This window comes from Meriones unguiculatus, chromosome 8, assembly GCF_030254825.1.
Source record: "Meriones unguiculatus strain TT.TT164.6M chromosome 8, Bangor_MerUng_6.1, whole genome shotgun sequence".
Lineage (NCBI taxonomy): Eukaryota > Metazoa > Chordata > Mammalia > Rodentia > Muridae > Meriones > Meriones unguiculatus.
Window position 1 is genome coordinate 108,870,586 of NC_083356.1, and position 139,614 is coordinate 109,010,199.

At 49.8% G+C, this 139,614-nt stretch overlaps 6 protein-coding genes across 17 annotated transcripts in view; 1 reads left to right on the forward strand and 5 right to left on the reverse strand.

Annotated features, from left to right (window-relative positions):
• Positions 1-10,596: 10,596 nt before the first annotated feature.
• On the reverse strand, positions 10,597-35,676 carry Tnks1bp1 (tankyrase 1 binding protein 1). Of its 6 annotated transcripts, none has more exons than XM_021642877.2 (12): positions 35,525-35,676; positions 32,728-32,836; positions 31,082-31,700; positions 29,060-29,129; positions 23,470-24,813; positions 19,239-21,355; positions 13,217-13,577; positions 12,823-12,973; positions 12,574-12,710; positions 11,726-11,883; positions 11,434-11,505; positions 10,597-11,026 (listed from the first exon to the last, which is right to left on the reverse strand). In XM_021642877.2, exons 2-11 carry the CDS (start codon positions 32,819-32,821, stop codon positions 11,445-11,447), a joined length of 5,112 nt encoding a protein of 1,703 aa, XP_021498552.2. In that variant the 5' UTR covers positions 32,822-32,836; positions 35,525-35,676; the 3' UTR covers positions 10,597-11,026; positions 11,434-11,444. The 6 variants fall into 6 exon arrangements, with proteins under 6 accessions (XP_021498552.2, XP_021498547.2, XP_021498551.2 ...); XM_021642872.2 differs by having other exon boundaries at positions 13,217-13,586; XM_021642876.2 differs by having other exon boundaries at positions 13,217-13,586; positions 32,728-32,839; positions 35,525-35,632.
• An 853-nt stretch (positions 35,677-36,529) lies between these two features.
• Ssrp1 (structure specific recognition protein 1) lies at positions 36,530-45,989 on the reverse strand. Its single transcript, XM_021642865.2, has 17 exons — positions 45,854-45,989; positions 45,212-45,384; positions 44,616-44,801; positions 43,519-43,624; positions 43,082-43,272; positions 42,748-42,978; positions 42,522-42,625; positions 42,308-42,436; positions 41,863-42,084; positions 41,155-41,227; positions 40,629-40,767; positions 40,485-40,530; positions 39,209-39,338; positions 38,141-38,311; positions 37,925-38,013; positions 37,220-37,406; positions 36,530-37,002 (listed from the first exon to the last, which is right to left on the reverse strand). Exons 2-17 carry the CDS (start codon positions 45,263-45,265, stop codon positions 36,931-36,933), a joined length of 2,130 nt encoding a protein of 709 aa, XP_021498540.1. The 5' UTR covers positions 45,266-45,384; positions 45,854-45,989; the 3' UTR covers positions 36,530-36,930.
• A 2,103-nt stretch (positions 45,990-48,092) lies between these two features.
• On the forward strand, positions 48,093-81,127 carry P2rx3 (purinergic receptor P2X 3). The gene is made up of 12 exons (XM_021642864.2): positions 48,093-48,392; positions 55,975-56,110; positions 56,512-56,583; positions 56,776-56,839; positions 57,445-57,538; positions 57,779-57,856; positions 58,462-58,603; positions 59,038-59,174; positions 77,937-78,030; positions 78,249-78,314; positions 78,940-79,017; positions 79,538-81,127. Exons 1-12 carry the CDS (start codon positions 48,274-48,276, stop codon positions 79,649-79,651), a joined length of 1,194 nt encoding a protein of 397 aa, XP_021498539.1. The 5' UTR covers positions 48,093-48,273; the 3' UTR covers positions 79,652-81,127.
• A 3,275-nt stretch (positions 81,128-84,402) lies between these two features.
• Positions 84,403-89,988, reverse strand: Prg3 (proteoglycan 3, pro eosinophil major basic protein 2). Its single transcript, XM_021642863.2, has 5 exons — positions 89,859-89,988; positions 89,095-89,408; positions 86,328-86,459; positions 85,138-85,249; positions 84,403-84,574 (listed from the first exon to the last, which is right to left on the reverse strand). The coding sequence occupies exons 1-5, from the start codon at positions 89,917-89,919 to the stop codon at positions 84,516-84,518; spliced, it is 678 nt and encodes a 225-aa protein (XP_021498538.1). The 5' UTR covers positions 89,920-89,988; the 3' UTR covers positions 84,403-84,515.
• A 7,461-nt stretch (positions 89,989-97,449) lies between these two features.
• Prg2 (proteoglycan 2, pro eosinophil major basic protein) lies at positions 97,450-100,532 on the reverse strand. The gene is made up of 6 exons (XM_021642926.2): positions 100,505-100,532; positions 99,637-99,706; positions 98,751-99,055; positions 98,342-98,473; positions 97,797-97,908; positions 97,450-97,620 (listed from the first exon to the last, which is right to left on the reverse strand). Exons 2-6 carry the CDS (start codon positions 99,692-99,694, stop codon positions 97,562-97,564), a joined length of 666 nt encoding a protein of 221 aa, XP_021498601.2. The 5' UTR covers positions 99,695-99,706; positions 100,505-100,532; the 3' UTR covers positions 97,450-97,561.
• A 19,130-nt stretch (positions 100,533-119,662) lies between these two features.
• Slc43a3 (solute carrier family 43 member 3) overlaps positions 119,663-139,614 on the reverse strand; it is a 21,004-nt gene continuing 1,052 nt past the window's right edge. For 5 of the 7 annotated variants that reach the window (XM_060390340.1, XM_060390338.1, XM_060390336.1 and 2 more), the window contains exons 2-13: positions 139,286-139,614; positions 138,640-138,769; positions 136,091-136,137; positions 133,261-133,337; positions 132,963-133,055; positions 130,139-130,278; positions 128,872-128,969; positions 127,111-127,335; positions 126,766-126,885; positions 122,430-122,616; positions 121,763-121,877; positions 119,663-120,399 (exon numbers count right to left, since the gene is read on the reverse strand). The exon at positions 139,286-139,614 is cut by the window's right edge. In XM_060390340.1, coding sequence (XP_060246323.1) covers positions 120,280-120,399; positions 121,763-121,877; positions 122,430-122,616; positions 126,766-126,885; positions 127,111-127,335; positions 128,872-128,969; positions 130,139-130,278; positions 132,963-133,055; positions 133,261-133,337; positions 136,091-136,137; positions 138,640-138,769; positions 139,286-139,469 — 1,536 coding nt within the window. In that variant the 5' untranslated portion in view covers positions 139,470-139,614 and the 3' untranslated portion in view covers positions 119,663-120,279. The remainder of the gene's footprint in view (positions 120,400-121,762; positions 121,878-122,429; positions 122,617-126,765; positions 126,886-127,110; positions 127,336-128,871; positions 128,970-130,138; positions 130,279-132,962; positions 133,056-133,260; positions 133,338-136,090; positions 136,138-138,639; positions 138,770-139,285) is intronic. The other 2 variants (XM_021642917.2, XM_060390341.1) reach the window with 2 other exon arrangements.

Consider the following 139,614-nt stretch of genomic DNA (forward strand, 5'->3'; position numbering starts at 1 on the left):
CACACATACACAAAATAAATAAAACTCAGACAAATCACAAATAATGGCAGGTATTTCATAATCTGCTCCTGTCGTACAATTCTCAAAACATCGTATTATCTCAAAGCTATAATTCTAGATCTTTGTTTTGTTCTGTTCCATCTTACTACTGTGTACATGTGTGTACATGTACATGTGTGTACGTCTTATTGCTTAATGTGTTCATGAATAAGCACCTGTATCATTACTATATGACAAATATTGTTTTTAACATTTTGGAAACATTTTCAGTGTAACTAATTTGCTGAAGTTTCATTAGCATTTAGTTACTATATGCAATGCTTGGTTTCATTGTGGTGTTTTATGTTTATCCGATATTATATGTCTAATTTCCACTTATAAGTGAGTATATACCATGTATGTCTTTCTGCTTCTGGGATACTTCACTCATCATGATCTTTTCTAAATCCCACCATTTGCCTGTAAATTTCATGATTTCCTTGTTTTTAATTGCTGAGTAGTATTCCATTGTGTAAATGTACCACAATTTCTATATCCATTCTTCAGTTGAGGGGCATCTGGGTTGTTTCCAGGTTCTTGCTATTACAAAATAAAGCTGCTACAAAATGCCCTTGTTGTGTACTTGAGCCTCTTTTGGATATATGCCTAGGAGTGGGATAGTTGGATCTGGAGGAAGGACTATTCCTAATTGTCTGAGAAAGTGCCAGATTGATTACCAAAGTGGTTGTACAAGTTTACATTTCCACCAGCAGTGGAGGATGGATCCCCTTTCTCCATATCCTCTCCAGCATGTGTTGTCACTTGAGTGTTTGATCTTAGCCATTCTGATGAGTATAAGGTGAAATCTCAGTGTTGTTTTGATTTGCATTTCCCTTTCATAAGGCCTATGATGTATTTTGATCATATTCACTTCCCCATTACTCTTTTTGTCCCTCTCTAGTGCCTACTGGTCACCTTCCTCTTCCTAGGTAGCCCTCCTTCTCATGGTATTTTATTTTATTTAGCGGCTTGTCAGAAGAGCCTGTCACACACACACACACACACACACACACACACACACACACACACGTGCACACATGAAGGGAAAAAAAGGCTAAGAACTTCTACAGCTTGAGAACAAAGGTTCCTGCTCCTGTACGGCTGTGTGGGTGGAGCTTACACAGATGATAGACAGGTTACTGCATAGAAGTGCAAATAACAACCTAGCATAACAATCGCACTCCTCCTCACGGCTTCCACTGAGCCTTAGGAGGAGGGAAAGCCAGCCTCCCCACTGTGTAGGACGGAAAACCAAGGCACAGAGACTTGACTTGGTTTACCCAAAGCTGCATCTGCGCTGGGAACTGTTCTCTAGGATTCTCTGAGCCTGCCTGCTGGAGCATGTTTTGGGATTACAGACCGAGGGCTGAAGGTCAGCACACCCAAACAACTGACTTCCCTACATCCGACGCCGGCTTCAGCCACGGCTGCAGGCAGAAATATTACATTCAACCTGGCCGAATGAGGCGTGGGTAGGAAGGAAGCACGTGGCTTCGGACCTGAAAAGTGCTGGATAATTGTGGTTTTAGTGAGGAAAACTATGTATAGATCCATTTAAGATGGCTGCGGGTGTCTACACAAAACAACCACCAAAATAAAGACATTAAAGGATTAAGACTGGAACCCAGGTCCAAGCAACTGGCCAAACGGATAGATGCTGGGAGCAAGCTGCTAGGTGCTGGAATTGTGTTCCTTTGGAGAATGGTGTGGGTGGGGAGGAGGTTGAGCCTGAAATAAATGCATGAAAATATCAGCCGTTCCTAATTTCTTCCTAACGAGTACAGTGTGGGGCCAGCAAGCTGCCTCAGAGGGTAAAGGTGCCTGCTGCCACGCCCAGCTGACGTAGTGCTGGCCTAGTGCACAGAGGGTGCTGGCTTTGACCCCAAGAACCATGCTTATACATACATGCAGGTAAAAGTCCCAGGAACATAAAATAAAAATAAATAAGTCTTTCTTTTAAAAGAGACAGTGTGCAGAAAGTAAGGAACTGTAAATAAATTACACACTTAATAATGGTGTGTTGGTATTGTTTTATTTGTTGTAACAAATAGACTATGATAGTATAAAACATTGACACTGGGGGAAATGGGATAGAACACTCCATAATCATTTCAACTTTTCTGTAAATCTAAATCTATTCTAAAATAAAAATAGCCTTCTAAAAAAACAAGGTTACAGCCAATTTATCTTTGCATGTAATTGTTTATTTATTTTCCTTGTGACACTGTCTCATGCAGCCTAGGCTGGCCTCGGACCTGCTATGTAGCCAAGGAGGATCTTGACGCCCTGATTTTCCCGCCTGCACCCTCCAGCTTCTGGGATTACAGGTGTGCACCACCTCGCCCCATTTGCAGGGCGCTGGGATAGAACCCAGGGCTTCATGTACTTTGGGTAAGCACCCCACGCACTGAGCTACACCTCCAGCTCCGGCAGTGCCTTTTCTTAGATCTCCTGTGTATTTTCTCAGTTGTCTACAAAGAATATGCTTTGTGTTTGTCACCAGAAAAATATTCAATAAATACTGCTTTAAAAAATTAATGAATGGAGGTTAGGACATAGGAGACAGAGTGCTGTATAAATAAAAGTATTATTAGAGTCATTCCTTGGGCTTCGATTAAAACTCACTCTGCATCCAGACAGCTCTGGCCACCAGAGCTTGGCACCCACACGGGGTGGGATGGGTTGCCATGAACCTCGCCAGCGTTTCTTCTGCTTGTGATGGGCACTAAATAACAGGGGAGGACCAAGTGGTTTTAAAGGTGAGCCAACCCTTCCGGCTCAGAGGGATCAGAAGCTAAGTCAGCTCCCAAGAAAATCACATCCCCAGGCCCCCATCAGCATGCTGGGCCGCATCACAGGACCAGGAGGCAGGAGGGCTCTAACTAGTGAGCAGAGACAGGGTCACTCTCTTCCAGATGCCAAGCAGTCCAAACTAACATACACCTTTTTTTGTTTATCCATTTTAATTTTATATTATTTGAGCCTTTCACACATGCATATAAATGCATTTTGATTAAGTCCACGGCATTCTCTCCTTAACTCCTCCTCTAACTTCCCCTCTCTCACGCCCCCATCCCCGCCTTTCCCTCCTAGCTTCACATGTTCTTTTCTAAAACCTGCTGAGTCTGCCTAGTGCTGCCATTAGGTGTGTGGCATTAGGGCCATCTACTGGGGCACAGGTAGCGTATTGGGGCCTGCACCTCTGAGACAGACTTCTCTTACTCCCACAAAAGCCATCAATTGCCACTAGCACCTCATCTAGCCCTGCCCCATCCACACTGGGATTTCTGCCTGGCTTGGTCTTGTGCACACAGTCACAACACACCTTTTTATTTTATATGAATGGTGTTTTGCCTGCGTGTATATAGCACAAGTGCAGTGCCCATGGCGGCCAGAGTGGTCATTGGATCCCCCGGGACTGAAATCACAGACAGCCGCCTTGAGGGTTCTGAGAATTGAACTCAGTCCTCTCGAAGAGCAGTGCCCTTAACCTCTGAGCCATCTCTCAGTTCCCTCTTTTTGCTTCTTTCTTTCTTTCTTTCTTTCTTTCTTTCTTTCTTTCTTTCTTTCTTTCTTTCTTTCTTTTTTTTTTTTTAAGATTTACTTTGTTGGGCCAGGTATGGTGGTGCACACCTTTGATCCCAGCACACTCCAGAAGCAGAGGCAGGAAGATCTCTGTGAGCTCAAGCTAGCCTGGTCCACATAGTGAGTTCCAGGACAGCCAGGGCTACATAGTGAGATCCTGTCTCAAATAAATAAATAAATAAATAAATAAATAAATAAATAAATATTTAAACAAAATATAATTTACTCTATTGGTCTAGAAAGAAGGCTCAGCATTTAAGGGCACTTGCTGCTCTTGCAAAGGACTCAGGTTCAGTTCCCAGCATGCACGTGGAAGCTCACAACCATCTATAATTCCAGTTGCAGAGGACCCAGCATCCTCTTCTGGCTTCCACAGGCACCAGGACTGCATGTGGTAACATACATTCATGCCAATAAAACTGTCACACACATAAAAATAAATAATTTTCCAAAAGATTATTTTCTCTGTTTACATGTAGATGTATACACACCTGTGCCCACGCAGGAGCAAAGACTAGAAGAGGGTGTCAGGAAGCCCAGTTCTTCACAAGGATGTTGCAGATAGGCTACCACATGTGTGTGAACAATTGTCCACAGGGCTGAGCAACAAACACTAAGCCATCTCCTCCTCTCCGGTGCCCCTCCTTTTCTGTCGTTTGAGGCAGACTGTCAACTACCCAGACTGGCCTCAGACTCTCAATTAACCATGACTGGCCTTGAATACCTGATCCTTCAGCCTCTGCCTCCCGAATGCTGGATGTGCAGGCTTGCCCCACCACACCTGGCATATACGTATTTCAAAGCTAGCTCCAAGAATGGTCCCTAGGCAGTGAACTTTGACCTGCTCATGACTCCTTCAGAGGCAGGAGGCTGGACCACCTCTCAGAGGCAGGAGGCTGGACCACCTCTCAGGCAGGATGCTGCAGGAAGGAAGTGGCACACATTGTGAATCAATCCTTTAGACTTCCACAGCACCCTGCCACTACCACCACAAAGGTCCCCCAAGGCCAGCTTGTTCAGACAGCAATTCCCAGATCTTGGAAAATGTGGGAGAGCAGCAGACCCCCATCAGTTCCGGGAGCGACTTCCACCATCCTGGAGCCCCGTTCACACATGCAGAGTCTTCTCATTCACAAGAGCCTTGGGAGCAGAGGACAAGGAAGAGAGGTTTGAAGCATTTCTAATTGTAATGGGATTAGGACCAGATTCCCTCTGACTTATCTGCAGGAGCCCCAGGGAAGAACAGCTTTCTAACTGGTAGGAGAGGGGCTGATTGGTTTTAGAAACGTGCTGAGCTGCTGCCTTCAAAGTGGTCCACTGACTTCGGGAGTTCATTCAACTTTCTAAAAATTGCTGTGATTGTCTTGACTGATTGGTCAGCCTGCTCAATGATCCAAAGTCTCCCCCAATATGAGTGCATAAGGCCCTAGGAGGCCACTGCTTGAACCCCCCCTCCCCCCGCCCCGTGCTGTTTGAGAAAGGGCTGCATGATACTAACACTATTTTTTGGTAGCACTGCAGACACCTGTACCCTCAGCCCTGTGTACTGATCTCCTCTCCCTGACTCCTGAGTTATTCTCTGCTCTAGAAAGAGTTTGAGACTCTGTTCCATGGGGTTCTGCCTTGCCTTTCTCCCAGCACCCACTCAGGCGCTGGGATCGACCCAGGCTCCATTTGTTCCCATAATGAGTCTTAAGTGTTTGGCTTGGGTGCCTGCCAGTCCTGCTCCTACAGGGAGGAGGGGCTAGAAGAGAATGGGAAGGCGCTCATGCGGGCTCACCCATGCTGGGCCCTGGAAGGGCTGGCACAGGGGTTGACTGACACAAACCAACCCAGGAGTGCAGCCAGGCAACCCCCCGGGGCCCTCCGCTTTCCTCTCTCCTCTACTGCAGAGACTTTCCCAAATGCACATCCCTTAAGCACAGGGGTGGAATCCTGGGGCTGGACCAGGGAAGCACTGCCATGTGTCTGTGCAGGGTCTATGCATGTGTTTACAGCCAGCTTGCTCAAGGATTCTGTCTCCACCTTCCAGACTGGAATGACAGGCATGATGCCACACTCACCGGACATTTAAGTAGGTTTTGGGGTCAGAAGTTCAGTCCTCAAGACTGCCTGGGGGCCCTTGCCCACCAAGCCAGCTCCCCAGCCTGGAACTCACGTTTTAATCAGGACCCCAGAAGACAATGATATACAGCGAAGATTAAGAATGAGTTCTTTAAGGGTTGTGGAGATAGTTCAGAGGTTCAAGTGCTTGCCAACAGGAGGACAAGAGTTCAGAACCCCCAAAACCCAGGTAAATGCTGAGTGGACACATTGGCAATTATAGCCTTAGAAAGCAGACAGGGATCCCCTGGGCAAACTGGCTACGGAAAACAGCTTGTGAGCTCAAGAACTGATCAGGAGTCACTGCCTCACAGAGTGCAGAAGAGCAATAATCCAGCCTCCACAGTACATATGCACCACACATGCACACATGCCCTCACACATCCCAACATGCAAACACATACGAGAAGGGGAACAAGAATGCTGCTTTAGAAAAATGTGGCCCATAACAACACAAGGGAATTTTATGCAGTCACAGAGAAAAACTGAATCATAACTTTTACAGAGAAGAGGACTGTAACTGGAAACCACTGCATTGTCTGAAATAAGCCAAATTCAGAAAGACACACACGACATCTTTTCTCTCACATGCAGAACCTAAATTTAAAAATCACACACATGTATGTATGCTGGGAAGATGGTTCCGTCAGTAAGCATGCTTAGCACATAAGCACGAGGACAGGGCGACACAGATGGGGAGCTCCCTGGGCTGGCTGGACAGCTAGCATCCCTGAGTCAGCAAGTTCCACGTGTAGTCAGAAAGCCAGTCTCAAGATGTTGAGGGGCCAGAGACACAGCTCAGCAGCTTAGCACTTGCTCTAGAGGAGGACACACACACGCAGTATACAGATACATGCACATACAGATATATGCAGGCAAAATACTTCATACATACAAAGCTAATAAGTATTTCTAATGTGGAGAGAGCAACTGATAGCGTGTTTTTTATGGAGACTTCATTATATAGGTGTGATTGCTAACAGGCAGGCTGGGGAAAGCTAGGAGAGCCCTCCAAGACTCTTCAGCATCCCTTCCTTGATGGGCAGAGCTCAGGACCTCTAGGAGGACGTGGGCTTCACTGACTTCCACGTGCATATAAAAATGCACGTGTGCATCTGCACACACACACATGAACATGTGCACATATCAACATTTTATATGTGTGTGTGTAGGTTGTGAAATTAGAATCGCAATGATAGGAGGAAGAAGAGATGAAAAATAGAGTAATCCATTACACGTATTAGGAAGGCAGATGGGAAACACTAGCTAGAGGAAGACAGGAAACTGGCTGAAGCAAGAGCAGAGTACGGGAGACAGGGGCAGGGAATGTAAAAGAACAAAGTACAGTGACAAAGGTCTACAAAAATACTATAATCAAACTCATCACTAAAGTGTTTTTTAAGTAAGAAAACCCAGCACTGCTTTAGGAGATGGAAAGTAGGGACCCTGGTAAAGTTTGAGACATCTTATACATGCATGTCTTCCTTTGCTTTCTACTGCTGTGAAACACAACAAAAAGGGGAAGAGCTTACAGATCACGACCTCTTATCACGAGAGACCTCTTCTCAAGGCAAAATGTGATATACAACACATGCATTTTGGTTTTCAACATAGTTTCTGATTTGTTGCTTCCTTCCCAAAGGAAAAGTTCTGACCTTTCCCAGCTTTTCCGGTGGCCATAAAAGTATTATCTGATTTGCCTTGTCTGACCCACTTCACTCCAGAGGTCCTGAGCTTTACCTTCAAGGAAGGAATGCTGAAGGAGTTTGGAAGGCTCCACCAGCTTTCCCCAACTGGTCTATTAGCAATCATATCTATACAATGAAGTCTCCATTACAAAAGACAGGGTTTGGAGATTCTGAACAGCAGAAACCCATGGGGCTTCCTAGAAGGTAGCTGCTATGGTCTGCTCTGCTAGTCCTCCAGAAGCTCACGTGGTGAAGGACTGCTCCCTAGCACCCCCACTGTATTCATCAGTGGGACTTTTGGAGGTAGCTACGCCATGAAGTCAATGAGCTCATCAACAGATTAACTCGTTGATGTTTCGTGGCTCAATGGACTAGTGGAGGGTGAGAGCAGCCTTAGAGGTGAGGCCTATTTGGAGGAAGTAGGTCAATTAGGACAAGCCTTTGAAGAGTATAGATTGTTCCACAGGTGCATTTTCCACCACCACCTACCCACCTTACCCACCTGCGTGCGTGCGTGCGTGCGTGCGTGTGTGTGTGTGTGTCTGCCTGTCCTCCTTCCTGTCCACCATGACACAGGCTGCTCTCCCCTCCACCCACCCTTACCATGATTTATTTATTACCTGGCCTCAGACACTAAAGTATCAAGCCAAGTGACCACAGGCTGAAATCTCCTGAACTACAAAACAAATCTTTTCTACTGTTGTTTTGATCTCAGATATTTGTCACAGCAATGGAGAGCTGGCCAACACAGTGACATATCCAGAGACGGCAAAGACAGTCCACACCCCTTCTCCATACCTCACGCCACATACCTCTTTGTCAATGGTTTTTATATCCTTCACAATAAAGCGTCTCCCTGACAGGAGAGCACTCAAGAAAATAAATCAAACCCAAGGAGGAGAGGGCTGCAGGAACCCCACCTGACAGCTGGTCGGTCAGAGGCACAGGTGAAAAGACAGGATATCTGGGTGAAGAACCCCTGAGCAGAGGGTTGAAGATCTAACGTGGCTTTTGTTTAATACTGACAGTAAGACACAGAGAGGCTTTAAGGAGGGAATTTTGAGGCATATGTTAACAGTTCTGAACTGGAACGTGCTCTCCCCACGTGCCTCACTCGTCCACACTGTTTTGGGAACTGCGTTCCCAGCTTGTTTTGAAGGCATCTGGGAAACAGAGCCTGCACCTGGTTTAGCTATTCTTGCTTCCACCAAATCTACCACCAAACGCTCCTGATGGCATAGGCCATGCTGCCCGGCTCTGCCCATCAGAAAGCAGGAGACAGATGAAGCCTTCCCTCCCCTCTGCCGAAACACACAAGAATCGTGCTGTGTTCAGGGGAGGGCGCCAAGAGAAAGGACGGTCAGCCATCGGATATAGACACTGGTACAGACCAACCAAGGGCTACCCATCTAGACAGTTGTGTGTGGCATTTCAGAAAGGCGCTGACCCTTCTTCTACTGCAGGCTGAGAAGTCAGGGCCTGGGGAGAGGAGCCATTACTAAAGACAGGTGTCGGCAAGCACACGTGCTGCACAGATGCACGTCAAGGCTCTACTCCTCACTTCCCAGCACCACACTTCTTGTCTCTTCAGTTCCAGCGGGCCCTGTTACCATCCAAGGCTGTGCTCCCAGCAGAAGGTTCAGGTAGTCAACCTGCGTAGCATCTGTACAGCTGGTGCACTCGATGAACAAGCCTTGAGGGCGAGGCCACCTTCACCTGAATGACAATGGACGTCCACAAGTGTCTCAGGACCCAGAACAGAAACAGTCAAGATGCAGGCTCACTTAGAGCCCCACAGTCCACTAGGACCACGCCCAGTGGAGCCACCAGTGCCTTAAGACTTCACAACAGAAGAGCCACTACCATACAACCCCAAGAAAGCCACGGAAGCCAACCTTGAAGGCAAGACCTTCTAGAAAGTACAACCTCTTCCTTCCCCAGTGAGCCTCGAAGGCAGGGCCCTGAGACAAAGGTTACCTTCCAGCTTTAAGGTTTTAGACATGCTGGGAATCTTTCACTCCTGCCTTCTTGTCAATTTCTCCCTTTGGACTGGTAATGTCTAGCCTGTGACTGTCCTGTAAGCATTTGCGGGAAGCACATAACCCATCTGGCTCCCTGGCTTCACATGGAGAGCGATGCACCTCGGGATAAACAGCACCTGGAGCTGTCATCCACTCTGATTAAGCAACTCTGACGGCTGGAATGTCTGTCACTGGAATGCTGCAGCCCAACCTCAAGTTGATGGTGTGAGGAACAGGGGCCTTCTGGGGAGTGACTGAGGGTAGAGGCATCAGTAAGTGAGATCAGCAGATTGTAAGAGAGCCCTGGAGCTGCTTGGTCACTTCCACTGTGTGGGACACGGGGGGGGGGGCAGGAACCATTTATAGAACATGAATGAGCTTCTCAGCCGTCACATAATCCGACAGCACCCTGATCTGACCTCCTACAAATCCACCAGAAATAAATTCCTGTTTATAAGCCACTCAGCCTATTCGTGATTTGTTACAGCAGCTCTCTGTGACTAAGACTGACTCCCTGCTCCCCCCTCTGGATGCTTGGCAGGATTTCAAGGCCCTAAGAATGGCCAGCCTACAGCACAAAGGACCTTGACCTCCAAATGACTGAAATGTCAAGTCACCCCACTACCACACACACATAAACAAGAAACGAAGTTTTCTGTGGCAAACTACTGAGATGAGTCTCCTGCAGAGACAAGCCCAGAGAGTGGAAGGGACGGGACACGCCTAACGTCTGACTGAGCACCTGGCGGCCAGAATGTGACTGATTAATCCTGCTGGATACAGAAGAGCCTAAGGTAGCGGCACACAGCTCGGTGTCTGGGGAGAGCATTTCCAGAAAGGGGAAGGAGACTCCCCAAATGACCCTGGCACTACCCAACAGACTGGGAACCAGGGATAATAAAAGCACGAGGGAGGCCCACTAGCACAGAAACAAAGGGGGATTTCTGCTTCCTGCACACCAAAATGTCTCTGTTCTGTCCTGCCCAACCCACCATGATGGAATGAAGCCATGAGACAAAGTAAATCTTTACTCCATTGGGTGTTTGTTCTCATCGCAGAAATGAATGGATAAACTAACACACAGGAGAAGCAGTATTTCCTAAATGCTGCCCCGAATGGGGGGATCCCCACCACACACCACAGTCCTGGACAACACCAACTCCCAAAAAAACTTTATTTATGGTTTCAAGTGGTAAAATGTCATTGGTCTCTGTGGGGCACCTAGCAGGAAAGAGGGAGGCTGGGGTGGGGCTTGGGATGGGCCCACCCATTACAAAAATCAGAGGCTTTTATAAAAATGCTATAAATTGGTATCAAAAGAAAACCCAAGGGAGGCTGAAGAAGGAGGTAAGGAGGGTGAAGGAAAGAGAGCGAGGGAAGGACCAAAACCTCCCACCACTGGGTAAGGGAACGGGGCTGGGAAGGAAGGTGTGGGAGAAGTTGGGACGGCGATACAAAGTGCATAAATGTGCTTCCCAGACACTCCTCAGAAGCGGAGGGGGGAGGAGGCTGCAGTCTGAGCCTCGGTGGGACTCCGCTGTCTCCTCACTTAGGAACCCCACAGGAATGAGACTGCCAGACGGGAAAGCCCTGCAGTTGGGAGGGAGAGAGGACAAAGGTCAGAGAAGACACAGGCTCCTGCTTCCTCTGCCCTGTGGCCATCCTGATTCTCCCTGCTAGGACCTCAAGTCAGAATCTCTAAACTGCACAGGCTAGCTGACCGACCAGCTGGGGTCAACCGCAGCATCTGGAGGACTGTCCCAGCACACAGGACACAGGCGAGGCCGGTGGAAGTCCCTCCCTCCCCCTCCTGAGTCCCAGGAGGAACAGCAGCCTCCTGAACAAACTGAGAAGAGGTCTCACCTGCCTCCTTCCCGCCTCTCGCAGAAAGAGGAGAGCTAAGCACTAGAGGAGGCCTGGAGGACGCAGATGGAAGACGGACAGGCAGCCTCCACAACAGGCCCTACTTTCACCTCAGCCCAGGAGCGCATCCTTACCTTCGCCCGGATCAGATCTTTTTCTTCTTTAGCTTCAGGGCTTGTAGCCAGTTGGGTGATGATCCTTCTGACCTGGAAGGAAGAGTGCAAAGGTCACAAAACCAAAGTTTAAAGAAACTGAACAAGGTGAGAACATCCGCCCCCCCATCAGGAGAGTCAGCCTGGGGTTCAGCTTGCAGATCTGGAACCCCCAACCAGGCGAGAAACAGCCTCGGTTTTCCACTTTTGTAAAGTGGGTTTCCTCTTCTGAGGGCCATACCTGAAGCTCAGGAAGTACCTAGAACTCACTTACCCTGAGGATTTTTCTGGCTTCGGGGGTAATGCGAGGGGCTTCCCTAGCCCTGGGACCTTGCAGGACTTAGAACGCTGGACGGAAGACTCCTTCTGGCTTGATTTGCTCTCTGTCACCTCTCCCTCCTCAGCTGAGCGGTTCCGGGAGCGCAGCTTGGCCTGAGAGACAAAGATGGAAGATGGACAGGCAGAAGAGTCAGAAGGCCAAAAGGGTGCAGTACTACCAACCAGGCCTGAACCCCTCTATAGATAGAAAGCCAAAGATTTGGGCCTCAGGTGATCGTCACACCCCAAACACATCGGAAAGATGTTAAATGAACAACATTCAGTAAGTAGGCTGAACAGAGAGTGGCGACTCCCCCCACTGATTTTGGTTGTCTGTCTCCACCCCAGAGCCAACTTCTGTGCCTACCTCAAGGCTAAGAAAACCTGCTTACAAGAAACCCTGCCCGAGCCACCTCCCATTCCTAGCCTCCATCAGGAAATCATTAACTCCTTGTCCTGACAGCCCAGCCCATGGCTGTACAAACCCTTTGCACCTCTACTTCTCACTTCACCAGGGCTACTCGTGGGCACAGACTAGGCCCAACCCCTACCCACCACCCCAGAAGCTCGGAGATGAAAGAGCACCTGTTCTTTCTTTCATCAAACTCAGCACACTGCAGAGCTGAGCAAGGAACAAGGAGACCTTCTGGATCACTCCTTAGCAAAATTAAGAGAAGAGATGGGAGAAGGGGCTGGGCAAGGAGTAAGGGAAGGAGGGGTGGATGAATAGATGGACGAATGGAAATGCTGGGTACCAGGTAGGCAGGCCAGATGGCTGGGGTGTGTGCTGAATGATCACGTTACCTTCAAGGCTGATGGGCTCAGGCCAGGGAAGAGGTTGACTTTCAGCCCTTTGGTGCCCAAGGATTTCCGTGTCCTGCGGCTCTGAGGCTCCTCCACTACCTCCTCGTCTGACGATGGCACCCGGGAAGCCCTGGGCTCTGCAAATGTCAGGGGAAGGTTATCACACTGAGCAACATGCCAGCCACCGCCCTTGCTCACCCACTGTCAGACACTGACACAGACTCCATTCCGTTCACACACTGATCGTACCTGTTGAGTCTTGGAACAGCCGAGTATCCGAGTCTGCTGTCTCTGACAGGCCCAGGGTACCCCCAGGCCGGATGGCTGGGGCCCGGTGGCCCCGCTTACGCCCTAGGTTGGCACGACTCCGATACATGGCACTATCAAGGATCTCAGTGTCCTGCTCAAAACAACAGCAACACCGTGGCTATTGCCCCACAGTCCTGCTTCACCCCAGAAGACCACAGCATCACCCCCAGGAGCTGATGGCTGCTACAGTTCTTGCTGCCATGAGACACCCACAGCCTGTATCTGTCTCCCGTGACTGCCCCGAAAACCTCTGACAATGGGGTCTGACGCCATCACCCACATATCCCGACCCCTCCAACAGCCCATTCACCACCGCAAGTTCACCCTCACTGACCTCTATGAAGGAGAAGTCCTCACTGGGGCAGCTGGGCAGAGGTCCTCGGGGAGGCCGCTGGGGGGCCAGGGCTGAGCCCTGCTCAGCTTGCCTAACCTCCGAAGTGAGACTCCAGGTGCCATCCACCTCTTCCACCTGGCTGGCTTCACCGTCAGGCTGAGGCCTCAAGGAAGGCAAAGGGTCTCTGCTAGAATCCTGGGGCTCCGCTTGGCCAGCACCTGCAGTGGCTCCCTCCTCCTCCGACAGAACCCTGAGGTTCGAAGCTGCTGATTCCCTCTGAGTAGATGCCACAGGGCTGCCGGCTGCCATTATCCCCTCCAGAAGGCTCTGGGAGCCAGAAGGTGGAGAGCGCGCCAGGTACCTGCTGGGGCTGCAAAACCGTCAGGACAGAAGTCATTCACCCACCCATGAGACCCTCCCCTGAAGCAGAGAGGGCACAAGAAAGGGCTGAGCCCGCCTGGTTGCCTGGACGGTCCCAGGGCAGGCTTTATCACATGCTATAATCTGAGCATCCTTGATCGAGATCTGTGTGCCGGTACATTTGAGCGTGTGTACTGAAGCCAAAGAACAACCTCAGCCACCATTCTGTCTGTGTGAGCCTGTCTGTCTGTCTTTTGGGAGTCAGCTTCCTTTCTTTTACCGTGTGGGTCCCACAGACCACACTCGGCTAGCCAAGCACCCACAGTAAGCACTTCTACCTGCCCTGCTCCCCTTTCCTTTGGAAAGGTTCTCTCTGGCCTGGAACTTTCATTGGGTTAGCTAAACAGGCAGGCCAGGGAGGCCCAGAGACCTTCCTGTCTTCCTTCCCAGCCCTGCCATATAGGCATGCACGCCACCAAATTCCAGCCTTTCTATATTGGGTTCCAGGGCCCAAACTCAGGTCTGCATGCACTTCTTGCCTGAGCTAACTAGCCCAGAAGGAGCTATCTGGACAACGAAACCTAAACAAAAACTGTCTCTGAGTCTCATACCTACCTTACACATGCATACTGAAGGTAATTTTACGGTAATTTTGGTTTACCTGCACCTTGTGACCTGCACTGAGGCCAGGTCTGGCTTTCTGTGTGATCTCATGCTGTGCTCAAAACGTTTCAGCTTTTAGGGGGCTGGAGAGGTAACTAAGATCACCGGCTGCTCTTCCAGAGAACCCGGGTTCAATTCCCAGCATCCACATGACAGCTCACACCCTTTTGTAATTCTAGTTCCAGAAGACCCAACACCCTCTTCTGCCTCCCGAAGACAACGCATGCACATGGTACCCAGCTGTGCATGCAAGCGAACTATCCACACACATCAAATTAAGAATATGTAACTCTAAAGGAAATGTTTTTTAAAAGCTTCAAATTTGGGGATTTTTGGCTTTTTGAGTTAGGAATGGTACCTGTGCCTCAGCCGCTGCACGGGTCCCTTTGCCTGTAAATATCCTGTGCTCCTCTACAGAGGCACGAGGGAGGGAAAACTAAAAACCTACAACTGTCAGCAGCAGCTCTTGGGACATCCCAAAATTAACTCTTTTTACTGCTGCCCTAAGTTCCTATGGTTCAAGCAGTGCTCAGGAGCTGGTGCCTGCATGGCCACACTCCCTGGGATAAGGCAAGGACTAGCCCATCTGCGCCCTCCCCACGTTCACACAGCTTTCAGGCCTGGGAGTCATGGGCTCCAACCTACACCAGCCCTACCCTGCAGCTCCAACCACCTTCAATCCCGTGTGTCTGTCTCCCCTGCCTGTCTGGGAGCTCAAGGGAAAGCCAGGCTCCTTTTCATCTTTGTGGTCCCAGCATCTCTGGCCCGGAGATGAGACCACACACAAACATTCACTGAATGACAGGCAGGGTTACCTTGGATGTCAGCATAGCAAGGTCCTCCCTCAGAGCAAGGCACAAGTACCAGGGGGGCACTGCCCACACCATGTCCAGTTGCCGCTCCCTAAAACAAGCTCACTCATCACACACCTAGCGTAGGGTGGTGTGGCCGGTACCCTCCACACCTACACACAGCCATACCCTAACACGTACAAGGGGTAGTGAGGGCTAACAGGCAGCGCCTGGAAGCCAGGCTGCTGCAAAGCCAGTGACACTGTAGGAGGTAAAGAAGCAGGCAGTCCTGAGCAGGAAGATGAGACAGGGACAGGGAGAAACGTGTCAGTCTGTCCTTCCACGAGCTGCTGACAGATGGAAATTAAAGCAGCATGGGGGGAGAGAGGGAGGAAGGAGGTGGCAGAGGTAGGTACAGCAAGACTAAAGAGCAGGCCTGGACAGGAGCCAAAGCCAGCTCAGAGTCAGGGAGGTGGCAGCCAGACAGCAGCAACGGTGCCCCGCCCAGCCTGGACAACCAGGCAGCTGAGGGCATGTGAACTGACTGAGAAGGGAGAGAGAGGCCTGCTGTCGGCCCTACTGTCAGACTTACTGAAGGCAGGGGGCCCTCTACCGACTCCACTCGAGGGTGGTGTGGAACACGGAACCCTGGGGTGCAGCACACACCTACCCAAGGGCCTCTGCCCTGCACCCAGGCCAGCCTCGGCCCCAAAGTCTTATGCCCAGTCCAAGCCTCTGCTTCATCACCTGTTCAATGGGAGTCCTAACAGTCCCAGAACTTCACTGATTTATAACACGGTTGATACTTGACAGCCCAAATTGTTAGGATGGTCCTCACCATTCCGAACAGCAGTTCCTGGCCTGAGAGGATCCTCCCCTAAGCCCGCCACATGCACCCAAACTGCCACTGCTACCCTCCACCAGCGCTTCTGATGCAAATGCCAGGGACAGATCTGCAACACGTCCTGCTATTTAAGGCTCAAAGATCTAGAATGCAGGAGCACCAGACTCAGAGCTGGGACGATGCATCTCAAAGGACAAAGTTGGCACTGACACCAGAGAGACCCATGGGGGCACTCAGAAAGAATGAGACAGTTACGGCCTCAGGAACAGACAGGAATCCACAGCCACACGCAGTGAACTTGTAAACCATACTCCCGCTCTGGGCCTTTGTTTCCACATCCCAGAAGTGAGGTAGCTGGACTCAATGTCACTTTGAATCTCATAGCCTACAACGATTTCAGACTGGCTGGGAAGGTTTCTACTGTGGGGTCCAAAGGGCAGGAACAAGGAATGGCCGAGACCAGAAACGACGACGCTGCACCAGCTCTAGCAGACTCGCTGTCGCCAGGACAAGAGGGCCCTCCGTCCTGAGAAATGCCACCGACCTCCATGAGCTTGTCAGTTATTCCTGACAGCAGTCCAGCCAACAGTGTAGTTTTTCAATGTGAGGGCAGCAACAAGAATGTCCCCAGGGGCCTCCCTTCATGGACATTCCACATCCACACTTGCAACCCGTACAAATGCAGGTGGCTAGTATTTTTTTTTTTAAGCAATTACCACAGGAGGGGCAAATCTGCATGTGTTACCCTTCTTCATGAAAACCCATGAGACCCTGGAGAAAATCCTCAACTTACATATGAGGACATGGGTCCTGAGGAGGTAAGGCCAAAGACATCCTGAGGAGAAAAGGCCACTGCTTCAGGTCACTTGCCTGAGGTCACAGAGGTGGGTAGAGAATCAGGACTAGCAAACATATAGGCCCCAAGCCAGCATGCTCTGACCCATTCTCAGGGACCTCCTGATACAAAGGAAATCTCCAAACTTTTCTTAAAAGATAAGCATTACACACCAGTTCGACGGACATTAGTCAGGTGAGTCTGGAAAACTTTGCTCAAATCCAAGTCCTAGATATGCTGTTAAGACACCAAGTCCCATACAAGGCCACAGTACATAGCTCTACTCCAACACGGGACTGGCTTTCTTTAGGGCATGCATCAGGGAACCTGCCTTCCACACAGGCCCTCTCAAACACTGATCTCCTTCCAGCTGTGAAAGAAAGGTGTTTTCTGCCATACACAATGAGGCTCAGCTGCCTGCATTTGGGCTAAACTCTAGCTCAGGTGGCAACAGCTGTTAGACCATGGTACTGTGTCCTGGAGAGCACAGATGCTTTGGGGTTTGGAGACCCAAGAAGCCTCACCACCAAAGCCATCCTCAGGCTGCCACTGTCCTGTCAGTCTGCAAGGAGCCTCCTCCCTCATCCTAAACAACAGAAGAGGATGGCACTCTCACTCCTCAGGAACCAGCCCCATTGGGGTAGAGGGCAGAGCCCTGCTCCTCAGGCTACACCTGGAAGCCGCTGACAGAAGGAAGTTAGAGGGTAGAGTGTTGCCTCTACGGCCTCAAGCAGGTCATACCATCGCTCAACCTGACAAAAAGAAGGCATCAAAATTCCTCTCCCACTGCAGGGGGCAGCGGTGAAGAGCCATGAAATAAAATGCCCAGCTGAACGCTCAGGCACATAGGGCTGAGCCCCAGGAAGGAAAGTGAGAGCAGGCACAAAGAGAACCTGTGCTCCCTTGTGCCAAGACTGTTGCTGCTGGAACCCTGAGCCTCCCAGGTGAACTGGGAGACCAGCAGCAAAGAGCCCGACAACTTGTCCAGGCTCACAGGAACATGGCCACCGCCCCAACATTGAGATCTGCACAATCACATCCCTACAGACTGCATGCAACCTCAGCCATTCGCTGACCTCAGCCAAGTCACCTGAGAACACCCTTCCTCGGTTCACTCCCTAACCCTGCGTCTGCTCTCTCCTTCCTCCACCTCCATGCCAAATGTCTCTCTCTTCCCCACTAGGAGCCTCCCTAGTCCTTTCCTGGTCCCTCCCACTCTCCTCCCACTGCCATCTGCCCTTCCACTTAGAACAGCCCCCACCCCAACACCTCCCTCTCCCTCCCCTCCCACAAGCCTGGGAGGAAGCGCCCACTCAGGAGAAAGAAGAAAACCAAACCTCAATGGATGAAATGTTCGTGACTGAGACTTGATGCCTTTTTCACGCCCTTTCCACAAAGTATGGAATCACCTGAGCTGGCTTCAGAACATCCGTGAGACACAGTGGTTGGTTCTTACCAGCCTGCACCCAGGAAAAGTTCTCCTTCCCCAGGCCGCATGCCTAAACCCCAGCACTCGGGAAGCAGAAGCAAGCTGATCTCTCTGAACTGGATCAGCCTGACGTACATAGGGAGTTCAAGGTCAGCCTGGGCTACTTAAAGAGACCCAGCCTCAGAAAGAAAAAACAAAGACATGAAAAAGGAAGAGAGAAAGGAGAGTTTGCTTTCATTGACTTGGGGGTGGCATCAAGGTCACAGGGCCGGGACTTGGTTCTCAGCAACTTGAGATTCTCAAGCCCTGCTCTTCTGGGCTCTGAGACAGAGGCAGTTAGATCGATGAGCTCCCAAGCCCTTGGTCACCACCCACTGTGATGTGGGCTGTGGTGACTGGGTGAAGAGAGCACACGGATGCCTCTTCTACCTCCCGGGAGCCCACTGGGCATCAGAGCTTGAGGTCTGCAGAACTCACCACAAACTGGACTAGGAAGGCAGCTCACTTGGTAAAGTGTTTTCCTTGCAAGTCCGAACACTTGAGTACACTCCCAGATCCCACACACCAGACACAGTGGTGTGTGCTCGAAACCCCAGCACTGGGGAGGCAGAAGCGGGGTGATCCCCTGGGACTCCCTGGCCTGCCCACCTAGCCTACTTGGCAAGTTTCAGAGCAGTGAGAGAACCTGTCCCCAAAGGGGCAGAGTGACAGGCGTGATGGCAGAGGTACAGACGTTTGCATGTAAGTGTCCCCACGCACATGTGCGCTTGTACAAGCATTCGCGACTCACCAGAAACCAAAGATGTGGCAGAGTCCACTTCCCATAGATGGCCATAACTCATTCATAGATAAAGCCCAAAACACGAGTGGCAAAATTTCACATTCATCCTCCGAAAAAGAACTTGTCTAAGTTGTGTGTTTCAAAGTTCAACACGAAATATTAAATGTGGAATTGAACACTCAGCCCTAACACTAGAGCCCACAGAAAAAGCTGGTTTTCCTTCCTCAGAGAAACTCCCCTCATTTGTTTTCCCTCAGGTTTTCCTTCATTTAAAGCAAAATCACGAATCCCCTCGAAGCCCCAAGATGGAGTACCTTACCTGGCTCCCACGCAAGGTGCTTCTCCTGTGTCCATCCCAGTGTCTTCAGAATGAGTCTCGGAGGAAGGTGATGAGCTGTGTTCACCCCGTGTCTCTGGCCCGCTTGTCTCACCCACCCCCAGCTCCCTGACTTCCAAGGCGTCCTCAGTCTCCAAACCAGGGGACAGACTGCCACTACTCTTAGGATCTAGCTCTAGGCCAGAGCCCACTCTCCCCACCCCACACTCCCTTACATCGCTTGGGGCCCCACAGAGCCTGAGGTTCCGGAGTCCCAAGTCCTGGGCCCAGTCCATCTGCCCAACCCCACATCCCTGAGAACCTCCCGACTCTAGGTCACAGGGCACCTCCAAATTCCTCAGACCTAGATTGTCACCCCAGTCTACCTGACCCACCCCAAGTTCCCTGGGATCTCCAGGACTGCAGCCTGCCTCCAGGGCCATGTTTCTCAATCCAAGATCAGGTGTCCAATCTGCCTGTCCAACTCCACGTTCTCTGGACTTAAGGAACTCTCCAGCCTCCACACCTGACCAGTCGGGCTGCCCCACACCACTCTCCCTGGCCTGGCTGTGTCCTCCTCTTTCTCCCTGCCCTGGCAAGTCTCTGCTTCTTGCCTCCATGTCACAAGTCCAGTCCTTCTCCCCAACTCCCACCCCCCTAGGCTCCTCAGAACCTCCAGTTCCCAAACGACTGGCCAGGTCTCCATTGTTCAAGCCCAGGCTGTCTGACCAGCCCATCTGTCCCACAACATTCTCTCTAGCCTCACTGGAGCCTCCAGAACTCACACAGCTAGACACTTCCAAGTTCCTGAGACCTAGCTGGTCAGTCCAGTCCACAGCCCCAGCCTTTGTCTCTCCAGGAGGCACGAAGTGGCCACCTCCCATCTTCCCAGAAGGGCTGAGGCAGCCAATACCCAATCTGTCGTTGCCAATGATGCTAAACTGATAGCCACTCTCCGTGCCCTCCATGCACAGATCCCTGCTCCAGTCTTGCCGCCCTGGACTAAACGCTGCCCCTGGCTGGGCTGTAACACTGAGGCTGAACTCGCCAGCCCAGCCTCGCTGCCCTGTCTTCTTGTCTTCCGAGTCAACGTTGGTAGGGCTCTGACCTCCTGCCTGCACTGCCCCCTGCAGCCCTGTGCTCTGGCTGGAGTCACCATCTTGCCAGTCACCCTGGTCTTTCTGCCTAATGGCTCTGTCTTGCGGCCTAGGTGTGCTAGGGCTCAGCAGGCCCCCAGATTCTCCTTCCTCCAGCTGGCCCACGTCCCTGCTGGCCTCATAAAACCTGTCTTCACCACTTGGAGTCTTCTTCTCAAACTCCTCATCCTGCTGCTGAGCTTCCTCGGGACTGAAGCCAGAGCTCAGGGTTCGTGGCCCGAATCCTCTCTCCTGAGAGCTGAGGGCCCTTGAGCCACCACCGCTGTAATCCTGAAGCCAAGCACTCTTGCTGAACTCCTGGTCCTGCTGGGCTATGGCCCGGCTGCTGTGGATGTCGAGAACAGAATCTCGCTTCTCAAACTCACGGTCCTGCTCCTCAGCATCCTGGCTGCTATAGCCAGAGAGGTCCTTCCTCCCCAGTTCTTGACCCTTCTCATCCGCATCTGGGCTGGTGCTCAGAGATGCTCTCTTCCCAAACTCCCAGTCCTGAAGGTTTTCATCTCGGGTGCTGAAAGAACCCAAGGAATCTCGCTTCCCAAACTCCTGGTCCTGGAGCTCTTTGTCACGGCTGGAGTAAGTGCCCTGGGAATCCCTCTTTCCGAATTCCCATTCCTGTGCATCCGCCTCCGGGCCCTGGGTGCCAAGCTGGGCTGGCTCTCCCACTGCCCACTCGTGGACAGGCCCCTCACTCTCACCTTGGCTGCTGCTGACTCCTGTTGTCTCTGGGCCCAGGCTGCACCTGCTGACCCATTCCCTGTTGCTCCCCTCCCCAGACCCTTGCCCACACTCGCTGCTCCAGTCTTTTTTCCCAAGACCTGGGTCTCCACCACGGCTCCTGCCTCCAAGGCTGTAGCTCTGAGCAGCATCTTGAGACCAGCTCGAAGGGCCAAAACTGCTGGGATGTGTATCTGCTGCAACCCCAAATTCACTCTGCAGGTCTTTCTGGGACCAGCCAAGGAGCCCCTGGGACAAGGAAGAAAAAGAGAGAGAGAGAGAGAGAGAGAGAGAGAGAGAGAGAGAGAGAGAGAGAGAGAGAGAAAGGAGAGGAGAGAAGAGGAGAGGAGAGGGGTAGGGAGGGAGAAAGGGAAGAAAGAATGCTTATAGTTAACTGAGGTGGGATCATTCCAAATTGAGAATGATGGCTACCTACGGCCTCAGAGACCCACTTTGGCAGAAGAATGCTGCCAGGATTTCAGCTGTGTGACCTTGAGCAAATCACTCAACTACTCTGGGCCTAAGGAGCCTCGTTCTTAAACAGGCGATTCCTACTACATGGGACCTTTGTGAAAGGATCAATCAGGAGCCGTGTAAACAGCCTGGCACACATGGCCACTCAGCTGAACCGTCCTGTGGTCGTGTTTACAGCCCTTGGGCAACACCTGGCTGGCTGCCAGGAGAAATCCTGCCTGAAGGAGAGGCCTAAATACGGGCCTGTTAGGAGGGGGCACACCGAATATGAAGGGCAACTGGCTTGCAACTTACCTTGCAAACCAAGGTACCCAGAGCTCTTCCAGCCCCAGGAGCACCAGGCCCATCCTTCCCTCTGCACAGCCTTCCCCAGGAAGACTCCACCCTCAGCCAGCCCAGGAAAGTCAGGGCACAAGGCTCCCTGCGCCCGCACCCAACTTTTCCTGACTCACCCCAGAGCCAGAGGGCGGGCGGGCTTGGGGCTCAGGGCTTCGGAGCCTTCCAGCCTCGTCCCGCAGTGCCGCGTTGGCCAGTAGCCGTTCCAGGACAGACGTGCTGGCTTCCCTCTCCCCAGGCCAGGCCATGCCCCCCCCACTCCCCCCCAATGACCACCCTGAGGCTGCTGGGTGAGCCAGGTACCGGGACAGGGCAGGGCTGCTCCCCCAGCCAGGACCTGTCTGACGGCTCTGGCTCCAGCCTGTCCCGGCCTTGCTCTCCGGCTCCCGGCTCCCGAAGCAGCTGCAGTTCTGGCCGCCCCGCCCAGAAGCCAACTGAGTCACCCACATCCTGGGACAGACACACCTACTGCAGGAGTCAGCGTGGGGTTAACCCCTTCCTGCTCCTCCCTCCTCCTCCAAACTCCAGAGGGCCTCCGTTGGCTCCTCCTTGCCTCCAGCTCCACCCCAACCAATCCAGTCCAGGACGAAAAATGGTCTCAAAAGCCACCTGGATCCCAGCCCTTAAATCCAGAGGCAGTCTGCTCGGAGAAAGGGCACAGAGCCGACAACTGGCTGGTCCTGGCTTGCGCCCAGCTACCAACTTGCTGGGTAACTCTACACAAAACACCACTTCCTCTGGGCTTCAGCTGCTGGTCTACAAAACAGATCCTGAACCCAACGGTATTTCCAGTTGTAAAAACCAACACTTCCACAACATTTATGAGCCCAACGCTATACTCAGAACTTTGACGCATCCTAACTCAGCTCGGAGCGACAGCCTTTCACAGTCATTACCAATTTACAGGCACAGAAACTGAGGCAGAGGGTAGAAGAGGATCCAATTCAAGGTTACACCTGGGCAAAGAATTAGCAGTGACAGCTGAGCCCAGGTGGCTTACCTACGCTGGCGGTGAACCCAGGCCCTCCAAGCCTGAACAACTTTCCCATTCCCAGGACTATCAGGTTGACTGCTTGGAGTGTGTGTGCAACCCAAGAGGCACTTTCTCTGTTTCATTAGCTGGGGAGAAGGCTACATAAGGAAAGTGCTAACAGCACAACTTTAAAGCTCTGGTACCCAAAGGAGCTTGGCCCTGTGTAATTCCCCCAGGATGGAGAAGCAGAGGCAGGAGGACCCCTAGAGCACATTAGCCTAGGTAAATGGGTGAATGAAAGTACAGTGAGACCCTGTCTTAAAAAACAAGGTAGACAGAGATGCCTCAGGTTGATATGCCTGTGTGTGTGTATCACACACTTTAAAAGAGTGCACAGCATTCCAGTGCTGGTGTCGGGACTAGAACTCAAGCAGCTAAACCTGAAGCACCACCCTACACACCTCTGCTAGCAACTGCAGAGATAGGAGATGTGGGTGCATGGATGCCTTGCACTGTGTGGTGTCCATGTTAAACAATGAAGCCCACCCAAACCCTACCCCTGATGCCTTGTCCACCTTACCTCAGAGCAGGTGCTCGGTGACTGCACATCCTTTAGCTCAGGTCCAGCTGCCCGCCTCAAACTGCCTGAGTTGGGTGGTGGTGATGCCAAGAGATCATCCAGCCAGCAAGAACTGCTTTCAGGTCCTGTCAACTCAGGGGACACCCTGCAGGGCTCCTGAGCCTCCGTCCTGGGCTGGGAGGCATCTGCCCAGCCTAGGGTCACCACCTCTTCCTCAACAGGCAACGCCTGCCCAGGATCAGGTACATCCACGAAGAGGATGCAGGGCTGGTCTGAGGGGGTCGGCTGCTGCTGTCCCAGAACTGGCTCTAGCACAGGCAGGGCTGCCTCCTTTGTGGCCAGAGCAATAGGGGACTCCTGCCCCACCAGCGGCTCCTGGTCCTCATAGTTCTCCTCCGCCTGAAGTAAGGGTGTCCCAGCTGGGCCCTCAACTGTTGAGGGAAGACCAGCTGGGGCCTGAGGCTCACTGGTTCCATCATCTCCCTGGGTTAGGGAGATGCCTGGATCATTTCCCTGAACCTTAGAAATAGGCCTTCCTGGGCTCTCTGGAGCTGATGGGGTTCCTGGTTCCAGCTGGGACACCCCTTCTTCCCTGCAGGATACAGCCCAATTGGCAGCTTCAGCTGCCTCTGCAGCTTCACTGGCTTCTGTAATGGGAGAGGGAGGTGGGGAATCCAGCCGCCACACACCCAGACCCGAGGGCCTTGTGGGGAAGGTCCACTCAAACGACTGTGACAAGCTCCAGTTAGACTCTGTCCCACTCCCAAAGGGGCGATCTAGGGTTGGCTGGCTCCCCTGATCTTGGGGCAGAGCAGCCAATGAGCCTCCCAGCTTCTCTTGGTCCTGGCTGGGAGGCCGGAGCACCCCTTCTGAGAATCGACGCTGGGCCAGGCTGCTGGGACGGGGCTCCACGGGACCCTTGGCTGCGGCCTCCCCCGAACATGGGAACGTTCGCATGAGGTCCGGCAGTGCAGCTCCCTCAATCGGGGGCTGAGGCAAGAGGGCCGGGGGCTGCTCCGGGGGCTGCTCCGAGCTGCGCTGCCCTGACACTGCCTGCACAGCAGAGCTGCTGGGTCTGAGGGTCTCCGGAGCTGCATCCGCAGGCAGCTCTGAGCTGGGGGAGTGGTGGGGATGTTCACGGGGACATGCTGCACTGGGGGATGCTGGAACCACGGGGAGGCAGACCGGAACCTCAGAAGCTGCGGGACTCTGGGTCTCTGAAAACTGAGAAGGCTGGGGAGACTCAGAGGCTGGCACAGAGACCTTAGCAGGGAGGGCTGGGCTAGTAGAGCCTCCACGCTCTGACATGGGGTTTGGACTTGAGGTGGCCCAGGTCTCGGAAACCTGCAAGAGAAAGGCCAACAGTTGTCACTGAGTCGTCGCACACAGGGAAAGGTGCGGAGGTGAATTCAGGCCTGGCTCCTCCACCAGGTCACCACCCCAGAAAAGGTACCCAGCTTTATTCACTTGACATCATTCTCACTATTTCAGTGGCTCAAATCCAAACCCAAGGCCCGCCTAAGGGTCTCCTCCAAGAGACTACGGTTTGGGGGCAAACAACACATACTTCATACATGGAAGAAGAAAGGGGAAATCTGACCATGTAGATACACGTGAATAAAAGGAAAAGGGCTTGCCCCAGAGGTCTACAAGTTCATTCCAAGCCTAGAAGCATCACGAGCGGAGGAATGAGGTTCCATCCTCTGCTCTGTGCACCCACAGGGCTCAGTGCTACCCAAGGAAGCATGAAGGCTGTGGATTCAAACAAAGAAGGATGGAGGTTACAAAAGGCACGTGGCTTCTAGCAACCCCAGTGCTGCCTCCTATAAGCAGAATGTCTCATTTCTACAGGGTCTCTTGGGGCCTTGGCGTCCACCAGTACTGCGCTGAGGTGGCCAACGTCCACCTCAGAGTTAGAGAAGGATTAAATAAGATTTGTACATATGGGCCCGGGGTATTAAAACAAAAACAAAAATAAATAAACAAACAAATAAATAAATAAATGAAATGCAGCTGTGGTTACAGGGAGAGGAGATGACATCAGGGAAAGGAAGGAGGCAGAGGCAGCAGCACCAGGCCCCTGGTTCTCTTGCACTACCCCAAGAATTAAGTAAATCCAGCTAAACTGACACTTGCCCTGACTTCTACCCTACCACTTGAGGTCATGACCCTTAGCCACTGTCTCCAATGTTGTCATCATCTGGGTGAAGGAAAAAAAATTCTACTTCTTCTCCAGCCACCCTCACCTCTATTCTTCTCTACAATAATCTAGTTTCCAAACTTGTACTTTTAAACTGTATCATTAATACCCCACCCCCTTGTCAGGCTCTGAAAGCATTCCTTGAACACAGCAGCCCCTGGACCACTGAAAGCCTCCCAGCATCACTCTTCCAGTGATGTCGAGAGCAGGGTCAGCTCTCCATCATCCTTTGACTCATGCTCTGCCTTCTCCTGAGGCCACACCGTTAGCCCCAGTCCCTCCATCACCCCTGCCTCCAGTCTAAACTTCACATCCGCCACCAGCCCAGCCTGTTTCCCATTTGTCCCGTTCATCTTTTCATGCTCCCAGCTCTCTCATTCTTCAACTCCCTCTGGGAAGCAAGGGTCAGCAACCCTACTTCCTTCTCACAGCTCCATCCCCTCCTAGCTCTCAATTCTCTTTACCACCATCAACAGTTGCCTTTTACACAACACAACCCTCAACGCCCTCACTCTGTCCACACCGTTTTAAGCTGCTTCAGCATAGCTCTCGGCCAGCTCTGTAACCTGGGCAGCTGGACATGGTGGGAGGAAAACACACAGCAGCGATGGCTGGTCTCCCTTCAGATGCATGATGGATCTACAACTGTCTCCAAAGTGCTCACCAAGCTGCTGCACACACACTGTGCGCACACACACGCACACACCATTCCATGCACCCCACAGACAACACATTTACAAGTCTCCCCTCAAGCCTCCAACACCTCCTTCCCATCCTCTGGAAGTGGATGGCCTTGCTTTCTGTTCCCGAGAACAGAAGAGAAGCCACCGTTCAGCACCTTTTCCTACCCGCCACCAGGAGGAAGCCTGGGGGCTCGGCTCCTGGTCCATGACCAGGCACTGTCCTTGCTCGAGGCTAAGGCCAGCCCGTCATCTCTCTCCTGCATCACTGATTTTCCCTTCCTACTGGATCACTCCCACAGCACACCAACTGTTCTACTTTCTTCCGTCTTAACAGAAAACAAGAGAGAGAAACAGAAAAAGAGATCATGTTGGCCCCCATCTCTCTCTAGCTGCCATCTGTTTTCTTGAGAGTATTGGTTACTTTCAAGATGCACAGCTCCTGCTGCCCCACCTCTCATTCACCCTAATCAGGCCTTCTCCTTCACATCTTGCACCTATTTGCCAAGGTCACTGAGAACCTCCCTGTAGCTAAATCCAATTGACCCAACAAGAGGGGGCAACCCAGCCTAGGTATTGGCACCTACTGGCACACTCCTGCAGTCCTTGGCCAGGGTCTGGAGCTGCTCTCCATCTCCACCATGGTGCTTTGGGCCTCTTCCCTCTGGTATACCACCTACTCCCTTGTGACCTGAGTCGGCCTCAGCCACTGTCTCTATGTTGACAACTCCCCAAGACTTCTCTTCCAACACACTCACTTCTCCTAAATGTCACACTCCATCCAACCATCCAACTGACATTTCCACTCGGATGTCTAAAGAGCATCACAAACTCAGAGGCAAACTCCTCCTGTCTCCAGCTACACCGTGCCTTTCAACATCCCCCTCTGAGTAAGTGGGAACCTCATCCTTCCAGTCGCTAAGGCCAGGTGCCTTCAGGGTATTCTTCTATTCTCCTCTCTCCCTTCTTCCTCAGAAGAGTCTCTGAATGCCCCCTCTTTATCCACCACCTACAGATTCAGCCATTATCACCTGGATCACCTGTGTCACCTGGACCCAGCTAACAGTTGCTTGATCCCCACTGCTAGTCCTACGTTCCTCCTGCAACCCTTTCTTTACCTAGGAAGCATGATGTCCCCTTACAACTCAGCCATCAGACACCACTTCTATAACTTCAAACTGCTCAATGGCATCTTCTCCTTGCTCAAGCCCATGTCCTTAGAGGCCTCCACGCCTTGGCCCTCACTACCCCCTAGTTCTCCCACGATACCCCTGAAAGGGTTAGACTTACTTTGTAACCTATATGTCTTCTAAAGCCTATAGTTTTGAGTTTTAGGTCCAGGTTAAGCTAAAGCCTCTTAGTACCTTTCCAGAGAGTGAAGGAATGTGACCCTATCTGTGAGGACAGATATAAAAAAAAGGGCAAGCAAGCAATGACCTTCACTCAGCAAAAGAAGGACCAGACACTTGTCCTTGAGATAGCATTTCTTAGCAACGAACCTAGACTTCTTCTGAGTAGCTTTTGACCTCCAGCCAAAAGTCTGTAGCCCCTAATCTTCAAGGATGAGCTAACCACCCCCACCTTAAATTGCAGCTGCATCCACACTTGGCAGGACTGGCCAAGCTTGAGCACCTAAGACTAACCAATTATCTTACTTTATAACTTCTTCATCCAATCCTAAATTGCCAAAACTGCAACTTCAAATTTCCCGCAATTTTTCTTTTAAAAACCTAAAGGCCTTTTTGTCTCCCGGTGCCACTCTTTGCTGAGCAGCAAGGGTGACCCCGTTGTACAATGGTTAATAAACCTCTTGCTTTTGCAACGAGTCTTGGTCTGGGGGAGTTTCTGGGAAGGGCGCGATTGAACTCCTGAGCTGTGAGACCCCAGGTCTTACACCCCCAGACCAAGTGACATCTTAGCCTCTACACTCACCGAGTCCTCTGCCAAGAATGCTGGTCCTTGGGTATCACACCAATCGCTGCCTGACCTGTGTAATGATGACTCCCCACTCCCCTCACCCAGCATATGACATCCCCAGGTCTCCCAGCATGCAAAGCCTGCCTATATGCCAGTTTACAGGATGTCTACCCTAGTCACCTTTGGAAGGTGAGGTCCTTACAGCATACACATACCCAGACTCACACGTCCCTTCCGGGGCACCAGGGAGAGCTTCTAGCTGACAACAGCTCCCCAGCAAGGGTTAATTTTCACATAGTTTGCTCAGAAAATGAGGCTTCCTCAGAGAGAGGAGAGAATGCACAGGAAGCTCAGACGTTCCCCTCTTTCTGAGGCCAGAAGCAGCAGTGTAGTGAGGAAGGATTCTGCAGTCAGAAACTCCAGGTCCTGCCACAGGCCAAGTGAGTTACACAGCCTGAGCTCTGGTGTTCTCAAAAGGGGCTGACAAAGCCTACTAGCTGGAGTTACCGAAAGGATCAAACTTGCTAAAATTCCTAGGACATGGCCAGCAGCACACAGTAGGAGCTTGATCAGGGCTAGGAATATCTTAAGCACTGCTCCTTAATCATCATGATCAACCAGTCTTAGCCACCTTGAAGACCAGGACACTGGTCTGGGAGTTCAAAGAGGGGATCTAAGTCTTGGAAGCCAGTCCCTGGCAAGCCCATGGGCCGCAGTTTTCCATCTAGACCCTGAGAGCTTTCAAGGTGAAATACTTTACCACAGCTGTGCTCACAACACAATGACAACTCACATCAGCAGGTGAGTCAGAGCTAGCCAGCTTCGCCAGGTCTCCATTTATGGCCAGGCTGGAAGTGAGGCTCCTGAGAAGAAGAGAGACAAAAGGGGGAGATGAAAAATATTGACATCAAGTCCGACAGGCATAGAGGCACAGGTCTTTAATCCCAGCACTCAGGGAGGCAGAGACAGGCGGATTTCTGTGTATTTGAGCCGGGTCTACACCAGGAGAACCAGGGCTCTAGAGAAACCTTGTCTCAAAATAGGAAAGGGAGGGGGGCCCACAGGCACTTTTTACACCCTGGAAGCACTAGAGATAAGGAAGCTAGGTGGTGCCCCCAGATCAAATGCCCAGGACATAACTAGCACTCCCTTCCTGTACACACAGGGTTAAATTCCCCCTCTCTTGTATAAACAGCTTCCTGTGTGTTCAGATCCCTCAGAGGTTCCCAAGAAGACAATGTCTTCCTCTCCGAGTCCCTGAGCGGTTAAAGTTCTTCTCTGGCCAAAACGTAGCTGGCCCCAGCAGCCCTGCTGATTTTTTTTTTTTTTTGGAAGGATTTGGGGGGTTAGGGGTAATTTTCCAAGACTGACCGACCCCTTCATGGATGGATGGAAAAACCCAGGCTAGAAGGCAGCATGGCCTCCCAGTAAGTAGCCCTGGTCCTGGGTATGCAAAGGTTAATTTCTCCACAAAACCACCAGGTGTTTTCAGGTGAGAAAAGGGCAGGCTGGGGGACAGGGTAGGGCAGGGTAGGGCAGGGTGGGGCAGGGCAGGGCAGGGCAGGGCCTTCAGCTTCAGGCTCAGCCAAGACCACAACAGGCCAGTCTTCCACAGTGGGAGAGAGAAGGCGACTACTGGGCCTAATTATGCAAGGTTCAGGCTGTTGTTCTTGCTCTGAAGCTTCGGGTGGCCAAATCCCTCCAGGCCCTGTGTCCACAATCCCAAGGAGCAGCTCCCAGCCAGCCTTCCCTTACAAGCAGGCCAGCTCTGGGTAAGAAGTGCATCTGGGAACGTGTCTCCAAATAGAGGAAATCTCTGTGCAGAATTATCAGAAACTCAGCACACTCCTCACAGGCCGACACTGTGCTCTACAGATTCCAACACACCCCTCTGCCCCTGGGGAACTTCCCTCCACCTCCCCCACCACTGCCACGGTGCTCTGCCACAAGAGACCTACCTACCGATGCAGTTGAGAGCATAGGTTTCATCAGAGACTGAAGCACCAACCAAAAAACATGCATGGAGCTAGGACCCCTACACACATGTAACTGATGGGCAGCTTGGTCATCATGTGGGTTCCCTTGCAACTGGAGTAGGGGCTGTCTCTGACTCTGTTGCCTGCTTTTGGATTCCTTTCCCCTAGCTGGGCTGCCTTGTCTGGACTCAGTGGGGGAAGATGCACCTAGTCCTGCTGTGCCTGGCTGGGTTGGTGGTGGGGAGCTCCCTTTTCTGAGGAGGAGGGGAGGGGGGAAAGGGGAAAGAAGATGGGAGCAGGAAGAGAGAAGAGAGGGGGCTACAATCAGGATGTAAAGTGAATAAATAAATAATGACAGAAATGAAAAAAGATCGTAGGTTTTAGAATCATATACATCTGCTTTCAAACTGAGACACGGTAGGAAGCCACCTTAGAGCTTTGATTTTCCAGTCTCTAAAATGGACCTAGCAGACCCTTCTTCCAAAGAGCATGGATATGGGGTCAATGCACTACAAACTAGTCTCCTGAACATTAGACTCTGGAGCATAACATTTATCAGCTCTGTTCAGAGAATTATAGTGGGCTGGGGATGTAGCCAGTGATAAAGCACTGGCCTACCATGCTCAGGGCCCAGGGTTCAGTCCCCAGCACTGTGAACACATCCAAAAACACATAGCAATAACACCACCTTTTGCTACAGAGACCCTGTGGGACTAAACCCAGGTTTTTCTATATTCACACAATGAACCTAACAGTAAAGGTGAGAGCCCATACTAGAGCCCGCTTGCTCCATAGCCCCTTCAAGACTTCAAGGAAATACACAAGCTCTTAGGCCTTACCTCTCCTCCGGGGTCTTGCTACGTTCTTCTTGGCATTCTGCTGGAGACTCTGCTGTCCCCTCCTGAGACCACCCTTTGGCAGGGGTCTTATCACCCTCCTCCCTAGGGCCAGGGGCACCATAAGTCCTGGGGCCGTATCGAGAGCTTCCATCATGGTTAAAAGAGAGGCGGGAGCCCCAGAGGCGGTCAGGGCTAGCAGGGATCTCCTTCCGAGGTTGCTCCATCTTGGCCAGAATCTCTTCTACTGTGTTGGCTGAAAACCGCTCAGAGGAGGGACGAAAGGGGGCAGGGGCCTTCCGCACACCGCCAGGGGCAGCACATCGGGCTGGAGGTGTTAAGGGGGGCGGGTCCTCTTTCTCAGCAGCCTCTTGGGTAACTTCTCCTGTAGCAGGTGCCTCAGCTGTAGGCCTGGGTGTAAATGGGAGGGGGCGCTTGCTAGCACCATACGGCTGAGGTCCTGCCAGCATGTTCATCTTCCGGGCAGAAGGCAGCTCAGCCAGGGGACCCCGAGGAGGCCGAGGCCCAACAGGCACCAAAAGGCTGGGCTTGGCAGGTAGAGCTGGCTTGCTGGGCAAGGCTCGGGGCTTGGGCTTGACGGGGGGCTTGGCCCGAGGGTCACCTATCAAAAGGAATGATTCATTAGGAACTGTCAGAAGAACCATGAAACATAAATTCTTAAGACTCCGGCTGCACCAAATCTCCCACCCTCCAACTTCGGAACCCATCCTTGTAGGTGAAGTCGGTGCTGCCTGTTCCATGGAGCCTTCCTTGACTTTTCACGTCCCGTTATATAGCCTCCCTTCTCCAAACTCATAGAATGTCTACCAGCTCTCTTCTTAAAAGCTGAAGTTATTTATGGCTGCTTTGGCACCTTATATCCCTAGCATCCTATTTTACACCCAGCATACGTTCCTATCAAACGAATGAATGAGCAAATGAGCATTTCCATCTGCCTGGCCTCACCAAGCAGCCAACCTGGGCACCCTACTTCTTTATACAGCTCTATGTACCCCAGTTCCATAGCGAGCTTCTCATCCTAGCTGAGCCCCTGTCTCCCTGCTGCCCCTCCTCTGGCACAGGCCACCTCCTCTGTCATTCAGTTCATGATCAGGAATACAAACTTATTATTGACCTGTGTCAAATAGAAGTAAATCTGCCACAGGAAGGAAGGAAGGAAGGAAGGAAGGAAGGAAGGAAGGAAGGAAGGAAGGACCAAGGCCAGAAATCTCTACCTTCTGTATGAGGCATTCTAATGCCAAAAAAAAAAAAAAAAGACCTTGGAAATTACTCACGGCCACAACCCTTCTATAATAGAATCTTGTATCACCCACTCATTCAGCTGAGCACTTAAAAAGTCTAGACAGGGAGAAGGAAAAGCATTCCATTTCTCCTTCTGTGCCTCAGTGTCTCCTTTTCAAAGACTCACTGGACCTGTCTCAAAGATTCTGCTTCCATACCTGCTAGAGCTATATGTCACTCTTACCAGGCGCCAAGGCCCTTCAGCACGCATTTCATACTGGCTCCCTCTCACCTCAACACAACTGTCATTCAGCTACCTGCCAGGACAGAATAGAGGTGCAGCCTCTACCCTCCCCACCCTCTTCCCTGGGCACCGGCCCCACCCCACACCCATCACCCATTGGTACCTGGCTCAGAGCCAACAGGCGGCAGCTCCTCCTCCACCTCCTGGGGCAGTGGGGAAGCCATGGCTGTGCTTTCCCGGAGAGTGAACACTTTCATCACATGCGGCAGACCCTGCTTGAGAAATGGGGAGCACTGTCAACAGGGGTGGCTGAAGACCCAGGAAAGAAGGAGGTGGGGAAGGGAGAGCTGGGCGAGGCAGCGAGCTTAGCCAGGGAAGCCTATTTCCCACCCAGGCTGTGTGGGACAGGAAGAGAGAACTGCAGGAGGAGGTCGGAGAGGTCTCCACCACCACATCCTCAACTCTTGACTCAAGGATCTGGAGCATCAGGGAGCCAGCTCCCCCCACACCACCTCAAGCTCCTTCCTGTGGTACCCTGCTTACAGTTCCGGAGGCACTCCTCTTGGGTCAGGCAGGCCCACCAGAGGTATCCACTCTGAGCAGGGCAAGAAGGCCGGAAAGTCTCAAGTCTCGGGAATCACCTCATGGGAGACGGGAAAAACCCGCTCCTCCCCAACCTGGGGCTCCGCCCCACAGCCGGCCCCCCTCTTCCCATTCTCCTCCCTCCCTCTATGGCTGGGAGTGGCTCCCTACCCCCCTCTCCCCATTCTCCTTCCACATCCCTTCCCCCCTCCTCCCTCCCTCGACGCTGTCTCATCCAAACACAAGGAAATAAGAAATAAAAAGTAAACATCTGGAATACATTTTTTCCTTTAATTTCTCAATCGTTTTGGCTTCAGCTTGGAATTTGATGAGGTAAAGCCATGGCCTAGTCCTGTTACCATAGCAATGGCCTCCCACTGGATTTCCAGGGCCTAGCCAAGGGGGAGGAGGAGCCGGCCCAGGATGGGCAGGGAGAACGGACTAGGCTGGGTTACATGGGGTTGGGGGTATAACTTGGGGGAGAACTCCCTGGGGGTCCCCCCTTCCAGGGCAATCAGGGAGGAAGCTGCGTAGCCTGTGACATGGGAATGTGTGTGCATTGCCAGCCTGGACACCGCCTGAAGGAGTTCTGAGGGGCCAGGAGAAATTAAAGCAGATGATAGCCTCATGGTAGCAGCCTGTGACGGGGGCTTCTGGGCCTGGTGCTGTAAGATTTAGCAGCTAACTGGGTCTACCACTTCGGAGCTGTGCAACTTCTCTAAAGCTGTTGCCCTATTTGAAAAACAGGGCATTAAGACTTGAGTTCCAAGCCAGACAATGCATGCAAGACACCAAGCATGGAAGTGTATGTAACAGTTGGCCATTATAATGTGACTATTCCAGTGTCGCCAACGAGCTACCTAACATCCTCGGAACCACCTATACCTCTCCCCTATCTTGGGCTGCATTCCTGGACTTCTCCTTCACGTCCACCCCCTCAGTTCCCACCCTGACTGCTGAAGCACCTTCCCACCCACAAGACCCCCTCAGGCCCTGCAGCCTGGTGACTAGAGAGCACTGCCCCTCCAGGTCAAAGGCAAGGGAGAAGATGCCAAACGCATGGAATGCACACAGCCTGGAGGGCAACCCAGCCCTCTCCTACCCTCACGCAGTTGCAACCTCAAAGTTCCCCTCCCACTCCAGCTGGTCGGAGAAGACAGTTCTCAGTTCTAAAACCCTGTGGTGCCCAGGCTTTGCAAAAGCTATCCCCATCCCCTTGACCCTGTCCCAGCCTATTTTGAAGAGGATATGGACGGCAACTCCGTCAACGCCAGTCAGCTGATCAGCCAACTACCTCGGGCTGTGTCCCTCGTGCGTGGGAGAATAACGCGTGAGGGTGGAAGGATGACAGAAAAAATAAAATTAAAAATACACAAGATTGTTTCCTTGTCCTTGAGCGTTATTACAAGGGCTCTGGTGTGGGTGGTTCACAATGGAGAAAAACTAGTCCAGAACAGACAAGCTTCTCACCTGGGGGCTTGACGGACACCTCTGTGGTTATAAGGGGCTGCAGAGACGAAAACAGGCTCCCAGTCCCCAACAGGGGAGGTGGCTACAGTAGACAGGCCCCAGCCAGGAGCCCCAGGTAAGCAAGGCCATGGCCATAAGCTGCAGAATGGCAGTGCCTCAAGAACTCCCTACCCTCAGCGGTCTAGGGAAGCCAGGCAGCCCTGGGAGTAGAGGCTGCCCCAAAGGATGGGAAGGATCTCGGAAGCCCCAGCCCTGGGCAGGCGCCCAGAAGGGTCTGAGGGCAGGCAGGGTCGTCCCCGAAGATCTCCGCTGTATGTGCAGCTAGTGAAGCCAGGCGAAATAAGTGTTGGGGGCAGAGGGAAGAGGGTCAATAGGAGCACGGAACAGCCCAGGGCAAGGGGCTGTTTGGAGGGCCTCCGTGGGGAGCTTACGGACACCGAGCGGGCAGCGAAGAGGAGGAGCAGACGAGGGTGGAGGAGGAGGGGGCGGCACAGCCAGGACTGCGCGAGATGCCAAGCAGCCCGCGAAGAACAGACCGAGGATTGGCGACACGGACGCGGTGGGGGCGGCTTGGGGTGGTTGGGGGCGTGCCGTGGGAGCCAGGGAAGGGGGCCGGGGAGGGCAGAGGCAGGAGGGGGTCCCTGGAGCAGCTCCGCCCGCCTCCGGCCCCGCCCCACCCTCGCCTCTCCCCCTTTCTTCTGGCTCCGGGCACCGGCGCCCTCCACCCCCGCACACACGCGCCAGCTCCGCAGCGCCCGAGCACCCCAGCGCCCCAGGCCCTCGCAAACTTTCCTGGTGCCCCCCCCGCCGCCCCAACCTGAGGTCCCAGCTGCTAGGCGCCCGGTTCTTTCCGTGCCTTCCCAGCCCTCATCCCCAGACCCCGCCCCCTCCGGCCGCTGCGCACTCACGCGCTCCCCCGGGTCGGGCTCCGTTCAGCTAGGCACCACGACACCAGTGACCGCTGCCGCCGCCGCCGCCACGGTCACCGCCACCGCGGGACCGAGCCAGTGCTAGCCCCGGGGCCCCTCCCTAGCCCCGCCCATGGCCACGCCTCCATACGGTTCATGAATATTCATGTAGGAAACCGGGAATGGGAAGACGAAGCTGAAGCAGGGTCCGGCTCACCGTATGCAAACAAGCACAGATCCTACATAATTATTCATGACCTTGTAAATGAGGGGCCAGTCCCGATTCAGACTTAGGCGAAACTGACGCAATTTTACCCCAGTGCCACCGAGATGACTGCCTAGAGAGGAAACCGCCCTGGACAGCTTTCCCTATGCCTACACTGATTACAGCACCATAGAGCGCGGGCAGCACGAAGGGAATCGTTGGCGGACTGAAAAGGCTTCCTGTTACACCTGAGTCCTCCTGAGAGCACAAGCAACGTGGCCACCCCTCGTGGATAAATTCAGATTGTGAGCCACTGTGAGAAGTGGGGTAGCTTTTTCCCCTCGTGTTATGTCTCCTTTGAGATCTTTTAGATACGATTCCAAAATACAAAATTTTGTAGTTTGCCCTTCTCAGAATCTTCTCACACTTCACACACACAACTCACCCTCCGCAATCCTGACTCAGGTTTCCGCTCCCTACACAAGAAAGTCGGTCCTCACTCTGTTATCTCAAGCCTTGTAAGACCCAACTCCTAAGGTATTTAAGAAAGGAGTTCTTAAATACCCCAACCCCAACCCCGCTAATGGAGTGGAACTATGAGAGGCTTTCTAATCAGATCAGCACTCATTTCTTCACTCTCAGATGGCAAGTTGTACAGACACGGATGAAAACCAATGCTTGTGCAGCTGGGAAGGACAGGATGTACTTGGAGACTTGCTTCCCAGCTGGGCAGAAGGCCCTGCCCAGTCAGGAAAGGTAAATACCACATGCAAAGTGGAAAAAGAGACATAAGGACACTGTTTCCAAAGTCAGTTCCCTTTATTAAAGTGATTTCACAGACCAGAAATACAAAATAAAAGTAGAAATAGGCCCCTATGAGGAGCTGCAGGCCTGACTTCACAAGACCCCTGCTGCAGCCACGTGAACAGGACAGGAAGCAGCTTTAGCCCTACAGTCAGGAAAGGACGAGGACTTGGCTCCGCCAGCACGCGGACGAGAACACTCCTACCCAGTCTCTCTCCAGACTACAAGGAGCCATCCTGGCAAAGCAGCAGAGACGGGAGCCTCCTCCCTGCCTCGGAATGGGAGCCACCAGGAGCAGTTACTCAGACGCACAGAATCCAAGGACTGTGTGAGCGGCTGCTACCAGAGGAGCAGGGAGCCTAGAGATGCGGCAGGGCATGGGCGCAAATCTTCCTCCTCACTCATCAGAGCCTGAGGCAGAGTCCTCGGAGCTGGGAGGAGTACTGGCTAGTTCCTCTTCTTCAGAGTCCTGGAAAGCAAAGTTCTCATAGGTAAAGCTGTCCCAGCTACCTTCCCAGCACTTTGGTGAAGGCTTCCTAATGCCTACTTCCTCCTTCACCTCCTGCATTCATCAAAACCTCAGAAGTCACCTGTCCACTCTAACTCATTACTATAGACTAATAACCATACTGGGCCTTACCCACTCCCAACACACATGGCCCTCAACTCCTACACTACTGCCGTACCTCGCTCCGCCTCCTCTTCTTTTTGCTCTTGTTCTCCCCAGAAGAACTCTCATCACTGGACACGAACTCTCTGCTCTTGAAGCTCTCGCTTAGCTGCCTCGATGAAGATTTGGATGACGAGCCCCTGGAGGCGGTGGATTTCTTCTCCACCTTTGCTTTGACCTTCTTTTTCTTCTTGGACTTGTCCCTAGATTAGGAACGTGGAAAAGGAGCCAGGCCATTAGGCTCCCCATGCCATTACACAGGCCACATTTCTTCTGGCTTTAATGAGGATTTTCCCAGTACTGGCCACACTATTCTCAATGTGGCAAATGGAATGTCAGCTGTCAGCCCGAAGTGCTCCAAAGGAGAGGACCATGCAAAAGTACCCCAGGAAAACCAGGGTCATAGCCTGAGGCAACTCAGATGCAAAAATTAACCTCACATTTCTGTTTTATTTAAAAGCTAATGTGAGCTGTTAGGTTTCACAAATACTTTTTCTAAACTATCCCATTACTTCAAATAAAAGTGATGTAGGAAAATGGGCCAAATTTATCCCCCAACCTGAATACCCCAAACATCGCCCATACATGGCAATGTCATTTGGGGTTTATAAAGCACTACTCAAACTGCTGTCAAAAAACATGTACTACAATTCCCAATTCTGACCTGGAAAAAAAACCTGTTACAAAAGCAGTCATTGGCCATTCTGTTCCCAACACTCACCGTTTAGAAGATTCACCTCTTCCTCCTTCATACTCTTTCATGGCTTTTTCATATTCCCTCCTAGCATCCTCAGCCTTGCGGTCCCACTCCTGTCACAAACACAAATAGTCCTTTAGGCTGAGGCAAGCAGATCTACAGCTCCAGCTGTTCTAGGAGCAGCACACCCTGCACCCTACAAAGCCCTTCTTACCACCCCTTCTTCCCACTGCTACTTGCCTCTTTCTTCTCTTTGGACATGCCCTTCCAGATTTCGCCTGCCTTCTTGGAAAGGTCTGTGATGCTGATGCCAGGGTGGTCTGACTTGATCTTCTCTCGGCTGGCATTAAGCCACAACATATATGCAGACATAGGCCTCTTTGGGGCATTCGGATCTTTACCCTTCTTCACCTACAAGAGAAAGAACCCAAATGCCACCAGAAATCCACATCCCATAGCTACCCCAAGTTTCCCCAAAGAAATTATCTAGGATGGGAAGAGATGCAGGAGTTGCTAAACAGTGTCGGGCCATACAGTAACAGCCCTCGGGACAGGAGCCGCAGCTTTCCCTCCTCAAAGAGATCTGGAGCAGAGGCAGGGTGTCTCCTAATTCAGATTTAGAGACTTACATCTGGTCAGTGCTGAGAATAATCGACAATTGAGGGCTCAGTCCTCAGTTGTCGGAATAACTGTATCACCACGGCCAAGGAAAAACAGCTGAAGAAGGGAGCAGGAAGAATGAAGAGCCAGAGGAAAGGGAGGTGGGCGATGAAACAGTGGCACCAGACATATCATGGCTGCTGTGACTGTGAACACAGCTAGGATACTTGCCCAAGGCCTGTACAAGATCGGGCCCTGATACTGTATCACAGATGGGAAAGGCACACATGAGGGCTCACCCCTTCCAGAGGAGCTACATGCAGTTAATGGTTGCTAGGAGATGAGCCATTTTCTTCAGTGGTGCAGCCACTGATAAGTTCCTTCTGCTCCAGCAAATAACCCTCTTAGCCATACAAGCAATCCTAATAAACTCACAGGGTACAAAACAAAGTAAGAGGAAAGGGAACGAAAACAAATAGGGGTATGAATAATATCACAGTACACTAAATATATGTATAAAGTTGTCAAAATATTAAAATCAGACAAACTAAATGAAAAATAACAAAAAAAATTAGAAAATGCCTACCAAAGTGATAACCAGCCTACAAAAAGCAGCACAATCAACACCGTCTACTGTAGCAAACAGGAGAGAGGAACAGAAAATAGAGATACACACGCTCACACTCTCCAATCGGGAAGACCCTGTACCTCTGAAGATTTCTTGCGGCTTTTGCGATCCTTGGCCATCTTGGCCCTTTTGAGCTGTTTCCGCTTCTTCTCTTCCCGGTCACTGTCACCCTCATTACTAGAGGAGCTGGCAGAAGCGTTGGTGTCAAACCTGCCGGAGCAAGGCTGAGACTCAAGAAAGGAAGGTAGGATAGAGGTAGAAGGAACAGAAATCTTCACAGCTGCCCACAAAGGGCCAAGGGAGGGAGTCCCAAGGACAGCCTCCTCCAGTGAGGTCCGGCCCTTCACTAAGATGGCTTCAACATCCCTTCTCAGAGAGCAGCCACCAGTTATTTGTTGACTCAATCAATGAAGAACAAATGTTTCAGTGGGCTCTTCTGCTCCAATCCGGGTTCTCCTCCACTTCCGCCCTCCAGTACACAACATTGTCTCTTGCTAGCCTGCAGCACACCAAGTCTAAGCCATCACTCCATCTGGTCAAATCACCTTCGTTTACACTACAACCTTTCCTGACAGACAGCCCTAATGTGAGGAAGCCAGTCCCTGTGCCTAACTATTCTGTCCAATAGAGCAGACCACATCTCCTCTCCACACAGCTGCTGACACCTGCCCTCTGCTGAAAGGGTCTCAAGGCACTTCATAAGCATCTGTGTGTTAACCTCTGTGAGCAAAACTTGTGAACTTCTGAGGACATTCACAATTATAGTTTTGATTCTGATGCCCAATCTTTCTGGATCAACAGTCCCACTTTTCTGCAGGGACGAGCCTCCTGCCAACTTCAGGGTCTGAGGATGCTTCAGGAAGGAGCTTACCAGAGACCATGTTGTCCACTCTGGTGTTCACCAAGAGGTGCTTCTCTATGTTAAACTATCCACATTAAGCCTGCCTAGACCTTCTGAGGGGCATGGACTACACTTTCTAAGAAGGAAAGCAGAAGCAAAGCAGTTTCCCCACACCTGCTGAGCACCCAGATCCAGCAGTGCATATAGTCACCGCCATCCCCGCACTCTCCAGCCGCATACTTAAAAGCAGAGGCCAACCACGTGGAGCCAGTGAGTCTCTAACAGGGACAGTCACAAGTCTTGACTGATGGTCAGCAGCATAAGGGAACCACTGTCATTTGCAAGTGCAGACTCCCAGCATGCATAAGCATGAGGTCTCCTCCTACTCTTTCCATTCCGCTGGTTTCAAAGCATGCTACACTAAATTCCTGACACTTTCACAAAACTATATTGGGACATGAGAAATAAAGCTACAGGCCATAATCTTCTCCCTGCGAAGTCCAATCAAAACTCACTCCTCTGCCACGTCTTCCTCCTCTTCAACAGGATTGAAGGACTCATCTGAGAAAGAACACAGATGGCATCAGCTTCCACTGCAGTGGAAGTCCCACCCCTTACCCAGACAAGCAGCCCAGGCCCCAGCACAGAGGCTAGCCCACCAGTTTCTTCTCCTGATTCGTCACTGCTGTCATTGGCATTCTCCTCCCGGATCTTGCCCTCCTCCTTCATCCTCTCCAAATAGGCATCATGCTGGTCTTCATCAGAGTCGGCATAATCGTCATAGCTTGGGTTCATACCCTAGCCAGGGAAAGATGTATGTCAGCCATCATGTTCACGCCAGAACTCCTGAGCACTCAAAAGCATTTCCCCACACCTGTGAAATCAAGGCAGCAGCTCCCAGGAGACCCTGAGCGGGAATGTCCACGCAGCCAACATGCAGGGCCTACTGCACTGAGTTAATCCAAGCCCTCCCTTTCCTGGCCCCACAAGGGCTCCTAAGAGCCTGCATAGACTGATCTAAGGCCATGCAGAGAGAACCTGCTCAGGAAGGGGAAGGAGCCACACGCACCTCTTTTTTCTATAAGGGTAAGAAGAGAAGAAAGAGTGAAAAAGAAGCCACCAAGTCTCTGCTCCTTTCTCCTCTACAGAAAGAACAGGAGAGAGGCACATCCTTCCCACAGATACCTCTTTCAGTCCTCTGTTTTTGATGTTGAGCTTTTTCGCATTGACAAAATCGAACAGCTTTCCATATTCCTCCCTGTGAGGGGAGACAACAGCATAACTGATGGTTACAACCAACTCAGGAGGCTAAATGATGTTCTGATACCAACAGGCTGGGTGGGGCTAGAGCTCATGACTACACTACACAGGACATCGGTAGGCTGAATACAGCCCTGAAAAGTTCTGGAACAGAAAAGGCAGGCAGAGTACAGCTAGCCACCAAATAGGCACAAAGCAGGGCACTGTGGAAGGGGAGGTGTTCATGTTTTCACTGGTCTACACTCTACTCTTCACAGGACTGTGATGAGGGTTAAACACAAAGATATTGGTTAAGTGTTTATCCCACAGCTAAGTACTCAATAAGCATTAGCTGCTATGTTCCTGGGCACAGGGCTCATTCTGGGAAAGAAAGAGATAATATTTCCACCCTGGGGGAGCACAGAAGAATGGGCTAGAACCAACACACAGTTTTCGTAATATAAAAAAATAACTTTTCTGAACCCAGGGTCTGAGTACTTGAAGGATCAGATCTCGGATAAATTGAAAGAAAAATTCAACTTAGCTAGGAAAGTCAAATTATAAATTATAGCCCCAGAGAGGACCTGCCAGGCGGAGCTTCCCAGCAGCTGGGGGCGGGGCAGGAGAACCAGGAGGGCAGGAGGAGGCTCTCACCGCTCTATGCTGCTGAAGGTGTACTGGGTGCCCTGCTTGGTCTCAATCTCAAAGTCGAAGGAGCGGGTGGTGGTGGTGCCGCGGGCGAAGTTGACGAAAGAGATCTCATCGAAGCGTATGTGCACAGGGGGCTTGTGCACGTAGATGAAGCCCCGCTCCAGCGGGTACAGGAGCCCTGAGCTGGCCTTATAGGAGCAGGTGATACACTGGGCCCCGGAGTGCCTGAGGACGACACAGGGAGCCTGATCAGCAGAGACCACAGTAGAGCCCGAGGGTACAGCAGGCTCCCAGAAGTCACTCCCCCTAAGGTGCTGGGCATCACAACAAGGGCACCCGGGCTCCTGCTTAGAGCATGCCCGTCACAGAAAAGGTTCTTCTACTAAGATGACAGGACACTTCCCACCCCACCCCCTTCCTCAGGGCAGGACCTCGGCCACATCCTTACCCTTGGAAGTTGCCGGGGACTGTGATTTTCCGGTTTACAAGTGCTTTCATGACCCGGCTGACCATCTCATAGAGGGATCCTGACATGTTCTTGGTGAGCCGACCCTCAAAGCGTTTCTCCACTTCCTCCCTACAAACAGGGCAAGATGGAGTCCAAAGGCAGGCCTGCCTCCTGCATGCATAGTGGCAGGAAACAAGCACAACGGGCCACTCACTCGTTCATGTTGAGTGTCAAGGAGATGTCCTCATCCTTGGAGAAGAGGAGGATCAGGAAGTGGTAACGGGTTTGGCCCTGCTTAATAGGAGGATCCAGGCTGATCTGATAAAGACAAGTAGACAAGGCTGTTGAGCTCCAGGTGATTAAGCAATACAGAACTCTAGGCATCAGTAACCTTGTTAAAGAGAGGGGAAAAACCAGGCACCCCAAGGGGGTTTGCTCACCACAAAGAACATCTGTCTCTGATCCTTGTGGGGCAGCAGGAAGAGACGGAGAACTGTAGTATAGGGGATCTTGTAGTCAAAGGTCTTGCCATGCAGGTGTAGGAAGGTGGGGTAGATCCGGATATCATAGCGACCACGAGGAGTCAAGCACTGCAGCTCCCGGAAGATGCAGATGGCATCTCCAGTAGCCTGGATCACATCTGCCTTTGACAGAACGTTCTGGGCAAAGGCCTGCAAACACACGTGGGTAATCAACCAGCAGGCCTCTGCTCCCAGGCCTGCCAGCCAAAGCCCATTCAGCAACATCTAGCAGTCCAATGAGCAGAAGCCTCACCTCCACAGGGTCCACACCATCTTCCTGCGTGGGAGGGACATAGAAGCGCACCTCCATGAGAGACACTTCGGCATCATCATTCTGGTGAAATTCCAGGGTCACCTCATTCTTGCCCGTAGTACACTGGGACACATTGCTTAGGGGTATCTCAAAGACTGGTTGATCACCAATGTCAAAAGACAGCAGCTGTCCTGTGAGGACAGGGCTCATCAGACTGCACACTCCTCCCCCAGAGTCTACAGAAGCATGCCACCAGCCCTGAGGTCCAGGACCGAGGATTGGAGGACCAGCCACAGTGCCTACTGAGACTGCATGCTAGATAAATACATGCTAACACACAAGCTGGAATTACAAATCAGAGCAAAGAGTAGAACAGACAACAGCTGAGGCCCTTCTTCCTCCCACCTTCTCCCCATTTCTCTGTTTTCCTCACTCACCACCAAACTTCACTGTCCCCCAGTTCCAGCCCTTCACACACAGATCCTTCTCCATTAGCTCGAGGCGATAGTGAGTTTTGAAGAAATCAGAGAGTTTCTCAAACTCCTGTAAATGAAAAGGAGAAAGTGCAATCCCAGTGAAACCCTCTGGGACTTAACACAACTTAAAGGTCCTGAGATTCTTTAGTTCAGGGGAAGTTCACCAATATATCCCTTCTCAGAAACCACACCTGAGATTATCAACTCTAAAACTGCTTAAAAACAACTTTACTTTGTCTCTGGGACCCAGATGCCTTCAGCCCCACAAGAACCATCAAGTCTAGACTGCAAGCTTGGCTCTGGCATCCAGAACCCTGTAAGAGCCTCAGCTTGCAGATCTCAGGGGTCTCCTTCCAAACCTTCTTCCTTCTCTTCACCTTTACTCTTAAAGCCGTGTAAGTGCCAGACACGTGCTGGTTCAGTGGTTAAGAGTACTTGTTCTTGCCAAAGACCTGGGTTTGTTCCCAGCACCCCACAGGGCGGATCACAACTGTCTGTAACTCCAGTTCCAGGTGACTTAGTGCCTTCTTGTGAACTTTTAGGGCAACAGGCATGCACATGGTACACCAGTATACATGCTAGGAAAGCGTCATACATACAATTTTTAATAAATAAAAATATTTTTGTTGCCTTTTATTGCTGGGCCTCCAGCTAGGAGTAGTAAAGAAACTTACATTCCCAGATGTATATATCACCTTGTTGTTTTTAAACTTTGTGAAGTGCTCTTTGGATGAAGGTGGATATTAAAACCAAGGAACTCAAGCAGCTCACAATAGAAAAGCAAAAGCCTATAGCACCAAGCTAAGATTCTGAACCAGGACAGAAGGAGCAAATTGAAAACATTATATAAATTACGATGGTAGAAAACATTCCAAAGTCCAGGCACAAAGAAATTAACAGGACATGGGCACTGAGTACAGAACACTAGTTTTTTGTTCAAGAGTCACCAACAGGAGATGGCGTGATTATCAGAGGCACACCAACTGTCTCTAGAAGATTAAACATGAACGAAACAGGCAGTTACAAACGGAGAGGGTCACAGCAGCCAGCTCTCTCACCGATTCTCGGAAGCCATCGTATTTGTAGACATGCCCATTCTTTGTGAGCAGTTTAAGTCCATGGCCCAAAGCTACCCGGCGCCAGATGCCTTCTGTCAACTCCCCAGCCTGGATGTTGTCCACTTTGCCCGTCTTGCTGTTCTTAAAGATGATACCCTGCCGGCTCAATCGCAGCCTCCCATCATTCTGCCCAAAACACAGACCCAAATTCAGAACAGGACACAGTGTGTAGAGGGTCCATCTTACCCCTCACCCATTTGGTGCTGCAAGCTGGCCAGATTACCAAGGGAAAAGCAACAGGTAAAGTGGTGAAACCACGTCAAAAGACAAAAGAAACAGCAAAGCAAGACTGCAAGCTTGGCTCTGGCATCCAGAACCCTGAAAGGGCCTCAGTTTTTAACACAGGGATTCAGGATACAACTACACATGCAATCTCTTCAAACTCAAGATCAGTAACTTTCAGACTTTGCTGCTGTTTTCAATCTGGAAAACACCAGATACACTGTTTCCAAAGTAGTAGTCAGAATTAAGTTTTTGTTAATGGACACAAACTCTTCCCTCTCTCTGCCTTTATTAAAAGCCCAAGCCATTCTCACCATGGACCCTTTCACCTCCTGGAAGATGTCGTTGAACTCCAGTGTCTCTGCCATGTTCACCTGCCCGTGTCGGCCCGAGCACAGAGCCCTAGGCACCAGAGAAAACGAACCCTTTTCTGTGAACTGGGCCCCAATTCCTGGTTAGGTGTGCAGATGTTCACCAGTGTGGGAATCTGAATTCGGGAAGGAGATTGATAAGCAAGAAAAGACGCCACCTTACTCCGCTCGCCCATGGGTAGCTGTGCCTGGAATGTCTCAAGTTCTCCACTGCCTGGGGAATCTTACAGACCGGCTCTGCAGCGCTCCTGAGGCCAAGGCCCAGGACCCTAGGTGCAGAACCAGGCCTGTAGTGGCGCTCACACCCCAACCCGACATCCTCTCCGGACGTTCCACCGACAGGCACGGCAACAATCGGCGGAACCCTGGGACCTGCTCTGAGAGCGCACCTCAACTCCGCTCAGAGTAGTGTCCCGATCCCAGCGATCCCACCACCCCCAGGACCCCTGGACCCACGCTTCTCCCCCTCCTTTAAAATGGATTCGCCCACTGCCGGCGAATTTGAACGCGGAACGATCCACACTGAGCGTCCGCGGGGGAGCGGGGCCCATGCACACCCGGGGCCCGGGGATCGCGACCACCCACCTCTTCCACCTCTTCGAGCTGCAGCCTCGCGACCGCACAGCGCCGGGGGTGGGCGCAGGGGTACGCGGGGGAGGGGGTGGGGCACGGGGGAGGGGGTGCCGGGGAAGCTTTTCCCGCGTGCGCGGTCCCGCGTCCCGCCACCGGAAGTTGCGTACGGACCATAGAGAGGAAGACCTGGCTAGAAGATCACCATCCGGGCCGACCAACGAGACTGTCGCCTAGAGCGTCGGCACTCTGTGCGGCCAGAGCGTTGGACTTGCTGTGCAATCCCACGCGGCTGAATTCTTGGCTAGAAAACGGGAGCGCTCTTTAGAAAGTTACAGGCTGCTCTTCAAAGAGTAGATTCCGAAGGGAAATTATGCAGTTTTATCAGGCTTTCAGGTTCGTATGTGTGTTGAAATCATGCACGTCCTTCCCTCCTGTAAAATAGTCTGGGAAGGAGTCTGATGAACAAGAAAAATACAGAGCTGTAGCCAGAAATGACTCCCCGACTGAGCTGCAAAGGAAATGCGGATGTCGCTTTCCAGCTGTACCCTGGCAAATGGATCAGATCCTTTCTGAAATGAGTTCACCTTCCAACCCCAACACTAGCTCATCCATATCTCTAATTTGTGGGTTCTTGGGAAGAGCCTAGCAGATGGCTGCATTAAGTTCAAGTGCTGGTGTCAGATTTACCTTTGAGCCAGAACTTACTTGAAATCACATCAGCCTCAGTTGGCAGAGGCCCTGATGGCCTCACATAGCACCAGAGAGCATCTTGCAAAATTTGAAGCCAGGTCTGAAAGAGATGCTTTTGTTTCTCCCTCCTTTCCTCATTTTGCAGATGAGAAAAATTAGACCCATGGAAGATTTGCCCAGGCTGTCAGTGCATTGGCATCAAAGATGGAACCTAGAAATTAAATTTTTTTTTTAACATCAACCTTTTATCATAATCACAAGGGTCCAAGGTTTATAGTGATTACTAGCATATGCCCTGCATAAAGAAAGGATATTTAAACTCACAGTTTCCCTGGCTTGCTAACTCATAAAATATGAGATAGTCAAAGTGCATTCTTGTCATCCAGTACTTGTGGCTTTAACCACCGGGTTAAATACTGCTTAGCACCACAAGCAGTTTAGCAAGCACTGTTTAGCACCGCGCTTAAGATATGTAATGAGAACCTATTGGTTCTTTGTTCGTTTGTTTGTTTTTAAATGTAAAAACATTTTAAATTTTATGTACTCACTTTTCAACCTGACCTCAGCCCCCTCCCTCCTCTCCTCCCAGTCTTGCCTTTACATCCCCTCCCCCCCGTAAAAACACTTTTTAATTTAATTTAATTTAATTTTTTCTCATCTCAGTTTCCGAGTAAGGGAATCAGGGGCTTCCTCTGTCATGAACTCAGTTGCCTTCTCTTTGATCATTTTACCCTGGCAATGTGGCCTTGCCAGGCCACAGAGGAAAGAGGGGGATACAGTCAGGATATAAAATAAATAAATTGTAAAAGATGAGAACCTATTGTTAATGCAGCACATTTCTAGGATTTGCGGAAACTATTGAAGATGACTAACCTTTCAGGGGCCCCAACCTTTCAGGGGCACATACCCTAACAAAAGATTTGAGTAACCTTAGGGTAAAAGAGAGAAATTTTGGTAATTTCTGTACAACCAGAAGAGTTTCAACCCCTGCTGTCAATTGGAGTTAGAAATAAGTGACTTTCCACTTTGCAGTAGTAAAACCTGTAATCACAGCACTCCGAGACGAGGGCAGAAGGATTGTGAGTTTGAAAAATAGCAACACAGCAAGTTTGAGACTAGTTGGGCAACAGTGAGATTCTGGAGGGCAGAGAGGAGAAGATGGTAGGAAATGTGTAACTCTTCCTCCCAGGAGACTTAGGATTGTCAAGAACCCTTTCTCCCCATTTGTGCTATTAGCTAGAAATAAGCAGACACTCAAAGTGGAATTCTTGGCTTAGGCAAATGCGATAACTCAGGAATGGGCCGTTACAGGGGGCTTTGGAGAATACGAAGCAGCTGGCAAGCTGTGGTAGAGACACAGCATAAGAGAACAGAATAGAAACAGTAGACAGAGTGCAGATAAAACATGAGTCCCAGAGGGCCATAGCCAGCTGCATCCCAGGCAATCTGGAGCCCGAGATTGGAGACCCCACCCCTGCTGTGACATCACAGGGGAGTGGAGCGGAGACGAATAAAAAGGTGGTCCGCCGCCCTGGCCCTGGACTGTTAGCAACCAGAGTGTCAAGAGGAGAAAGAGACTAGGCACTGGGCTACAGCTGCCTGGCTTACAGGAACTGGCTCTCTTCCTCAAGCCCCACTAAGCGGCTGCCCACTCCAGGCCTTAATCTCTGTCTCCCAATCCAGAGGTCCTCCTTGAGCTGCCATCCACAGCCCTTCCGAGTGGCTGTGAGCACTTTCGCAGTATGAACTGTATATCAGACTTCTTCACCTACGAGACTACCAAGTCGGTGGTGGTGAAAAGTTGGACCATTGGGATCATCAACCGAGCTGTCCAGCTGCTGATTATCTCCTACTTTGTGGGGTGAGTCCATGGTCCCGGGAAAGGAGGGCTTGCTGATGTCCTTCCCTCTCTCTCTCAAGAATGCGCTGCAGCTTCCAGACTTTCTCCTTAGGGAAACACTTTGATTTGTGGGAGCCACATCCTCGGGACTGGCCTCTGCCACTCTCATCTAGACCCGTTCTCAGGTGGATTATTTTGCACAGTAACTTGTCCAAGGATATGGGTATATTCCCTGGGCAGGAAAGGACCCACATGATCCATCTTCCCAAGCCAAAAGAAAAAAAAAAAAAAGAATGGTAGACCCTTCCACACATTTTTTTTTTTCTTTTGTCTCAACTGAGTCTTTGGAGTCTCAGACAGAGAAAAGAACACAGGAAGAAGATTCTGAAACCAGAGAGAGGGGTGAATGCTGCATGGAAGAGCCAGCTGGGAGGAAAGGAGAACACTGGCTTTAGTTAGAGTTAGGAATTCCTTTCTTCCATGGGCTAGATGGTGAGAGCTTAAAAAAGCAAGAGATCCTTGCTCTTGGAGAGTAGGACAAAGGAGGGAGAGAGAGGTACAAACACACTCAAGGACAGAGGGGCCAAAGAGAAAAGTGCCTTTTCTGACTTAGTGTGGGGCTCTTCCCCAAGAAGGCAGAAATGATATCCATTGCTGAAAACATAAATTCTAATCTCTACCTGACTGTATCGTAAGACTCATGCTAGGGGTTGCTCAAGGGCCAGCAAGGTCCAAACACCATCATCCCTGCACACATACAAAAGAACTTGAGCAAACAATGGCTGGGAGGGAAACACAGGTCTGTCCTTCTTGCAGTCATTTCTGCACACTGGTTGGCACCAGGAAATGCAGGCAAAAACCTCAAGGGTTTTCTTTCCTGGCTTGTGGGTCTGTGGTCACTTACTGTTCCTTGAGACAATGAGTCTGTTTATGAAAGACAGAAAGCCACTGACTAGGTCATGAGTTAATTCAGGCAAAATCAAAGAATGCATCCTGTGTGCATGCAGCTGGAGCTGAAAGGTTGGAGTAGTGTTGGGAGGTTGGATGTGTGGGTAGATGGGCAGGTGTGGTTTTTTAAAAGCGATTTTTATTTCATGGGTTTGATGAGATTCTGTAGGCTTTGGTATAGCCTTGTGCAGACATCAGAAGGCATTCAAGCTATGGAGTAGGATTAAATGGCCTTGAAACTGCTTTCCTATATTGAAGTTTTGAGGGAGGTGTTTAGAAATGTTCCATGGCCCTTTCTTCAAATTTGGCTCAAAACTGGTTTCTTTTTGGTTGGCTAGTTTGCTTAGTTTTTGTTTTTTAAGACAGTCTTGTCTATCTAAGCCTTGCCTTGAACTGACTACGAAGGTTAAGATGTCCTTGAATTCTTAATCCTGGCACTAAAATTGCAGGTGTGGGCCACCACATCCAGGTTATGACAGGTTGAACCCGGGGCTCTGTGCATAGTATGTGAGCACTCTTCCCGCTGAGCTATCTCCTCAGCCTGAGTTGGCTCTGAAGCATTCTGTGCTCGCGTATATATTCCCTGCTTGATGTTGATAGCCACAGGATGGTATATTGGTCCAAATGAATCCAGGAGCTTTTTCAGCACATTCCTAACCTGGCCTGGCTCTCCTGGCTTCAGGCGGACATTGATGGAAGACAGAGACAGCCCTCTCCTGGACTAGCCCCCTCCCTTAGCCCTGCACTGCCCTTGGCTGCCCCTCATCAGGATCAGATTGAATCCACCAGTGCTGAGGCCTTGATCCAGCCTGCTCATGGGAGCATGAGAGAGGCTCTTTGGCGTCTTCATACGCAACCCCATCCATCTCGCAGCCTGACAGCTCCCCGTAGACCAGCGCTTGCAGTTACATCAGCACACTTGACAGCCCAGCCCTCTGGCCCAAGCCCATCTCTGTTTATAGGAGCCTAAACACCATGTGACTCCATGAATCCATTGTGGTTAATTTAGCAAACGTGCATCAAGCATCCCTTCATGCCAGGCATTACTGTGCACTGGACAAAAGCAGACAGGGTCTTTATCCTGTGAGCGTCGTGCCCATTGCTGTGGCAGGAAGTGGATATTAATCCAGCAATCCTCACAAACAAATGCAAAGTTTTAACTGTGTCTAACATATGCACAACACCAAAAGTACTGCCACTCAGAAGCCCTTAGCTTTGTGAGAGGAGTTTTCTGGAAATGCCTTATCCTACCCAGGTTCTGAAGGATGAGTAGAAGCAACCAGATGAGCAAAAGGAAGGAAGAAGTCCCAAGGCAAAGTGCCCACCTCTGTGGAGGGAAAGAGCCTGGTCTGTGGAAGGAAGAAAGGAAGTTTCTGCGAGTAGAGGCTGGAGTGTAGAAAGATCCCTGGAAGCAGAGGTCAGACCTGGCGTCCTACGAGAGAGCTTTTGTTTTCAAGGCAGAGTAAAGGCTAAGAAGGAAGTTACCGGCACAGTTCAACCCGTGTGTATGGCTGAGGCCAAGGAAGAGAACCACAGTCAGCTCTGAGCTGTCTGCTCTGTCCGCGGAGTAAAGCGAGTAGGAGTGGACGTGGGAAAGCCTGTAGGAGAGAAAACTACCTAGACTCAGTAGAATTTGAAAGGGTTTTTTTTTCCATTTTATTTTATTCATTTTGCGGGGGGGAGGGTAGTGCCTGGGTATGTGTAGAGGTCAGAGAACGGGGGGCGGGGTGCATTTCTCTCCTCAGCATGTGAGTTTCAAAGATGGAACTCCTGTCCTCACACTTGGCATACCTCTACGCACTGAGCCAACTAGCCTGTCTGCCCCTTGAAAGGATGTTTTATGCTCTGCTGTTGGCACTTCACTAATACCTGACTCTTTCCCTGTTAGTTTCTGCCAGGGAGACAGGCCACACAGCCTCACCTAGGAAGGGTGTACCATGAACCAAGTATTCCCCTACACACCCACAGCAGCACACCACCCAAGCACCTAGGCTCTAGCCTCAGTTACGTGCTGTGGGTGCCACCACTTCCCCCAGAGTGTACCAGAGGCGGGGAACACCCGAGGCTCCTTGTCGGCACACTAGGTGACATGCTGGTAGGATCAGTTGGAACCCCCAGATAGAAAGGGGGCTGACAGCCATGGGAGCCTTCTTCTCCCTACACCACAGCCTCAGCCTTGAACTACCTGGTCTGACATCCTTGCTTTGATACCACCTTGATGCAGACCTGTGAGTCTAGGAAATGGGTGTGAGAGTACCTCCTGCCAGGGTGTTCTGGGATGGCACATGCCACATGCCCTTCCTTAGTTATATGTGGGAACTACTGCTGTTTCTGGACCCTCTGCCATGCCTCCCTCTTTCCCTCTGCCCAGCTCACACCTTCCTAAGAGACCCCTTTCCTCTGACACACACAACACACACATTTCACACCCACTCCCTGGCTTCCTCCTCCTTGACTCCCTGGGTATAGACGGGAGGGTGTTGGGCCTCTTTCCTGCACATCCCACCTGCCAAGGAGCTGCCACCGCCTTCCGCTCTATAAATAATAAACCAGAAATATGAGGAAGAAAAAAGAAGTCAGAGCAGCAGAGTAAATGCCAAGAATCAGAGGCTCAGGCCTGCTCCATCTCCTAAGTCCTGGCCTCTAGAGACAGCCTTAGCCCCTCTGTTCTGGAAATGAAGCATCTCCGCACCTTCCATTGCTAGCTACCCTTATGACGTCCTCAGCCCCTTGGGGCGACTGAAATTCTTCCATTTGTTAACTCAGAGAGAATACTAATGTGGCCTCTCCTCCCTACTGGGCATACAAGGAGTCTTAAAGGAAGAGAAGGAGGAGACTGGTTAATGTTTCTCCACCCCACACCCCTGCTTCCTGAGACCTTCCTGAGGTAAGGGATGCTCTTCTGTCAGCAAAGCAGGGGCCTGACCCGAGGCAGAGTGAGAGACCTACAGTGGGATGGCTGGGGGTGATCCAGAGCACGTCACCCTGTCTGGAACCTGCTTGCCAGCTGTGTGACTCTGAGCAAGTGTGTGTCCTTCTATGTCTGTTTCTCTGTGAGTGTCATAATAGCAGAACACAGCTGTCACATTGTTAAGGCTTTATGGAAGAGGCCAGCAGTGTCACAGTGTTGGCTGTATGATATGACACTCTGGACACTCTTCGCATCTACAAATGTACCTGACTTTAAGGACAAGGCACTGGCCTCAAAGAACCTTTTTTTAAAGTTCAAAAGCAAGAAACATGTCCATCTGATGACCGTGCTCACGGAGTGCTGAGCCCTGTCTGGACTGCAGCTTACTTTCTGGTGAATGTTCAACAGCAGCCATCATCTTGGCTGAACCAGGGAGTCAGCCCCAGACTCATTCCCCGTCATTCCAGAGGGCATGAGGCCATGAGCCGATGGTGCTCTTTCAGATCACCTTCCATGGATTCTGTAACAAGATGCTGCCTTCCTCTCTGTTAGAATATAACATGGTGAATGGGACCTTAATGAAATCCTCCCCTTCAAAAAATAAAAAAAGGAAAACCATTACAAGAGCGAACGGTAAAGCAAACAGCGCTGCAGACTCCTGAAAGGCGTGGCACTCAGAGCGTTTCACAAGCATGTGGCTGATGCTTAATGGAGCATTAGCCAACTCGCCCGCTACGAGGCAGCCACGGTAAAGCAGGTAACAGGTCTGAAGCCATTTGGCAGAGCTGTAACTCCACCCTCTTTCTCTCATGCAGGAAAGCATTCAGAATCCAAGGAGATGATACTACAAAAAAGGAAGCATATAACTGTGAGATGGTTACGCTAATTAGTCTAATAGACTCGTTCTGCTCATTCTGTCGTGTATACATGACCACAACACTCACACTGTGCCCCATAGACACAGGCAAGCGTTACTTGCCAATGAAAAGTTAAAACAGTCACTGGGAAGATGGCGGAATGGGTAAAGTCCTTTCAGGGTCAAGGACTTGAGTTCAGTTCTCAGGACTTGTGTGGAAAAGCCATGGCATGTGTTTCTAATCCTGGCACTGGAGAAATGCAGACAAGTGGATCTCGGGGATTTGCTGACCAGTCAGTCTAGATTAGTGGGTGAGTTCTGGGTAAAAGCGAGAGGCCCCGTCTAAGAGATGGGTGGGTAGGTAGATGGATGGGTGAGAGAATGGGTGGGTAATTGGGTTGGTCAGTGGATGAAGGAGAGAATGGGTGGGTGGATGGATGGAGCAATGATTGGGAGGATGGATGGGTGGATGGATGGTTAGGCTTGGAAGAGGGCCTATATGTAAAGCTATCTTCCACCAAGCCTGAAAACCTGAGTTCATTCACCAAGACTCACAGAATACAAGGAGAGAACTGGCTCCCACAAGTTGTCCTCTGACCTCCATTCCCAAAAATTAATTAAATAATTAAAGGTAGGTAGCTTCTGAGCAATTACACACAAACAGAAACACACACACCATAAGAATAAGTGTAAAGGAAAAAGAATTTCAGTAAGAGACAGCTAGTTTATGGGAATGGCACTGAACCGCTCAATGACCAAAGAGCGCACACGCAAAGATCAGCCTCTGCTTCCAAGTCTGTGTCTTTCCTACGCGTGACTCTACCTCCATGCATGTCCTTAAAGCCTCTTCCTATGCATCTTCTAGCAGTATAGGGATCTCAAGGGCCATACAGTCCAACCTCCAGCCACAAAAAATGTCTGAGCACACACACATGGAGCAGCAAGCTCCCCAGTCTTCACAGACGCGTGGCAGCCACCACCTTCTGAAGCAGCAGTGCACGGCCAAGAGGTCCTGGGCCGGATTCCCTGCTGTTCCTTAGATGCCTCAGGCCAGCCCAGGTATGGCCTCCCAGCTGTCCTGGCAGGGGCACCCACAGCCAGAGGTTTCCTGAGCTCCTCTGCCTCTGATCCCTTCTGTCATCTTCTCCTGATGTGGTTTCCAGCCTTTGGTGGAGGCAGAAGATGGTGCTGACCCAGCCATTCCAAAGTATGCTGTCTGGTTGCACCAGCTGCCACAGTTCTCTCTGCCAAGCTGTGGTCAGATAAGATCAGGAGGGCTTAGGAGTAGAGCTTAGGGGGCTTGCCTAGCATTTGTCCTAGGTTCCATCCTCAGGACTGCAGTAAAACACCTATAGTAGTGACAATGATTATGATAATGATAACGCTAACAAAATTTATCGTATTACTAGTTTCTTGTATAGAATGTGTATCTTTTGTCAAACCTATTTGACACATTTCCTCACCTATAGAATAAGAGGGTAACCACCAGGCCCAAATGTCTCCACGTGTCAGGCTGGAACAGGTACAGGAACTGAGTGTCCTGAATCCTGAGGGCTGTGGTGGCTTGTTTCACACGGGAGACAGGCCTTCACAGATGTGCAGTGTGAGGTCCTCCCTGCCGCCAGGGAGGTCTGGGAGGGTCATTTGGTCCCATAATGACTTAAAACTATAGGGAGACAGGTAATGACCACTAGGTGGCAGCACAGTGCAAGGAATAAGCTCAGCCGGCCTCCCCAACAGGGCTGCCTCCAGCAGAGGCACAGACGCTGCCCTCGCCCCCTCCTTCCTCATCTCTCAGCTCACCCCTGGCCAAGTGCCCGCTCCCAGGGCCTTTCACCAGGTTCTTTCTGGAATGACGGCTGTGTCCCCGGCACACAGGGCACAACTCTGACTAACGCTTGGGAAGGGCCGGAGGCTTTCTTGCTTGCTTTTCCTTGCTGCCTGCTAGAGAGGGGACCTCTGCACCAGCAGTAGTTACTCTCGGCTGTGCATACGGCCCACAAGGGCACAAGAGGGTAAACATTTCTTAGGAATAAAACAATAACTTTTTTTTTTTTTTTTTTGAGACAGGGTTTCTCTGTGTAGCTCGCCCTGTAACTCACTCTGTAGAGCAGGCTGGGCTCCGGAATGAAAGGGCACCACCACCCAGTGCTCTCTCCCTCTCAGTCCCTCTCTCTCTCTCCTTTTTAAGCATCTTCAAATGTGTGGACCACAGGTAGGCTGGGACTGTAGCTCAATACTGATAGCACTTTCCTAGCCTTCAAGCGACCCAGTGCCGTCCTTTAAAGATAGTGTCAGGCATAACAGAGTATCTGTAACCTAGTTCCGGGAAGCTGTAGGCAGGTGGCTAGAAGCCTCACTGGCCAGCCAGTCTAGCCAACCACTGAACAGCAGGCCAAAAACAAAAGCTGGACAGACAGCAATAGAGGTGATGTTGGAGTATCTATCTCAGCATCAACTTCCGATGCCAGGTGTGGTGGCACACATCTTTAATTCTAGCACCTGAGAGGCAGACACGGTGAACTCTGTGAGTTCAAGGAGAGCCTGTTCTACAAAATGAGTTCTCTTCCCGCCAGGGCTACACAGTGAGACTCTGTTTCCAAGAAGAAAAAAAACAAAAACAAAAAAACAACTTGTGGCCTTTCCACATGGCACACACACTGGGCTATTAGGAGTTTTCATAGGAGGACGACCAGGAAAAGAAACCCAAGGGTGCTCCTTGGAGGTGGTTACGAAGAGTCAGTGCCCAGCCGAAAACTCACACCAGCTTCTGGCCCCAGCGCGTCGCCCTGCCACGCACGGTCTCCCGTTGGCAGGAAGGAGAACTTCCCGGCCCCTGTCTCCTGAGCCTGTGCGCTCCTCTCTGTAACCGTGCCCTTCTGCTGCAGGTGGGTTTTCTTGCACGAGAAGGCCTACCAAGTGCGGGACACCGCCATTGAGTCCTCGGTGGTGACGAAGGTGAAGGGCTTCGGGCGCTATGCCAACAGAGTCATGGACGTGTCCGACTACGTGACCCCACCCCAGGTACGGCTCCCCGCCGCAGGGACGTGTGCATGCCCACGTCTGGGGACAAAGAGGCAGGTGTCCCTAGCCAGTAGCTACAGTACTGTTAAGGGAACAAGAAGTCACCCTCCAAGATGCAGTGTTGGACATAAGGAAGCTGGACCCCCCGCCCCACCCCACTGTCACTCCCACTCCCACCCCGACCCTGTCACGCCTGTGCTCTGGGAACAATGCAGGAAGAAAACAAGAAGGACCACCCAGTGGCCAGAGACTTGGCTTTGTCACCAGCTGTTCCCCTTGTTAGCCTGCCACCTCGGTCAAATCAGTCAGACTGTGGCTTCGTCTTTTGTGGAGGGGAAGTCATTTCCTGCCCCACAAATTGGGACTGGGCTTCTTTTCTCTCCCTTCTTTCTCCTCCCAAGGGCACCTCTGTCTTTGTCATCATCACCAAAATGATCGTTACTGAAAATCAAATGCAAGGATTCTGTCCAGAGGTGAGTGGAGCAGGTCAAGGAAGCAGATCAGCAGCAGGAGCAGAGCAAGGGGTGTGCCCATGGTCCAGCCTTGGCACCATGACTGGACCTGCCACCTGCTAGAGGCCACAGCTACAGGAACTTGTGGGAGGCCGTGGGAACTGATGGGCTGGCGAGGGCCTGTCGTATACCTGTGACCCTGTCCCCCCACAGAATGAGGAGAAGTACCGCTGTGTGTCTGACAGCCAGTGTGGGCCTGAGCGCATCCCGGGTGGGGGTGAGTGCAGCCCTTTCCTCCTCCTCCCAAGCCCCAACTTCACAGGACTCTCAAGGGCAGCGAATTCTCCACGAAAGGGGCCCAGCCTGCCCCTGAGGTTTGCTGGGTGCCCAGACCCAGCTGGAGGTGGAAGTGGCATGGTTCCTGCCCCTGGAGTTCAGTCTAGGTATTGCAGGGGTAGGGTAGAGTAGCAAGTGGTATTAAGGAAACACAAAGGACTGTGGGAGCCCTAGGGGAGGAAGAAAGGTTGCTTCTGAGAGGCCCCTCATAGCTGCTTTGGAAGTGATCTGAAGATGAGGACAACTTGGCAAGATGGAGGGAGCTTCATGAAGGGTGTTCCAGGTAGAAGGGATAGCTCAGACTCAGAAGCAAGGAAGGAGGGTCCTGGGGTGTTGACGCAGCAGGTTAGCTTGCCTTGCTGGCCTGCCAGGGTCCTGGGGGGGCGGAAGGGGCTGGGGCAGGCTGCCTCATGGGGGGGGGGCGGAAGGGGCAGGCTGCCTCATGGGGTGGCGGAAGGGGCAGGGGCAGGCTGCCTCACGGGGGGGGGGGGGGGGCGGAAGGGGCAGGGGCAGGCTGCCTCACGGTCCTGTCGCTCCACCCTCCAGGGATCCTCACTGGCCGCTGTGTAAACTACAGCTCTGTCCTCCGGACCTGTGAGATCCAGGGCTGGTGCCCCACCGAGGTGGACACTGTGGAGATGTAAGGCTCTGAGCATCCCCAGGCTTATGGAGGGCTTTGTGCATCCCCATTAATGGTCTTTCCTGGAGTAGGAATGCGGCCCCAGGAGGTCATCTCCCCTGCCCTCTGCCTCTCACTGTCGCTCCCCCAGGCCTTGATCTGTAGATGTCTCCTGTCAAGAGACACCTATAAAGAAAGATTCCTGAGAAAAGCCCCTGTCTCCCCTCTTCTGGTGAGCTGAAGGCCCATTCTTATCCACAGGCCTATCATGATGGAAGCTGAGAACTTCACTATTTTCATCAAGAACAGCATCCGTTTCCCGCTTTTCAACTTTGAGAAGTGAGTCCCCGATTCTTTCCTCATTCCGCCATAGAGGTCTCCCGCTTTCTCTCCATTTACTCACCTCCCTGGAGCTCCCATCCCTCAATAGGCCTCGACCCCAGATGTTGTCAGGTGGCCATTTTCTCTGCCCGTTTTCCTGTGCTGGAGCTCTGAAGGCAGTGGAGTTCTGCTTGGAGCAGGGGACAGACCACTTACCCTGCTGTGGACAGCGAGGCCCCCTGCAGTTGGAGTCTGAAGTGTTTGCCACTTGTGTTCCCTCCCATGGCCAGCCCTCAGATAGAGGGCTTTTGGCTTAGCTTGCTCCCAGGCACTGGCTCGTACATTCAACAGCCACTGGCGGCCATCAGCCAGGCGCCGCAACGTTGCACCAAGTAGTCATCACGAGGCTCTCGGCTGGGAGTTTGGAGACACTGGCCACGAACAGAGATGGAACGTGATGGGGGTGACAAAACCATGAAGGAGAAGCGGGGGTGTGGGGAGACCGTGCAGGAAGATGGCCCCCACCTGAACACAGGGTGCCTGAAGCATCCGGAAGACTGGAGACAGCTTGGGCATTGCTCTCTTTAATTCTGGGCCTAACCTCTCTTCTCTTTTCTTGCCAGGGGAAACCTCCTGCCCAACCTGACAGCCAAGGACATAAAGACGTGCCGCTTCCACCCTGAAAAGGCCCCATTTTGCCCCATCTTGCGGGTAGGGGATGTGGTTAAGTTTGCTGGGCAAGATTTTGCCAAGCTTGCCCGCACGGTAAGAACCTGTCTCTTCTCTGTGACCCGACTCCCCCCGACCTGGAAAGCTCAGCCCTCCTATAGACTTCAGGGAAAACCACTGGGCAGGAGCTGCTGCAAAATGGTGCCACCTGGTGGAAGCATCCCAGACCTGCAGGTCCCTGGATCCCTTCTTAAACAGAATCCATCCATGCATCCCCAGTGGTCTGGCCTCTCCTTCCCCAAGCATCGGTTTCTCATTCCCATCATTCCATTTCACCTCAGAAGAGGCCTTTGGTCTCTGGAAAGAGCCGTGTGCCACAGGAGTGTTCTTTCCTGTGTTGTATCTTGGGGACTTGAGGCTCCAAGTTCTTCTAAGTTCTTTCCCCCAGGGAAGGGAAAGAAATCGCTCATTACAAATCCTCAGCCCTGACTGAGCACCGGGGAGCGCTCACGATTTGACCCTTTATTCAGGGTGGAGTTCTGGGCATTAAGATCGGCTGGGTGTGTGACCTGGACAAGGCCTGGGACCAGTGTATCCCCAAATATTCCTTCACTCGGCTGGATGGAGTTTCTGAGAAAAGCAGTGTTTCTCCTGGCTACAACTTCAGGTAAGCGCCACTGTCTAAGCAGAGGCCACGGGCAGCTCCAAAGACGTTTGTCGCAAGCAGAAATGCACACTTGGAAGGAAACGCCTCACATCCTTCTTCTGGCCCCCATGAGGTTTCAGTGCAAGCTTGGGAAGGACTTTCTAACAGACATTCCTGGTGGGTGAGTTGTGCTGTGAGGTATAGAATCCTGTCATTAAAAGGAATCCATTGAGATCAGTCGTTAGACCAGGGTCTTCTGAAGTAGTCGATTCTGGAATCCTTTAGCTGCTATTAGCTCTGTCCATGAATCTATATATAATGTGTCTCGTCCGTGTCCAGACAGGCCGGTTCTCTGTCCTGTGCCTGCATTTTTAAGTCTCTTACTCCCACAAAGTAAGCACAATATCTGGCATTTTTTCTTTTTCCAAAATGGTAACTTGGCAGTTCTTTCTAAAACCAGGAAATCCTGTGATTCACAGACAGCAACTTTAATGATCACTGGTTCTTTAGGGCTTTTTTTTTGGGGGGGGGAGGGATACCTTTTGAATATCATTTAATTGATATTCCAAGTGGCTTTGAGACCTAAAGGATTTTTACTTTGAGGGTATTATCTACTAGGAAAAAGGGAACGAGAGGAAATTCAGAGTGAACTGTTTAGAACAGCTGAGACCTTGAACAAGTCCTTGGCCTCTTCCCTATTAATGTTTCATCTGTGAAATGCTCATTCACCTGTGGGTCCTACTGCTCAGTTGCTTTTGCTTGTGTGTGTGTGTGTGTGTGTCTGTCTGTCTGTCTGCCACCCAACACTCCTGATATGGCATATGTACAGAAGTCAAAGGACAAACTTTGCTTGTTCTTTGCCTACTCTGAGGCAGGATCCTGCTTTCTCACTCCTGCATGTCACACTTCCCATGATTCTCCTGCCTTTCCTCTCCAACACTTGGTAGGGGAACACTGGCATTACAGATGCTTGTGCCATTGCATGTGGCTCTTACAGGTGTTCTGGGGATGTGAACTCAAGTCACCAGGCTTACACAGAGTACTTTTGCCAAATGAGCTAGCTCCCTAGCCCTTCCCTTAATTTCTGAAAATCCAACTCCTGGAAGGACCCCGATTAAGTATACAATGTTACATGCCTTGAAGGCTAAGAAAACTAAATAGGCAGTGAAGGGGGCAAGACACGTAGAGGAATGTAGTGATGGATTTAAAGACCCTTTGCTCAAGCTTCCCTTCGTAGTAGTTGTCCCCAGTGCTACATTATCTGTGTATTAGTGGTTCTTGCGCGCTTGGCAGAATACCAGACAAATGCAATTTAATGCAGGAAGAGCTTGTTTTGGTGCCCAGCCTGAGGGTGCAGTCTGCCATGGTGGGCACGCATGCGGCAAGAGCAGCGAGACCTCCACTCGCGGTCTGCTCTTCGCCCATTCGCGACTCCAGCCTGTGGGGGGACGCGGCCGCTCAGGGTGGGTCTCCCTCTCCATGGCTAGAAGTTTGTCTCCTAGCTCAGTCTAAGTCCCGCCAAGCTGATGGTCAAGATCAACTGTCACAAGTCTTCAGCGTAACTTGTTAAACCGTAGCCTTCCTCCCCTCATCCTAAAGTCTCGTGTTCATTCTATAATGCAGAGCACATTTAGTTCATCTCTGCAAGTCTCCATTATCACACAGTTCCAAACTTCAGAAGCATAAATGCAGTCTCTAATGAGACTTGGGAAATCTCTTGGCCATGAGCCCCTACGGAATCAAGCCTACAAGTCATATACTTCTCATATACAGTGGCATGAAAACAAAATTCTCATTCCAAAAAGCAGGAATGGGAAGAAAGCAAGCAAAGACTCAGCCAGAGAAGACTGGAGCACAGCAGGGCAAACACCAAATCCTGTAGTTCTGTGTCTGGTGCCTGGAGTTCTTGATGACATTACCTGGGCTGCACCTCCCTTGGTTAACTGCTGTTCCCTTGTTCTTGTGCTTTCTGCACACAGACTCTCTCTCAGGCCAGCTCCACTTCATGCCCACAGTTCTTGGAAAACATTCCCCGCTACTACTATCCTGGAGTCTCCATTGTAGCTTGGGCTTCACCTTCTCAGCTTCAGGCAACAGTCTCTTACTGCCTCCTAGCTCTCTTACTGACCCCACTACACATTACCAGCTTCAGCAGCTTCTAGAACCTTCGTGCTAGCTTTTGTGACTCCTTCATTCTTGTATCTTTCATTCCTGCAAAACTACTGCCACGTATACATTGCCGCTAAGTTCTGCTGCCAGACTGAGGTAAAGCATAACCTCTAGACAGAGCTATAGCCCTTTGTCTGCCTGGGAAGACCCTGGGGAAACACTTTCCTATGAGGCCGTTTGGGGCGAGGAACACCTTTTCTCTGTCCTGGTGGTGGCATTCTTAATATATACCTCTTTTTTTCCCCAATAAATGTATGTTTTCACAAGTTGGAGCTTTCCATGGGTGAGGTCTTGACCTCCGCGTTCCTTTCTAGTTGTCCTAGTTCATAGTGCCAGTTTATCTTCACTGGTATTGACTTCTTCAACAACCATAGCTGCATTCTCTACAGCTGCTTCGTCTCCATCTTTAAACTTGCATATACTCCTTCCTCTTCATACTGCACACTTCATGCTTATCTTCTGAACTTGATGTTCTCTTTCACTGTAGACCTGGCACCAAAGTGGTCCATTAAGCTCTTCAGACATCATTTTAGAGCTTCTCTAGTCTGGAGCCCCAATCTCTTTACATTCCTACAGCAAACTTGTTCCAAAAGTCTGGAAACCTACGTGGTTGTGTTTATCACCACAGTGACCCTGCTCCTGGTACTAATTTTTTGCATTAATTGCTGTGACAAAGTACCTAGCAAAAGCAGTTGAGGAAGGAAGGCTTTATTTTGACTCAGGGTTTGAAGGCGTAATCCTTACAGCATGGCAGAGGGGGTGTGAGGTGTCCGGCCCCACCATCAGGAAACGGAGAGGTGAATGCTGCTTCCACTTGCTTTCTCATTTTGACTTGGTACGTTCTCTGTCCAGCAATGGTACCGTCCAGACTGTGTAATGCTATTGTCCAGACTCAGGGTAGCTCTTTACTCCTTGGTTAAATCTCTTTGGAAAAGTTCTCAAAGATATGCCCTTAAATTGGTTTCTGGGGTGCTTTAAATCTAATCAAGTTGACAATCAGATCAACCATCACAATAGCCCACTTTCTTTTTTCACCTTACTTTGCAGCTTTAAACAACAATGGCCCATTCCATTAAGTTTTACATTTGATAGTTTAAAATATATATGTATGTTCTCTGGAAAGAAGAATTTTTATAAATTGAAATTGCTTTCATAATCAACTCCAGAGTTTAAAAAACCATAGGAAACAACACATATTTTAAAGTAGGTTAAAAATACTATTTGGCTCACTGGAAGAAATTGGCATATTTATTCAGTCAGTTCATCACACTGAGATCAATACAAAGGATATTTGTTTGGTGGCTTAAAAATAGTGATATATTTTAATAAAATTATCAATCTAAAATACAAATTTTCATACTTATAACTCCCATTTGGCCATTAGAACATCTTCAGTCCTCCAAATGACTTATTTGGCAGAAACGCTTGTAAAGACCATGACTACTATGAAGACCCCGACTACTGGTATCATGCAGTTTAGAATAGGACCTTTCATTTGAAGAAGAGCTGGTTTGGCGCTCTAGATCTCCAGTTGATTGTGCAGTGACTGTGCCCTATCTAGGCACAATAGGATCCGAGATACACTTAGCTCTAAATGAGCTTTGATTGGGGGTATGGATGTAGCCTAGCTGACACAGTGTGTGCCCAGCATGCAAGCCTGGGATTCCATCCCCAGCTCAAGAAACCACACCAAACCTAAAGCTAGGAGTGGAGGCCCGTACCTGTAACTCCAGCACTCAGGAGGTGTGAGCAAAAGGACCAGATCAAGGTCATCCTTGGCTAAAGGAGTTTAAGGTCAGCCTGGCCTCTATGAGTCCCTGCCTCAAAACAAATAAATTAGCCTGGACTGTTTATTTGGACAAGCCTGGAAAGAGGATCTCACAGGATATTGGTAGGATAATTCTCAGGATCTAGGGAGCCGCCTGAGAGGGATGGGCTCCTCTGAGGGTCCCAAATAATGTACTCTTCTAGCGGAAGCAGACATAAGAGGCCAGACTGCCACATGGGCCCTGGGTAAGGTTTCCTGAGAGTCCAAAGAAAACTGCCATTGGGAGACATCTGGCATCCATTCTGCCTAAATGCCATCCCATCCCTCTACCCAGGTCCCCACCACCACTCTCAGATAGCAGTAGATGTGCTGACTCTCAAGGCCAGGCTGGGTGCTGTGGCCACAGAGTCATCTTTCTGAATGCTCAGATAACAGCAGAGGGCACACGCTGTGGTCTCTATGCTGTTGTTTAAATCTCACAAAGCTACTTATCAGTAAGACTGACACCCACTACCCCATTTGCATAGCATTCTGTATGCTTTGGCTGATTACTCCTAACTCACCCTGGAAGGTGGAAGCTGCAACCCCTCCACTGTGTAAATGAGAGTTCCCTCTCCCAGCACCTCACACCTAGTACATTCGGGGACCTGGATGTAAATAAATAGTCTTGAAAGATGTCTACCACAACCAGGAAAGCTAGGGACACTCGCACTTGCTGATCCTCGGGAGACATGCACAGGTGGTTGACACTTTCCACCCCGATGTAAAACAGGGTTCTAGGAAAGTGAAAATACCAGCAGATGCCAGCGGCACAGCTCACAGCCTGGCCCTCTGCCTCCCAAACAGGTTCATTTGTCTCTCCCTCCATTGTTGCCATTTGCTCTGGAGAGAGTGGAATTATTCAGATAAGACCGGCCTTGCTTTAAGCAGCACATCTGATACCCAAGGGCAGCTGGAGACCTGCACTTCCATCACTAATTACCTCTGCAGATCATTTCCAGGCCGCCACCTCCCGCTTTCTGCAGCTCTTTGCTTGCAGAATCATTGATTTTGAGATTGTTTAGGTGTTAAAGATCCCTTGGGCACATCCAGACAAACCTGTCCCCTTTTAAAGAGGAAACAGAAGCTCCGAAGGGGAAGTTATTTGTGTAAGACCGTGAGAGCAACTTAGTGTAGAGCTTATTCCATCCAAGTTCATCCATCTTGTCTTCCCAAGACATAATCCCAAACAACAGGACCCTTCAAAGGGCGGCTTCTTTGTCACGAGCCAGGTGCCGTTACTGGCAGAGTGGCCCCAGGTCACTTCAGTGCTTACCTAATAGGCTTGTTTCTCTCCATCTGTACTAATTTTTGTACGCTCTCTAAATGCTTCTGTTCTTTCTCCACCTGCAATTTGGTAAAGAAATTTTTATTTTTACTACTAGTTATGTCTATTCTGCATAGTTAAATGATCTCTTAATGTTTTTTGAAGCTTTTTAATGAGCGTATTGAGAGTTCAGTTGCTGGGGTCCTATGGATTAGGGTGGACAAAGTGGAATTGTATCCAAATATAAGAACTCATACAGCTCAACAACATGCAGATAAAAGGCCCCCAGAGGCAGGAGGTGGCACTCAGTAGCTTAGACACAGGACTAGCGTGGGTCTTCCATCCCAGATAGACCCTCAGTTCACCAGGACATGATTTTAAGTTGGGCTAATTGTTGTGTGTATGTGAGCATGGGAAGTCTGTGAGAGCATACAGGTGTTGTCAGCCATCAGATGTTTAAGAGTAAGTCATTAGGGGGGCATTGATGATTTAATGACAGATTTATAACACCATATCTATCAGGGCCTCAGCAGAAAGCAGATGGCAGGCTCCAGTTGGGTAATTCGAGGAGAGCTTAATAAAGGGGCTGATTCAAAAGTGTGGGCAGGGTGCATGAAATCACAGGGCCCAAGGAGAGTAATGGGACATAGGTGTGCAGCGCCTATGAGAGGGCGGGAGGCCATCGCTGGAGTACAGGGCTGTGGGCGTGTGAGGAGAGGGAGCTCCACCAGCAGCCAGAACACAGGCCAAGCAGCCCACCAAGGCACCAGGGGACACACGTGAGAGCCAGTCCAAGCCGCGCTGCAAGCATGTGGCAGTCTCTAACCGCTGATGAAAGCGTGAGCCATTGGTCAATGAAAGGACGTGCACTCACAGACGTAAGCAATCTTCACGTAGTTTCTTTTTGGTTCTTAAAGGCTATTTTGCCTACAAATATACATTTTTCCTACAAGATACAAATAGAAGAACCGCATGAAGTAGTGATATGGGCTCCTTTTCTCTCATGTAGTCCTGCTCCCCTCACAGGAAGTTAGCATTCTAGATGGGGTAGGTGAATCCTTCCAGTCCCTTATACGTTTAGACATATGCAACCTAAAATTCCATGTCTTTGAAGACCTCAAAAAGCTCACCTCTGGTCCATATGTTAAGAGCCCTTAATGGTGAATCTGTGAAGGCCTTTCACATCTATGCTTTGACCCCATTCACAGGTCACCACACCCTCCCTCAGAAAGGTTCTCATTGGGGCTCAAAGCCAGAGGCCTGGTCTGTATTCACTTCTAACATACCTTCAGCCATGACAACTTGCCCAACAGCATGCAAATGTAATAGCTGTCAGATACATATCCAGCACTGATTGCTTGGGGGAGGGGGACAGAAGCGCTTTTAGTGATGTCTGAAATCTCACTTCCTCTCTGAGAGAGCACAAGACAGCGTTGCTACTAAAAGGCAACTCGATTTTGGATTTCCTCTCTTGGTGTCTGGGACAAAAAAAAAAATAGCTTGTTCATCTGCTAGATATTCCTCATGCTAGGTGTTTCCAGCAGGCGTTCCATGCTGGAAATGCACCCACAGCAGCTTTCATGAAGCTCAGATTTGGCCTGCATCCACTTCCATATCCCAGCATGCAGATCACGGAGCCCCTAGGCCAACTGACAGAGACAGAGCTGAAGTGGGCCCTGGCTTTCATCACTCTCTCTACAATCTGGGTTTCCCCTCCTCCTTCCAAAGCCACAGCGCATGTGTTTTAAAGGCTTCAGTCATTTTCACAGAAAACCGTAATGTGGGAAGGCCTCTTTCATGAGAAGTGTTTGCATGTCTCACGATTCTTTCCTTCCTCATCCTTCTGTGATGCTTATGGGGGCGCCAGTGGTCTTGGGTGTGGACAGCCCTTTTTAAAGTCTGTGCCCATCCTGTCAGCAAAGCAACAGATGTTATTAATGCAAAAGATGGTCTAAGACTTGTTGAGTATGACCTAGGAGTTGGGGGCTCGTCTCTTCATCTCTGAGGAACGCTGGGCCTCAGGGACTTCACTTACCTGGCCAAGGCCACATGCCCTGTAGAGTGCCAGAAAAGACATTTGAAAGCTGGCAGCCTAGCCCCACAGCCTGCACTTGCCACCACAGGTGAGCTAGCAGGATCAGTAAGGTTGCCCCCGGCCCTGCTTCCTCTCCCACGTGGTCCAGGCTGGCCTGCAGCTCACAATGCAGCCCAGGCCAGCTTCTCACTCACACAAACCTGCTACCCTCCTAGCTGGGATGACAGGCGTGTACCAGCTAGGAACGTGCTTTCAAAAACCAACAGCATTCTTTTTAAATGGCTGCTTCTGCAATTAATCAGGTCCCTAGACTCTAAGTAAATAAACTTGGCTGTGGGCCTGTCTCTCAGGGGAGGAGTCCCAGCAGGCTCTAAGGATGTGGCCCCTGTCCCAGATGCAAAGAGACTGCCAGGCGATGTTTTCCTATCAGTGCAGAATCAACTGTAAAAGTGTATTTCAGCTGGCAAAATGACTTCCCAGCAGGCAAAGCTTTGCTGAGAACAGCACCTCCTTCACAGAGAAACCCAAATTCCAGGCCCAAATTTCCCCTCCCAAGTCAAACCCAGATCCCCGCACGTTTGTTGCTGTTTTTCCTGCTGGTTTAACAGCTTTGGGTCCTGCTTTAGGAAAGGGTTGCCACGACTCTATGGGAGGACAAATCATTTCTAAACAGATATGACTGCTTCCAAGGGATTTGTGCACCACGATAAAAACCCTTCTCCATTCAGCAAACGTTACTGAATGTCAGCTCAGCATGGGGAAACCCTTGTAATGGTTGGCACTACTCAAAGCTAAATTTGGCTGCGTGTTTCCTTGCACAGGAGTATTCAGGCCTCAGGAGTGAAATCTCTTGTGGATAATGAGGGGATGACTTTGAAGGTCTCTTTCAGCTTCTAGCTCTATCTCATGCTGAGCTTCATGGCTGACAGCAAGTCGAATGAGGCCAGCTCCTGTGATCAAGGGAATGATAAACCTAAACCCAAATAGCAAAACTGTTTATACATAAAAATGCAGGCAGCTCTCCTTAGCCATGGGTTCTACATCTGTGGACGCTGCCAGGCATAGATCAAAGATATTTGAGGAAATAATTGTGCCTGCCCAAAGAAGATCAGGTTTTGTTTCCTTCTTATGCACTAGACAATACAGCATGACCACTGTTTGCATACAATATACATGTTTGGGGCATTATAAGTTATCTGGGGAGGATCTAACACATGCAGGGCGATGCATAGCTTATAGACAAACACTAGGCAATTTTATATAAGGGGCTTGAGCCGTATATGAAATGGGCTTTGGTGTCTGTGTCTACAGGGCTTCTAGAATCAGCCTCTTGGAACTACTTGGGACAAGAATAATTAAGCGAAAAATAACTAGGAGGAAGTGGAGGATGCAGCTCAGTTGTAGCCCGGTCAGTACACACAAGGCCCTGGTTTCTGATGCCCAACACAGAATAAAACAAGACATGGTGTTGCACACCTATAGTCTGAGAATTTGGGAGGTTGGTGCAGGAGGGTCCTACGTTCAAGGTCATTCTCAGCCACATATTGACTCTGAGGCTAACCAAGTAAGAACAATCAATATTAGCCAGGTGTTGTGGAACATGCCTTTAATCTCAGCAGAAGAGGGCAGATCTCTGTGAGATGGGAGTCATCCTGGTCTACATAATGAGCTCCAGGACAGCTAGGGCAGGGTAGGCTACATACTGAGACCCTTTTTCAATAATAGTCATCAACATTCATTAACATCATCATCAACATCATCATTATCATCACCATCATCATCATCATCAACATCATGATCATCATCACCATCATCATCATCATCATCATCATGAAACAAAGGTGAAGTAGCTAGAGCCCAGGGTATGGATTTAAGCCAGACACTTGGTGTTATTGAGAGCAAGTCTCATTCCCTCTGTGGATCTGTTTCCTTTTCTGTAAAATGGGCTGTAAAGACTTTTAAAACTCTGACAGCCTAGATTAACACACATAGGTGTCCAGGGGCGGGACCAAAGAAGGGCTTTGAAAGCTGGCTACTGAAGTGTGCACTGTTATTTATAGCCCTGTCACACCTGGAGGGAGCGCCAGCCCTGCCCCACAGAAGCACTTCTGACAGATGATTTACTACAGCAATTGACGTTTGTACTCACTCATCCTTTATCTGTTCCTGCTAATGGCACACGGGAACACTTGAAGCATCTCAGTACTGTCAGACCTCAAAAGGGTCCAATTTGGTCCAGTGTTGGGAATGTTCTGTCTGGTCCCAGAACAGGTGTCTCTGTGAAGGTCTTGGTAAGAAGCACATTGAGCCAGGGCTTGGGAAGAAATATACACACCCAAGGAACCAGCATGGGAGCCAAGGCAGGTTGGGAGGAACACAGGGGACCGTTACACCCTAGATTTGTGGTCATTGTGCTAGGAATGGGTGTCTAGATTTAAACCAGGATCCCTGGCAGAAGCAGCAGTCATAAACAGCCACAGCCACGAGCAAATCCAACCCGGGGCTGGGAAGCAGGAAGCACAATAAATACTCTCCTTTCTCTCCTGCTTGCCTTCTGGGCCCCATCCAGTGTCTCCCATCAACCAACCCTCCAGAAGCCAGAGGGCAAGGGAGCAGACCTCAAAGAGCAGAGAGAGACTCACTCTAGAGGCAAGAAAGGAGTACTTGTCTGCAGCTTCCTGCCAGTGTCTGGGGTCAGTAGCCTTTCTAGGTAGGCCCCGTAGCAATGTCTCATTCCCAACTGCAGATCTGTCTCCTCTCTTCTCTTCCCCTTCTCTTCGGCCCAGCACTGGCAGCTGCTTGAGTCCTGTCTCTCCTTTAATACTTAAGCATCATCCAGTCCCGGCCACGGTATGCTTTCCCCCACAGCTGAGGTTTCTATCTTGGGGAAGTAGTAGGCTTTGCATTTGAGTAGCCTGAGTTCAGATCTCAACCAGGCCATTACCTGAGAGTTGTGCTTGTTAGGTGTGGTAGTATACACCCTGTAATCTCAGCACTCGGGGGGCAGAGGCGGGAAGATTGCCACAACCACCCTAGTCTACATAGAGAGTTCCAGGCAAGCCAAGCTACATAGTGAGACCCTGTCAAAACAAAAACAAAACAAACAAAAAGTAAAGGAAGGAGGGGCTGCAGCTGGGATACAAAGTGAATTAACTGTAATTAATAAAAATAAAATAAAAAATTTTAAAAATGTAAAAAAAGTAAAGAAAGGGAAAAATAAAATAGGCTACACACACATACACACACAACCTTCTGAATCTATTTCGTGTTCATACACATGTGTTTAGAGATAACCACTTGGGATTGGACCACATTTCAGGGAACTAATCCTAGAGAAAATTGATTCTTCCTCTTTCAGCAGCCACCAAGCCATTGGCTACCTGTGGGCACCTCCTCTAGGGGCGGGGCCTTGTGGAGCCCCCTTGATGCGGCAAGTCAGCTAGTCCTGTCATTATGCACATCTTGTTTAGACAACTGTACTGTTTATAGTCAATTTTATATTCTATTGATGTATATAATTGAATATATTCCATGTTGTAGGAACCTTCCCAAGCTGTCCAGAAAACACTACCCAACAGCAGGAGGTCCTCTGGCTCTTACAGTCTTTCCGTCCCCCTCTTCCATGATGTCCCCTGAGCCTCATGTGTACAAAATGATTGTGTTGTAAATGTAGCAGCCAGTGCTGGGCACCCCCAGTCAGTCGTTTTCTGTGTTGTGATGACTTGTGGCTTTCTGTAATGGTCTCCACCTGCTGCAAAAAGAAGTTTCTTGGTGAGAGTTGAGAGCTACTCTTATTTCTAGGTATAAGGGTTAGTATTTAGAATACAGTTAGGAGTTGTACTGGCTTTAGAAAGGGGAAGGAGTAGGTTCTCCTCTGAAATCGATGACTTCACCAGCTCTGGGTGGTTGTCTAGGTTTACAGCATAAGACACGGTTTCCTTCCTGTTCAGCAATCCTTAAGTCCAACTGGACAGCTGTTGGTGTAAATGCCACTATTACGCCTTCAGGGATACTTTGCTATGCTGGTCATTGTGATTCATAGGCATTACAGGTGGGGAGATCCTCCTCCCTCAGCAGCCTGTATAGCACCGTCAGATACTGTGAGAGCACCTGATAGTATACTATGAGAGCACATCCTCGGGAAGGTCGCTTCCAGCTGAAATTTTCCAGAGCCTGTGTCCAAAGTGCGCCAGGGTCTTACTTTCATGTCCTAGAAGACACCAACGGCAAAACAATAGCCTCTTGGACTCCCCTAACTGGCAACTGAAAGGGGAGTTTCTCATGCTTGGCACTGGGGGTTTTATTAGATAGTTTATGGCCCTGGTGATAAGCATTATCACTCCATTTAACATATACATTAATATGCTGTGTGTGTGTTTTTAAGTAAGCTTATAAAAGTGTTTCCCTATGGCTTTTACAAACATCCCTAGTGTTGTTTACCTCTCTCTCTTCCTCTCCTGACTCTGCCGAAGTATTTCCTTCCTCTCCCACCCCTAGTTTATCCCTTATCCACTAGATACTGATGTCTCCACTTTATAGATAGGGACACTGGTATGGGGGGTTGTCCCCCAAGATCATATAAAGCACATCAAATAGAAAGGCATGGATTCAGACCCTAGGACCGTTTCACGACTAAGTCCCCATGCCACCTGGGGCCTGGTACCCCGTTGTGCTGTTGTGAGGTCTAAGGGCAGTCATGGGTGTGAGGGCTCTAGGCAGGGTGAGCTTGTGTGAGTGCTCCGCAGGCGTTACGTGCACACACACACAGTCACACACACACGTCCCTCGGCAGTGGCACATACCTTCCCACCTAGCCAGCTGCCGAACCTCAATGTTTTCTGTCTGAGAGGGAAAACAGCATGCTGTTGCCACCATACCAGTTCCATCTGCCAAATCAGGAGTCTAGAGGAGCCCAGCCAGCAGAAGGAGGCCCAGGGCTAGCGCTGAGAAAGCCAAGCTTCGAGGGGTTAAGCATCTCAGCAATTAGGATGCCATTGTCTGTAGTGTAAATGCTCCGCTCTGGTCAAGCTACTAGGATAACATCACTGAAAATGGAGTTGGGAAGACTCAGACACAGCTGGCTGCCCCGGCCAGAGCAGGTGAATCCAGCCACAGCCACAACATTGCGTCTCTACCCTCCAGTCAAGACACACTCTCAGCTTCTCCAAAAGCACCTGTCCCTTCCCACGAGAGCCTGCGGTTCCCTGAGCCACGAACGCTGCCTTCACCTCTCACCCGTCCGCAGTCTCAGCGTGCTGTCACCCAGAGTGTTGTCTGTGCTCCCTGTGCTGTTAGAGTGGTGCTCCTCAGCTCCCCAGCCCTCCTCTGTCTCATTTCAGATTGTGTGAGAGGCTGTTTGAGCTTGGTCCCCAATGAATAAACAGGCGCTCACAGGGCGGAGAGGGGAGGAGAGGCGAGCAGCAAGGGCCGGGTTCTGAAGTCTCTGTGGCGCATGTTCAGGAAGGCAGGCATGGGCCACAGCAGTGAGGAGCTGTGAGGTGGGAAACAGACCGGTCCCTACAGGAGGCCCGTACTCCGGGCCAGCGTGGCAGTAAGCGTCCTTATCCCCAACCTCAGGAGCCAAGAAATGCTAAACTAGGAGGACCAGAACAGGCTGTGGCAAGATCAGCCTTTCCCCTGTCAGATGAGGGAGCTTCTTCGCCCTCAGTGGCTCACTGTGCTTCCTGTGCTAGTCCTGGCCAGGTCTCCAGGTGTCCCGACACTAGGAAATTCAGTACATCCTCCTAGCTGTGGAACTGAAGGAAATGACCTCAAGTCGAGACCTACGAGAATCCAGCGAGGGTGCAGAGAACAACCTAGAATTCTGCTTCTCATGTTTCATGTTCTGCTACTGGTAACAGTGTTATAGCTGGGTTAAGGACAAAGGAAAGGTTTACGTAAACTCATGATTCTGAGCCAAGGTGGAAGGGACACAGCTGGAGATAGCCTTCTTGCTCGCAGCGTCCTGAGGCAACACAGGACACCACATAGTGACAGCCAGGCAGCGCTGAAGAGACCCGCTGGGCCTGCTGTTACAGGGCTGTTGTGGTTTGGGCTTGTTTGTTTTTGTTTTTGAGACAGAGTCTCTCTACATAGCTCTGCCTTTGCTAGAATTCACTATGTAGACCAGGCTAGCCTGGAGCTCACAAACTTCTGCCTGCCTCTGCCTCCTGGATGCTGGGATTAAAGGCATGCACTGACATTCCCGGCCACACTTTTTTAAAAGTTGTGTTTATTTCTATGTTATTTTATTAGCGCTTTGCCTAGATGTGCACCAGGTGTGTGCACAGTGTCTGTGGTGGTCAGAAGAGGGCGTCAGCTCTCCTGGAACTGGAGTTACAGAGAGGCGTGAGGCACCACGTGGGTGCTGAGAGCACGCTTAACTGCTGAGCCATCGCCCCAGCCACAGCACGCTCACTCTCACTGTAGCTCTTTAGCCCACTTCCTCATCAATCACAAGAACAGATATTCATGGATAGGGCCCAATCACCTCTTAAAGGTCCTATCCAGTCCCACTTCTTAATGTCTTACCGTGGAGATTCAGTTTCAGCATGCATTTCAGAGGAGACAAACTGTACGTAAGAGTATGGACTCTGGGATGGATGGAGCTTGAATTCCAGCTTTTCCCTCCCTGACTACTATGGCTTAGACTTTTTAACCCTTCTACTCCTGCCTCATCTTTAAAGTAAGAAGAGCAACCGTACTTAAGCTCATGGTTGTAAGTTTGAAGTGAATTGGTAAGTGTAAAACACTTGGTACAGGCTGTACATAATATGCAGATGTGTTGGCAGCTGCTTTCTTATTTACAGAGAACCCTGTGAGTGCTGTGCCCTGTGCACTACACAGGAAGAATTCAATGTGCATTGGCAGTAATTGTTACTGATGTTATCTCCAGGAGCAAGAGGAGTTAAGGCAAATATAGATATTATTTTTTATCTTGGTCTTAGGATAAGAAACAGTCCTCTTTCTCTCTCTCTCTCTCTCTCTCTCTCTCTCTCTCTCTCTCTCTCTTGTTTTTTCAATACAGGATTTCTCTGTGTAGCCCTGGCTGTTCTGAAACTCACTCGTAGACAAGGCTGACCTTGAACTCACAGAGATCCACCTGCCTCCCACGTGCTGGGATGAAGGGCGTGTGCCAGCACCGCCCAGCTTGAAACTTAGCTCTCTTAACTCATTCTTTCCACATTCCTTTTTCAGTAAAGGTAGAAGTCTCTGAGAGGTTGAATGACTTGCTCAGGGAGAAAATGCCAGTTCAAGAAGATCCACTCGGCATCCTAAACCCTTGGTCCTTCTTAGAGAGCTTATTCCTAGGAATGACCGTTTTGGTCTAGTTTTTCTTGATGACAACTCATTCTTTGTCCTTTGAAAAAGACACTTCTGACTGTACCTCGATCTTCTCAGTGATAAACTAGTGGGGAGGGTTGTAACAGTCAGGATGAGTACTGCTAACTTCTGTAACGAACTGTCCTCTCATCTCATCAAAGCTTAACATGTCAGAGAGGCTGGAGAGCTTTGTGCAGTCATTCTGGGTTCTAGCCTGCTACCATCTTGATTCAGTCTCCTCCAGGACTGCCTCACTAATCCACCCTGCTTCCTAAGCAATTGTGCATTAGATGGAGGGTAGGGAGAGGGACGGGATACAGAAGGTACACTGCACTGAACCATCTCAGCCCAAGGTAATAAGCCTCATTTCTATCCACATTCCATTCCAAGAGCCACGTGATGGAGCAGCAGCGGGTGTGAGGGACTAGGAAATGAGGTCCACCTGTGCGTCAAGGAAGAAGCATCCCCTGTGACCTGAGGCATCCCCAGTCCTGGGATGAGACAGCTTCTGTGATCGCCACTGGCTTCCCTGGAGGAGAGTGTGGACTCCAGAGCTGCACCCTTCTGCAGCCTAGGCCCTCCCCCCTGCGCTCTGCAGTTCCTCCCTCCCAGCAGGAAGAGAAGCCTTCCCTGCCAAGCCTCCCTGGGGTGGGTGGCTGGTGAGATAATGGTCTCACCATGCGTACTGCCTCTTGGAAGGCAGGTGCTGGACGAAAACCAAGCGCGCTCTGATTTTTTTCCCTGTTCCCTTCACATTCCTCCCTGGGATAAATTTAACCAGTGGAGCCTGAGATGCCAACTTCTTGTTCTCAGAGTCCATGTCAGAGCATTTGTCATGGATGCAGGCTTAGGCGGGGCATGAAGGCTGCACAGCCACAGGCCCAACCCTGCCTTGCCTCAAGTATCTGTGATTCATCCCGATCCCCATGCCCGGTTACCATGAGTACACCATCTGTGTGACAAGGGTCTTGAATTCTCCAGTGGTTTGAGAAGACAGAACTTACAAAGGCTCTGAGGCCTTGTACCTGCATCCTTAACAGCTAGCAAAAGATGGGTGCCTTGGAGATTCCAAGTTTGGGCTGTGGAGTCAGAGAATCAGAAGCCATCAGACTCAGGCAAGTCACCTGATCATCTCCCTCCGAGTCTATAAAATGGGTCAACAACAGCATTATTCCTGAGATTAACTGAGGTATTCTGCATACATTTTGGGGGCTCCATGAATAGTAGGTGCTGAGATGGCCATGATCTGTACATACCCTCAAGCCAGCCTGAAAGCCACAGGTTTCTGAAATCTCCTGCCCATGTCAAATACTTCTTTTCCTAACTTCTGAGATATCCCTGGAGGTCCCCTAGAGACCCTGGCTCTTGGGTCTCACCACGGATATAGAAACGACATCCTTCCTGCTGTCCATTTCAACATCCTCCTGCTGATGCGTTAAACTTACTCTGCTTTGCCTTGACCTGTGTGTCACTCTCGCACAGTTACCTGGATGTAATTTACCAGTGTTGAAGGTGGTCTCGATTCTCACGCCCCTCCTTGACCTCCTCGCCTTCCTTCCTTCCCTGTGCTTCACTCAGCATTCTTCCTGAGTCACTCTCACCTTTCCCCCGGGTCTCATCTCTGGAGCAGACTCTTCTGCCTTCCCTCACTCTGTCCCATCAGCTGCAGAACCCACTGAAACAGCTTGAGTCACATGAGAACTCCCATCAAACAGTTCTCAGCCTTACTTGGCGGCAGGCTCAGCACGCAGGCCTCGCCCTGGCACAGGCAGGGGCAGAAATCTGCTACGTAAACTTTCCTGTACTGCTTCCTGACCATGACAGAAGTGTCTGGGCCCAAGTGGAGGTTAGAGTAGGTACCCTGAGGGCACACAGGCAGCCTCAGAAGGCGTGATTACAGAGGAAACAGTGCACAACGGAGACACATGGAACAGGAGGACCCTAGGTGGCGGAGTCCCCAAACCTGCGGAAGCTGTTATGGCAGGGCTGGCATGGGCAAGCAGAGGGAGAAAACAGAATCCAGATGAAATGATGTTCTGTAAGCCCTTTGCCTATTCGGGGAGCTAGGCCACTGCTGGAGACTAAGCAAACTGCACAGCCTGTCCATTCTGCTCGCCTGTTGGTACTTCCTGTTGGATGAACCCACCTAAAGGCTGAGCAGACTGCTTGGCAGACATAGCAGGATACAAGTTTCCTGGGTGGGGAGCTGGGCAGAAAGGAGCAGAGAAAGACAGTGTCAGGTAGACAGAATCTCTGACGTGGGGATTTAATAGTGTCACCTCAAGGAGTGGGTCTCTGTGAGCAGTCAGCCACTGCCGCTGACAGAGCTCCAAGAGGACATGATCACCCCTATTTTTATAGACATAAAGCTGACACCCTGCGGGCCAAGGAACATTAAAGTCCGCACTGTTTGCAGGTGATGACTGTAGGGTCCACATCACTCCTCACTACAGAGCTCCCCAAAGGCAGCAGAGCAGCAGCCGACATTTCACCACGCCCTTCCTCCCATTGGGGTGATCCTCCAGCTGATCCACTTAGGCTGTGCACATCCTTCTCCCAGCTGTCCAGTTACAAATGCAGATGACCCTGGGAGAGAGGAGCCACCTCAACCATTGAACACATTCAGGGAATGAGTTCTGAGACCTCCCCACCCTCTTTACCTGAGGCAGAGGCTGAGGGCTCTGTGCTCACTGAGAAGACTCCAGAGAACCCAGCACTGAACAAGAGCAGCTTTGGCTTTACACTTAGACCTTTCCGGACTCTCTGTTGCTTTGGTTGGTTGGTTGGTTGGTTGGTTGGTTTTGTTTTATTTTCTTGACAGGGTTTCTTTATGTAGCCTTGTCTGTGCTGGAACTAGCTCTGTAGACCAGGCTGACCTGGAACTCACAGAGATCCACCTGCCTCCAGAGTGCTGGGATTAAGGTGTGTACCACCACGGCCCAGCCTTTCTGGACTTTTATTTCCATTGCTTTACCTGATCCTGACATCAAAAAGCCATCTCACAGGAGTGGGATTTTGTCCAGAGAGATTATACTGTGCTGTTAGAGCCCGGCTGTCATAGTCAGAGTCACACAGTTTAGAGTCCAGAGGCCAGTGCAATTCCAGACCCAAGCCCAGCACTTATGAGCTTGGAAGCCACAGGCAGGGCCCCTCATGGCCACAGCCATCTGCAAGATGGGGTGTGAACAGCGCTTGAGTCTGTGGGAAGAATGAAGTGTGATCATTCCTCCAAGCCTCCAGCCCATCCTAAAGCGCCCAGCTGCCAAAGCTGAGGAGCAAGGGACAAAGCAAAGGACTTGGGCAGAGTTAGTGCTGAGTTCTGGTGGGAATCCTTTAACCTCACAGAGCCTCCTCTGAAAAGGGAAAGCACGGGGTGAGGCACCAGGAAACACTTTCCTCAGTTACCGTATAAACATATTTCTTCAGAAATAACACCGGCCAGCACCAGTGAATGTCTCCTGTGACGTGAGGTTTCAGTTCTCATGACATAGCCACTGAGTCTCAGAAAGGCTAAAAAACTGGTGCATGCGTATACCAGTCAGGTGAAAGTCGAGACCTGGGACAGCCAGCAAGGACACCTGGAGAAGCTTGGGGCTGGCTGTGGTCATCTGCTGTTCTAGCCTTCACACTCATGAGCAACTTGGGGAGAGAGGCTTTCAGATATGGCTCAGTGGATAGAGCAGTTGCTGATCTGGCATGAGGGCCTGAGTTCCGTCCCCAGTGTGCACACTGTTAAAAGCCAAACACGTATATACAATCCCAGTGCTGGGAAGATGGCGATAAGGGGCTTCCAAGATCACATTAAGCAGCCAATGTAGCCAACTGATGAGCCAGTTACTGTAACAGAGGGAAAGGTGGAAAGACAACAAAGGAGACAAGCTACACACACCAGAGGCCATTACCTCCACACTCATAGGTACATACAAACACAGCACATACGCACATGCACACAAGCCATGTAGGGAAATTATTTTAAAAGGAAGAGTCTTAGTTCTCTCCAACAAAGATGCTCTTCTGTAGGATCCAGGAATCTGCTTGTTGAACTCTTCATGATGTCAGTGCAGGAACTATGGCATCTTATCAACCATCAGTTGCTTGATAATGGCTCCTCAGCTCTGAGGAAACCCAAGAGTTCAGGCAGGAGACATCATAGGCAGATGCCCTTTCACCTCTGGCCTCCAGGTTTGCCAAATACTACAAGATGGAGAACGGCAGCGAGTACCGCACACTTCTGAAGGCTTTTGGCATCCGCTTCGATGTGCTGGTGTATGGGAATGTGAGTCCTGGGACCCAGGAGATGAGGGAGCAGGGAGGGTACCCAGGCCTGCACGTGGAAAGAGTGCAGAGAGCCTTGATGAGGCTCTCTGGTCATGGGAGTCTTCTGCATCTCCCGCCAACTCAGAGCCATCCACGCTCCACAGGACTCTGACAGGGAGTCCTCACCCCCTCCTTCCTGGGCCTTCTGTATATGTGCCCTGGTCTTTGTACCCACAGGCTGGCAAGTTCAACATCATCCCCACCATCATCAGCTCCGTGGCTGCCTTCACGTCTGTGGGAGTGGTAAGTTCAGTCTTCCCAGGCTCTCACAGGACAGTCAGGGTGGGGCCACATCAGGCACAGTGCTATCAGGCAGCTCAACTAAGCCCCATCCCCTTTGTGTCCAACACCTGTGGCTAAGTAGCCCTGGTTTGGCCATCTCCCACCATTACCTCCCAAGCCTCGTGGCCTCCAGAGGCTGCCTTCCTGTTTTCAGGTGGTTCCATCTTATAAAAAAGTCCTGCTTCTCAACAAGAAGGGAGGGAGAGACTCCAAGTCCTAGGGTGACTTAGTGAGGAACAGAGCCCCCAGGCAAGGTGGGATAAAGGCCCACTCCCAGGGACCCCTCCCCTCGTTCCGTCTGCTTCTCCCATCACATCCTCTGTGCCTGTGATCCAGGGCTATTTCTCGGTAGCTAGAAAGGTGGGCCATAGAGGACCCTGCAGCACTTCTGCGCCTTTTCTGAGAGGAGCTGCATAGTCAGGTCTCTAGGGAAGACTCAGCCCCTGTATGCCCCCTACCCCGACAATGTTCCAGCCTCCTGCCTCGCAAAGGTAGTCCTGGCTGAGAGCTAGGCTGCACAGAGGCCATTTGCGCCCTGCCCATCTCAAAGCTGCTGCCTGAGCCTTCACTGCCCTTCTTCCTTCAGGGGACTGTTCTCTGTGACATCATCCTGCTCAATTTCCTCAAAGGAGCTGACCACTACAAAGCCAGGAAGTTTGAGGAGGTACGTTGGGGAAGAGACTGCAAAGCAGAGGAAGCAGGGCAGGGAGGGTTGCCCAACCTTGGTGACTCTCAATGGCGTACTGTCCAGGTGTTCTGTGGGTGTCGGTGGGCCTCCACTAGTATGTGGGGGTCTGAGAGAGGGTTGGACCAAGAATGGAGTCTGAAGATTTGGGGCAGGGTGTAGCTCAAAGGTCTGGTGCTTCCCTAGCATGCACAACTATGGACCCCTTCCCATGCAAGGAAAAACTGGGAGGGGTAGTTCCATGGGTCACTGTTGCCAGCATGACCACCACTCACTATCACCGCCCACTTCTGCAGCAGAATGGATCCTGCTTGGAGATGGCTTGGGTGACACTTTGCCCTTGGGGTGCATGCAAAGCTCTGGGCTCCCAGAGATTTACTCTACCTCCCCTAATGACCAGGCAACCCCACCCCACCCCCACGGCTGGCTCTGCTGAACGGGTCATTTGGAAGTTCCTGCCCAATGTCAGACATGACAGTGCCAGCTCTTCTGCTCACAGGTGAACGAGACAACACTGAGGGGCACTGCCTCAACCAACCCAGTGTTTTCCAGTGACCAGGCCACGGTGGAGAAGCAGTCCACAGACTCAGGGGCCTACTCCATCGGCCACTAGGGCCTCTTCCAAGGGTCTCAGGCTCACCCTTAGGCTGCAGAACCTTCAGCGGGCCGCTGTGTTTGGGCAGACAGGGGTGGGATGGGGGAGAAGAGAGACTCTCATTTCTGCTGCTCACCCCAAAGGCCACAGCCAAGTATCTAGGCCCTCACTGTTCAGCAGATGGGCAGTGCTTCCTACTAGGACCTGAATCTTGCCTTCACCCCTTGCATGCCTCCCCTCTGCTTCCCAGGGTCCTGGGACAGCAGCATCCATCCCTTTCCAAAGGAGAGAACATGGTAAACAAGGCTACACCCACACCAGGCACTTTCACACACATTATCTCATTGAGCCCCTCAAATAATCCCATAGGGTAGAGTTGAGGTTTTTGTTTTGAAGAGAAGCAAAAGCTCAGGAGACAGACATTTGCCCCAGGCCACATGGCCAGGTAGTGAGAGTTACACATTTTGCCCACATCCCTCATGGAAGAATGAGCTTCCTAGGAGTCTGTTCTTTTGTGTCAATTTCCTGCCCTCTCACGATTAGATCCACAGGGAGCTTCGGCAGGAAATAGGAGGTATGACTGTCAGTGAATTTTTCCTGTTTCCTCCTGAAGCTGGACGTAGCCAGGTCAGAAATGAGTGTTTATACTCCATCTCACTGGGCTCCCCTAACTCGGGGCCTGCACTCCTGAGAAAGCTCCCTGTTCATGGAGGACAGGGAAAGGCAACTGACACAAACAACCCACATTGCTGGAAAAGCCAGGAGGGCCAAGCTCCAGCCCTGCGTAAACCAGGCATGGTGGTGACACCCAGGCACTCAGGAGGTAGACACAGGGCATCAAAAGCACAAGTTCTTTCTTAGCAACACAGTAAGTTTGAGGCCACCCTGGGAGCCATGGAAGTGTCTCAGAAAAGAAGTGGGGCATCAGAGTGAAATCCACTACCCAGCTCAGCCAGGCCCGTGCTCACTGGATCCTAACAGTGATCAGTTAGAAGCTAAAAGAGCCTCAGAAACCATCGCATACAACCCTCTTGCTTACAGATCATTAACACCGAGGCCAGACATAAAAAATGACTTACCTTGTGCCATAGTGAGGGACCAAGAGGGAACACAGGTGCCCTGTGTTTCAGAGAGGTGTCAAGTCTACCTTGTCTCCATTGGCCCAGATGTCCCATATCCTTTCTGGGCTTTTAAAGAAAAGGGGTGAGGGAGAGGAAGCCCTAAATCACACAGGACGAAGCTCAAGGACAGACCAAAGTTTGGGGAAGAAGCAACTTGAGAGGATTTTTTTGTTTGCTTGTTTTGTTTTTGCTTTTGTTGTTTGTTTGTTTGTTTGTTTTTTGGTTGGTTGATTAGTTGGTTTTGATGGAGAGACTTTGCTACATAGTCCTGGCTGGCCTCAAATTTACAGTTCTCTTCCCTTAACCTTTCCCCAGTATTGGGATTTACAGGCGAGTGCCATCGCCCAGCTGGGGGCATCTCTTTAAAAAGAATATATGATTAGGTGTCAGAAAGGTTCATGCAAACTGAGTGTGCCTGAGGTATAACTTTCATTAGTGTCAGGGTCAATCTTCCTCTGGGAACATGGGCATGATGATGAGGTCTCAAGTAGAGTTGAGCATGCATGAGAACAGAGGGCTGGCCCCTCAGCAGACGGTACAGAGATGTGGGGAAGGGGAAGTCTAGGGGTACTTTGGGGAGGCTTCCACAGGAATGCTCACACAGACTGAACCCCAGTGATCCCCACCCCAGGGGGAGAAGGGGTAAAAGTCTTCTGACCAGCTTTATCACTCTGCTTGCTCTCAGCCCTTGCATTATGGCAATGGCAGACTGTCTCTCCGGTACTAGCGTCAGGTCCTGGGCGTATCCAGAGACCTGGCCAGCTTCATCTCTCCAGCAGAGACATCAGGAATCAGCACAGCCTCTGAGAAGGAGGCACACAGGCCCCCCTGGGCTGAGGCTGAGCTCACCATCCTAGGAGAAGTTGGAGACACAGTTCCTGGGAGGGCCCTCTACCCCAGACTAGGGTAACCCTTTGCCAGGTGTCTGAGCCTCTGTGGGGCCTTCAGCAAGTGTGTAAACCCCATGCTGTACTCCCCTTCTGAACCGAGTCCCTTCTGTGTGTAGATGTAGGCTGATAGTAGAAATTACAACAGCAGCTTGTATCTGATGCACTGTGGTTTACTCGGCACCGGCACCAACACGGTCACACAGGCCCTGACCACACCTGGGGAGGTTTCTTCGGTTTGTTATTATCTCATTTGGTAGAAAGACAAATAGACAGTTCTTAGAGCGAGAGGTGGAACCCCTCAAGGCCACGTTGCTTTGCACACAAGCTGTCATTCAGTGGTGGGGTGGCTCACCATTGAAAGCTGGGGGCTAAAACTATGGCAGGCGTTGCTTAATTCAATCTTCGTTTTACCAAAGAAACTGAGGCTGGGTAAAATTAAGGAAAGGAAGTAGAACTGACTTGAGCCCAGAGATTTGTGATGCTGGGTGTGAGATGTTGACGTCTACTGGGAGAAAGTCAGGAAAAAATTGTCGGCTCATGATGTTCTATCTCCACCTGGACTAAGCCAGGTCTTGCGGCAGTAACTAGTGATCTAAGTGGAGCAGCTAGGCAGGACGACACACAGACTCCAGTGGCAGGGAAGCCAAGAGCTGCAGAATCCTCAGAATCATCTGGTGCCCACTCTAGCTAAAAGCGGAGACACACCACAGGGCCGCCTTACTGGAGGAATACCAAGGATGTCCTCTTGAGAGTCTAGGACATGGAGACAGTGGACAGAGCAGTTGCCCCCTTCTCCCACAGATCCACACCCTGCCCTGATGGCTCACACCCTTCCCAGCTATGTTCATCCTCAGAATGCCATGTTCTCAGCCAGTCACCAGTCGACCTCCTGGGGATGGTAATTGATAAGGGTCTGTGGAATGTCTTTTCTCAAGATAATTTGCCTTTTAATCAAGAGCTAAGCAAGAGCAGAAGGCTTTAAACAGCCAGTGTGGTTACTTTGCAAGAGCAGCGCAAGATACTCAAAAGCAGTGCCAGGGATTTGAGGAGTGTTTCACTAGCCTAGGTCTGTCCAAAGGAGGCTTAAGCCAAGAAGGGGTTTGTTCTCTCTCTCTCTCTCTCTCTCTCTCTCTCTCTCTCTCTCACCTCTGCTGTGGTTTTGGCCATCTGGGTGTTGGGCTATTTAGTTAGAGGCCATTTCCTGTCAGGGAAGGGGAGGAGGTGGGGAAAGAGAGTTAAGAGAGCTAATGAACGCATCAGGACCTTGGTGTACCCCTGAAGCGCCTTCCTCACTGCTCATCTTCCCACGCCCTGCAACAATCCCGCTGTCTATTTAGAAGCAGGAAGTCAAGAGTGCACTTACGGCAGGGCTCAGTGCAGTGTCTACCTGACGCCTCACTCCTAGGCGGTGCTACCAACTGACAGGATTCTACGCCAAGAGGAAAAGCTGAGTCAAAAATCCCTCTACCAAGACGGAACCTGTGGATCCAGCACCAGTGCGGTGCCGTGGGCGCCAGGGCCTGTTCCTCAACGGCCAAAGACCTCCACCTTCACATGCTTATCTTCCTGCTTCTCCCTAACCACTGTCTCAGACTGTGCCTCGTCCCTGTCCTGTTCCCTCAAATCCAGCAGCCTTAGAGATGGAATATGTGGGATACAGAGGGGGTTTTGCTCCTGAAGCCATGTGGCAGCAGATACACATTCAAACAGAAACCTACACATAGTCACACACGAACATTCCTACATACATGTGGCTAAAAACACAAGTAAGCGTAAATGTCCGTGCAGTGACTCAGGCACATAAGGGTGCAAAGTCACACAAACACATCCATAGACAAAGATCCACAAATATGCAGAGGGGCGAAAGTGAGCACACAGCACACAGTACAAACGTGCGTTCACACACAGATACGCCCCTCCACGCATACACGAAAGCGTGCGTGCATACTTGTGAAATTCTTTCACCATCAGCACACACACACGCAAACTGAGGCTCTCTAAGTTCTTTAATGCTCAGTCTCAACTCTGAGCTTCCGGTTTTGTCTATTCTAAATCTTTTTGTAAGCTCCTTCTAGCCCAGTGTCCCAGCTGGCACAAAGTTAACAGTCACAATGATATTAGCTCTCAGCCTCTCCAGGTCTGAGAGAGCTGAGGGATGCTGAGGCCCAAGAAATAGAGCTGGGAGCAGGACCTATGGTGTGCCGGTCTCTTGCCTTTGGTGGGGGACAGATCCCCTTAAAATTGTGGCCTCCCTACAGAAAGAGTGGGGGTAAAGGAGGAGAGAACAATCTCCCTCGTGTGACTCCCAAGACGGGGATGGGAGAATGGGACATGGGAGTCACTGCTGGATGCCCAAAAGCATAGCACTAGAGGACAGGCTGCCCTGAAAGAGAGCTTCCGCTCCAGCCCCAGTGGTGGCCGCACGTTCCATTTCAACATTGCACACCGGCTCTTGAGAAAGTCCCTTCAGGCCTGTGTTGGAAAGCCGCTCAACTTCTACCTCATAATGAGACCAAGCAATGATGGAGCACCTCCCCTCCCGATAGGGTCTTTTCTGCTCTGCTGTCACTGAGTAAGGAGGTGGAGTCCAAGGCCCGAGAAGAAGGGACTGCTTCCAGGTCACCAGAGCTGCCCTTGCTCCCTTCCCCAAACCCTGCTGCTGCTCCCCACCTGTATCAGGCTGCCGCACCCCACCGTCTCTTTCTTCCAGGGGTCTCTCAGAAAGGGCAATGAAGAAACACGACCTAGGGGATGCTGTGGGAAACCTGACTTTATGGCCAGGAGAGGCTGGGACAGAACGGAGAGAAGGATGGGGTGCAAGCAGCCAGGGCTGTGAAGGCAGGAGGCTCCAGGGCAGGCTCTGGCTCCATTTTAGAAGGAGCAGACGAAAGGCAGGCGGCTTTTGCATGAAGCTCTTCGCCAACGGCCCCCTGCAGCAGAGAACACAGTGGTTTAAACTGGCTGAGGTCTGCTCTGAACTCCACCTCCCACCCCCGTTGGGTTCCTTTACAGCCCCATCCATGGTTATCACCATCTCCAGAGGAGGAAACAGACTTTGTGGCAGTAACTTGCTATATCATAGCTGGTAGGTAGGTAGCCAGGCTGACCTGTGACTCAGCCATCTTGCTCCAGCTTGCATGGTTGCAGCCACTACACTAAAGTGCCCCGCCTCTGCTGCTAGCAGCTAGCGTCTTGTCTCAGCCACCACCTACTCCTACATTCACACCTTCCATTCACATCTGCTGGTCCTTCGATCATTCAAGTTCGTCAACCCCGTATCAGAGGAGGTAAAAGGCCCACAGCTGCTTCCTCTGGTAAGCACGCCCCGAGAAGTCCTTATGTCCTTATACCTTGGCCCTCCCCACAGACCAAGGCTGCACTCTCCATGTGGAAGGAGGAGGTTTGAAGAGGTGTGTCCAGGCAGTGCAAAGGAACAGCCGCTAACATTCCACTTTATCAATGCATCTCCTTGTCTGGAGCCTATGCCTCTCACCTTTGGTACCTAGAGTCACACAGTGTCCTCCCCCATTCCCAGGCTGCCCTGGGGCCCAGAATCCAAAATCCCAGCAGCTGCCATCAGTCCAGCGAAACTTCTTCCAGAAGAACTAGAGAAGAAAGAAAGTGGATCAGAAAACCTGAAAGAGGCAGAAAGATCCAAACCACTGCTGACTCCTCTCACTGCCTGGCTGGCCAGAAGCCGACTGCTCTCACCATCCGTCGCTCAGGGTTGGCAAGGGATGTGAGGGAAAATGACCATTGCTCCTGGGTGATCTAGGGCAGGCTTCCCCTGTCCTGTGGGGATCTTGCTAACAAGCAGGCTCGGATTCAGGAGGTCAAGCCTGGAGCCCAGGACTCTGCATCTCTAACAAGCTGCCAGGTGTTGCTGAAGGTGCTGGCTCCTGGACCACTCCTCCAGAGCTACATTTAACTCCTTTATCCACAACATTGGGACTGCTCCTAGGGAGGTAAAACCCCCTAAGGTTTTCGCCTTTTACAGAGGAAATAACAAGAGTCTGAGAAAGCCCCTTAGCAGTAAACAACTGAGTCCTGAGTCAGTCTCCTGGAATCTGTCTCCTCGCTTCAGGTTTTTATGACCACATGTTTTGAAAACCCATCCCCGAGGAAGGAGGAGATAGCTCAGTTCAGTCTCTACTTCAAGCCACATTAAAAGGCCAGGTATGTTCATTCACACTTGTAGTATCATTGTTGGGGAAGCCGAGATAAAAGGAATCCTTGGGATTCATGGCCAGCCACTCCAGCTGATCAGAGAGCATCAGGTCCCAGTGAGAGACTGTTTTAAAAAAATAAGCTAGATAGCTCCTGAGGAATGACTCCTCAGGTTACCCTATGGTTTCCACACTAGGTGTACACAGAACACACACACATCCCAACTCTAGGAAAGGGTAAGAGAAGTAAAAAGGAATCTTTATTGTAACATGTTCTAATTTTGATCTGAAGTGTCCCCCAAAGACCCTGTGTTAAAGGCTGTGTTCCCAGCTCATGACAGACCTGGGAAGTGATAGAAATTTTAAGAGGCCTTACCTGGAGCAAGTTAGGTCACTTGGGGCATGTCTTCATGATACCAGCATTCTGAACCCTTTCATTCTTCTCAGAGGTGAATACTGAGCCAACAAACGAGCCCTCGAGACAGAGCTCTGCCCACTGAGCTAGACCCTAACTTACCCAGCCCTTGAGAATGCCTCCTATCCAGACAGAGGCCTGGTTGATCTTCCTGGCCAAGCATTGAATTTGGTAGTTGAAACTGTAGCTGTGGATGGAAGCCAGGTTGCCTCGGTAGCATCTCCTGCAAACACTCTGCAGAGAGAAGAGGTGGGGTGCAGAACTCACTCTCTTTTGCCTAAAGATCCTGAATCCCCTAGAAAAAACCCTAAACTATTTACAGACTCAGTATTATATTATATTGGGATCCACTTGCTTCCCTTGAGCCTGTATTTAGTGGTAAGGACGTCGTTGCAGAAAACACTAATCCTTATTATAATTATAGCCACCACTTAGAGACTGTTTCCCGTCAAATACATCATCTCCTTTGACAATTAAAACAATGGTACCAGACAGTGAGCACTCCATATCTGTGGATTTCCTGCCCATGTAGTCATCCAGCCACACATTGAAAACAGCTGTTGTGTGTTTGCATGTGGGGCTGTAGGAGCAGCATGTGCATGTGTGTGGGTGCACACATGCAGCAGCCAGAATAGGACATTGGGTAGGTGTCCTCTGCCCTTCTCTGCCCCGTTGCCGTGAGACAGGGCAGCTCACTGAACCGGAAGCTGGCTCCTGGGAGAGGCTGCCTGGCTGGTGAGCTCTCAGGATGTGCGGGTCTGCCCCCAGTGCTGCGGGCACAGGCATGCGCTGGCATGTCCAGAGTCCTCCATGGGTGCTGGAGACCTGAACTCGAGTCCCCATGTTTGCAGAACAAGCTCAGTTACCCACAGAGCCATGTCCTCAGCCCCAGAAAAATATTTTTAGCAATGTTTACACCGAGCAATACTCTTTCTCTTGATATTAGTCCCCAAATAGTAAAGCATAAAAACTCTTCCCAGGACACTGCAGAGGTAGTATATAGAGGCTAGGGACGGTGTAGCCAATAGAAGAGAGGGCAGTGAGCTAACTCGGTGGGTTGTTTCCAGGTCCCACATGGAAGAAGGAGAGAACAACCTCCTCAAAGTTGTCTCCTGATCTACGTGTGTGTGCACCCACACACGTGCAGTAAACAAAAAAGCATAAGAAATAAAATACTGCTATGCATAAGCACTTTAAACATAGTCAGATATAGGTGTCCACTGGTGGGGAGGGTGTCCTGGATCAAAAATCCCATGGAGACTAAGGGACAATTACGTACCTTCGTTTGGGAAAGCCTGATCTCTGAAAGGTGAAGATGGTTGTCCAGGAAACAGTCAATAGTCAAAGGAAGAAGGGGTTGTTGTTGTTGTTTTCATATTTATTTATTTATTATTAGTTACATTTTATTAACTCTGTATCCCAGCTGTATCCCGCTCCCTCATTACCTCCCAATCCCACCCTCCCTTCCTCATCTCTTCCTGCCCCTTTCCAAGTCCACTGATAGGGAGGACCTCCTCCCCTTTCATCTGACCCTGTTTTATCAGGTATCTTCAGGACTGCCTGCAAAGTCCTCCTCTGTGGCCTAGCAGGGCTGCTTCTCCCTTGGTGGGTGGGGAGGTCTATTTATTTATTATGTATACAGTGTTCTGCCTGCATGTATGCCTACATATCAGAAGAGGGCACCAGATCTCACCATAGATGGTTGTGAGCCACCACATGGTCACAGGAAATGGTCACTCAGCACCTTTGGAAGAGCAGCCAGCGCTCTTAACCTCTGAGCCATCTTTCCAGCCCTTCTTTTCTTTTCTTTTTTTTTTTAGAGGTAATATCACTCTTTTGAAATGTATTTCAGTGCAGTTGTCAAATCCTGAGATTCCCTAGTTAGCATGCACATGTGTGCACACATGCATGCACACACACGCATGCACACACACGCATGCACACACACGCATGCACACACACACGCATGCACACACATGTGCACACACACACGCAGGTCCAGCATGGGCCATGGAGAAGTATTGAGTGAGGCACAGAAGAGGGTAGGCCTGAAATTTTGAATATTTCCTCTTACAGGACTTAAGTTTTTAATGATTTATACGGTTTTAATATAGTATTTTGTTTACTCTGAGGTTCTCATACATACATAAAACATGTTCCAATCATGTTCATCTCCCCACTCCCTCCTCTAGCTCCTCCTGAATCACACACACACATTCTCCTCCCAACTCCATATTCTCTTTTTAGTTAATATCTGGTCCATTGAGACTAGTTAATGCTTCCCGTACATGCATGACCAAAGTAAACATGCCAGTGGCCACAGACGTAAAGAAAATTGGCTTTCTCTCTCCCAGCGGCCATCAACCGCCAATTACTCCTATTCTAGGGCTGGCAGCTACTGGACCGTCCACATCCATGCTGGAACATTGACTAGCTTCATCTTTAGCAAATCTTGTCCCAGCAATCACAGCCATTGCGGGTCATGAACACACAGTTTTGTCACATCCAGAAGACACTGTTTTCATCCCCACTCTACCCCAACCTTTGTCTGTGATACTTTTCCACCTCCTTTTCAACAAAGCACAAGTATTTTTATCAATAAGGTGCTTTTACACAGATCTGTGGCTCTAAAAGTGTCCTCGGACCAAGAAGATTTCTACTCCCAAGACTTTGTTCCAAATGCCAGTCCTCAGACCAACCCGCCTGTCTCAAAGATTGTGGAGGTGGAGTTGCAAACGCTATATGCTAATGAGACCTCCAGGCAATTCTGTAGCTTTGAGAAATTAGTCTGAATGAATAGAGAACAGAAGTTTTAATCCAGGCCTTTTCCCTCCCCTTGACCTTTTCATGATGTCTTCCTGTCACTTACCTGAGCCTTACAAAATGTCTTGGGAGTCCTCACCAGCACGTATCGGCAGCTCTTGCACCCAGGGGTTCCCTGCAAACGAGCTGTGTCCTCTTCCCAGGGGCATGCCGAGTCCTCATCTGAAGCCTCGGGGTCTGACTCCATTGCCTCCTCATCCTCGAAGATGTCTTGATGTTCAGAACCCTCAACCTCCTCTCCCTCTGTTTGCGTTGTCTCTTGAGTCAGAGCCAACTCTCCTCCTGGCTCCCTCCAACCGTTTGCATCCTGCGTCAGATCTTTCTCCTTCTTCGAGCTCTCCGGATGGGGACGAGCAGTCTCTAGGAAGAAGAGGTACCCTGCCGTCACTTGAGGCACTCTCTCCCTCCAGCACCTCGGACAGTTCCAGCTGTCTGTTCGTGCCTTCCTGGAGCCCAATCTGGAGCCACACACAGGAAGGAATACTCTATGTTGGGAAAGGAGAGATGTCTTACAGCAGACTCACAGGTGGACAACAGCCTGAACGCTGGCTGACACCACAGGTGTGGACGGAAGGGAAGACCTGTATGAGAAGCCTGGAGAAGCCCTTTGTCTTAATATACGGTCTTTTGTGTTTGTTTTGTTTCTTTCTGAGGGAGCCAGTTCTGAGTCTGGAAGGTATCTAACCAGAGATGTGTGAGCAACCTGAAAAAACACACAGTGACCCTGGCCCTGTGGTAATGGTAACCACCAAAAGAGTGGAAGAGAGGGAAAAGGAGAAAAATGGATGAGAATAAAAGGGAAGGACTTACCCAGATGAAAAGCAGAAACCGTCCCCAGCAGGAGAAGGGACAGGATCAGGGGATGTTTCATATCTACTTGATCCTGAAGTAGACGAAATTCTGCCTTTGTCCTCACAGCTGTCCTTATGTGTCCAACACAGCTTCTGGCACATGACATGATACTTGTTTAATTAACCAATTAAAGGGAGGACCAAAGAGCCTAGACCCTCTCCTCCCCCTGCTCCTCCTCCTCTCCCTCAATTTTCTCCTCCTCCTGCTCTTCCTCCTCCTTCTGCTCCTCCTCCTGATCTTCCTCCTCTTCCTCTTCCTCAACTTCCTCCTCCTCCTCTAATGAACAGGCCCTGACCTGCAGAATCTGAAACTGGAGTAAGGGATGGTCAGGATGAGTAACTGAGCTGCAAAAATCTCCTCCCAAAATCTTCATGCTGTTCCCTAGGACCACAGTCTACCCAAGTTTCAGACCTGCAGGGACAGGTCAGCCCTGAGCCAGCGATGAACAATTTCACTTACTTAGGGAAAGAAGCAAAGACTTTAGCTATGGCGATCCTAAAAAACAGGCCTCCCAGCTGTCTGCTTTATAGTGACCTCCTGTTTCCTGCCTGACTCTGGGCCAGCACAGAACTCACCTCACGAAGACCTATGGCCTCCACTCTCACCAACTGATGCCCCACAATCAGCCCTTATACTGGGGTTTTGGGGAAGTACGAAGGGGCCAGGGTGATTGCCCCAGGCCAGGCTTGGGGATAATAGAACTGATAACATTTTGTTCAGTTTTTTTCCCCCAGACCCTGCTTCCTGCTAAATCGGCAGAGCCCTGACCTCTGGGGCCTGCTTCCCTCACCTCTCGGGCCTGCTGCCCTAAGTGGAAGTTTACCCCCACCAGTTTATTTATGAGGCGTGCATAACATCATGCCTATCAATCAGATGTAATTAGCATTAGTGTTCCGAAAGTGTCCAGCCTGAATGATACTCCTTCATTCAGAAGCAGACTCCCAACGTCACTCTTCTAGGAAGTGACGTGAAGATTCCCAGGGAGCAGTGAGGAGCCATGAAGGGAAGCCATGAAGGGAAGGGGGCCTCTGCATTCACCTTCACTCATTCCCACTGAGGCTATAGGATAGCCCTGCTTCACAGATGTAAACAACGGGATTCAGGGGAGGAAATATCACCAAGCTTGTCTGATCACCAAGCTTGGCTAGTTTTCATGTCAACTTGATGAAAACTAGAGTCATCTGAGAAGAGGAAAAATTGTCTCCTTAAGATCAGGCTGCAGGCAAGCTTGTAGGCTTTCCTTAATTAGTGATAGATGGGGGAGGGCCCAGCCTATTGTGGGTGGAGCCATCCCTGGGCTGGTGGTCCTGGGTTCAATAAGAAAGCAGGCTGAGCAAGCCATGATGAGCAAAGCAGTGAGCCCCACCTACCGCCTCTGCATCAGCTCCTGCCGCTGGGCTCCTGCCCTGTTTGAGTTCCTGCACTAACGGCTTTCGTGATGAACAGTGATGTGGAAGTGCGGGTGAAGTAAGCCCTTTCCTCTGCTTCTGGCCATGGTGTTCTATCATAGCAACAAAAACCCTAACCAAGACTCACAAAAAGTCAGGGAGCAGGGATTTCTAAGTCCCAAACACACACACTTTCTTTCTCTCTTTCTCTCTCTGTCTCTCTCCATTCTCTCTGCCTCTCTCCCTCCTTCTCTTTTCACAAGCCAGGCTCTTTCCGGTTCTCATCGTCATGTGGTTTCTTCTGTGCCATGGATCTGCATGGTTTCTCAACATTTATGCTCTTAGTACTGAGGACCATGTATTAGTTGTGGGAGCTGCCCTATGCATTATCTAAAGTTTAATAGCACCGTTTGTCTGTGTCCATTAGATGTCTGATGTTTACACTCACACACGCGTGCACGCACACACACACACACACATATGCATACACATGCACACATGCACACACGCCAAGGATTGAAACTGTCTCCACACATTCCATGGCCTAATGTCCTCTGAACCATTTAGAGACCACTGGCCTAGACTTTATCACTCCATCCAGCCTCTACGCGTCTCCAGGGCTGACAAAGATGCCAGAACTGGGAGGAAAACGCTTCTGCTAAGTCTTCCAGTCAATCGGCAGGCCACCTTGTCCTCCCTCCCTCAGTCCCTGCCTCCCGCCAGCCCTCTGACAACACAGGGCTAGGACTAGGATCAAGTCATGAAACATTCATCTCAGACCACAAACTTAAGAAGACACTACAAAATTCAACATAAAATATAAGTAATATTTTAACACAAACTTTCTTAAAATCAAATAGAATGCAAATATATTCTCAATGACTAATTTTATTTAAACAACTAAGCTCCAGTTCATTCACTGCTGCCCAAGGAGAGAACAGTGAGTGTGTAGCCCTGGCTTTGCTAGCTTTCCTGCTAAGAGCTTGTTGGAAGTGAAGCTGGCGCCGTGGAGGCGTTCTGCTGGGAGCGCACACCTGCTATTGACATGCCAGCCTCCTCCAAAGAAGCAGACACGGGTGGCCGAGAGAACAAGATGGCCTGGATGCCTTGTCTTCCTCTGCTTTCCCAAGGGACCTACAATTGGAGAAGAGGCTGAGGGGTTACTTCCTGGCCTGATTGCAGAATAACAGTCTCAGCTCTTATCTGTTGGCCCAACAGACCAGACTGCCCTCTTATCGACCTGACAGTGGGAAGGTTGGTCAACCCCAGTGCCCTAAGAATGTCTACAAGTTTCAGGCTTGAGATTGCCCCAGTGAGAAAAGGAGAAACACAGATACCCTTCTCGACCGTCCTCCTCACCCTGGGAGCTGACAGAGCTGACAGCGCCCTGGATGGTGGGGCGAGCCTCAGGGGTTGCTCTTCTCATGAGCCAGCATCTCCCTAAGCCTTGCATGCATTGCTTCCCTTTACAAGATCCTGTGGCAATCAGAGACCAGCCTGAGCTCAGGTTCTATGCCCCTTCCCCACCCCATAGTGGCTTCCTCTCGTAGACCTCCATCTTCTCCAACCCCAGTCATTCATTCATTCATGTGGATGCTGTTTTCCTTGCAAACAAACCCTGAAAAAACACATTTTAATACTTCAGTAATCTTGCTGATGGCCACAGTGACTCCTTTCTAATTGAAAACCAGAAGTAAAATTTTTGAAGGTTCACTACCAACCAGGCACTATGTTTCCATAAGGTTTGTTTTGTTTTTGTCTTTGTTTTTGACAACCATTACTTCCTCTGTACTCTGTATGAACTCGTCACAAATCTTCACTGAAATTGGGTATTGCTACCTTAAGTTTACATATTTAATGAAAAAAAAAAAACTGAAGAGGTAAATGATTGCTTCAGTTCTCACAGCCCAAACGTCCTTGTTTATATCTAAGCATGTTATCCTGACAGTCCAGCCAATGGTATCAGTGCTAAGTCTCAGGAACACTGTTTTCAGTTACTTTCCAATGAATTCCTGAATGAGCCTCTTGTCCCACGATTTGGCACAACCCCTTTTTACCCAAAGAATGAATCTCATGGTGAAGAGAAGCCAGCAGCATGATACATGATGAAATCGCACATTCAGGAGGCAACCACTCCAAACTGAGGACAGTGACAAGATCTGCCTCTCAGGCAGTGGTTCTGAATCTGTGGGTCACGGGAGTCCCAGATCAGAAATCCTGCATGTCAGTACTTACACTATGATTCATAACAGTAGCAAAATTAAAGGAGCAATAAAATAATTTTATGGTTGGGGGTCAGCACAACATGAGGAACTGTACTGAAGGGTCTCAGAGTTAAGAAGGTTGAGAGGAGACTACCACAGATGGCCTCTGAAAGACTCTACCCAGCAGATGCTGAGACCCATAGACAAACTTTGGGCCGAGTGCAGGGAATCTAATGAAATAAGGGGGAGACAGAAAGACCTGGAAGGGACAGCAGCTCCACAAGGAGAGTAACAGAGCCAAAAAATCTGGGCCCAGGGATGTTTTCTGAGACTGATTCTTCAACCAAGGGCCATGCATGGATGTAGGGCATGCATACCCCTGCACAGATGTAGCCCATGGCAGCTCAGTGTCCAAGTGGGTTCCCTGGTAAGGGGAACAGGGAGTCTCTCATTAACTCAGTGGCTGGCTCTTTGATCACCACCCTTATTGGGCCACAGAGGAAGACAATGCAGCCAGTCCTGATGAGACCTGATAGGCTAGGGTCAGAGGGAAGGGAAGGAGGACCTCCCCTATCAGTGAACTAGGGAAGGGTCATAGGAGGAGAAGAGGGAGGGAGGGCGGTATTGGGAGGGTATGAAGGAGAGGACCACAGCTGGGATACAAAGTGAATAAACTGTAATAAATAAAATAATTTTTAAAAAAGAAGGTTGAGGACCATTGCTGTGGAGAAGCCATCTGGGGCAGAGCTGTAGGGAATCGCCCAGCACTTGGAGCCGGGGCGCCCTTGTGCGATGAGGCAGGTCTAGCTTCATGCAGTCCTTGCTTGTTGGTGGACAGTGATGAACATCTTGCTTGCTCAGGCTGCTGAGTTTTCCTGCCCTGTGCTTTGCATAGTGCAGAAACCCTGGGCATTCCATCTAAAGAGATGCTGTCTGCTGCATAGAACCTGCTCAGCATCTTACTGGAAAGGAAAAATGTTCACACAAGCTGCCTCTTGGGATACAAGGCCAGTCTATTTACTTTATTTATTTCATGAACTTTACCTTGTTTTTTTTTTACTCCGATTGTTTTTTTTTCTTAATTATTACAATTTATTCACTTTGTATCCCAGCTGTAGCCCCCTCCCTCTTCTCCTCCCATGCTCCTCCCCAAGTCCACTGATAGGGAGGTCCTCCTCCCCTTCCATCTGACCCTAGCCTATCAGGTCTCATCAGGACTGGCTGCATTGTCTTCCTCTGTGGCCTGGTAAGGCTGCTCCCCTGACCCAGGGGGAGGTGATCAGAGAGCTAGCCACTGAGTTCACTGAGACAGCCCCTGTTTCCCTTACTAGGGAACCCACTTGGAGGTTGAGCTGCCATGGACTACTTTAAAAAAGACAAAAACAAAAGCAAAAAACAAAAACAAGGCCTCATGTAGCCCAGGCTGGCCTCAAGTTCACCGTGCAGCTGATGATGATCTTGAACTTCTGATCCTCCTGACTCCACATTGCAAGCAGTAGTGTTACAAATGTGTGCCTCACTCCTGTTTAATGTGGGGTGGGCATAGAGCCTAGGGCTTCAGGCTTCAGGCATGCTGGGCACTCTGCCAACCATACCACATCCCTAGACACACTCTGTTTAAAAAAAAACAGTTTTAATGATATATTCATCCTTCATGGAGTTTTCTAGATCTTCATCTTGTCCTAAAACTCATTTTAACAAAAAGATGGTTCTCATCATTATTGTGATCATTAATGAAATGGCAAGGTCAAAGCAATGTGGAGGAGCCGAGCCTCCTGAGCAAGCCCAGACCATTGTCCACAGACACAGACACCTGAGACACTAAAGAGTAGACTAAGCAGAAATGCTGTAGCCATTGCCCTTATACAGCCACAGCCACAGCCACAGCCACAGCCACAGCCACAGCCATGTGCAGAGCGGAGTCAAGGACCCCGCAGTCTCCTCCTGCCTTCACCTGGGCATCCTCTAATGAGACTTCCGTGGAGCAGGCCTCACAAAGCTTAAGAGAGCAGTTTCTGAGAAGCAAAAATCTATCTGACTCCCAGCTTGGAGTATAGGAACCGTGCAGCAAACGGTGGTAGCAGGTGTCTTGTCCCATTCGTGCATTTATTTATTTTTCACTTATTCTCGAGCTGGACTCCTGCTCGGGCTTCACATGGGCTAGGCCACTGCTCTGCCATGGAGCGATAGCCCCAGCCCCTCATCATCCTTACCATTACTATTAAAACAAGAAGAGCAGTGCTGTCCTGCAGCAGAAGGTGACATCCATGAGCACTCGCGGACCAGCTCTGCCTCAGCTGTATCCTCACAGCACCCACCCCAGAGCCAAGCACACGGAGATTTCGAAGCTCACCAAGTATAAAACCATCAGCTGACATGGCACGGTGGTTGCATGGACCAAAATGCGGCTCTGTCTCTTTCTCAGCTCTCTGAGAAACTAACCCTGAACAAATAGCTTCCCTTCTCTGCGTCACTCAAAAACTCACAGATCTTCTTTTGCCTTCCCAGGACCCTGGACCCATAAAGAGTTGGGAAATCCCTGAAAGAGGGGGTTCAGGCCACTGAGCCCCTCCATCCTGCTTCTCTCCTTACTAATATTAGAGTTGCTCATCCCCACCTTAGATTGGGTGTCTTTGCCTCCAGGTGAGTTGACTTTTGTGCCTCAAAGTGAAGTCCAGAGTGAGCAACATCCGTCAAAACTTCCAAGCACAGAAACAGTGGATAAAGGAGCAGGCTTCGGAGCTCAGAACGCCACGTCTCAGCACTGGGAACATCCAGATGTCTGTCTTGAGCAAGTCTTTCATCCATGTATAATTCCCTGAGCCTGTTTCTACATGGCAGGAATAATAATGATTGATGGCGTAGCGTGATCTGTGGCAGGCACTTGCCGCAGCAGCTGAGTGTTCAGTAAGAGAACAGCCAGCATGTGCTCTCTCTCTCTGTCAGTCTCTCTCTCTCTCTCTCTGTCTGTCTCTGCCTGCCTGTCTCTATCTGTGTCTCTCTGTCTCTCTGTGTCTGTCTGTCTGTGTGTGTCTCTCTCATACACACATACACACACACATACATACACACTGTGTCTTAGATTCCTAGGCCTCACTGAGGGTCTGACTCATAATTCAGAGTTTGATATTGGGTTTTCTCCAAAGCAGAGCTTTCGACAAGGATTTGAGTACCCATTCTATAGCTAATCTGGGGAAGGGCAGAAACAGTGCTAGAGAAAGACAGGATTCATCGGGGGAGAGGCAAGCAGCCAATAAAATACATGTTGTACTGTCAGCCAGCTTAATAGACAACAGAAAGGTGGTGCCTAACCCATGCTCCACCTGTTCCACTTGATAGGCTAATACTGGCTGTTTACGTGATAGGCTCTGCAGTTACCTAGGAGACCAGCCTCTGGCCACGCCCCTGAGGGAGTACCTTGATTGTGTTCCTTAAGGTGGGAAGGCCCCCCCATTCCCTGGGTCTAGATCCTGGATTGTGTCTGGAAGATGCTCCTGCACACAAGCACTCATCTCTCTGCTTCCGAAGTGGAGGTGCAATGTAGGCACCTGCTTTGAGTTCCTCCACCCAGACTTCCCTCCCGTAACGGACAGTATCCTTGACCTGTGAACTAAAAGCAGCTCTGTCCCCATGAGTCAAGTTCTTTGTCACAGCAACAGGAAAGGCAGCTAATACAGTGGGAAAGAAGAGCCCTTGTAGCTGAGAGTTCAAAACCCCTCGCATGTCTGGAAACTGTTGGTGAGGCCCTGACAGTACCTGACACACACATGCTGTGTAATTGTGTCTTCCACAAACACCTGAACACATTTCTCTATTGTCAGAATGCTTCATGGACCCCACTGCACCTTTATTTCCTAAAGAGCGATAACTTCGTGGCTCCTTCATAACACAGTGAGATCATAACACAGAGAGCTCAGAGTGAGCCTGAGCGACCAGTGATCGCAGGAGAAAAGGAATCTGTTTCAGTAAAGCGCTTTTATTGTAGGAGGTGAAAGAAGGGGACATCTGGCAGGGAAGAAGAAGCAGTTACCCAGGAGACGATGAATTTGAACTCCCGGCTGGAACCAGCTCAGAACGAACAGATGAAGGGACGCCTCTTGGCACAGTGAGACCGACGCCAGTGGCCTCCTATGGAGGGAGGAGAGGAGAGCTTCAGCGCCCTGTCTACCCTCACCGGAAAGACCCTGTTCCCACCAGCTCTGCCCACCACCTCACAAGCTTCTCTTGAGTGGCCAGGCTCACTTCCCAGCCCTCCTCCTTGAGTCTCCCCGGCCTTCCCTTCATTCATCTCCAGCCAGCCTCACCTTGGGTACACAGGGTCACACATCTGCCACCACCACGGCCAGGCTGGCCAGAAGCCCAGTATGCAAAATTCCAAGAACTTCCATCAACCCACTGAAAGCGTGTGCAACGGCCCTAGAAAGGTGGGAGGGAAAGGGATAGAGTAGGGGAAGGGAGAGGGGCAGAGCCAGCACTATCCCTGGTGACTCCTGGACCACAGGATCATGATGGATGCTGTCAGGCTGAACTAATGGCCCACAGTGACCATCACCACCCATTCTCCTCTTCTCTAACATGAGCACCCTCTTATCAACCAGAAATGGGGCTGGAAACCTAGAGGTAAGGAAACAGCCCACAGACCTCCACGGCAGAGAATCTGGGAGGAACTTGGACTTAAACCTGATTCTAAATCGTTGGGTGGCACCTCAGTGTCTTGCCTGGGTGCCCATCTGTCCCGAGCTTCTTAGGGGAGAGTAAAAGGGGAAATACAGACAAAGCTGCAGCAAAGTGGAGCCTGGACGGGATCAAGAGGTGCTTTCATTTCATTTCATCCCTGTATCCCTCTTACCCAGCCCACGATCCTGCCTCCGATCCAGACTTGACCCTGGTTGATTCCCCTGACAGAGCACTGGATTCGGAAGTTAACGTGGAAACTGTGGATGGAGGCAAGGCTGCCCCGGTAGCAGCGCCTGCAAACTGACTGCAGAACAAAACAAGAGAGAAAGAAAGGAGTTTCCCTCTGCAATTCACAGGGTCATAGTCATGGGCTTTGAGTCTCCAAAATCCATTCCCTTCCTCCCTCCCACCATCTGTCCTTTCTTCCTACCCTCTTTCCCTCCCTCCCTAGCCATAGCCATCAGAAGATAGTAGAGCAGAACACAGCACATTTCCACATGACCCTCTCCCCACCCAGCATCTCCCGGAGGTGGAGGCATGTTCCCCGTCTCTGCTCTCAGCCTCGGCCATGCACCACTTACCTGAGCTTTGTCAAACCGTTCGGCTGACTGAACTAGGACGTAGCGGCAGGTCTTGCATCCAGAGACACCCGTCAGACGCATTGTGTCCTCTTCCTTGGGGCACTGAAGGTCCCCATCCATCGCATCCTGGCCTGAGACGGCTCCCTCGTCCCCTGGAGCACTTTTGCTTCCAGAACCTTCCTCCTCTTCCAGTGGCATTAGCTCCTCCCCAGGAGAATACTCTTCTACTTCCGCTCTTGGTATCTCTGCATCCCTAGGCAAGTTCTCATCAGTCAATGGGCTTTTGGAGTCGGAAGCTTCAGACCCTAGCAAATAGGAAATTCAAGTGTCCATCTTTCAAAACTTCCTTTAGTCTCTCCAGAACTGTGGGCACCTCCTGCCCAACTCCCTGAACACCAGTGTGCACAACCCTGCCTAGAAAAAAGGAAACTACAGCCACAGAGACACCCCACTTCACACATGAGGTCAAGATAACTGAACACAATAGCTTAGAGTTCAGTCTTTGTGGTTTTGGGTCCTGGACCCAACAACTACAAGCTTCATTTCTTGGGAAACAAGTATACAATCCTTAGTGCTTCATGAAGGTGCTCTAGAGATTAAGGACAAAACATGCAGAGAGAGTGCTCAGTGAACTCAAAGTGAAGAGAAGCTGTTATTACTGAGAACACCATTCGGGTTACAGAAAGGACGAAGCTGGAAATGCCAGGACAGAATCAAGGCTACCGACATAGCAGCTGCTCTCGGGAGTCCTGCAGAGTCCCTGCTCCCCCAGTGTCCAGGGATTCTGAAATTGGGAATGATAAGTGATGGTACGGGGTGTGTGATTCAGACCTCATCTATTACACACAGGAATGAGCGAGCAAGCGAGAGAGAACTGATGACTCACTCAGATGAAGAGCAGACACTCCCCCGACTAGAAGAGCCAGAAGTAGAGGGAATTTCATCTTGGCTTTGTCCTGAAATAGAGAACACAGATGTTACACACATGCACATGCACACACGTGCACACACATGCACACACACACACCAGCCAGACCATTTTGGACCTGTGGGAGGAAGGTGGAGAAAAAGAAAGCAAGAACTTGGAATGAACTAGAAGAGCTAATGCTGAGCCCAGCCCATGTTGTCCCAGGGAACCCATTTGTTCATTTTGCCTATGACAAGGCTTCATGCAGCCTGGGTAGCCTGGAACTCAGTACGTAGCAGAAGCTGGCATAGAATTCCTGATTATCCTGCCTCAATTACCAAGTGCTGAGATTAGAGGCATGTGCCATCACACCTGGTTTATGTTCTATTAGGGATTGAACCCAGGGTGTCATGCATGCTGGGCAGGTACTCTACCAACTGAGCCCCAGCCCCAGCTCCAGGAAGTCCTCCCTGAACAAAATCAAGTAGACCATAAGGAGCCGCTCAGGCTAGCTTTCCTGCAAGCCTGTAAGGAAAATGAATTATTTACTTATTTATCCATTGATTTGCATTAATGAGCTTGTCAGCGTCTGCAGGATGAGTGAATGGAGAAGTAGCGAGTGTTGAGCTTGCTAGGAAAGCGCAGCACTTAAATCATCTGGTCCTTCCCCAGAGCCAGGTATGACCCTCCTTTCCTCACCCTGTGCCCTTCCCTGACAAGGAGAGTTTCCTGTCCTCCGAAGAGATGTTCGATGCACTAGCATGAGCAGAAGCTCAGCCTAGGTCAGGGGCCTCCCTGTAGCTGGACCTCCCCAGAGCCAGCTGCACCCAGAAAAGAAAACACTCACAGCCGCCTGGGTCTTGTCAAGTTTGCAAAGCTGGACCCTTCCTCATCCCAACTCCAAGTGGCATTTATAGACACCTTGGAGGAAGTCCCCTGGGAAAAAGGGTGCTTACCTCAGCCAGAGGGAGAGGGTGGGCTGATAAGAGCCATTTCTTCACTTCTTTGATGAGTCTGCTCCTTAGCCAACACATGTGGGGGAGGGAGCGTTGAGCTCTTCATCTGGGCTCACTTTGGGCTGCGTTTCTTTCTCTCCTTGGGAGCTTTCCCCCAATTCGTGGTCTTCTTTTTACCTAAGACACTGGAGGAAGCATCTTTCATTATCTGTTAGAGTTTAAAATGCACCTCTGACCAGGTTCACTCTTTGTAGACTATTGTTCTGGACAGAAAACCACCTGTATGTAGGAAAATTTTTACAAAGTTATTTATTGTTTAATAGTTCCAGCAAAATGACTGGGCTACTTACCCATTGAACAGTGAGTAAAATGTGTCTCGTCTGTTCTAGAAAATTCCTGTGTCTACACCTGTACCTCTGAGCCTCGGAGCTGTGTGTACCATGTTAGAAACGGAACAAAGCAAGACTGACAGGGAGGGTTTTTTGTTTGTGTTTGTCTGTCTGTTCACTGCCTTTGCTCGCCTCTCTGTTTTCTGCTTTTTGTTTTTGAGACAGGATCTTGCCCTGTGGTCCTGGCTGGCCTGATCCTCACTATATAGCTCAGGTGTCCTCAAGTGTGTGGCAATGTTCACATCCTCGCTTCTCTGGTGTGCTACCACCACACCTAGCAAGAAGAAAATATTCAGTGTGAAAACAGTTTTACAAGTAGAAACCTTGGGCAGCTCCTTCTGTGAGTTTTCCTCATGACACCATATTTAGATACGTGAAAGAATTCACACCAGCCTGATGACCTTGGTGGCCTCCATGAGTGAGCAAGGAGGTCGCTGTTCCTTCTTTTGTTATTCTACCTTTCTCCAGTCATTTCAGTCTATGTGTGCAAAATCTGTCATTTGAAGTAGGATCTTATTAAAGACATTTTTGGAATTTTTTTGTTTGTTTGTTTGTTGTTGTTGTTGTTTGAGACAGGGTTTCTCTGTGTAGCCTTGGCTGCCCTAGACTCACTTTCTAGACCAGGCTGGCCTTGAACTCACCCCTGCCTCCCAAGTGCTAGAATTACAGACATGTGCCACCGAGCCCAGCTATTAAAGATGTTTTTAAAGCACAGAAGACCTCTGGGAAATTCTGATTGGCTAGTTTTTTCAGAGTAGAAAGCGATGACTACATTTAGCGTGTCTAGGTTATGGGATGAAAATGGGCCTGGAAACCCTGAGCTGAGGATCTCAGTGTCCAGGAGTATTCACATGCAACCAACTACTCCCCCTCAGAACTGGGCCCCTCGGCTGGCCACCCACCACCTTCATCAACGTAATGTTTACGGCACATGTGTCAGCGCTGTGTGTGGAAATAGCATCTCTTTTAATCTTGGTGTGCAGGGTATGCACACACACGTGTTCATATGTGTACACGTGTGTGCATATGTGCTCCCTTTGCTTTTTTGAATCAAGATCTCTCACTGGACCTCCACTCTCTGGTAGGCCAGACTGGCAGGCCAGCAAGCTAGAGGATGCTGACTTCACATTCCTCTGGCCTCCGTAGCATCGGGATTACATATGTGGGTTGTGTTTTCTTTTCTACAAACTCGTTTCAAACAAAGGTCCCCATAATTTTGCTACAAGCACCCTACCCACTGTAACATCATCCCAACCCTAGTCCTTAAAAAAGTGACCTAGTTATCATTTCTCCATCTCTGTATTCATACATGTGCCCATCTATACATACAAACATGTCTACACTGAAACACATAAACAAAAAATGTGGAAGGAACCAATTTCTACATCAGTGCCAGGGACCTAAATAAAACAGATGCCCATTTGGAGGAGAGGATGCTTTCCTAAGCCCTTTGAGCAGGACGTTCTCCTCTTGACTCATGACCACAATGCGATCAACCGGCTTGGAGGCCTGCATCTTCCAGCAGGAGGGTCTGATGATCACCCTCAGATTGAGACTTGCCTCCTTCCCAAGAAGCGGTGGCTCCTTGCAGGGTCCTAAAACTTGGGAGTTCTTGTTGCAGGCCTCAGAGTTGCCACGGAAAGTAGACGATGTTGGAAGAACTAAACGTGCAAAGCACACCCATCTGGACAGCAGAGCTCCAGGAAGGTCCTTTGAAGCCAGCCTTGCACTTAGCCTCGTAGCATCCTCTGGAGCTCGTTTTACCTTCAGGCTTATCAGTGCCGAGACGCAGACCTGGTAGTGTAGGCTCCGTCCTGACACACTGTGGGCTGTTGCCCCAGGTGTGTGTGTGTACCAGACACTGAACAAAAGTCACCTTGGCCAATGTGATCAACAGCAAGCCACTGGTTTGCCTCTCTTCCATGCCCGTCCCCCAGACACACAGCAGCTTGAAGGCAGAAAACACTGCACCTCCAGATACAGTCAGTATCATCAGTATGAGTTCCCAGCACCATGATTCCTTTCTAATCTGGAAACTGAATAATGCCCGAGGAACTATGAAGCCTACATAATTCATATTCATAATTCAGAGATAATTCATATGTGATGTTTCTAAAGCAAGGATCCAAATCACTAGTGAAGTTCTTTCATGTCCTATCAAAGGTCTAAAAAACAACCAACTTTATTGAATGATTTGTTCCCCAAGAACCAGAGATGAATTTCTAGGCTGCTGTGGTAAAAAGCATATTATGATACGTCCTAAAGTGTTCACCATTCCTACCTCCTCAAATGTATAATCCTTGGGATTGTTGATGTGGATTTTCCTCTGTGGTCATGTTATATATTCCATAGTACAATTAATTTTAAGATGGAGATAGGGATGGAATTGTGGCTCAGGGGTAAATCACTTGCCTAGCATTCATTAGTCCCTAGGTTCAGTCCCAAACGTGGAAGGAAGAACAGGAGGGAAACAGGAAAAGAGGAAAGGACAGAGGGAAAGAGGAGAGGGGGTGGAAGAGATTAGACAAGAGGAGAGGAGAGAAGAAAAACAAGGTAGGGAGAGAGGAAACACAAGGAAAGAGGAAGGGAGGAGGAACAGAAAAAAGACTGGCTGTATCGGGTAAATCTGACCTAATCAAATGAACCATTAAAAGCAACTGGGTTCTTCCTAAAATCACAGATCCTGAGTGTGAGGATATTCAACCCAGGGGACATATTGCTGGCTTTTATGGATAGCGCCATGGCAAGGAATATGGGCAATCTTGAGGACCTAACAGAGGCACCTTCTTGCAGCCAGCAAGGAACCAGGAGCTCAGTGCCATGCCCGCAAGAAACAGAACCCTGTCACAACCTCATTAGCTCAGAAATGTGGTCAAGCAACATTTTTATTTCAGACATAAGTCCCCAAACAGAAGCCCCAGCCATGCCATGCTCACATCTCTGATTTACTGGCCTGTAATGATAGAAACGCCTGCGGCCTGACATCGCTAAATGTGTAGCAATACGTCCTGTGGCATGAAGACTAACAGCCTAAGGGTCCATCTCCCTCTCACTTGGCAGAGGGAGCAGCATAAACAAGTGTCCCAAAAAATGAGCCTGAGGACCTTCTAGAATAGAGAACCCAGGGACAGAAGAGCAGGCATTGCACAGGGGAGAGTCCTTTCAGACTATAAGACTATGAATGGCCTCTTCTAGACTCAAATTTTGCTCAGTTGGATTCCTCCGCCTCACAGAAAAGATGGAGCTTGAAGCTGACCAACTGCCTGCTGGCTGGGCTTGGCCAACATCCTTGTGGGGCAGATAAAAGGTGGCGAAAGGGCCAACACAATCCCAGGGGCGAGTGGCCCAAGCGATAGGGATGAAGTCGTTGCTCTGTGAAACCAGTCTTGACAACAGCATCTCTGGTACTTCCTCATTTCGATGTCCCAACAGTTGTTAGAGGTCAAGGTGTCCCACATTCTGGAGCTGGCAGAGCCCTGATAGAAGAGCCAGTCCAGCCTCCAGGTATCCGATGTGGAAGGACACCCTGAACCAGACGGGGTATCCCGATTCCTTCCTGTTTCCTCTCCTCCTTGCCGCCTCACTGGCCCGAGCTGAGACGGGTGGTGATAAAAAACCTGTCACCTCACACTTCCAGTGGGCCTCTCTGCTCACTAGCCAACGACCCGCTCTCACTGCTGCTATTTGCAAGGCTGTCCACTAACAGGTCCTCTCCACTGACCAGCTTCACCACAGTGACAGACCCTAGGTAGATCAGTGTGATGATATGGATCCCGGCTTCACTGGCCAAGCCTTTGTCCTGTCGCATCCATCTCATCTGCTGACCTCCAGCCAATGGTCATCTGCTCACACAAGCCTCCAAGAATGTCTAGAGAAGCCCACACACCCCTCCATCATAGCCACTTACTCTGTTCCACATCATTCCATTTCTTTTCGGATTTTTGTTTTACTTTTGAGATTGTGATTACATTTTCCTTTACCATCTCTCTCCCTCTAGACCCTTCCATATAACCTTCCCTGCTCTCCTTCAAATTCATGGTCTTAAAAAAAAAAAAAAAAAAAAAAAACCTAATCGTTATTGCATGTGTGTGAGTGTATGAGTGTGTGGGTGTGGGTGTCCCTAAATATAACCTGTTCTGTCTGTATAATGCGACTCCTATGTCTGTCTTCAGGGCTGACCCCTTGGCCCTGTACAACAACTGATTTCTGTGCTCTTCCCTGAGGGAGGCCGTCTGTCCCACTCCCGGCTTTTATCAGTTGCCTTTAGTTCTTTGTAGGGTTGAGGCCTTGTAGGCTTTTTCCCTGTCTGTTTTGACATGTTCATTGATGTCATTTTTGTTCAACTCACATGGGCATCCGTGTTGATGAGACTTTACGGGTGTAGCTTTTGACACAAAACCTCCCAGCAAACTCCGTGATTCTCCGGCTCTTGGGGCCTTTCTGCTCACTCTTCCTCAATGTTTCCTGAACTTTAGGTGTGGGAGTGTTTTTCTGGGTGTGGACTTCACAGCTCTGCATTTTGGTTGGTGGTGGTTTTCTGCAGCAATCTGTGTTAGTGTAGAGAAGTGCCCTTGAGGAGAGGTAAGGATTACACTCATCTGTGAGTGTAAGGATGAGCGTTTATAGTTACTGTTGGGGACTGTGCTGGTTTAGTAAAGAAGTGGTTCCAGATTCTCCAACAAGCAAGACTTTACCAGACTGAGTAGCTAAGCAGGGTTCCTGTGCCAGGCATGGTTTCCCTCTCGTGAACTGGCTCTTAAGTCAAGTTACACAGCTGTTGGCCGTTGCCAAGGTATGTGTGCCACTGCTGCCCTCTTGGGGTTATAACGGAAGGCTGGGCATGGATGAGGTCCATAGGCAGCACAGCCGGGAGGACTGTTAGCTGCCTTCCCCCTTTGGAAGGCTGCATGGTGCCTCCTGGAACTATAAAACTAGTCCCTAGGGAGGGGCATTCAAGTCAGTTCTAGCTGAGGTGTCTCGGGAACCTGTTTCTGAAGTTCACGGTATCTTCAGCAATAGGGATTTACCTTCTGTTTCTGGGGTGGGGGTGGTAACAAAGAGCAGCAGCAATGGGTATTGGGATAGCCCAAACCAACAACTCAAAAGAGGGCTTCTCATGCCTATGATTGGTTTTTGCTAGGTGGTCTTTGGCTCTTGGAGGGAGCACCATCAGCCCAGTTGAGAAAAGATCATTAAAACTCTGTGTGTGTGTGTGTGTGTGTGTGTGTGTGTGTGTGTGTGCGCGCGCGCGCGTGTGTTTATGTGTATTATAGGTGTGGTTTTAGTTAGTTCCGATTATAACTTCTTGTGGTTTCCCCAAACCTTCTCATTGTTACTTGCCCTCCTCCCTCCTTCTTCTGTATGTACCTCTCCTCCCTTTTCCCATTTCCCGGATCAGATCACCTGTATGCTGCTCTTCTCTCTATTGTCCCCAGCCTCCACCCCAGCAACGCTCCTGTTTTCCTTTTCTGGTTTTTGTAATTACTACAGACTGTGAACTCAATTCTGAAGATTTGAAGCTAGGAGTCCCAAATGAAAGACAAATGCAATATTTGTCTTTCTGGGTCTGGCATGCCTCACTCAATAACAGCTTTCCTGGTTGCACCCATTTACTTTCAAAGTTCATAATTTTATTTTTCTTTACAACTGAATAATAGTATTCCCTTCTATATATGTGCCACCTTTTCATTATCCATTTATCAGTTGTAGGACAGTTAGGTTGTTTCTGTTTCCTAGTTATTGTGAACAGAGCCTCCGTGAACATGGCTGAGTAAGTGTCTGTGGGGTAGGATAGTGAGGCCTTCGGGCATATGCCAAGGAGTGGTATAACTGGGTCATACAGGAGATTTATTTTTAACCTTTTTAGAATTTTCCACACTGATTTCCATAGTGGTTGCACCAATTTTCCATCTCACTAACAGTGAATGAGGTTTTCCCCTTTCTTGCATCCCCTCCAACATTTGTTTTTTGTTGTTCTGTTGATCTTTGCCATTCTGACTGAGGCAAGATGGAATTCCTCTCCTATTTCTATATCATGTGGGGTAATGTCTTCTTCTAGATGTTTCGGTGTTTCATGTGTCCCATGTAGGTCTTTGATAGATTTGAGTTTGTTTTCAGTAACAGATAAGGTAATACACGCAGGTCTAATTTCAGTCTTCTGTATGTGGCCATCCAGTTTTCCCAGCACCGTTTGTTGAACAGCTTTCTTTCTCCAGAGTATGTTTTTGGCATTGCTGTCAAATATTAAGTGGCTGAAGTTACAGGTACTCTTCTTTGGGTCTTCAGTTTTGTTGCACTATTCTAAATGTCTGTTCTGTGCAAGTATCATATTGGTTTTATTACTCTGGCTCTGTAATATATCTTAAGAACTGGAATTGTGGTCCCTCAGTACTGTTATTTTTGTTCAGGAATTTCCTGACTATCAGGGTCTTTTGGTATTCCATGTGAACATTACGATTGTTTATTTTTGGTTTTTGGTTCTCCCCCCCCCCCCATTTCTGCGAAGAATGAGATGGGAATTTTGATTAGGATTTCATTAAATCTGTAAATGGCTTTTGGTAGACTGGTCATTTTCACAATATTAATTCTACCAATCCAATCCTCAAGCATGGAATGCCATTTCCATTTTTTAGTTTCTTTCTCTCTTTCTTCAGAGCTTCAAAATTCCCACCATAGAGGTCTTTCACATCCGTTATTTGGTTTATTTTTTTATACTATTTTTTAAAGGCTATTAAGACTGAGAGTGTTTTTTCCATAATCTCCTCTGTCTGTTTGTTGGTGGTGTATGGAAAAGCTTTTGATTTGTGTAAGTTGATTCTGTATCCTGTCGCATTGCTGAGTTTATCATTTCTAGAAGTTTTCTGATAGACCTTTGGGATCACTAATATATGGTACCATATCTTCTACAAAGGACAGTTTGAAGTATTCTTTCCCTATTGTATTCTTTAAGTTATTTCTCTTGCCTTACTGCTCCAGCTGCTATTTCTAGCTCAATGTTGAGAAGGAGTGGAGAGAGTGCACAACCCTGCCTCATCCTGGCTTCAGGGGGATGATTTACGCTTTTCCCCATTTAGAATGATGCTGGCTGTGGACTCCCTGTATAGACCTTTCATGGTGTGAGGTATGTTTTGTGCAGCCCTACATTCTCTAGCACTTTTATCACACGCACATGTTGGAGTTTCTCAAACGCCTTTTTTTTTTTCATCTATTGAGAGATGGTGTGATTCTTTTCTTTAAGTCTATGTGTGGTTTATTACATTTATTTACTTGGATGTGTTGAACCACTTCTGAATCTCAGGGATGAAGCCAACTTGCTCATCACGTGCAATCTTTTTGATGCATATCTGTTTTCTGTTTGAAAGTATTTTATTGAGTATTATTGAGTCTGCAATCATCTGCAATACTTACTTGTAGTTGTGTTGTGTTTTTATATGATTTGCATATTGGAGTAATACTGATTTTGTAGAAGATGTTTGGGGGTGTTCTCTCTCTCTCTCTCTCTCTCTCCCTCTCCCTCTCTCTCTCTCTCTCTCTGATAAGTTTTCAAGGACTGGCTATACATCTTCTTTGAATGTCCGGTAGAATTCTGCTGTGAATCCATCTGGTCCTGAACTTTTTCTTTTAGTTGGAAGGCTTTTTATTACTACTTCAATTTCATCATCTGTTATGGGTCTGTTTAGGTTGTTGACTTATGGATTTAATTTTGGTGGTTTAATTGAATCTAGAAATTCATCCATTGCTCTTAGCTTTTCTATCTTAATGGAGTGCAGGTTTTTATATATTCCCTATGATTCTATATTTCATTGGTGTATGTCATGTTTCCCATTCATTTCTGACTCTGTTAATTTGGGTCCCTTCTTTCTTTCTTTGAGTTGGTTGGGCCAAGAGTCCCTCAATCTTCTTTGTCTTCTCTAAGAATCAGGTCTTAGGTTTATTGATTTTCTTTTTTGTTTTCTTGTATATTTTTTTCTGTTTTGCTCTGATTCTTATTATTTCTTGCTGTCTACTGGGTTTATATTTGGTTTGTTCTTGCTTTTCCAACTATTTGAGTCACTAAGCCATTTATTATGCTTTTTCTGATTTTAAATGTAGGCACTTAAAGCTATAAATTCCCCTCACAGGATTACTTTCCATGTGTCCCAGAGGTTTTGTGTTGTGTTCTGTTTTCATTTTCATTTAGCTCCAGGAGGTTTTTTATTTCTCTCTTGGTGTCTTGTTTGACCCATTCATCATTCAATATAAGTTGTTTAATCTTCATGAGTTTGCACGTTTACTGGAGGTTCATTTGCTCTCAATTTTAAATGGTCAGAGAGGATACAAAGAATCATTTCAACTTTTTTTTTTTTAATTTGGAAAGATGTGTTTTGTGTCCCAGGACGTGGTCTATTTTAGAAATGCTTCCATGCACAGCTGAGTGGAATGTGTATGCTTTGGAGTTTGGGTAGAAGATTCTATGCATGTCTGTTAAGTCCATTTGATGTTACCCTGTTCATTTTTTCTGTACAGATGATCTGTCTTTTGGAATTGGGGTATTAAAGGCACCTATTATTAATGAATTGATGTGAATCTGAGTGTTTAAATCCAGTAATCATTTTTAATAAAAATTGGGTGCCCCAGAGTTTGGTGTATATGTATTTAGCACAGTAACATAATGTTGTCTTGGTTAACTGTTACCTTGATTAGAATGATGTATCTCTCTTTCCTTCTTCTGTTTAGTTTTAGTTTGAAGTTTGCTTTGGCAGATATTAGAATACCGACACCTGCTTCTGCTTACTCCCTGGTCCCATTTGATTAGAGTACTCTTGTCCATCATTTTACTCTAAGGCATTGCCTGTCTTTAAAACTAAAATGTGTTTATTGGATGCAACTAAGAAAGATTTTGTTTATTAATCCATTCAGTCAGTTTGTGTTTTTTTTGATTGGAGAATTGGAGCCATTGATAATTATTTCTTTGCCTTTTTTTTTTTTTAAACAGGGTTTTTCTGTATAGACCAGGCTGGCCTCAAACCCAGAGATCTGCCTGCCTCTGTCTCCCCAGTGAGGTGTGTGCTACCACGCCAAGCAATAGTTAAAGTTATTATTGACATGTGTATGTTATGTTATGTTGTTGTCATTGTGTTGTTGCTTTTGGTGCTTTCTGTTCTTAGTGGTATTTTGTGTTTTAATAATTTTGGCTTCATATTTCTTGCCACAGTTACTCCTATATCTTACTTCTCTCTTTATCCCAAAATAATGCTTCCTGTATTTTGTTTAGGTTTAGTTTATTGTATATAAAAATGTTTAGGCTATTTATGTAGCAGAAAGTTTTTTTCTTCTCCAATGATAAAAGATAGTTTTACTAGTATATTATCTGACTTGGCCATTGTGGTCTTTTGGGACTTGGAATGCCTTGCTCCAGGCTCTTCTGGTTTTCAAAGTATCCATTGACAAATCAGCTGTTGATGAATTCTCCTTTATATATACTTGTGTTGTTTTTTTCTTGCAACTTGCAATATACTTTCTGTGTTATATATGCGTAGTATCCTTATGTATACTTTATGCTGTATCGTGAGGCATTGCTTTCCTGGTCTTGTCTATTTGGTTTTCTGCGTGCTTTTTGTGTTTGTGTGGGTGCATGTTTTCTTACTTGGGGAAGTTTTCTTCTACGACCATTGACTTGGGATTCTTCTCCTCATCTACAATTTGAATGGTTGATTTTTTTTCATGGTGTCTATAATTCCTGTGTATTCTTTTCCTGTGCTTTTTAAAAATTTATTTCATTTTATTTATTTATTTGGTCTAGATCTTCTGCTTTATCTTTGAGATCTAATATCCTGTATCCTGCTTGATTCATTCTACCTGTTAGGTTTTCCTTGGAGTTTTCCAGTTGAGTTATTGGGTTTTTTTCCATTCCATCAGCTTGAGTCGCCTTCAATGTTTTCATATCCTGATTGAATTCCATTCAAGGTCTAGGCTGTCTTCTTCATTTCTATCAGCCTTCCTTCTGTTTGTGTTTTCTTGGGCATTGCTCAGGCATTTATTCTGCATAAGTTCTTTCTCCTTGATTTCACTGAGCTATGTCTCTTCTTTAAACTCTTGAATTCTTTTATGAGGCTCATGATTTTTTTTTCTATTCTGTGTTCTGGAGCTCATCTAGGTAATTCTCATTGTCAAGCGTTTCTATGGGACTGGTAGGTTTTTGGAGAGAAGATAATGGTTTGATCTTTCATCATTTTTTCTATTCTTGTAATGAAATCTGAGCACTTGGACTTCCTTTGTTAGTCCAGGCTAGACTTCAGCAGAGGATGTGAGTAGTTTGAGTCCAGATCATTCTATTTCCCTCAGAGTGTTAAGTGAAAAGAAACTCTCTGGCTCACTTGTTTGTCTGTTTGCAGTCGCTCATTCCCTAACCCCTAAAAAGAAATAAGCTTCATTACAGCAGACACCTTGTCTGTCACATTCACTACCTGAAGCTCTGTCCTAAATCATGCAAGTTTTTTCCAGTGATTTGTCGAATTAATTAATCAATTGAACTATATACTCTGGAGAAAGTCCAGCTGAATTTAGATCAGCGATTTCACCAATGTTTCCTGAGCTTACCCAATTGTAAAAACAACAGTAGACCTGACTCTGGATCACTCATTCACTCAATCATTCATTCATTCATCAACTACTTAGAAGTGGCCTCTGCTCTGTGGGAGATAGCAAATAAGCATGGCAAACAGAAAAAGCCACCAGTAAACCACTGCACTGATGGGTACTTGGAAGCACTGAACACGTATGAACTGGCAGCCCAAACTTCCAACACTACAAAAGCCACACAGCAGCCAAAAGGAGCAGAGAGAGGCTCCTTTAGGAAGTGGCAGTTAGCCTGGGCTCCGAATGACTGATAGACAGGGTAAGACAGGCCGAGAAGAACATGAGGCCAGCTATACGGCTCAGGGGCTACCTGCCACCGACCTAATGACCCAAGTTAGATATCCCTGGGTCCCATATGGTAGAAGAAGGGAACTGAGTAGGACCTGGTACTGGCAAAATATAAGACAAACAATAACCTTGTTCCTGTCCTCTCTATTTGCTCCACCTGAAGATCCCTTCCTCCTGCCAAGGCACTGCCATCCCAATCGCCAAACCCAACAGACCATCTTCAGTTCCTACCCTACCTGGTTTCTGTGTTACACGGCACTTTCTCCTCCTTAAAAACCTGTCTTCATTAGAAACCTTTGTAGCCATTCTCATCAAGGTTCCAACAGCAGGCTTCCCTTCTGCAAGGTGAAATACTGAAAACTGTGAGGTTCTCTGGCACCCTTCTCTCCAACTCCATACACTCTCTGGGGGTTAGCTAACTATGCTCACAACCCAGACTAACAATGCACCTTGGCCCCTCCCCGGCGGTCGTCTTCAGCCCACACCTGCAGACCCACTAAAGAACCATCTATAAGTGCCTCAGTGTGTGTTTCTCCTTGTAAACTCAATGCACTTCCGACTGAGTTCAGCCTCGGCACGTGTGTCCTGTGTCCCTCTGAGAGCTATGAGCCAGGCCCCCACAGCACACATTTCTCTCAGCATTCTGGCCTGCTATCTTCCCATCAGAATGGCCCATTAGGCTCTGCTTACTTAGCATTCTAGCCCAGAGCTCAAGATCCTTCCACATTCCTCCTATAAAGAATACCAAAGACTCAAGGTCCAGTGGCCAGGCTTATCGCATTGACAGCCTGAATTCTCAGCACCAACTTTGTGTATTTTCTCACTTACGTGACCAAATATACAACAAGAAGCAACTGGAGAAAAGATTTATTTGGGCTTACAGTTTGAACGGATACATCCATCAGAGGGGGAAGGCATGACAACAGGAGCCTGAGGAGGCCAATGACATCATCTCCACAGTCAGGGAGTGACGACATTCAGTCCACCTTCTCCTTAATTCAGTGTAGCGCCTGGGCCAGCCACATCCATGTGGGGCTGGAAACACCGTTACAGTTAAGCACAGAGGTGGATTCCCACGGGGAGCTGAGCTCCAGGCAAGGTGACAATGAAGATTAACCATCACACTGATGAGTAAATAAACTCTGAGAAACACTTCTCGCCTAAGTGTGGCACGCTGGAGTTAGGCAGCCCCCTGTGATGTCCAATGATGACAATAGCAACTACTACTGAGGAAGCAGCTGCGCTGTTTTAAGTGACCCTTATCATTCAATATTGTGAACAACTCTAAGAGGAAAGGGGTACGGTCACCTCTAAGCCACAGACTGAAGAGCAAGGCTCAGCACCTTCATGTCACAGCTGGCTGGAACTCCTCTCATGGCAGTGAGCAGCGAAGGCTCGCACGTCGATTCTCTAATATGAGAAGCACCAAGAACAGAATCTTCAGACTCCTGGCTCTGCCACTTGCAAGCTGGACCACGCCAGCAGTGCCCTGGCCTCCGAGTCACCTCCTTCCCATCTCTGACGTACAGATGACTGGCACTGCTGGAGAAACAAACACGGTGCCATTAATTGCAGACATACTGTGTGCCAGGGCCAAGCATTTTCGTGGGGATCCCCACTGATCCTCACCACTCAAGAAGCAGGCTGGGTTGAGCGCAACTGAGAAGGGAACAGCGTAACGGCCGTGCAGGCTGGAGCTGTGGCCACGCCCTCCACTAACATCCGAAGGAGCATCCTCATTTCACCTGCCTGCAAAAGGAGGCAGGTGGAATGCCTTAGAGCTTAGAAAGGAGCTCTAACTGAATTGTCTCTCACAAGGAGAGTCGAGGAGCTGTTTCACTTTGCTTTGGCAGTGTTTGCTACATTATGCAGTTTAGGACGGCCTCAAGCTTGTGACCCCTCTTGAGTGCTAGGTTACAGTGCTGCGCCACCATTTTCGCCAGCCTGAGTATCTTCAGTATATGTATCTTTCAGGATTTGTGGACTGAGTCAGTTTCTTCCACTGGGAGTCTGACTGATGCGCAGTTGTGATTGTAATTCTCTCGCCAGCTGCAAACTCAGAGCTATGATTGTCCTATGACATTCACAGTCCTACAACTGTGACAACTCAGAGCAGTAACAGACTGAAAAAACATGAAGAAACCAGAGCCAAAAAGGTGAAGAAACCGAAGGAGATAACTACAAGTAGGGTAAAACTTATTCAAAGTAAACAATAAAACCATGTCGTACTTAAATGCCATATAGAGTTGTAAGGTGACATTTGCATCTTTAATAAAAAATGACAGGTGTAATTAATTACAGACCCACTATGTGACAGGACCGGCATATTCAGATGGAGCCCCACTGATTCCCACTCCTCACTGAACAAGCATGCTAACCTCCACTCTCAAGCAAAGAAAGAAATGCAACAAGAGGCTGTCTAACTCTCAAGGACACCTGGCCTGAGGACGTGAGAACAAGCACTCTCCTCTCTACCCTCAGGGCTCCAGGGAATCAGAATTTCTCCCCCCACCCCCTCAGCACTGACATTTCTGTACAGTTGGATTTTCCACATTGACTGCTGGAGAAACAAACACGGCACAAAAAAAATGAATATGAAGATTGATATTTTTCATTGACTTTGGCTTAAGGTTTTAGATAATGAGGATGTCTGTTGTTTTTTTACTGTGCTTGAAGTTTCCCCATTGCAAGAGTAAGGAAGAGAAGACTCCACTTCACTAGGCAGAAACAAACCTGAGCTAAGGCTCACAGGATGGTTTTCCAGCCTGACCTTAGGCGGTGGCTTTCCACGGCCCAGAACGACTGAAACGTCCTCCCTCTGTTCCTCCCTTGGGTCAGCACAGACGCGCAAGGACATCGGTAGCCATGCTCAGTACACCTGTGGCCAGCGAGGGGGTCTGTGTGCCAGGCCCTGTCTGCAGAGCTGAGTGCTCGCTGCATCGCCTCCTCTTCATGCTATGGTTGAAACTAAAGGTGGAAGGCAGCAAGGTGCCTCGGTGGGTTCTGGCGCCCGTTGTCAGGCCTGGCCATCCAAGTGCCATCGCTCGTGTTAGAAAGAGGGCGCCGACGAGTGGAAGGAGAGAACTGGCTCCCACAGGCACATCATGACATCTGGCCCCTCCCCAGGCACAACACAGAAATAAAAGTGTGATCTTTAAAGTGAATGTTGGGTCAAAGCAGTGAGGTCAGAAACACCAGAAAAGATCAATGAGAAGGCTTGTATCTGGGGAGGAGATATCCTATCCAAGCTAACTGATAGCAGGAAGAAAAAAAAATTAAGAGTGTCCTGGCAAGTTTCGCCCAGCTACTCCTAGCCAGCCCTTCCCTGGGGAGTGTGCACAGAGCACCAGTACCCTTTAACCAAGTAAATTTAGCTTTGTGGACGGTTACACCTTCAGATGTGTTGTAAGGCATCGAGATGAAACAGACTGAACTGAGGGAAGCTTCTGGAAGAGCTGCCTGTTCAGGGAGGGGGCCATCCCCAGCCCTTCCTCAGAGTGGGCAGGGAGACAAACAGAACTCGGAGATTCCAACTGCAGGGCTTAAGACAAATGAGTGTTTAATCCCCAAGATTTCCTCTCACTCTTGCGACAAGTTACTGGAATTTTTATCTCCCCTATAGCTCAGGAAAGTTAAGTGTAGTGTGAACAAGGAGAGTTTTGTTGTTTGTTTGTTTGTTTGTTTGTTTGTTTGTTTCTTCAAGGTCACACAGCTGCTGGAGCCTACAGCACCTAGAGTCTTCCACACACACATTGGACCCAGGAAACAAACTGTTGAGGGAGACACCAGCAAATGTTTGGGGTTAGAACACGAAAACTCAAACCCCCTGGAACAGGATCGGTTCGAGGTGGTCATGGTCCCCGGCTTGGAGGCCGTGCTGTCAAGTGAGCCCCACCGTGGGAAGCCACACAGGCCGCTTGTGTGCCCAGAAACAAAGATGGCCCGCCGGTGAGTGCCTTATCAGTCGATAAGCCTGTGCTCTGAAGTGAACAGAAGGCTCACAGCACGGGATGGTGGAGGGGCGCCTTCCTACCAGGTCTCCTGAGAGGTTGCCGAGGAGGGCGCCTTAGAACAAAGCCACCAGACCTGTGCCCAAGCCCTGAATCTGGGGAAGAGTGTTGTCAGCGCTGGGGCATTGGCTGCAGCACCTCCAGCTGAATAAATCAGCATCGGATGATCAATGAGGATTAAGGGATGCACATCAGGTCATGACAGGAACCATGAGCCTGAGGCATTGTGGTACAAACATTCACTGGACAAGAGGCGAGAGAAAAGTTTAAATTATTGACTTATTTATTTGTGTATGTGTGGGGCAAGAAAGCGTGGATGTCATAGGACCACTTACGACTTTCTCTCCCCTGCACCATGCGGGTCCTCCCAGTCATCAGGCTTGGAAACAAATGCCTTCACCACTGAGTCATCTCACCATTCGTAAGAGTTTTAATAGTGAGCAGACACACAGGGCAAACTTTGAGGGGGGAGAGGGAGGGAGAGAGAGACAGAGACACACAGAGAGAGAGAGAAGGAGGCAGGAAGAGAGAGAGACAAAGAAGGGGAGGAAGGGAGGGAAGGAGAGAGACAGGGGGGTAGGGAGGGAGAGAGAGACAGAGAGAGAGAAGAAAGGAGAGAGAAAGGGAGGGAGATGGAGACAGAGACACAGAGAATTGCCTGAGAGGAAACAGGTCTCTTTTATGGCAGTTAAAGTTAGCTGGCCTTGCTCCCCATTTGCGTGGGATATGTTTGAGTAGAATTCAAGAGGGCAGCTCCCTATCTTGCTGCACAGCACATGTCATAATGCCACCTGCTCTGCTCTGAAGCCATGTGGAGTGGGGCCCCAGGGTCTCCAGGAGTAAGGCCTGACTGAGTCACCACAAGCCACTGGGTCCGGTGGATAGAAAGTGTCCATTTTATTTTTGGTCCTTTCATTTGGAAACTTTACATCACTCTCTGGAAACTCCCTTTGTGACAAGTTTGCAATGAGACTTGACAACATCTGGCCACTTTTGGAATTCTGTTGTTACTCACACTCTCTATTCCGCTTGCCCTGTCTGTTCTACCACCCCAGGTGGGACCCATATGCTGGCAGCAGAAAGGAAGCAGAGAGCACACCATCCTAAGGATATGAGTAGGAACCGAATACCCAGTAATGGGATGGATCAGTATAAGGAGAATCATTGCCACATGATGGTATTATAAACAGCTGTCTAAAATCATGATTTTGGTGACTAGTTGATGACAGTGGTTGATAAGCTTATATGATGTTGATAAGCTCATAAACACTGATAAGCTTATAAAACGCTGGTTTCAACTGATAAGACAGGGCTCGTTACATATGCTTCTCTAGCCAAACGGGCCTAAGGAGAACATCACACAAGTCCCTAAGTCAGTCGCTACCTAAGCATCACGTGAGCGGTCCCCAGCGGAGGCCCACCGTGGCACAGGGAGGCACAGTGAAGACGGGCACCTCTGAGCCGCCTGGGGAGGCTGCTGGCTGAGCTCCAGGAGTACACCAGACGGGCAGTGAGTCATCTCAAACCTCGTGAACCTGTGTTGCTGGCTTCGTCCTGTGAAAGAGCATTAGGCCCCTTCCAGGAAGGGGCTGCAGAGGGAAGGGGAGCCACATAGAGCCCCAGGGGAGGAAGCTCTCACTGTTGAGCTTCCCAGGGGTCACCTCAGACTCTCAGGAAGTGAGTGTTCTCTGCAGTTCTTAGAATTTCCAAGCATCTTTTAAAATGAAAGTTCTATTGATGATAATTCATAGCCCACATAACTCATGCATTTCAGGTATAAAACTCAGTGGTTTTTAAATATAATGCAGCCATCATCTCCATCAATGTCACTGTTTATGTCTCTGTTTTTGTTGCGGTGTTTTGTTTCTGAGACAGTCTCTCTGTGTAGCCCTGGCTGTCCTGCAACTATGTAGACCAAGCTGTCATTAAACTCACAGAGATCTGCTTCTCAAGTCTAGGCTTGAAGGTGTACATGACCATGCCTGCTCTAGCAGTTTTTAAAATCTATCGTCCCCAGTCACTGCCCACGTCCTGCCCACAAACGCATAGACAACCACGTAGGCTGTCTACCGCCTGCATATCCAGGACAGTAACATGTAAATAAAGATCAATTATACACCCATAGTCTCTTGTTATTGGCTTTCTCACCTAGCATCGTCTTGTACCAAGTAATAGTTCATTGTATGAGCATGTTTTCCTTGACCATTCCCCATATATAAACCTTGGATGTCTTTGGAGATTCGACCTGTTGTCTGTAATGTTAGCTGTGTTTGTCACCCTGTCTTCTGTGGCCAGGCTAATCCCTATCGCTGGCAACAACCCAGGGAGACAAGTCTTTCTCCCATAATGACAGAGGAGAGGAGATGTGGAGGTGAAGTGACCATCCAAGATCATACTAATAAGTGGCAGAGCTGGGTCTCTCAGGGCACCCCACTTAAACCCTCCTGCTCGGGACTCTTGCTTCCTTCCAATTGGCAATAAGGCAGTAACAAGGGAGAACCCGTCACCCCATGGCCATTCACTCTATGTGCTGACAAGTTTTAGATCAGCTCACCGCAGGCTAGTCAACTGAAGGGAGGGAACATCAAATGCTTCAGTAAGGTCCAGCTATAGGGCATTTTCTCAGTTAGAGGGCCTGGCCCATTTGGGCTATACCATCTTTGGGCTTGTGCTCCTGGGTTCTATAAAAAAAGCAGGGTGAACAAGCCATGAGGAGCAAGCCAAGCAGCACCCCTCCATGGCCTCTGCCTCAGCTCCTGCCTGCAGGTTCCTGCTCTGTTTGAGTTTCTACCCTGACTTCCTTCATTGATAGACTATGATGTGGAAGTGTGAGCTGAATAAACTCTTTTCTCCCCAGCTTGCTTTTGGTCATAGCGATAGTACCCTAAGACATTCTAGCCTTACCTGACACCTGTATACAGCAAGCACGCGGCAGGCACGCCATCAAGTTCAGCCCAGATTCTCTCTCAAAGTTTTGCTACCCTAGGCAAGCAGTCTGATGCTGATGGCTCGTTCTCCATTTGTGAGTCCTGATTCTCAGCGAGGGTCTGAAGCTCGACTTCTGGATGGAGAACGGGGTTCCATTTCTCCCAGGGGCAGCTAGAGTGCTTTAGAGCGAGGCCCACATGCTTGGCTGGGGTGTGGAAAAGGTTTTCCATAGAGTGCTACAGTTTAGCTCTTTTAGCATGAGATTGCCGTGCTCTGGCGTTCCAAAGCTTGTGTTGATGCCAAGTGTTACCTCTTGGTTAAGCTGCTGTGCCCGTGGAAGCCCACGCCTGGTCGTCTGAGGCACAAGCCTGGCAAGGCCCAGGCCCAGAGGGCTGGAGGCAGGCCAGAGAAGGCTACACAGAGGAATAGTGTACATAGACATAGAAAGCAAGAACCTTGGTCCATAGCATGGACTGTGCGCCCCTGAGGATGGACTCTGTGACTCTGGTTGTGGAGCTTTCCCAGGGGCTGCTGACAGAACTGAGACTTCTCCTGAGACCATCTGAATACTAGTTGTGCTGTGAGTTAGGCACCCAGGGTGTTTACTGAGGTGCTCTGAGCTCTCACGTCCCAGCACCCGGAGCTTGTCCCACCCCTGTGCCCCAATCCGGTGCCAAGCTGCCATGCTACGGAGTGCAGCTGGAGCCCTCCACCTCCACCCTGCCCCCAGTCCCCAACAGTGACACCCGCCCACAAATGAACCCACGCACATGTGCAAGCAAACGCTCGCACAGACCCATGGAGGTAGAAGCAGTAGTTGCCTTAAATACAGACTTTATTATTGTATAAAATTGTTCCCTAGAAAATTATTTAGTTCATGTGTCTGTGCACAAGCATGCAGTGCCCATGGAGAGAGAGTTAGAGTTTATGAACCACCATTTGGTGCGGGATATCAAAGCCAGGCCCTCAGGAGAGCAACTAGTGCTCCTAAGAGCTAGCCTACCTTTCCAGCCCCGAGACATTAACATACATACATATATATTGCCCTAAGTCAATACATCTCCCTCTTCCTGAAGAGGAGACACACACAGGCCATAGGGAAGAATGTCCAAAATCTTTCTGGCTAAGCAGTCAGCTGGTTCCCAAGCCCTTTAGGACAGCGTGACTTTATGACATCTCCCTCCCTTTCAGTGAGCTCTGCTGAGTCACTTCTGCTCCCAAATGAAGAATTTACGTGAGGCTTCGCTTTGGATCAGCGTGAAGGCAAGCCACTGAAATTCTCTTCTTGATGAACAAAGGTCCTGGATGGCAGTTAAATGCCCTGTTTGTTTGTTTAAGCTATGTCTGCCTGCTACAGTTCTACTGGATGGGCAAAGTCGTTGTGGACACCGGACAGTCAAAGGCGAGCAATGATCAGGAAAGGCATCTTTAAGGTTAGAGGGCAGGGCTTCCAGGCTGGGAGGTCAGGGATGATTTTGTCCTCTCAGCACGGCACTCATGGTACACCAGGAAGGGATGGGCCAAAGTCAGGAAAATGGCGAGTCCCATCGACACCTGGGGAAACAGGAGGGAGTGACTCAAGTCCAGTACTCCAAGCAGTGGTCACCAGCAGAATGACTAAAGTCTAGATAGCCCACTTTCCACCCCAGCACCAACGTGACCTGAAGAACATGCGGCTTATTTTTTAAATTTTCTTTTCTCTCTTTCTTGGGACCAGTCCCTGTGGCTCAGGATGACCTTGAAAGTCTAACCCACCTTCCCAAGTGCTAGAATTATAGGCATAGACCACCACACCTGACTTACTCTGTGCTAAGGATTGAACTTGTGCACCCTGTGCAAGCACTCTACCAATGAGCCACAGGCCAGCCCACTTCCTAAGTGAGGAAACAGTGGCCTAGAGGGCACCAGGTCTCTCGAGAAGCTGGGAAGGAGGAGCAGCACCTGTCAGTGAGCATCTAAATGGACACTTGGGGCTCCTGACCCTTAAGGGTGACCTCATTTCCCTAGTGACAGGCTTAAACACTTGCTCTACACTTTGATCTTTGGGGAAAAAAAATGTTACATTTATTTATTTGTGTATGTGTGGGTGCAGGAGAGAGAGGGAGTGTGTGTGTACGTGTGTGTGCGTGTGTGTACGTGTGTGTGCGTGTGTCCAAGCGCCACCGGGCACATTCGGAGGTCAAAGGACAGCTGGAGCAGCTGGGTCTCTCCTTCCACGGGTCCTAGCGATCAAGCTGCAGTGGGCAGACTTGGCCTTACCCATGGCATCTCTCCTCCCTGTGTCTCTTTTTAATGAGAACAGGGTCGTCAGTGGCTGGCACATCGACTCCTGCCTGCAGACTGTGCTGAGTTTGTAAGCCACTTACTCTCTTTGGTCTCTGTTTCCCCCAAAGCTGACTACCTCCTCGGGCTGGGCCATTAGAATCCACTGGGTATGCGGCCCAGGCATTAAAGTGTGACACTCCTGCCCTCAGACAAATGTAGTGCCGTAGTCCCCAGGAAGAAGCCAGGGTTTGCCTGCACTAACTGGAAGCAGGAAACTCGCTAGCTTGAAATTCTGAGAGGATTTTGCATCCTATTCTGGAGTAATATATGTTTATGTCATACTCACAAACAACTATTTTTCTCCAGACCTGTGAAAACCACAGGCTCTCTGGGAAGTGGTCCCGTGTTAATCCTGTGACCTTGGGAAGCCCCAGCTTGAGCCAGGTTTCTGCCTGTGACCCCAGCTTGAAAAGTGAAATCCTCAATGTTCTGTTTCTGCTCTACTGAAGAGGCTAACACAGTCAGGCCTCCTGAGCCAGCTTAGGGCGCCCCCTGCTGGAGCCCTAAGCAATAGGTCCAGCCTGGGTATCCTTTCTAGCCAGGGTTGTGCCACACACAGCCTGGCCGGAAGCAGTCCCTGCGTGGTACTCACATATACAGCGGTGCTCTGTGGGGAGACTTTGAACAGGGGAAACTGTAGCAGAGACACGACGGCTGACAAGGCCATCACCAGCCCAAAGAGCTTTCCAAAATGCTCTGCAGGGAAACTAGAGAGAGATAACAGGTTTCAGTGAGTTTTTCTAACACTCCTGGCCCACCCCACCCCCAGCTCTAAGCAGGGGCCTGGTATTTGAGAAGGCTTATTGGCCAGCTTTGCTGTCATCTACCCACACAAGCCTTTCCTTCTCCCTCCCATTCTGCTTGATCCTTCTAACCATAAGACACAGAGGAGGCATGGTACCAGGCCCTATGGGAAGAAAAGCCAGGCTCCGGCTGTGCCTGGGAAGGCCTTAAGGAAAAGATAGATGCAATCGAAGGAAGCAAGGATGGAGTGCCAAGGACACAAGGAAGGGAAAGTACCTTTCTAAGTCTTCTCTGGGAGAGTGTGAACAGTGGAGGGCAGTGGAGGGCAGTTAGAGTGGACCAGGTAGACAGAGAGCCTCACTGAATCACTGGCATGTGAATGTTCCATCTTCCCACCTGTGTCCATCTCCAGCCATCGCCACTTCCACAGTGGCCTCGCCTGGCCACCTCCTGGCTCGTCTCAGCCCACAGTTTCCTCACTGCCAGCCCGCTTCCCTTTTCCCAAGCTCACTTACGCCATCGTGAGGAAGGCAGCGTTGCAACCGTAGAGGAAGGAGCGGTTGATCACTTGCAGGATGAAGGTGGCGTACAGCAGCTGGATGACAGGAATGGAGGCACACAGGAGAAAGCCCAGGCACAGCAGGGACGTCAGGGCCAACGAAGGCACCGTGGAGCAGAGAGCTGCGGCCTCGGAGGAGGAGCCTGGTTCAGAAGGGAAGAGAGGTGCCTGGAGCTGAGCCCACGGGAGCGCAGGAAAAGCCAAGAGAGGTCATAACCAGGTCGCACATCAGCTCCAGCTCCTCGGTGTTGATGGCTGCCCTCCTGCATGCAGCCATGTGTGCCTGCCCGTCTCAGTTCCCCGGGCTCCCTAACCAACTCAAAGATGCGGTAGCCTCTGAACTGGCTCCACACCCAGTCTCATCCCCTGCAAGCCAGAACGGTGATGGCGATGATGAGGATAGCAAAGGACTGGAAGCAATCCAAACTGTCACCGACACAGTGACACGAACTACACGCCAGCCCCGTAACGGAGGGCTGGACAGCAGTTCTAGGGTGAGGAGGGTCTCAGAAACTGTCCTGGAAAAGACAACCACACAACTGTGTGCTCTGCCTTTTACCAAAGAAAGGGACACACATAAATATATGTTTACGTAGGTGATGACTGTATTTTAAAGAAAAGCAACAAAAGTGCTCACTGGAAGAAATGAGGAAATAAAAAAAAAAACAAGGAGAGAAGGAACTGTCTTGTTTCTCAGTTTTAGTTCTGAGGAAATGTAAATGCTTAACTTGTGAATGCTTTCAACAAAACTCAAACAGGAAAGAAGCAAGCGAAGCACTCTCAAAAATCAGAAAAAGAAACAAAAAAAAGAGTTCAATGAACATAAGTGTATCCAATGGGACTTGTGTACATGTATATGTATGTACGTGTGTGTATGCGTGTGTGCAGCATGTGTGTATGTGAGTATGTGTTTAGGGTCACTGAAGCAAGAGAAAGGCGACTGTGAGCGTGCAGAATACCCCTATGAGAATGAATGACATGAAGGCAAGAAAGGAGACTGTTTGGGGAGGGACCAGCAGGAGGGAGGCAGGGCAGAGGGGCAGGAGGGGAGGAAGAGAAAAGAGAATGGCGTAGACTGAACATAGGAAATGCCACAACAAAGCCCGCACGATAACTTCAAGTTTTAATTTTAAAAAGGGCGAGCATACAAGGAGAGAGAGATAGACCTATCCTAAAGTCTTCGTTTTTCACTAGGGACCCAAGCCTCGTTGGAGAAACAGCCAGCTAAACAGACCCTAGCAAAGCTCTCTCTGCACTGGAAGGCAAAGCCACTGCCTAAAGCTAAGCCACGCCTGAGGGTCCCACACTTTAGACCTTTAAGTGGCCAAAGGTGGGTCAGTGTGAGCCTGAAGAATATCGAGGGCCGCTGAGATGGCTCAGCGAGCAAAGGCACCTGTCACCAAGCCTGCCAACCCGTGTCCCGTCACTGCGATCCACACTGGGAGGGGAGAACTGAGCCCCACAAGTTGGTCTCCAACTTTCGAAAGGGCACCCCAGCATGCACCTACACTCACACACAAAATAAACAGGAAAAACTGCTTTAAGCTAGGTATGGTAACCCAAGCCTTTAATCCCAGCACTCAGGAAGCAGAGGCTGGTAGATCTTTATGAGTTCAAAGCCAGCCCTTGTCTACACAGTGAGTTCCAAGCCAGCCAGGGCTACATGGAGGGGGCCTGTTTCAAAATATAAAAACACAACAGAAGCTTCTGATAATGGCGAGGACCGGACGGTGGTTCAGAGGAAGAGTGCTTGCAGAGCATGGAGCATGGGAGAAGTCTCCAGCAGTGAGGGAGGCGGAGCAGAGCAGATGGAAGCATGTCAGACACACTATGCTACTTTTTTTTTTTTTTTTTTTTTTTCAAACAAAGCAATCGTCCCTCAAAATCATGTAAGATTCTCTCATGGTCTCCACATATGAAATTTTCAAAAATAAAGTTTTTTAAAACAAAAATACTTTTTAAAAAACCCAGACACAAAATGAGACCACTGGGCTTTGGTGTGCAGCCAGCTGGGCTCTAAGGACGCAGCCGTTCCACTTGTCTCTGGGGGATGAGGAAAAGCTGTGCCACTCTGGAATTGGTTAAGCGAAGGAGGAAGGCAAGCGTTTACTTCAGCGTAAAGAAACAGTGTCTTCTGGAGGAGTCACAGCTGCTAAAAGCTGGAGGAAAGATGAAAATAGCACCCTAATCAAATCATAGGTCTCAAATTGACCACAGTGGTTGCAAAATCATTAGCTGCTTGGGCTGATGGGAAGCGTTATAAACGATGAGCCAGACTAAGTTCTGAAGCGAATGATCTATCTCAGTGTCGTAACAGCAGAGACAGTAAATAGCAGCGGCCTGCAAAGGAACCGGAGAAAGGCCACAACTCCGTTTCTATTTACTCTTGCCAAAAAAAAAAAATTGAGTCTCCTCCAAGCTTCGAATCTGCCTGTTTACAGGAAACGCCCAATCAAAAGAACCCATTCATGAAATACCCAAAGGATGCCAAGTCCAATGTGGGAACTCTGACAGGAAAAATACCCACTTTCTTCAACAAATAAACAAGAAGGGGAGGGGCCCTGACATAAACCGGCGAGAAATGGAACTGGGCTATAACTCAGTGATAAAGCATTCGCTCAGCACGCATGAGGAGGGGGGAGAGTCTGTTAGCTGGGCACTTGACAGCAGAAAGATCAGAAGTTCAAGGCCATCCTCAACTACATAGTGAGTTCAAGGCCAGCCTGGTTACATAGTAACTTGAAGGCTAGCCTAAAATAGATGAGACCCTGTCTTAAATAAGTAAATATTAAATATACATATATATATGTATGTATGTATATAGAAATGCAGAACGCACATCAATTGAATTTTGTCCTTTCTACTTTGTGTGGACTTTGTATGGACACACTGGAAAAAAATCAGTCATGAAACAATGTGCTGAGGACAACCAGGAAGACGTGAAAGCTAGCTGCATATTAGAAAACACTAAGAAAATGTTGGGATTTCCATGGAGATGCTGACTGCAGAGGCTGTTTTTGTTAAGGAACCCTGTGACATATCTGCAAGTAAAGACGGCGCCCTGTCTAAGCTTGGCTTCAACACTGCAGCAGGGCTAGGTGCAGAGGGCCGAGAAGGGCGCAGACAAGGCCAACCATACCTGGTTCGCCCTCACCCCAGCTGGGAGTGAAACACCCCAGCACCCCTCTGCTCTACCAACCATACCCACAGGATCGCATTCTAACCCTGAGGCCTGGTGAGCAGCCTGACGCCCTCTCACACTCTCTCCGGCTTTCCCACACCTCCCTGCACTCTGCACTCTGCTTCGTTTGCATCACGCACTGGAAGGATGCAGCTTCCTGAAGGCCTTACTCTGTCAGCCCCACCACGCCATTGCTCTTCAGCCACCGCAGGCTCATCTCCTTTTCCTCCCTTCCTCATCTTTTCCATCCTGGTTTAGATGTCACCCCCTCCAAGAAGCCTTCCCTGACAACAACGCCACCTCACCCAGAACAGGTAGTGTTCACAGCCCTCTGCGTGTTCACAGCCCTCTGCGTGTTCAGGCTGTACGCTTTCAGAGGTGTCCTGACTCACAGTCTATATCCAGAAAAACTGTCGGAGGCCAAAAATAACAGCAAGTTAAAAATGTCTTTAACGTACCTAGCCTATGGGGTATCACGGCTCAGTGTACGGTAGCTCAGATATGCTCAGAACACTTCATATCACCTGGGCAGAACCGCCTAACAGAAAACCTACTAGACAATAATGCACTGAATATCTCGTGTGATTTGTGGACAATGAAAGTAGAAAAGTAGGGGCTGATGGCTAGCCCAAAAGGAGAGATGGCTCAGAGGTTAAGAGCACTGGCTGCTCTCCTAGAGGTCCTGAGTTCAAGTCCCAGCAACCACCCATAATAAGATCTGATGCCCTCTTCTGGTGTGTGAGAAGATGGAGCACTCATATATAAAATAAATAAATTTTTTTAATGTTAAAAAAAAAAGAAAGAAAGTAGGAAAACAGAATGTCTATGTGGGTGTGACTTGCCTCGTCACGGAATCAGCCGTCCGCCAGTCACAGGCCATCTGTACTTTGTGGATTGTAACTACCTGACTACCTTTCTCTACCCGCTGGATAAGGAACAACTTAAGAAGACACACGAGCCTGTCTCAGCCACTGTTAAGGGTCTGAACCACGGGCGACAGGAAGTGTACAGCCAAGGATGGAATGGACGGACGAACAGCCCAGGAAGAAGGGTCAAGAGATGCCTGCAGAAGCTGTGAAAACCTCCCCTCCTGGCTCCCTCGCCGTCTTACCTGTCTTTTTGGCTTCCTTCTGATACTTCTGTTTAAGGCAGTCCATGAGTAAGCCGTTCCAGGGGGCACACAGCACCCCAAAAAACTGGGTGATGGCAAAGGCGTTTGTGAATGTACTGACTTGTGGCCCAAAAGGCGCAGAGCGGGGTTGGATGAGAAGAGATTTCCAGGTTAATTTACAAGAGAAGGCTCTCCCTTCCGGCCTTTCTCTTCTCCAGCCCTCCCCAGCCCTCCGAACTCCCCTAGAGCGCACAGCTTTGCTGGCACAGCGCACACTCCCGAGTCCCTCGGGGTCCTGTGTCCCTACCCAAGACCTATCGAAAGGCAGCTCTGAAGCCCACATACCTTGCACACTGTTCCCGCCAGCCAGGGTGGTGAGAAGAGAGTTGAGTGTGCCAATGAACAGGTAATGCCAGAGCTGTATGACGGACAACCACAGCACGTGCAAGAAGAATCGGCGAGAGAGCACGCAGCTTCGAAAAGAGGCCGTGTGCTGAGGCGGCTGCTGCTGCTGCTGCTGCTGCTGCTGCTGCTGCTGCTGCTGCTGCTGCTCCAGCCCAGAGTTCTCTGCTGGGGAAGAAGAAGGACTGGATGGGCCAGAGGGGCCCTGGACAACACAGTCTCAGGCCTAAGTTCTTGTCCTTTCCTGCCTTCTCTGAGCTGCTGAAACTCCCCCACCTCCACCCCTAAGTGCGCTGTGTCATCCTGCCCTTCCACCTTGGATGGCTGTCCCGCTGTTCCTCAGTGTCCTGAAATCTGATCTTTCTCTCCCAGCCTGCTCAGTGACACTCCCGGCTGTAATAGCTTTCTGATCTTTCTCAGCCACGATGGTGAAATGACAGACAAGATGAGCATTGGGACAGAGTGAGCACTAGTGATGGACTGGTCTGCTTTGTGTCCCCTGCATTTCCTTTGCACTCAGAATCCCTTGTTTGCCTAGGACTCCCTTCTTAGCCCTGGTCCAGTTGTGACCTTGAATTAAACGTTCTGTTCCTTACCCAGCTGACCAATTCACTCCTCCCTATGCAGGTAGGCTGGCTAAGGCTTTAGAATACACGGAACGCCCGAGGCAGCCTGGTTTCACACCTCTGAAGCAGGTTCACTTTCCTCTCGATCAGGTGAGCCTTCCACAGTTCTCTTACTCTCTTTATGGTCTGAGACAGGGTCTTACATAGTGTAGACTGACCTGGAACTCACTGTGTAGCGAGGGTTGACCCCGACCCTCTGGTTCTCGCTTCCACTATGACAGACGTGCACAGCGCTGGGACTGAAGTGGTGCTTCAACATGCTCAATGAGGGCTCTGCCGAGCCACATCCCTGGCCCCTGTTCCTTTTTCTTCCTTAACAAATAACTTTTATTGTGTGTATTTAAGGCATACAACATGCTGTCATCGGGTACATATAGATAGTAAAATGGTTGCCATAGCAAAGCAAATTAACATATCCATCATCTCACATTGTTGCCCATTTTTTGTGTGTGCCAAGAACAGCTAAAATCTGCTCATATAGAAAAAAAAATATCTCAAATACAATGTAATTCTATTAACTGTCCTGCTCTGGAAACTGCTTTCTCCTGCCCAGCTGCTACTTCTGCCCTATGACCTGCCTCTCTCCAACCCCTCCCTCCTCCTCCTCCTCCTATTTTTACTTCTAGTGTAGCTAGCAATGGTTTATAATATTCATAACCAAAGATCCAGAGCAGACAGAGGAGGAAAAGGATGAAGGGATGGAAATGGTACAGATACACAGAGGTCAGATCCAAGAGACATAAAGAAACGGAGACACAGATACCAGCCTTGGTGCCCTAGAAGCCAGGAGAGGGCAAGGCCAGACTGTGTGGGATGAGGCCAATGAAGGCAGACTTCAGTGTAAGGAGCGCTGAGGTATGTGGATAAAGTAAGAACGAGGCATTGACAAGACACAAGGCCTGCCCTATTGGGACCCTCTCTACATGAGGGGATCGAGAAGAAGTGAATGCTCCTGCATGCCTGGCCTGACTGCAGCCTGAGCCCCCGGGAAGGCTTCCTGGAGTTCAGGACAGATGAGAGGCCACCCAGGCACAGGACTGCCGGCGTCTGCAGGGGGCATGGGTGAACCAGAACTCACCTTCCTTCGGTGAAAGAAATTCCTTTGACTGCAGCTCCTTGATTTCATGCTCAGCTACTTTCTTCTCTTCCTTTCTGCCACCAAACCTGGAGCACAAGCTGTGGAAATGGAAGGCCCAGAAGCCAGGCTAAGGACTGTGAGCTGGACCGAAGCTGCGGGTCCTCGTCCTGCTGCACATGGAACCACTTTTGAGCAACCTGTGGCAGCCTGGACCAGTTAAATCAGAATGTCTACTGGCTAGCAGCCAGGTTTACAATTTTCCTTTTTTTTTCATGTGTGAAGATCTGATTGACTCTCATAAACAGACAGGTTTGGGGTACCCTGGAAGTAGGAAAGAAGAGACTGACTCCTGCTCCAAGTCTCAGCTCTGACTTTCTCACATGGCTTACCCTCAGAGCCTCATTTTTTCAGGTGGAACACGAAGGCTTGCGACCATGAGAATGATATCAGAGTGCATGTGAGGCGCAGCAAGCTGCAAGTGAGCAGCAAATGAAGATGCCCCTAGCCCCCTATAACTGACGCCAACGTGCCTACGGTCTTCGCCTCCTCTGTCTCCATCCTTGGCAGTGGGAGTCTGCCCGTTCCTGTCCCCACCTTGGCTAGACATGTGAGCTGCTTCAGCCAAGACCATGAAGCAAACAAGTGACGCATCAACTCCAAGTCGAAGCATCAGAGAACATGTCTGTGCATTTCTATCTTCTCTCTGAACCCCAGATCCACTATGTGCAAACACCCAGGTAAACCTGCTGGAGCACTAGCCTGTGACACAGACATTCCTGTCACTCCAAACCCAGTGTAAGCAAACCCATACCAACCAGCCAACTCCCTGCTAACACATCAAATGATCAAAGGCATAAGTGATAAGCTCATCCAAGTCTGGCTGCAACGTAAGAAATAAATTCTTAGGAACTGGAGAGATGGCTCAGCCGTCAGGACGTTCTGCTGCTCCGGAGGATCCAGGCTTGGTTCCCAGTACCCATATGGCGGCTTACACCATCTGTGACTCCAATTCTAGGGGACCCTTTTCTGACCTCCATGAACACCAAGCACATCCATGGTATACATGCATTTACACAGGCAAAACACTCATACACATAAAATGAAAATAAGTGAATCTTTGAAAAAAAAATAGGAAAGAAACGACAAGAGGAAGAAATGCTTAGTTCCTTAGTGCAGGAGTCGCTAACTAATGAGCTCTTCTCTTACAGCAGGTTCAATCATCCTTCCTCCTACTTAGCTCAGACGGGAACCGGCCGGCCATGCTTACCCATAGCTGTAGCTGGGGGGCAGTGGGAAGGGGATGTGTCCCCGGGGCATCAGGAGGAAAGTCCGCCCAACGTGCCAGGCACTGCACACAGACAGGAAGAGGAAGGAAGCCCTGAGGCTGACGCCCTGCTCGTAAAGAAGCTGCAGAGAGAAGAACACATCAGCGTGATCACAAGAACATTACAGAACTTGCCAAAAGCGCAGAGAAACCCAAGTGTCTGTAGATGGACGAACGAATGAACACTTGACGGAGTATAATATTCAGCCTTAAAAAGGGAGGAATAAGATGGCACCCAGCACAACAGGGACAAACCGTGAGAACATGACATCGAGTGAAGATAGCCAGTCCCAAAAAAACAGATTCTGTCTCGTTCTGCTTACAAGACCTTCTTGGGACAGTTGGACTCATAGAAAGTAAGATGGCAGTTTCCAGAGGCTGGAAACAGGGATGGGAAGAATGTGGAGCTTGTGTCTAATGGGTACAGGGTTCCAGTTTTATAGGGTGAACTTTCTGGAGACGGATGACGGTCTCCATCATAGGGTTGCTCCACAGCATAAATGTGTGCAAACCACTAACCTATATACTTAACACATCATGGGTTCTGGGTCAGCTAGATGGCTGGGAGGGAAAGCTGCCTGCTGGCAAACGTGGTGATCCAAGTTCAACACCCACAGCCCATACGGTGGATAGAGTCCCACAAGTTGTCTTCTGACCTCCACAGACATGTTGTCACACGCACACACACACTGCATCCATAAATAAGTTTTAAAATTTTTATGCTATATGTGTTTTATCATGTGTGAAAAGTGTGGGAGGCAGACGCTGAAAGCCGTATTTCCAAAGCCTGAGCCTCCTGCCTGCCCTCCTGCAGCTATACAAATATCCCCGGTCCTCATGTCCCTTCACCCAGGGCCCCGTGGCAGCAGGGGAGCCATCTTGAGCTGGCCTTACAGTCTGCGGAGCCTCCTCACAGAACTCCCAGAGATCACTTAGCCTAAAGCTATGACCTCCCCAATAACAAGCCGTTCTGGCCAACCCTTCACATGAGAGCTCATCTTACAAAACACCTCCGTGGGGAGCTGAAAGGCCACCCTTCCCTGTGCGCTCCTGGGTGAGTCACATCATAAAAGGAACCTCTAAAGTCCTCAACTTCCAGGTTAGAAACCACAAATGGTGACAGGGGGTGACGCTGAGGTCTGGAGAAACAAGATGGCCACCCGGGAAGCAACTAAGTCAACTCCTGCTCCAGATCCTCCCTTCCACCTCCAAAGCCTTACCTGGGAAGGAAAGGGAACCTGGAGAATGCCTCCTGCACCACCAGCAGAGGGTCTAGAGAGCCCAGAGAATCACACCCTCTATGCAAGGTGCTCACGGGACTAAATGATGCTCGTGAGCCCGAGGTATCCAGCCCAGGTTGGGCGGGTTAGGGTCCAGCATTCTTCACTCTGGTCTCTCACACTGTGTTCCAGTCTGTTGCCTCACAAAGTGTGGCTTACTACGGTGTCCTAACACCTTCCTTCCCACTGCAGGCTTCAGAGAGGAGGAAGAGAGGGGGACAAAGAAGAGGCTTTTGTTTTGACGCAGGCTCTGAGGCAGGCCAGGCAGCTTCAGGCTCGCTGGATTAGATGACCTTGAACTTCTGTTCCCCTCATGCTGCACCTCTATCTGTCTCTGGTAGTAGAGACAGAGATCACCAGCTAGCTTAGACCAATCAGAACTCACCCCACTGGTTCTGGCAAAATACTAGCCAGGTAACACTGTTAGCATTGACTTAAACACCAAAATCACTAGCAAAGCCAGCTGATTCCTGCCTGTAGCCTCAGCACTGGAGAGCTTAAGGCAAACAGATTGATAGTTTGAGGCTAGCCTGGGCTACAAGATTCAGTCCAGCCTGCCATACACAGTCAAACGCTGTCTCAAAAACAAATTAATTGAAGTGAGGTGTCATGGTACACATCTATAATCCTAGCACTCAGAAGGCTAAGGAAGAAGGATCATGAGTTTGAGTTTTGAGTCTTGGGCCAGCTTAAGAGGCCTTGTCTTAAATAATGATAACAACTGATGTAATTTAATTAAAAAAAAAATTGGAGAATGGTTGTTAGAGGGTCACTAATATCCGTGCCAACACTTTGTTCTCCTGACATGACTAGCCCTTGGGAGAGATAAAGAGGCCCCTGTGTAGTCTCTAAGGCCCTCACTAACCCTTTCCATTCTGTTTTGCAAAGCGGAAGCACACATCAGCAAATGCCGCCTAGTTTCTGTCCTTCCCTGACCCAAGGGATGCCATGACCACATCTTCCTTCCTCACTGAGCAAAGACTATAAGCTTAGCGTGAAGAGAGAGTTTAGCAGTCGTCAGCTTAGCTCTAGAAACAAGCAGGCCTAAGTACAGGTTCAAATGCCACAGTGCCGGGTGGCAAGCTAAGACTGTGGCGCCTGCATCGAAGGCTGGCAGAAGCCACGCAGGGCTCACAGGACAAGTGCCTGGACTAAGTAAGGGCTCAAGGGCTGAGGAAATGTTGAGTAACAGCACTCTGTGTGCAGATGTGTGTGTGTGTGTGTGTGAAAGTGTATGGAGGCCAGAGGCCAGCCTTGGGTACCATCCTCAGAAGAAAGGGTCTCTCGTTGGCCTTGGGACTTGCCATGTAAACTAAGCTAGCCCCAGAGATTTGCCTGCTTCCAACACCCCATGCTGGGATTACACGCATACCAGGACACTCAGCTTTTTCACTCGGGTCCCGAGAGTCTAACTCGGGACTTGCGCTCACACACATAGCAGGCACTTTCCTGACTGGGCCACCAGCCCCAGCCACTGGCATTTTTACCTTAATGATGAGGAAGACTGCTGAGGAGGAGTCAAACGCTCCGTTGTAAAGGGTGATGATGGTTGAACGGTGTTTGCCAAAAAGATTCCCAATCTGAAGAAGACAAGCAGAGCTGACTAACTTACTCCTGAAACAATTATCCTCTCTCCTCAGCACGCAGCACAGGCCAGGCTCGATTAATCCGACCCTCTTACAGCCCAATTCCTCCCACCCTGGCTTGGGTCAACCCCCCTGGAAACAAATGATGCCTACACCAACCCCAGGCGCCTGGGGGGAGGAGGGGGATGCGGGCTCACACCTGCAGGTTGGTGATGAGAAACAGGATTCCTCCCACGGCGAGCATGGGCATGGCCAGGAAGAGCAGCAAGGCTGACTCTGGAACCGTAAGAGTCACGGGAGTGGTGAGCTCCTCTCCCCTCTCTCCAGGAGGCTCCACCCCACCAGCTTCAAACTCCAAACAACACAGCAGCTCCGCACTCGTGTCACCAGCCCAAGGGTGTCCTCGGAGACTCTCCAATCGCCCCTCCCAGGTGTCCTGAGACCCCTTCTCCTCAGCAAAGATGTTCTGAGTCGGTGGTGGACCACAGATGCCTGCTTCCCCACCTTGGGAGAAGAGGATTCTGGGTCCCACCTCAAAATCACTGTAAAGCCATGACCTCGAGCTACCTGCTGCATCTTCCTCACTCTCCTCACCTGCTATGCAGATAGGGACACTCTCCCAGCCCACTGGGGCGCTGTGAAAACTGAAACCCGGTGACCTTTCTCACATGAGAAATGTTGCGTGAGTAAAGCATCGCCTGCTGCCGAACAAAGCAACAGACAAGCAGAACCAACATGGAAGCAAGGCCTCCCGAGCGCTGGATGTCCTAAATGACTCAGAATCACCGAAAAATAGATTTCATTTCATTTCTGTTTGTTTGGCGTTTGTTGAGACAGGATCTCTCTGTGTAGCCCTGGCTGTCCTAGAACTCACTCTGTAAACCAGGCTGGCCTCGAACCCAGAGATCCACTGCCTCTGCCTCCCAAGTGCCCGGATTAAAAGTGTGCACCACCACCACCAGGCTGAAAAAGTGATTTTTAAAAAGGAACAATTTTCCAACAGGTAATCCAAAGCCTGTTGGTGATTAGGTCTACGCTAGCATCCTCTGTTTTTCACATTTTATTTGTATGTGTGTGTCATGTGCACTCACTGGCATATGTGTGAAGGCCAGAGGACAACTTGAAAGAGCCGGTTCTCTCCTACCGAGTGGGTCCTGGGAATCAAACTCAGGTCATCCAACTTGGTGGCAAGCACCTTTGCCCACTAAGACACCTTGACAACCTCTCAGCCTCCTCTTAAGTAACTGCTGCCTAAGACACCCAGGAAGCTCTGGAAAGACAACTTTAGAGATGACTCACACTATTTGCCATTCACTTCTGTCGTTAACAAATGTACATCTCTCCTGTGAGCTAAAGAAAGGAGATCAGTTTCATAGTAAAATTATCCTAACCTCCAAATTTTCCCCAAAACAAAAGTCTTGTTTTACTAAGGAAGAGGACTTTTGCTCAACTGGAGTTCTTAGGCTCAGATTTTTTTTTTTTGTTTTTTTTAAATTTGTTTATTATTTATACAGTGTTCTACCTGCGTGTATGTCCACACAACAGAAGAGGGCACCAGATCTCACAATAGATGGTTGTAAGCCACCATGTGGTTGCTGGGAATTGAACTCAGGACCTCTAAGGAAGAGCAGTCAGTGTTCTTAACCTCTGAGCCATCTCTCCAGCCTCCAGGCTCATATATTTGAATGGTTGGTCATTGTGGAATGGCACTACTTAACAGGGATTAGGAGGTGTGGCCTTGGAGTGGGCATGGCCTTGTTGGTGGATGTGGCCTTGGAGTGGGTGTGGCCTTGTTGCTGGCCACGTATAACTTAGGGATGGACGTTGGAGTTTCAGAAACCCAAGCCAGGCTCAGCGTCTCTTTCCTGCTGCCTGTGGATCCAGCTGTAGACCTCCCAACTACCTCGCCAGCACATCTGCCTGTTTCCCCGCCATGCCGACAATGGACTAGGCCTCTGAAACTGTAAGCCGGCCTCAATGAAATGCATTCTTTATAGGAGTTGCTGTGGCCGGGCGCGGTAGAGCGCGCCTGTGATCCAAGCACTACAGGAGGCAGAGGCAGGCAGATCGCTGTGAGTTTGAGGCCAGCCTGGTCTACAAAAGGAGTCCAGGACAGCCGGGGTTACGCAGAGAAATCCTCTCTCAAAAAACCAAGAGGTGCTGCCTCAAAATTACAAGGCTTCTGTGTAAGTAAACCACACCCCCTCCGTACACACTCAAGGGAGCACAGCATGTGTCTACAACACAAATAAGTCATAACATGAAGAATGGGGCTTAGCGCTCAAAACTCCCAAATGGAATTACACACGTAAGTGACAATATAAATAAGTGCTCAGAGCTCACAAATGTGACTTCTGTGAGACTGTGTGGGACAAAACAGCCGCTGGGTTTGCTGAAAACAAGTGGTGCCTCCCTGATAACGTCAGCTGGCCTCGACACAGCTATTACACAACGTGTTTACAGATTTTCATTTCCCAACACCCCAAATCAAGCCAGCGAATCTGACCCTGGGGAAGAATGTTGGGGTTATCTCACAGCCAGCCCAGCCACACACCTCTAGGCCCACTTCCTACTGTGTACCTGTGGCCTCAGGCGAATCCCAAGCTGGCGCGTGGCCTCTAATCTTATCTTGCCCATCTATCTCAGTTACTCCCCGCGTAACACAGGAGAGGAAAGCAGGCAGACTGGGATGCCCAGACGTTTACAGTAGTAACCATTGGTAGCAATTTCTTTTTTTGGGAGGGCGGGGGGCAACAGGATTGTTGATTTTGATTCTGCTAAGTGAAGATATTTTCAAAATTATTGTGCATGTTACAAAAAAGTAAAACCTGAGAGAACATTTTAATACTGTGTAGACATAACTCTTTCCTCAGTAGGACAAAGTTTTCATAGACAGGCAACAACTCAGCAACTCTTGGGGATTTTTTTCAAATTGTGGACCTCTGAAAACCCCACAAGCCCTTTGCCTCCTGCACCTGGCCCATCCATCCGCTCCCCCATGCCTGTCTCTCCCACCTGTCTGCACTCACCTGCCGAGGTGAAGGCGATGATGAGTGTGGCACAGGTGTAGAAGAATCTGAAACACAGGAGTATCCAATTAAGAGAAAAGACATGAGGGCCAAGCAGGAGGCTGCTAGCCTGGCCTTCAAGAGGAGGTAGAACTTGACGCATGGTCAGCCAGGGAACTCCGGAGGCATAGCCATGTCTGAGAGGCTCAGCCCCAGAGAAGCCCCGACAGACTGACAGGCTGTCCTGACCCCACAGACACTAAGTGTGAGAAGAAATCTCAACGGCAAACGTGATGAGAACCTAGAATCACCTGGCAATGAGGTGATTAGTTAAGTCATGTGGGCAGCCCCATCTGGACATGGGCCCGGCTGTTCCCATGGCAGGGGCTCCTGGACAGCATAAAACAGGGAGCGTAAGCCCAGCACCATCCTCTGCTTCACTGCAGATGTGGTGTAAACTGCTCTCTCGACTGTGACGCTTCCGCCATGATGGACCACAACCTGGAACTGTGAAAAAGGGCTTTCTCCCTCAAGTTGCTTCTGTCCAGGGTTTTACCCCAGTGACAGGGTCTAAGGCCAAGCTGGGAAGTCTTGGAAAATGAGCTCAACTGACAACACGCTGTGTAAAAGACTCAAGCACAGTGGGCAGGCACAGGCCCTCTTGTCCTGAGGCCCTGGGAAACAGGACTGATGCCTCAGGTTCAAAGCCCTGAATTCTAACTCCTCCTCCACATATGTATGTCTTTGTACAAGGTGCTGCCTTTCTCTGGGCCATGGTGGCCTTTTCTGGAAAAAGAAAGTGTTAGTTATGACATGCAGCCATGAATAGCTGTAAATTTGGACTAATGGAATTATAAACTCAGTAAAAACAACAAAAAAAGTTATCAAGATGGTGTGTGTGTGTGTGTGTGTGTGTGTGTGTAACCTGGACTGCATGGCTGTTGAGAGTTCAGGTGACAACTTGGTGTCGCAGTGTCAGAAACGCTGGACATGCCTGGACCAGACTGATCTAGATTCCAAACTCAGTCATTGAGTTTGAAGCTGGGGGTGTGACTTAGAAGCTGTGGTGGCTTGAATGAAGTGCCCTGACAGGTTCATACATGTTTGTCCTTGGTCCCCACTTGGTGGAAAGGAGTAGAAGGCAGAGCCTTGTTGGAGGAGGTGTGTCACCCGTGGCTCTGATGCTTCAGGAGCCAACAGCGCCCCCAGAATACTCTCTGCTTCCTGCTTGTGGATCTAGAGGTGAGCTCATAGCTGCTGTTCCAGATGCCTAAGGTCATGGTTATGTTGTGCAGGCAATTCAACTGGCCTGCCCTGAGGAACCTTTACCTGCCCTGAGGAACCTTTGCCTGCCCTGAGGACGTCCTATGTCAGTACCTGCGTTCGATGACATCATCAAGGCCAGGTACTTCGGGTCTGCCGCTCCACCCTTCCTCTCTTCCTCTCTTGCGCTCTTCTCTGTTCTCTGTTGTCCCTCTGTCTCTCTGTCTCTGCCCTCATGGCTCACTCAGACCCTAACGCTCTTCTGCTTCCATTCCCCCGAATAAGCTCTTTCGTATAAGAGCTGTTGTGTGTGCATGTGGCATCATTTTTAAATCCTAACAGCTCTGCCTTCCCTCGCCATCACACAGTCTGGAACCATGAGCCCAATTAAGTGTTTCCTTTTATAATTTGCCTTGGTCATAGTTTTTTGTCACAGCAACAGGAAAATAACCACTATAGAAGTAGACACTTGCCTGGCTTGCATGGAGCCCTGGGTTCTATTCCCAGCAGCATTAAAAAAAAAAAAAAAAAAAAAAGTTCAGGCGATTCCAGGGTAAAACCCAGGGCTCCGGGGCCCCTGAGTGGTGGAGGACTTTGCAAAGAGAGATAACCAACTCGGTGCCATAAAGCAGAAGAAGTTCAGAGGACACGTGGTGGGGAAGAAGCCACAACAGGAAATGAAAATTAAAGCTTCCGTCTGACTTATTCACCCCACAGCATGAACTTGCTTTACTCTACCCTCCCTCCGTTCTGACGGCTCGTCACACACATGCGCCTGCTCTGAGCTGTATCAGGGCTCAGCAGACCCCTGCTTATCACTGAACCTGGCCGTGAGCGTATGGCAATCAGGAGGCAGCAGACCCCTGTGAAAGCAACAAAGGCCTCTGACTCATATGCAGGGGAAACCTGCATGGCAAGAGCCTCCTGTCTAGTCAGAGAGAACCCGAAATTCCACCAACAGGGTTATGCAGAGAATGATGAGCAGGAGGGAGTGAAGATGAAGCCTGAGCTACGTAGTGTGAGGCCCTGCCAGAAATGAGACTGGGGGTTCCAGAGACAACGAGAGCAGAGGGTATCAACTGTACATTCTGTTGGCTTTGTAGCTCTGGCCTCTCAGGAAGTTGAGCATGTAACAGGACAAGACATTAGTGGCTACAGGGAACTGAGGGAGTAGGAAGAGAGGAGCGCTGTGGAAGTCCACACCCTGTACGTGACCCAGCTGCCAGGGCAGGGCTTCTCCCCAAATCACACTGCTTGCCTGAACACCCCCTCTATTGCTTCTGCCCAGGCCAAAGCTCTCAACTTACATGGCTATAAGGCGGGCCACGGTAGTCTTGAAGCGGTCAAAGATGTAGCCCGTGGGAAAGGTCATGAAGTTGTTCATGAAGGATGCCAGGGTGAAGATGAGTGAGAACTTCTCATCCTGAGATTTGGAGTCTGGGAAAGAAATGCTCTTAGCAACCCCGGTTATGTGTGATTCGGAAGGAGAATCGCCCCAACCTTCCTGCCAAGTAAATTCTCAGACAGCCCCAAGACTAGACTCCCCTCTACTCTGAACAGCTTTTTGGATTGGAAAGCTGACTATCAAGTTGCATTAAAACATAGAGGTCTCTAAAGGCCTTTACAAGCTGCACTTCCTTCCTTAACACCCTCCACATTGTGGGAGCAGGGGGCTGCTGACTACTGCCTCCGTCAAAGAAAGGCTGGTAAGGGAGTGGCGAATGGCGTCCGTGTGTGTGTGTGTGTGTGTGTGTGTGTGTTTGAGACAGGGTTTCTCTGTGTAGCCCTGGCTGTCATGGACTCACTTTGTAGAGCACGCTGGCCTCACAGCGACCCACCTGCCTCTGCCTCCTGAGAGCTGGGATTAAAAGGGTGCACCACCAAGCTGGGCTCTCTCTATTCTTTCCCATGTCCCTGCGAACAGCTGCCTTTAAAGGCCGTCCTTGTCCTTACCAGGGGGCCCTGTTGCATTGCTCTGGGGCCAGCAGTCCTGGCCACAGGACTCTTCAAAGTACTTTTCTTTTTTGAACACAAACAACAGTGAAGTCCAGCCAAAGAGGACACCGGCAAAACCAATACATTCCAACAGCCCGGTCAAGAGGGTGGCCAGGTAAAGGGGCAGGCCTCGGCCAGCCATGGTCTGAGGTGAAGCGGATCGGCACGCCCTGTCCCGAAGGTCTGAGACGGACCACTGGTGGGATGTGTGGAAATTCTCTTTGGCAAACCCTCGACTTCAGAACCTTCTTGTTCCAGCTGTCCCTGGGTTGGGCAAGAGGCACCAT

Excerpts from the sequence above, each read along its gene's own strand:
- Tnks1bp1 (XM_021642872.2), bottom strand. The coding sequence starts at position 32,821 with ATGAAAGTGTTCACTCTCCGGGAAAGCACAGCCATGGCTTCCCCACTG. Across the intron at positions 31,701-32,727 it reads GCCTGTTGGCTCTGAGCCAG|GTGACCCTCGGGCCAAGCCC; the intron begins GTACCAATGGGT and ends TCCTTTTGATAG. Across the intron at positions 24,814-29,059 it reads GCTCTGACTCACCTGCTGAT|GTTTCCGAGACCTGGGCCAC; the intron begins GTGAGTTGTCAT and ends TTTCTCTTGCAG.
- Ssrp1 (XM_021642865.2), bottom strand. The coding sequence starts at position 45,265 with ATGGCAGAGACACTGGAGTTCAACGACATCTTCCAGGAGGTGAAAGGG. Across the intron at positions 41,228-41,862 it reads ACCTTCAGCAGCATAGAGCG|GGAGGAATATGGAAAGCTGT; the intron begins GTGAGAGCCTCC and ends CTCCCCTCACAG. Across the intron at positions 37,407-37,924 it reads AGAGGTGAATCTTCTAAACG|GGACAAGTCCAAGAAGAAAA; the intron begins GTGAGTGTTGGG and ends TTCCTAATCTAG.
- P2rx3 (XM_021642864.2), top strand. The coding sequence starts at position 48,274 with ATGAACTGTATATCAGACTTCTTCACCTACGAGACTACCAAGTCGGTG. Across the intron at positions 57,857-58,461 it reads CCGCTTTTCAACTTTGAGAA|GGGAAACCTCCTGCCCAACC; the intron begins GTGAGTCCCCGA and ends TTTTCTTGCCAG. Across the intron at positions 78,315-78,939 it reads CCTTCACGTCTGTGGGAGTG|GGGACTGTTCTCTGTGACAT; the intron begins GTAAGTTCAGTC and ends TTCTTCCTTCAG.
- Prg3 (XM_021642863.2), bottom strand. The coding sequence starts at position 89,919 with ATGAAACATCCCCTGATCCTGTCCCTTCTCCTGCTGGGGACGGTTTCT. Across the intron at positions 89,409-89,858 it reads GGTTTCTGCTTTTCATCTGG|AGACTGCTCGTCCCCATCCG; the intron begins GTAAGTCCTTCC and ends TCTTCTTCCTAG. Across the intron at positions 85,250-86,327 it reads GAGGCATTCTCAAGGGCTGG|TTCTTCTGGAAGAAGTTTCG; the intron begins GTAAGTTAGGGT and ends TTTCTTCTCTAG.
- Prg2 (XM_021642926.2), bottom strand. The coding sequence starts at position 99,694 with ATGAAATTCCCTCTACTTCTGGCTCTTCTAGTCGGGGGAGTGTCTGCT. Across the intron at positions 98,474-98,750 it reads AACGGTTTGACAAAGCTCAG|TCAGTTTGCAGGCGCTGCTA; the intron begins GTAAGTGGTGCA and ends TTTGTTCTGCAG. Across the intron at positions 97,621-97,796 it reads TGTGACCCTGTGTACCCAAG|GAGGCCACTGGCGTCGGTCT; the intron begins GTGAGGCTGGCT and ends CTCCCTCCATAG.